At 39.6% G+C, this 138403-nt stretch overlaps 8 protein-coding genes across 9 annotated transcripts; 5 read left to right on the forward strand and 3 right to left on the reverse strand.

Moving 5' to 3' along the window:
* The first annotated feature begins 301 nt into the window (after positions 1-301).
* On the forward strand, positions 302-5258 carry creg2 (cellular repressor of E1A-stimulated genes 2). The gene is made up of 4 exons (XM_034128980.1): positions 302-812; positions 2695-2864; positions 3562-3675; positions 4725-5258. Exons 1-4 carry the CDS (start codon positions 387-389, stop codon positions 4864-4866), a joined length of 852 nt encoding a protein of 283 aa, XP_033984871.1. The 5' UTR covers positions 302-386; the 3' UTR covers positions 4867-5258.
* A 2033-nt stretch (positions 5259-7291) lies between these two features.
* mgat4a (alpha-1,3-mannosyl-glycoprotein 4-beta-N-acetylglucosaminyltransferase A) lies at positions 7292-48863 on the forward strand. Its single transcript, XM_034128944.1, has 16 exons — positions 7292-7776; positions 27679-27846; positions 28765-28905; positions 34977-35110; positions 35205-35251; positions 35877-35990; positions 37461-37536; positions 39714-39828; positions 40465-40595; positions 40684-40791; positions 42047-42121; positions 42899-43017; positions 44467-44545; positions 44859-44919; positions 46342-46454; positions 46570-48863. The coding sequence occupies exons 1-16, from the start codon at positions 7683-7685 to the stop codon at positions 46594-46596; spliced, it is 1602 nt and encodes a 533-aa protein (XP_033984835.1). The 5' UTR covers positions 7292-7682; the 3' UTR covers positions 46597-48863.
* A 504-nt stretch (positions 48864-49367) lies between these two features.
* On the forward strand, positions 49368-51228 carry LOC117481310 (cytochrome c oxidase assembly factor 5). Its single transcript, XM_034128947.1, has 3 exons — positions 49368-49604; positions 50615-50698; positions 50920-51228. The coding sequence occupies exons 1-3, from the start codon at positions 49503-49505 to the stop codon at positions 50959-50961; spliced, it is 228 nt and encodes a 75-aa protein (XP_033984838.1). The 5' UTR covers positions 49368-49502; the 3' UTR covers positions 50962-51228.
* A 251-nt stretch (positions 51229-51479) lies between these two features.
* si:dkey-4e7.3 (uncharacterized protein LOC402865 homolog) lies at positions 51480-56599 on the reverse strand. 2 transcript variants are annotated; one of them, XM_034128946.1, is made up of 8 exons: positions 56468-56484; positions 56269-56270; positions 55700-55794; positions 54875-55062; positions 54101-54280; positions 53330-53441; positions 52710-52846; positions 51480-52165 (listed from the first exon to the last, which is right to left on the reverse strand). In XM_034128946.1, coding segments are annotated over exons 2-8 (1062 nt in total). In that variant the 5' UTR covers positions 56468-56484; the 3' UTR covers positions 51480-51817. The 2 variants fall into 2 exon arrangements, with proteins under 2 accessions (XP_033984837.1, XP_033984836.1); XM_034128945.1 differs by lacking the exons at positions 56269-56270; positions 56468-56484 and adding an exon at positions 56496-56599.
* Positions 56600-57440: 841 nt separating this feature from the next.
* inpp4aa (inositol polyphosphate-4-phosphatase type I Aa) lies at positions 57441-79648 on the reverse strand. The gene is made up of 24 exons (XM_034128948.1): positions 79530-79648; positions 71719-71978; positions 71585-71629; positions 70356-70474; positions 69749-69865; positions 69268-69347; positions 69047-69164; positions 68572-68662; positions 68333-68480; positions 67287-67417; positions 66474-66578; positions 66284-66392; positions 66180-66197; positions 65893-66085; positions 65074-65358; positions 64649-64796; positions 63715-63747; positions 63462-63634; positions 63167-63290; positions 62200-62467; positions 61221-61318; positions 61029-61141; positions 59983-60137; positions 57441-59884 (listed from the first exon to the last, which is right to left on the reverse strand). The coding sequence occupies exons 2-24, from the start codon at positions 71816-71818 to the stop codon at positions 59752-59754; spliced, it is 2904 nt and encodes a 967-aa protein (XP_033984839.1). The 5' UTR covers positions 71819-71978; positions 79530-79648; the 3' UTR covers positions 57441-59751.
* Positions 79649-81399: 1751 nt separating this feature from the next.
* Positions 81400-93834, forward strand: slc9a2 (solute carrier family 9 member 2). The gene is made up of 13 exons (XM_034128949.1): positions 81400-81880; positions 82303-82517; positions 82612-82860; positions 85466-85716; positions 85803-86020; positions 86488-86687; positions 87167-87256; positions 87341-87411; positions 89394-89561; positions 89665-89770; positions 91737-91853; positions 92097-92184; positions 92927-93834. The coding sequence occupies exons 1-13, from the start codon at positions 81616-81618 to the stop codon at positions 93325-93327; spliced, it is 2439 nt and encodes an 812-aa protein (XP_033984840.1). The 5' UTR covers positions 81400-81615; the 3' UTR covers positions 93328-93834.
* Positions 93835-95539: 1705 nt separating this feature from the next.
* Positions 95540-104956, reverse strand: mfsd9 (major facilitator superfamily domain containing 9). Its single transcript, XM_034128879.1, has 6 exons — positions 104611-104956; positions 103255-103342; positions 100799-100842; positions 99700-99829; positions 98104-98313; positions 95540-97398 (listed from the first exon to the last, which is right to left on the reverse strand). Exons 1-6 carry the CDS (start codon positions 104695-104697, stop codon positions 96539-96541), a joined length of 1419 nt encoding a protein of 472 aa, XP_033984770.1. The 5' UTR covers positions 104698-104956; the 3' UTR covers positions 95540-96538.
* Positions 104957-106262: 1306 nt separating this feature from the next.
* Positions 106263-114166, forward strand: tmem182a (transmembrane protein 182a). The gene is made up of 5 exons (XM_034128880.1): positions 106263-106724; positions 109209-109332; positions 111678-111776; positions 111874-112011; positions 112709-114166. Exons 1-5 carry the CDS (start codon positions 106575-106577, stop codon positions 112933-112935), a joined length of 738 nt encoding a protein of 245 aa, XP_033984771.1. The 5' UTR covers positions 106263-106574; the 3' UTR covers positions 112936-114166.
* The last annotated feature ends 24237 nt before the right edge of the window (positions 114167-138403 follow it).

Genomic DNA, 138403 nt, shown 5'->3' on the forward strand with positions numbered 1-138403 from the left:
TATATGATTCTGAAATAGGCCATTACTCTGAAAAAGTTATTTTAAAGTATATTTTGATACCAATACTTGGATTGTATGGTTTTGAATGCAGGATTTATACTTGAACTCGAGTCTTTTTTTCAACAATATTGCATTGTTTCTTCTCTAGGCTACTTTTTCCACCAATGCATACAGATAATAATTGGAGATATCAGACAGTTGTCAGTTATTTTATCATTCTGAAAATGTGTATTGCTTCTAAATTCATGTTTGTCAGAAGGGGTCGCTACAGCTGCTCTCTGTTGTGAAATATCCTTGAGTTACGAAAGATAGCACCATGGATGTATAAGGACCCACACGTGAAGTTGTAAACAAACGAGCGGCCATAGTCAGATCTCGGTACTAGTATGAGGGTCCCTTACTTTCCCCTGGTGGTGTTGGCCAGCGTCCTGTGTCTGAGTCGCAGCTACACACTGCGGAGCTCCGTGTCCTGGGTCGTCTCCTCCAACGACGTGGTGGAGGAAGCGGACCTGTCGGAGGAGGAGGTCGCCCCGGCGCTGCTGGTGGACGGAGCCGGGCTGTGGAAGCAGGCTTACCCGGCCTCTAACGTCCTGGGAGACGGCGTGGAGAGCCCCCGGGAGCTGGCCGAGCCGGAGACCGACAATGTGGCGCAGTTGTCCTCCTCTCGGCTGTTCTCATACCGGCTGGAGAAGGTGCAGCAGGCCGGGAGCAGCAGCGGGCCTCCTCCGCACCAGGAGACGGCCAGGACGGCCAGATATATAGCCCACAACAGCGACTGGGGTCATTTGGCCACCATTTCCACTCAGGACAAGGTACACAGGGGGAGTTCTCTCAAGTCATTGCTAAATTAACCAATGTTTTACCGTATTTAAACTAGGTTTAGTTAAGCAATAGGCTATGCTAAAAAAATATTATTATAATAAACTTAAGTGAAAGTAGAGTTAGGGTTGTCGAAAACGTTTTACAAGTAAATGAGGTCCATAGTAAGCTACATTTATTCAAGTAGACTACTGTAATAATATACTCAGATTCTGTACTTAAGTAAAATACCAGAGTGTAGGAATACTCTGTTATGGGTGAAAGTCCTGCAATCAATTGTATTCCATTCCATTTCTATGTTATATTTGACTATTTTTATTTTTTATTATTTCTTGTTCTCTGTCTGTGATTGTTGTTTTACTTTTATGTATTCACCATTACATCAAATCAAATTCCTCCTACATGTCAACCTACCTGGTAATACACCTGTATTACTTAAAGTACCAAAAGTAAAAGTTCTCAATTTCCAGATTGGCATATTTCAGAATAATATTATATGTTTTGATTCTAATCATTGATTAATTTAAGTGTTATCATAGCCTGTAAAGGTGCAGCTAATTGTATTAACTTTGTTTACTTTTTGTTGTTGTGAAAGTAACTCCAGGTCTAACTCAAGTCTTATTTAAGAGTTGATTATATCTCGCACCATTAATCAAAATCTGTCTCAAGTGAAAGTAGAGTGAGTGTTGTAGCAAGAGTTTTGCAAGTACTGAGGTCGTGTTGTAGAGGGCAAATACATTTACTCAAGTATACCCAGATACATTTTGAAGAGCTTTTCTTGAGTATTTCTATTGTAATTTGCACTTCTACTTCTCAATATAATATTTTACTCGACTACTTTTAGATGACATATGTGGTAACTTTCAGGTTTAAATGCAACATTCAAATAAACCAAGCAGTATGTTAACAACCTGGTATTAGCTCTTCTTTTACCAGCTGCAACATAAGTTAAATATGAAATATAATGAAGAATTGTTATATATTTCAAGCCCTACAACACCTTACATGTGTTTTTAGTTATGTGGCTGATTGTGTTGGAGCAGTTCAGTTGTGCAAAGCTATGCTGTGATATATGAAAGGTCACTATGTGTACCCATGACAATGATACAGTTTGAACTTGTCTAACAATAACATTGAGAAGAAAGCCCTGAGTTTTTTTTAAATCTTGCACATAGCATGGAACAAAACATAAACTGTCAGGAACTTGGGGGCTCCATACTTTTAACATACTAAAGAGATTATTATGCATAATGTTGCTACAGTAAACCCGGGCGCTGTACAATAGCTGCCCACTGCTCCTAGTACTAGACTCCTGGTACTAGGATGGGTTAAATGCAGAGGCCAAATGTCACTGTGTGTGCTGTGTGCTCTGCATGTGTGACCATTAAAGAGGGGTTTCATCCCTCCGCTTCTATTCTATTAATACAGGAATACTTTGTTTAAGTGTTTGTACATTGAGTTACTAAGTAAAGGATCTGAGTACTTCTTCCACTACAACTCGGGTCATATGAGTCCATGTCGCTCTAAATTGTGTATCCAAAATGTTTCTGATTTTGATTAAGCATGTTCTATTTCTTACTGAGTTTAAATGTTGTTTAAGGTCGTCTATGAAATTCCTGTGGGGAAATACTGAACCCTTTATTCATTCAGTAATATTTTGGCCAAAAATATTTGAAATGTATGTGCTCAAAGTTAAGACATGCTCAAGGTCCAAAAATATTTGGTCGATATTGTTTATCATATCATGAGGACATGACCCTCATTGGCAGCCACAGCTTGGTAACCACCAACCAATCTCTAATGTACTAAATTATTTTTTTCAAATCGCTTTCAAGCAATGTGTTATAATTGGTAATCTCCTACTGTTTTGCACAGATCAAAGGTCTTCCCTTCGGGAACATCTTCTCAGTGAGTGATGGACCGGGGGACAACAGCACTGGAGTCGTATATTTTTACGTTACTCCGATGGACAACACTGTATCCGACCTGAGAAGTAACCCCTTCGCTTCTCTCACATTCTCAGAGGCTGAGGGAGAATTCTGCAGGTAAGCCCCAATTTAGTAATACACCTAATAGTTTGCTAAATCCTCCTAAGGCAGAAATGAACTTGCAGGCCCCCATTAACTCCCAGTTCTTTCCCTAATGTAGGCATTATACACAATTTGTTCCTGCTTAAATACCAACTGCCCCCAAGGTTTGTTGAGTGGTTATTTGATTAACAAATTAGGAAACAAAGCACATCATTTACATAATGAAGGTCCTAAAACGTTTTATTCTAGAAAAAGGGTATTTCAGTTTCAGATAAAGGAAAAAGTACCGTGAGGACTTTATGACAGTTTCAGGTTCATCACAATAAGATGCTATATTACCATTTGGAAAATTATAGGATATTTGCCTACATCACAAAGCCTGCCAAATTATAGTTACAACTTGAACCGATGAATGAGCCTGTGATCAATATATGATGATGTCATTTGTTCATTTAACACAATTTGTTACATTTATATCTGCTTTTTTTTTTTCAAAATAAATGTATATTCTAAAGATGATTTATATCAATGATATTGGATAAATGATCATTGAATTGACACATGGATCAGGAATGATGGATCTTTACACACCTATTTAAAATTGAGCTTTAGTATCTGCTTAGTTGGTCCTTTCTGTTGCCACTAAGAGGCTCAGAAAAACTATAACCCCTATTGAGTGTTTTAATGACAACATGGTGTTCTGTGTCTCAAGGCAAATGGTGTATGATCCAGAAGATCCAAGATGTGCTCGACTCACTCTAACCGGCAAGATGGTGGATGTGGCGCCAGAGGAGCTTGTGTTTGCAAAGGAGGCAATGTTCTCAAGGTAACTTGGATGGGCCAATCCAATACTATCCAAAATCACAGGATTGGATATCTAGAAAATATAAGGAAAATCCTATGCAGTCCCTTAACCTTGACATATGGAGTCTTCATTTTATGTCCAGTATTTAAAGGTAAAGTTGTTATTTATCTGTTATGATAAGTATTTAGATGTTATTGTTTTGCACATAGTTGCACTTTGAATTAATATAAATGTTTGAATGGTGCTGAACAATCACAAATGCTGCTAAAAGTTCTGTTGGTGAACATTTTGAAAAAGTAGCAGCAGTATTGAGTCATGTTGAACGGTATGTTTCTTCCTTAAAGTGGACCTATCATGCTATATTTGAATAATATAGTGTAGGACCATACCTATATAAGGCATATTTCTACTTTTTCTTTTTCAAAATACCAAACAGATCATGCATTTTAGCCATGCCTCATTTTGCTCAATTTGACAATTTCTAGCTCTGTTTTTGCAAGGGCAGATTCTGTGAGAACAGCACCATCTACAGGCCTGGCATATGTACTACAGCGTCTCCAGCGCTTTCGAACGGCAATGGCCGTGGCTGTCTCCTCCTGATTGGTGGAGTTGGCCCAATAGCCGTAGCGCCACTGTCCTGACGTCAGGACAGTGTTCAAATCTGGATCAGTTTTTATCAGATCCGTTGCAGCCCCTTTTTTAGAGATTTGGGTATGGAGGAAAATAGAGAGGGTTGTGTTTTCTGACACTTGGTGAGTTCCCTGGAACACCGGGGACACATATTCATGTATAAAAGACGTACAAAAGTGCATTTTGCATGATAGGTCCCCTTTAAGCGAGGTCAAATATATGTATTTTTAAAGTTTAAATATGATGTTTTAAGATGAATAGTTTAAGTGCATCCTTATAAATATATGATTACATCATATGCGGTTAAAGGGGCTAAATAATGGCAGATACTCAGGTAATCCTAAATACATGTTGGCTACGTTCAGCCCTGAAATGTGGGAAAACAACACAATTGTGCACGTTTTGGCTGCTATCTTCATGTGTGGCTCTTGTTTTTTTAGACATCCTGTGATGGCAAAGTGGCCAGTGGGACACAATTGGTTCTTCATGAAGCTGGAGCTGATCCAGGTCTGGCTGCAGGACTGGGTCGGAGGCATATCACTCATTCCCCTGGAGGACTATTTTAAAGCTACACCTTTCTGAGAACATACGTCCCTCTGCATCATCAGATACACAAATTAGTACAGCTGTGTTCACTACAAATATCACTTTATAAGGGGCAAGAAGTCCCAAAGCAGCAATGTGCCATATTCTTACTTTGTCATATTTGTTGCTTTTTTAATTTGTGAAAGAGAGTGGTCTTCTTTTTCTCTTTTGCCCTTTAACTTGACCCATCACACAAAATCAGTTTTTTGTTTGGTGTGTGAATGTATTTCAAGTCATTAAGCTACTTCAATTGAATGGTCAAAATGTCCCAGCTGGGGAAAAAAGTTAAATGTAATTGAATATATTCTCTATAAGCACTGATTACTATTTTATGGGTGTGCATTAAAACATTTATGCTGTTTGAAATAAATGAATGTTAGCACACGCAATTGTGACGGTTCAAGAATGAACTCTGATCCTACATAGGCAAAATATGAAGTTTTGATACTGTGTGCATAGATAAAGCATCACAGCCTATCAATAGTGTTTTCTACCTCATAACTTGAAAATGTTTTACAATGTAGTTCTGCATGCATGCATTATTCAAGCTAAAATATGGAAAAAAAATGATCGTTGGCAACAAATATCAAATTTGGTGAAGTTAGCTTGGACAATTCACTAGCTGTGGCAGTAGTACAATAACAATTTATAGGAATTCATATGTTGAGTGTTATCTCCCAACACTTGTTACCAGAAATAATGTTTTTAAATGACAATCCTTGTATTTAAATGTGAAGATGAGGGGTAATACATGATAGTGCTGTGTTCTTAATGTAGATTTGCCAGTGCCAGTGGTTTTAAACATGCCAGATGAAGAGGATAATGCAAATTAATAGAATCCTTTGTCATTATACAGGTATACAATGAGATGAGTAGAGCTACTCCTTTTTTTAAGGTCCCATCAAAAATACAAAAACCAACAAGAGACGTACAACATTCAGGAGGAGACAACATACAAACAGCAAGCATTCATACTTCAATATGTAGATTAATGAGGTTAAAGGTCTGGCCACTAGATGACGCGCTTTATACCTCTCAAATTAAGAGTCACTGCTCTTTTATTTTAGGTATTTCAAACTAGGGTGTTGTTGCTGCTGTAGAATGGGAAGAACCTCCACCTTTTCAGAATTATTATTATTATTAATAACGACTCGAAAACAGCCCATGGCACTGTTATTGATTTTTATGCGGATTTAAAAAGCGTCCATTTCGAGTTGCCCAACAATACACGTATTGCACCACAGGTAGGCTACACTTTTTTTATTTTGAAAGTCACCACCGGAAGACCTGCTGTCACTAGTCTCATGACAGAAAGACGTTACGTTATTACCTTTATATATACAGTCTATGGTTATAACTTATTACAAAAAGCTACATGTTTTAAAAGCAGTAAAAAGGCATGAATTATATTAACTGTGAAACCAACCCTGAACAAAAATGCGAAATAGTCCCTGTTTTCTTTTCATTCTAAAACAGGAAGCTCAATTCAGTCTACTGATTAAACTGAGGTGAAAGTGAATATAGTTTCACCTTTAAAAGCAAATAAGAGCTATAATACGATGGTCCTTGGTGCTCTATCGGCTCGATTAGTTTTTAGAAACAATTGATAATTTAACGTTTTCCTCTCTCGCTGTCATAACTTTCTTAACTCATCGCTGCTGTTTGTCTTGTCAATAATCACCTGATGACGTAGCTCATCCGTTAATTTGCCGTTAAATATATGATGACAAGTATGGAAGCCACATTTCGCCAATTTGATGTAAATAATAATAATAATGTACATTATATAGTTAGAAACTTAACTTTAAATATTGACTCACTATCACAAAATGACTAATTATCAGTAAATACTGGATATTTTAAATAAATTACTATAGAGCAAAAATAACGAGTTGATATTTCAAAACAGTGAATTTTCTGATTTAGTATCAGAAAATAATTATTTAGTATCTCGACTCAAACTAAATAGAAACTAGAAGAGACAAGTCCTTACTTTGAGAACATTTCAATATTTAGAGTTTCTCATTCTTTTAAGAAAGTTTCTGACAATTTTTCGTTTCTCTGCAAAGTGAGTTTTTAGCTCCAGTTTTTAGCTCCACTGTGGAGCCTCGCGGATGGGGGTGCTGCAGCCCCCTCAGCACCACCCCTTCCCGCGTCCATGGGACATTGTATACTTTTATTTGACTGAATATGTAGATTTGTTTACATTACATTCAAAATGTCAACATGAAACAACATGTCACTTTCTCCCAAAAAAAAAGAACATATTTCTGAGTGTTATGATGAAGATGTAGCTGCTTTTATTTTTCTAGATTCATCTGTTGCCAGTTGTAACGGAATCAACGTGATTTGGGGCGTTTCCTTTCGGAGCCCTACGTCACAGCGCGACCAGCCTATCCCGGAGGACTAACCGTCACACACTCGAAATGCCTCCTGCCTGTAACTTGTAGCTAACGTCTGCCTGCATTTAAATAACATACAATGGCTAGTATCGGTAGCTAGATTGTATCTTAACCACCATGTAAACTGTCTTATCACGGAAGGCAGTAGACTAAGGACTAAGAAGGTAGTAGGACGATACAGGAGGAGCCAGTTTGACAGCCCTCCGAAAAAAACGACCCGAGAAGACGCTACCCAAGCACCCGTCTCAGCCCGGTCAACTGGAGCGTTTCGTTAACCGTTTAACACCCCCATATGCCGGCGCCTACGCCCGTCTTCACACCCTCACGCCGGAAAAGAAGCAGGGAGGGCGGCTACGGCAGCTCCGGGGTCCCCGACACTTAGCAGCCGAGGAGAGGCACCGCTGAAATGAGATGAGGCTCAGAAATGGAACTGTGGCCACTGCGATTATTTTCTTCACGTCGTTCCTCAGCCTGTCCTGGTACTCAGCGTGGCAGAATGGCAAAGGTAGGTTTGTGTTATGTCATTGCAGTTATCACATAGGGTGTAATTTGTGTATTTTTTTTTTTTTAGTAAGGCCTCGTTAACAAACTGGTAGACCAAAAGCTGGTCCACCACCACCACCAGCAGCAGCAGCATGCCATAGGACAGCAGGTGTTACCTCAGAAGTCATCCGGTTTTAAACTGCTAGATTTGTACTAAGAGCTACAATATTTCTTACATTGTCGTTGTGCACATGCATTACACAAGGGGCAGCTATTTATAATTGTTGGTCTCATTAATGTCATTCGTGTGCATTGTTTTGAAAAAGGGGTTTCTTCACCACTTGGGTAGCCTACCAGAGGTGTACTCATACCTTTTGAAAGTAGCAATACTACATTGTAAAAAATCTCTGTTACAAGTCCTGCATTCAAAATGTCACTCAAGTAAAAGGGACAAAGTATTGGCATAAAAAAAAATATAGTATGGCATATCGGATTAAAAAAAAATATATATTTTTTGTATTATGATTATTAATGTTGGACTTGGTCAGGGTGGGGATTTAAATTACTTTATATACTGCTGAGTATCATAACCTATAATAATACATAATGATTTATTGGATGATTTATATTCAGTATTATAAATCCATACCAGCAAAGTAACTAGTCACTCAAATTAAAAAATAAATGTAGTGGAGTAAAAAAAGTAAAAAATGGTCTCCAACATGTGGTAAGGTATAAGTATAAAGTAGCATAACATGAAAGTATTCAAGTGGAGTACAAGTACCTCAAAATGGTACTTATTACAGTACTTGAGTAAGTTACATTCCAACACTGTAGCCTACCGAAGCGTCTTCACACTTTGACAGCATGGCAGATGATGTGGTCCATCTCTCATCTCCACTCTCTGCTATCCAACCTCCAATCAGTCAGCCATCATTTAGTATGTCAGCACCAGCTTAAAGGAAAAGCACTTGCAACGCTTCGTAATAGTATCACCATTCAATTCCTTTCACTTCCCTTAATAACATGTTTTTTATTTGATTATTATCCATATTTCTCTACATGTAAAAACATCTGGGCTATGGATAATTACACAAGTGTCCTTAGTTGCCAGGGTTAAACAAATCCATGTGGGAGGGTAATGGGCCTTACACTGACTTGTTATCAGCAGAGTGTAAATAATTGCAGCCTTTAGATACATTCCAAGCCAAGGCTTCATGTTGTGATCACGGTGGAGCTTATCAGCTTGATGAAATATTTTCCTTTTAATAAGAGTCCAATGAGTCCCACTGCACTAGGCCATGGCTTGATGAAAGTGTGTGTGTGCTAAGCAAAGGTCAAGCGACGATGTCCTCTGTTCTGTGTGCTTCCCCTGTTGAAACAGTTCAGTATCGTAGTTGGGACGGATATTAAAAGCAAACCCTTTTGTTCATTTTGTTGTCACAACTCACAAGATACAAACTTAAAGGTCCCATGTCATGCTTTTCTGGTTATTACCCGTCCCCTTGTGTGTTATGTAGCTTTTTATGCATGTGAACGGTCTGCAGAGTCACAAACCCTCAAAGTACACCCTGTAGCGAGTAAAACTCAAACACAGAAAAGACCTGTCTATGCTGCCCCAGAACGCCTCGTTGGGGATTTCTCTTTTTCCATCGTTTACTTCTTGGGTATAGTGACGTAACGTAACGGCTCCGCAGATTGGTCCAAATTGACCAATCCGCGGAGCCGTTACGCTACGTCCACGGAGCCGTTGCGTTTGGACCAATCCGCGGACTTCCTCACACACACACTCGGCGGGACGTTGCGAGGCTCGCTGCTGCGTGGAGCGGGACACTGTGAGCTGGCTCACTGGTGTGGGGTCGGCGAGACACCGCGGAACTCAGCCTGGGCACACACACAAACTCCCAGCCAGGCTGCGGGTGTGTGTGTGTGCCCAGGCTGAGTTTCGCGGTGTCTCGCTGTCTCGCAGACGGCCACTGGGCTCACAGGGAGGGGGGGGGCAGGAGCTCCAACAAGCCGTTTAGGACAGAGAGTGAATACACATACTATACAGAGATGCTGTATGAGAAACCAATGTGAGTTTGGAAAATTGCACAATATAAATGTATTTTAGTATACCTCAACAATGGAATTATGATCAGTAGAAATGGCCATGACATGGGACCTTTAATAACTTTGGCTCTCAAGTTTTCCGTAAGAACCCTTTATCTGTACTTTACATTTTCTCTACAGTTGATGATATTGTAAGAAGGTGAAATGTAGAATTTTGTAAGCATTAAGATGTGCAGGTATATTCTTTAATCTACTAATCATAAAGGAGAACAACATTGAGAATATGGGCATTTAACTTGCATTTTGACCTCAATTTGTACGTATCAGGAGGATATAGAAGACCCTGACCCTAACTCTCAAGGAGGGTCAAAGGGCCATTTTGACAGCAGCAGAAATTTTGATTTGTGATAACAGGGCAATCACAGGTGGCAATAATTACATTAACAATGGCTTTGTTGTGACCAAGTGTCCCTGTAAGCCATGTGTGACAGTGAGCCATCATTCACAAGGACCCTGAAACTGAAGCAAAGATGAAATTCATCCCCTATCAACTTTATTATTTACCCAATTGCTGTCCCTATGGTGACATGTCTAATGGCGCGTTTCCACTACAGCCCGCAGCCCGGTTTAAGAGGGCTGTGACGTCAGCGGCCCGTCTTTGGTTGCGTTTCCACTTGGCCTAGTACCGGCCGGCGGGTCCTAATTCACAGTTTTTCTGGCCTCATAAAATCGTGGGGCCAGGGCCAGAGACAACGAGGCTGAGTCGGGCTGAGTATGCTAAACTAGAGAGAGCGTCGCTGGCAAGGGGGCAACAACTACAACAAGATGGACATATTTGACCGTGATTTAATTGTAATACACGTTTCAAAATGATGCCGAAGTAACAACATACTGATACCGGTTAGTAAAAACCATGAATTAATGCTTTGTCAAGTCTGCAGACAGACGGCAGGGGAAAAACCTTTTAAAATGCTTGTTTTCTAAATGGAGATTGGCTAAGCTAACGCAGTATATGCTCCGACCGTCCACACTCACAACAACGGCCTATACAGACATAAATAAAGCAGCGACTGTATTCACCATGACACAGGCAGTCTGTGGTTTGTACTTGTTTAACTTTTGTCTAGTTTCTGAACATATATGAGGAGCTGTGTGCTCTGAGTGCTAACAGCTAACGGCTGTGTTGTTTTTCTGGGGTCCTCTGAAGATCACGTCACGGCTCCGCCTACACTGCGTTACTATAGATACTGCCCCAGTTCCTAAACTGTAATGGAAATGCGCCATAAAGTGAGCCAGTCCTAACGAGGCCCAGCCATACCGAGCGGGGCCGAGCGAGGCCGTGTAGTGGAAACGCGGCATAAGTCCTAAGTGAAAAAGGACACCATAGCTGCTAAAGAAGTCAATGCTTGCCTGTATGGTGGCTCAGAGAGCTCAACACACGTCTGCAACTTAAGAAAACTTAAGCAAATAAAGAAGACATGAGCAAATGAAAGGAAAGAGGATTTCTCTCTATTGGATCACATATTAAAAGACTGGGATCATGATCCTGATTGGGACATCCCTAACAAAACATATGTTTTACTTGCATGCTGCCTTTCTGTTGACAACACATTTTGTATTTAACTGGGCAGCACAGTCTTGCTGCTGATACAATAAGACAACAGGTCATACATAACCCAACTAACGGCACAAGGGAAGTGTCCTTCGAATGCCAAAAATGATCTATTTGTGAAGGTCTAAATATCACTGGCTTTTTAGATGGTAAATGGAAGTAAAATACACATGGTTTGAGGATCTTTTTAAACATCCATAGGCGCGTTCACACCAAGTACTTTGCCGTATTTAGTGCCGGCACTCAGTGCCCTGGCACTTATAACCCCAGGGCATTTAGTACAGATCGCGTTCACACCGGAGTACTTTTCCCTGAGGGAAGATTACGCAAATGAGCCGCTGACGTTACTTCGTCTTCTACTTTGGGTTTACTGGCAGGCCGCAAACAACTTCACAACGTATACTGCCACCCGGAGTCCCCGGCCGGAAGTCCCCGGAGTTGCGGACTGGCTTCAGTAGAAGATGCTGGGATTCCCAGCAGCTTCTACTGCCTTCTGAGTAAATCGCCAGAACGCCGACACCTCCTCATCTCCACCGCTCCCATGTTTTATTTTGTGTTGCCATAAGTTAGTCTCTCTGCGTTTGTGCACTGGGCGAATGCTAATGCTAATAATGCTAATGCGAGGTTAATACAATGGCGGCTCTAAAAAACATTTCAGAGTTGTACGGGGCGTGGTTTGCAATTCGCCGAGCCAATCAGAACTGGGGCACTTTTATCCCCCAGGAAAGTACCATCTCTCAGCAGGCACTAAAAATGGGGGTAAAAGTTCCCGAGATTAAGTGCTCTTTTTGGTGTGAACGCGACATAAGGGGTACTAACGGAACTAAACATGAAAAGTACGGTGAAAAGTATTCTGTATTTGTTTGTACTCCTCTTGTTACTTCATGTCACATGAGTATTGACAATTTAGTAAACCTGCTTCTTAATTTGACTGCGTTTCTTTATTTTCAGAATTTCTTTCCTTAATGCCGGAAGTGTGTTGACAGCAGAGTTCCCGTTAGCCGGTAATTACCGGACAATGACCGGTAAAATATGCTGAAGTCCGGCAAATCTAAATCTCTCCGGTCAAAATGTCCGGTCAAAATAATTTTCCCTTAGCGCAATACCGCATCAGTTGCGCCACTTATGTGACAGACAAGAATAGTATGTGACAGACAAAAGAGTATGTGACAGACAAAAATTGTCAATTCTAATGTCTAACACTTAATGTGGAGAAAGAGATGTCCTGTATGGGTTGATTGTGCGTTGATCTGTTGGTAATGCCTCGGGGTTCCGGTGGGCATGTAAACAAATGCATAATGCTGCGCTATACTTTGTGGCCTCATCCGGTTGCATAGCGACGCTTATTGTTTAGGTGTCTTTTAACAAGCAGGTAGTCATATCATTAGCTAGAACTAGCTAGATCTGATCGATATGGACATAAATGCGAGTAAAGTCTAATCTGACAGGAGAGAGAGATCGGCTGCTGCTGACGAGTCGACACGCAGCTCTGCATGATCCCCTGCAGCGGCGAGCAGAGCAAAACACACTTCAGGTTAGAAAATCACACGTAGCTATTTTAATTACCTCTCAAACTACCTAAACTAGTTATAGATATGTTTAGTTTTACTGTCGGGTCACTCATTACTGGATCCGCGAGCTGCATGATACTGACGGGCTGTCAGGAGAAGGAGAGAGCGCTCCGTTTATTATTCCCGCGTTTTTGTAAATTACTGTACACTTTTGAATAATGTAGTTAATCTACTATAATTAGTTTGTTTAATGTCGAATCATATCAATTTGTTTTAAAGCTCAATAAATAACAAAGAAGACCTTTAACCGGCACTTATCTAATTTTGTCCGGAAGATTTCAACTTTAACGGACATGTTGACCGGCAAAAAAATATTCTAACGGGAACTCTGGTTGACAGACTCATTTGTTTATGTTTGCAAATCTATTTGTTTAATCAAATGTTGGTGTAAGTTTCAACAACAGAAGGTATCAAATGTTTGTGTTTTTGGGTTAAGCAGGCTCAGAGAGCAGAAAGGAAGATCTCTTTTTGGCCTTTTAGTAAAAGCTAGAGTATTGATTTATTCCATAAACTCTGGGCGGGCAGGAAAGCATTGGTCTTGTGATGGCCACAGATATAAATAGCTCATTTTGTGCTGAAAAGATGCATTATTTGTGCACAATGCTTTTTTCTCTCCTTTTGTTAAAGAGATCACATGTAACTCTCTTAAAGACTTCTGTCATAGGTCTGGTATACATGCGATTTACTAGCATGCTTGTAGAAAATTATTTTGTCACTTCAAGATGGCTGGAGCCTAGGGTTGCATATCGTTGACTTTTTTACGATACCGATACCGATACCACTCAACGATACCGATACATATAGTGATACTCATGTTGCATAAGGTGAACATTTAATCATCCCCCAATTACCCCCATGAAGCGCTTTATGATATAGTTAACATGTCAAATTAATATTAAATTCAATTGTGGGACTTGGACCTTTTAGTACTGAACAAACAATGAAAAACATGTTATCTATGAAGAAAACAGATTCTGCAATATCATTTATAACAACCATCAGGCGTGAATAGTACATCTTGTCAATGCAAAAAGAAAATAGCACCAGTATCAATATTCAACCTGAGATTCGACTGACCAGAGAACACATAAAGGATCATGAGATCTCGGCATTGCACATAAAACAAATAGCATCATTCAAATCAACATTTGCCTGATGAAAGAAAACAAATCCCATCACAGTTCAGTTTTGTGCATATCTGCTCTCTCTGGATCCAAACGGGCCCTTTCACAGCGTAGGATATCACCTGCTGAATTGAACCCTCTCTCGCTTGGCACGCTGCTTCCCTGAACACAAAGGTACTTGGTTGCCATACGAGACAGCATTGGTTGCAGGATGGATGTGTTGCCACCTTTCCCAGAAATAAACTTCTTGCAGTGGTTACAGACCCCACCATTCAGACTGGCAGTGGTTACAGACCCCACCATTCAGACTGGCAGTGGTTACAGACCCCACCATTCAGACTGGCAGTGGTTACAGACCCCACCATTCAGACTGGCAGACATATGCAGCCACACTAGATTTTCTAAATAAGAACCACACTCCACAGTGACTCGTTTGCGGAGTTTCACGGTGAAATTGACATCGTAATTTCAACGGTTTGGGCGCGAGTTTAAGGATATTACGCCTCACTTTTATAAAAATTAAAAAAAAAGTATCGAAAACCGGATCTGATTTCGGTACGGTATACCGTAGCCGCCAGTAACCGGTATTTCGGTAATACCGGGTACCGGTATGCACCCCTACTGGAGCCAATATCAATCTAGCGTCAGCCTGTATTTAAGCATAATAAAAAACCTATGAACCCCCAGGCTCACTAACGGTAGGCTTTACCTGCATGACAAGCTGAACTCGTAATCTTGCACTGGCTCCTTGATTCTGCTGTGATGTTTCTTATATTTAAATACAGCTTTTATGTCTTTCTTTTTTCCTCATTTCTATAGAAGCTTTTTTGTGTGTCACATCATTTTTCCCTGCAGTTAGATGGCTCCTCCTCTTGATACTGCCCAGCGTGGGTGTTTAGAGGCTGCTTGGCCTCAGGCATGGAGTGATTCTGAAAATGAACATTTCTAAACCGGTTCCACTTATGCACAACTCGTCTCAGCTGTCGTATTCTAAAAGACAGTTGTTTGGGGGCTATTGGGGTGAAGAGGTAACCTTTGGCAACGTTTTTAATTTTGTTTATTTTTTGCCTAACCCTTTTGCTTCCGACAGCCTGTTTGTTCCTGGTCTCTCGACCGCTGTGAATGAGAGCTGTGGCAGTCAGCTGTCCAAACACTCCACGTTGAAAGACTCTCCAGAGTGTGTACTTCTCTGTCAGAATCCGCCTCATCCCCCGGTGAGAGCTGGCTCTCTGGTATCTCCCTGGTTACATCTCTAAAAGACCTTAGCAAAAGAGCTTTGAATACAGGGTAGATATGAATAATGATGACGGGGTTTGAGATAAGATTCCACAAGTTCTTTCACAATATCACAAAATAACACCACACAATCACCAGGAACGGCCTCCTGATGATAAATTAATCTGGTGACACGGCAAACATTGATTAATGACCTTGTATGATGTCAACCTTTTGTGAAAGAAATGCTTAAAAAAACACATTGCTTTTAAAAAATCTTCCCTGTTTAAATGTATTTTCTTTTATTATAAAATAAAGAGTTAGGGCTGCAACAAATGATTACTTTCAATATATATTAATCTGCCAATTGTCTTGATTAATAGATAAATACTTATCTTTAGAAACAAATCTAAATATGTCACTCAGTTGTGTTTTAAATGTCTTGTTTCATCAGACCAAACCCATATATATTCAGTTTAATATGGTATAACTCTGCATATTTAGAATGTTTTTGTTTAAAAGATTACTTTATCTCTAGCTCTATTTAGAGTTACTTTTTTTATTCAGGAAGTCTAGTTGAATTATTATCTATTTGACATGAAATGTCATAGATGCTGCGTATCACAGTGCACTGAGATTTGTGACAAACTGTAAAGCATTAACTCATCACTGTACCCTGTATGCAAGGGCTGGTCTGCCTTCACTAACTGTACGGAGGCTCAGTCACTGGTACATTTTTATATACAAAGCCATGTTAGGGAAACTTCCATCCTACATCTGCTCCCTGATCTCACGGCGAATTGTAAGTGGCTACTGCCTGAGATCGCATGCTGTGGTTTTATTAAATGTGCCAACTGCTAGGACTGTCTTAGGGAAGATAGCATTTAGATGCTCAGCTCCACTGTCCTGGAATAGTCTGCAATTAAAATGGAAACTGAGCAATCTGGTGCCACTAAATGTTTTTAAAGCTCGGTTGGATGCTACTCAATCGGAAGCTGTTGGTACCTGTGCATGTGGATAGTTATGTAAATTGTAATCCCTGTAATGCTACTGTATGATGTCCTTTTTGTTGTTCTGTTTATGTTTTTAATGTTTCATGTGGAACCTACTTGAGCAGGTCTCCCTTGAAAAAGAGATCAATGATCTCAATGGGATACAACCTGGATAAATAAAGGTTTGAAATGAAATGAAAGACCTGTGGGATGTCAGATTTAGTATCAATGTACTGATCTGGGAGTGCCAATATTATTCTGTGGTAAGTTTAAAGGAATGTCAGATGAGAGTCAGCTGACAGTCATCTGAGCTTTGAATCCCTTTTGTTATGAGGTTGCCAACATTTGGTCCTTTGTTCAACTAATGATTTATAAGGCAAGACAATAACAGTCCTTATGAGTCTTCTTACAATGCTGTATTAAGAAAAAAAGGTTTGTTTTATCAAACAGAGTCTGTCATCTTTAATAGAACTTGCAAATCTCTATATTTTTTATAAACTTAACACAAAAATTAAGGAAATTAGTTTTTGGTAGATTATTTCTTTGTTGTAACAATGCTTATTGGCAATACATCTTATACCGTTGGAAAGCCTGTTTCTTTACCTTTCAAATGGTGCCACATTTGTGACGAACATGCATTTGTGGGATGAGCAGCAGAGCTGAGTATGTGGGTTTTGCCCATGAAAAATTTGACAAATCTCCTCTGCCAATGCCAAACAGCAATCATCTAATCCACCAAACGAAACCAAACAAGTCAACAGAAAAAAGCTGTAAGGCATTGGCAAATGTATGTTCGTCACAAATGTGGCACCATTTGAAAGGTAAGAAAACAGGCTTTCCAACAGTATAAGATTTATTGCCAAAACGCATTGTTACAACACAAATGTCCTTACTTTTTGTTTTAAGTTTAGATGTAGTGGATGTTTTTATGGGTAATGTGCTTATAATAATACAAACAAGGACAATAATACTATTATTGTGTTCTCTGTACATACCAGCTATGGCTTGAGAATGCTCCAAGGTAGGTGCTTATTGTTTTAGCAGATTTGCTGAGAGTTACAGTAATAGTCACCAAGCAGAAAAAAACACTTCCGTTTTGCAAATGGGACTTCCTCCTAGCCGTGCCTTTCTTGAAACTATGCATTCCCCTTCCTCTATGTTTAAACGCATGGTTTCTCTTCCATCATCACATCATCCCAAACACAATGGGCCAAAAATAGCACGAGTGATTGCTGTAAAGAAGGCAAACTGTTTGGAGGATAAGGAAGGTGTTAGGACAGATACATGGTTTATTTAGTAGGCTAGATAGAGAGAATAGAGCTTGCCCATTGTGTTTTCTCATCTGCCGATTCTGGCTGTTTATGTGTGTGTGTATACATTTAGTTTGTGCACTGGGAGGGAAGGCAGTCTGCCAGACAACTCCTAAGTGGCCTGGAAGGAGGAAGGGATTAGAAAGGCCAAATCTTAAAAGAGAGAGGATGAGAAGAGCCTCAGGTGGGATGTTAGGTGGAGAGAAAGGATGAGAGTGCTGACAAGGCAGTGGGACCTTGGGATAAGTAATTTTTTCTGTATTTTGTACCCTGCTTAGCCACACACACACAAATACACACATCTCTTTATCCCCAACTGCCCTCCAAACAGGAATAGGCGTCTTCAGCTGTTAGTCAGTCAACTATCATCGTTGCTTCCCCCCCCTCGTGATTCAGCTCACTTCCTGTATCCCACACTGCAAAACATGCATTCATTCATTCATTCAAGCATGTTGCTTCTCTTTTTATGGACCAACTTCCCAGACAGAACACAACTTCTCTTCAGTGTGAGTGAGAGATGCTGATTGTTTGGGCTCTGCCTGCTCTCTGTTGATCCATCTGGTTTTACACAAGGAGCAGTTTGTACATATCCATACAGGCAGTGTGTGCTCAAGGTGATGGCGTTTTCATTGACCAAAAACCACAAGTTTACAAGTTAAGGGCCATATTTATTTTACAGTAATTCATACAGAAAGTACACACAGAACCTCATTGATATAGAAAGATGCCAAGACGTTTTCACATGAATCCTCGTGGCCGGTTTTTAGTTTAAGGGCAGATTTATCCCTGTTTCTTACCGCCGCTGCTAATCACATTGCTCTGTAATCATTTCATATTACCATACTGATATAAATCACTGTCACATTCATTCTTTAAAAAATGTACCCACTGAACCCAGCGCTTAGACTTCAAGAACCAGAAATATCAGTTGAATAGATAGAATAGAATAGAATAGGGAGGGATGAAACCCTCTTTAATGGTCACACATGCAGAGCACACAGCACACACAGTGAAATTTGGCCTCTGCTTTTAACCCATCCTAGTACAAGGAGTCTAGTACTAGGAGCAGTGGGCAGCTATTGTACAGCGCCCGGGGAGCAATGGGAGTGGGGGGGAAGGGGGGTGTCCGGTGCCTTGCTCAAGGGCACCACGGCAGGGCAGGAGGTGAACTGGGACCTCTCCAAGTAGAAGTCCACACTCCATATTTAGGTCTGGTCGGGGACTTGAACCAGCGACCCTACGGCTCCCAGTCCAAGCCCCTACTGACTGAGCCACTGCCGGACATACAGATTGAATACAGATACATTAGTTTTTTGGAAACAATGACAGATAGAGAAAGGGCTGCAAATACACATTGTTATTATCTATCTGTCAGCTATTATATTTATTAACTTATTAATTATTTAGCTTTCAGAATGATGGATTACATGGCCATTTGTGACATTTTATGTATTTATTTTTTAATATAGAGTTATTTAGTTTTCATCAATGAAAAACAAAAGTATAAAATCCTCATATTAAAGAGGCGGGAAATCCTTTAAAAAAAATTGTTTTATAATGAATTTAACCAATTAATATATTAAGTGATTATCAACATTTTTGCAAATAATGTCCTATCAATCAACTGAGCAGTAAGTGGACTAAGTGTCTCAGCTCTAAAAGGAGTTTTTATAGTGGACTCTCTGGACTCCCAATGGATTTCATTATCGATTGATTGTTGACATTCCAGAAAGTGGAGCTTCCAAAAAAAAAGAGTCTGGCTGATAGCAGTCCTACAGGAGCCAAGTGGAGTTAGAGAGTGGAGGTATGCAGAGCGGGTCTGCTCTCTGCTCAGTGCTGTCAGACAGCATTCCCTGCCACAGAGACACACATTCAGTCTGCAGGAGCTTATCATCATGACCCACTGCACAGTAAAAGAAGATGAGTGGGTGGAGGTCAGAAGAAACAATGAGCCCATAGTGAGGAAGCAAACTGCATCTAGGCCTCTAGGTTGGAGAGTTCTAGGTTGGAGAGTTGCCAGGAACCAGAGGGAAATATTGGTCCGGCTTCTAATGATAACACTTTACTTCTTGACCCCACAACCCTTTCACTTTACTTTAAAGAAGAGGTAAAAGGTTTGTGGTGTATCGCCAAGAAAAAAGACAGGATGAGATAAAGGTGTGCGTTTTCTCTTTTCTGCAAACTACACAGAACCGTTCAGGGAGTATCACCCGCCTACTCATGGATCGACTTGCACTTTTCCTCAGGAAAATATCGCCAAAAATCAATACTACTACTGTGTGTGTGTGCAGTGTGCAATATCAGTTGTGTGTGTGGGCGTGCTTGTTTTTCTTTTCTGTGTGAAGATAAGCGTTTCATGATTTAGACACAGTGAGACTGTTAAACCAAAAATGTTGAACTTGAACCGATACTCGCCAAAATACTAATTCTTATTTTTTCTATTGTACCATATGTCGACGTGTTAAAATCCGATAGGACGCAGTAAACTCACTATTGTAAACAAAACAATCCCGTGTTAAAGTTGACTGGAGGATAGCTACCGTTAGCCTTTGATGTTTGCTGTTAGCAGCTAGCTGTTAGCTCTTTAGCTAATCTTTGGCCCAGGAACATCATGTTAGAGAGGGAATAAAGACCTGTCACACTTCATATATGACTGTGGTTATGAATAAATAATTAGTACTAATGTCCGTTTGTCTCCATAAGTCATGTAAGGCAATTGCGGCGACATCTGAATACTTTTACATCCGCTCCCTAAATGAGAGCAAATCCAATATATATATATATATATATATATATATATATAACCATTTCTCTTTTTTTCCAATCAATCTGTAGTTCATGTGTTGCACCATCTGCCCTACTTAACCCACAACGGCCTTCTTAAATGCTTTGTGTTGCAACTAGCAGCTGCAGTGAAGAAACCATGTGGCCAGCAGGTGCACCGCTGGACATAGGAGTCTGGCAGGTGGATTCTGTAGTTAGATGTCAAAGAAAAGGCTCAATGATGTGGAATCTTTTCAGCAACCAAACCAGTTTGATGACTGTTACATTTGAGTTTCGATTTTTCAGTCTAATGTAAATAGGTTGAAGTGCTTTTGAGGTCAATCGGCTTTTTCAGGACACGGAGACAGTCTGCTGAGATTGAGATTTGGGCAAAAGGCATTTGACAAATGGGAGATTTGGCAAAGGGCCCGATTCAGAGTTGAAATAAGGTGCATTAAAATGACAAGCAGTTTCAGGTAATGTAAACTCAGCATGATCATCTTAGCTAAACACCCAATGCCTTTTATAGAAACACAAATTCAAAGTATTTTTATATATACAGGAACATAGTGGCATCAACATTTCCAAGTAAATTGAATTCTCTTTACATTTTGGATTCCTCATAAGCCACTTTCATCAGCCTGTGTATTTTGATGGTAACAGTTTTTGCTAGAATGCTCCAGTAAATGATTCACTAGCTCTTCTGTAGTTCTTTGCTTTGACACTTTGCTCCCATCCTTGCCAGGTCTTTTGGGACTCAGGTCTAGACTTAGAAAATCCCTGATCACACCAGTTTATAATAACATTTCAACTTTGCCTCTCAAGGAAAACTTGAGATTTGTGATAATGGGCTTTATAGATAAAATCGACTTGACTTGTTACCTCCAAACATCAGTAGACAAAAATTAAATCCATGTCTACAGTGGGACTGTTTTTAAAACACCTGGAGTCGCTTTTACAAAGATATTTCTTGTCTTTAATGTGTTCTTAATATTGCTCTTTTATGCCTACAAATGTATTACGTGTAATAACGAAATGTTGTTAAATTCTGACACTGCTGTTTGGTCAACAATGATTTTTAGCTTGGAAAAAGTCTCAATTTACCCAGAATTCATTAGTCACTGTCAGGAACGAGACAGTTTGTGCAACAGTAGGCTTAAAGGTAGGGTAGGTAAGAATGGAGAAACCAGCATGAGTGCGCTAGAATTTGAAACTACGCAGCCGAAAAAAATCTGCCCCTTCCTTCAGACTTCCTTACAGAGCCCCTCCTCCAACACACACGAACGCGCACATGACCAATGAGGGCACGAGATAAGTTTGTGCACGAGATGGAAGGCTGACAGGCAGGTAGGCCATCCAGTTATTTTAGCCGGGCCGGCTCAGATGATTGGTCGTGCTTTTTACAGCGCCACGGCTTCCACAGATGAATTCTTTTAATGTATTTATTGTCAAAGCATTTCATTTATTCATTGCTATCGGGATGTTAAGAGCATTCCATTGAATATAACAAAAAGTGTTTCTGAAGTGAATTACCTACCCTACCTTTAAGACATACATAGGAAGTCTGACTATTAGTTTGATATAGGCCTTACTCAAATCTGACGTTGTGAAACCAGCCTCAAGTTCTTCTATAATTTATATGAGCTTGTATTTCAAGGATAATTAATCACCACTTTACTCACAGTGGAAAATGACTCCCTTAAAAACGTCTTTTGGCACATTTCTGGTTGTAATTGTATGGAATGAATAGTGCTTATACTATCTGTTCTTTATTTCTTCTTGAAAAGCTATGCCCTGAATACAGTTAACCACGGATCAGCATGACAACTGTAAAATAACGGTCATTTTTTCTCAATGACTGGAATGGGTGTGGGTTTCCTGGTTGTTTGTTTCGACATGATTTCATGATTGATTGTTAAATTGGGGAGTTGTGTAATACAAAGTGAAATGTGCTGTAAAAGTGAAACATTGCTTTAACAAGGACATCTGCATACTCTGCTGCACCTCTCTCACTCACACTTAAACTGCATCAGCACTCATGAAGCCTCAGTCAGCAGCACGCATCAGCAAGGAGAGCCAGGTCAAGGACGAGATCACTGCGAGGGCTTTGATGAGCTAATGGATTGACTGATAAAACTCTTAACACCCTGGTGAGTTCAGGGTTGGATTTCTGTGAAGTATTTCTCAGCTCTCGGATCATCCTTGTTCTCTCCTGTGAAGTTTAGAAGACAGAAGTTTGAAGATCTACGTAGCAAAGCTCACGCAGCCTGTCAGTTCTATCTCTCTGAAATCTAATCTTCAGATAGACCACTTAAAGGCCATTACCTGGGTCAGTTTGAGTAAGCACAGTGCAATAACAAGTACAACAACAGGGATGATGTGACGATTAATCAATACGTTTATTTAAACATTGTTTACATGGGGAACCTATAGATTCATGAACACCTAGTCAGTTCATGAACACAGTCCATGTGTTGTTCTTAACACGTATGAGGAAAAGCACGTTCTTCATTTGTTTGGAGCTTTCTAAACACAATGAGTATTTGAAGCTTACATTAAGACATTAGCAAACACAGGCTTCTTGTTTTGACCTAAAGAAGTCTACAGACACAGCTGTTGGAAGTTTAAACCTCAACTTTTAACAGATTCAACCATCACATGGAAACTTCTCGTCTCATCTATTTTCCATTGAAGAGCTGGAGCCAGTTAAAGCTTACTGATCAGCTCTTTAAAGAAATTAGCATTCTTACCCAAAACTGAACTTTTGGTAGAAGAAAATAAACACATTATCTTCAGATGTTCTGTAAAAATGCCATAATAAGTAGCAGAATTAGCTTTGAGCCAGAAATGTGTGTGTGTGTGTCTGTGATTGAGTGTGAGGCTTTTAGCTGGTTCCTTTTGAAGAGTGTTTGTTTTAACCGCCATTATACAGTATATTCAACTCTTGCAATACCTCCCACCAGAGTCATACTGGGACTGAGATTGAGAGGCTTTTTATACAAGTGCCCAAAGCTCACATGCCGACAACATTAACACTTACACAGTTTTTGTGATATAAATAGAAGCCGATGATGCCAAAGACCTTGGAGACACTTTAGGATGTGTTGCTGACACCTTCCTCCTCAGTTTGTATTGACACGTCACCACTACACTGAATCAACACGAGACCCGCCAGACAAGCCTTGGTGAGCTAGGTGAACAATAAGTCACAGTGTAATGCCAACTGCTGCTACATTCTGTACGAAAATGTGTGCAGTCAGACTACCGAGTGTTATACTTGCACATTCATACTCATTCAGCTACTCAATGTTTTTTGACTGAGGCAATGACCATTTGAGGGATCAGTCCAAATTTGTAAGGGCCACTCGTAACACCCCTTAATATTGAAAGTATTAGGTTGGCCTAGTCTGTGAGTGTTATGCTCAGTAGATCTGCAGGCCCAAGCTACCCATGCCACAGGCTTATAGCAATTACTGACCAGAGATCAGAGATAGAAAAATAAAATCTCTATGTCTAGATCGCCAGACCGCCTCCGCCTCGCATATCTCTATTAATGATTCAAAAGAACAGAGCAAAGAAATCAAGGATGACAAGTCAAGACAATCTATCAACGGAGAGCAAGGGCTATGGGTACAGAGAAAAAACAAGTGTATCACAGGATGGATGGGTAGAAAGCTAAATACATAGACTACACTATAACGATATCATATATCGGAAATTAAGAGAAAGGGGTGAGACCATGTGAGGAAACAGGTTGGATGCAAACAGGAGAAAGCAGAGGAGAGCTTGTTAGTCACTTAGCCCTTCCCCCGCATCGCATGGTTCTGGAGAGCAGAGAAGAATAATGAGATTCGATAGATGTACTGCAGACCTCTGGTAATTGTTTAATGCATTTTGTGTACCCATCATGCATCAGCTGCCTGTATACCAGCAGAGTAGTTCCTGCTATTACTTAAATGTTATGCTGATACCACAGAAAAAAAAATGGTCCCTTGTTTTTTCAGCAGTAAGTCAAGGTCAACTAAGTCAAAGCATATCAAGAATGACATTTAACTGAAATGTCAAGATATTTACAAGTAAACATTGCCTAACAGACTTGGCATTAACAGACTGCTCAGGTGATGAGTGAGGCATTTCCTTTGACGGTAATGTGATATTTCTCAATATTTGGAAATCACCTACTGTTTCACCACCTTATGCTTCTGAACAGGGGATAGATATAGCTCAATAGAAACCTTAGGCGCTTTCACACCAAGTGCTTTTCCCAGGAATAGTTCCCGGAACATAATTCCCCGGAACTCTTTAATTCCTGAACTATCTAGTAGATCGCGTTCACACCGGAATAAGTCCCTGAGGGAGGATTACGCAAATGAAGCCACTGACGTCACTTCTTCTTCTTCTGCTTTGGGTTTACTGGCAGGCCGCAAACAACTTCACGGCGTATACTGCCACCCGAAGTCCTGGGTAAATCGCCAGAAGCGCCGACACCTCCTCATCACTCCACCGCTCCCATGTTTTATTTTGTGTTGCCATAAGTTAGTCTCTCTCCGTTGGTGCGCTGGGCTAATGCTAATGCTAATGCGAGCAAATAAAATGGCGGCTTCACAAAACTTTTCAGAGTTTTACTGGGCGTGGTTTGCAATTCGCAGGAACTAGCGGAACTGTTGCTGGGAAAAGCACTCCGGTGTGAAAGCGCCTCTTGTCTACTTCACGTTTCTGTTCCTGTGGTGTGTCTTTGTTTCTTTGCTCAGTAGGATTACAGGTGTGGTCCCATCTCAACAAGACTGAAGTCCTACAATCAAAGGGCCCACGTGAAGATGAAAGTCTGTTTTTAGTTTGAAGCTGCCCTTTTCATGAGGTTTTTTGGCCAAATGACAGCATCTGTCTGTGTGTCTTAGAGATCAACATTTAGGAGGAACAGCGTGGTTCTGTGTGAAAGAGGATACTGGGCAGAGAGGACGGACAATAGCTCAGTCAGAGAGAGTGATTGAGAGGGGAAGATAAAGTGAGGCTGGGTTTTGTTGTAGTGAAGGGCTCTCTGAAAGGGCAAGATAAATCTACTTTCAGAGGAAGATCAGAGACCAACCCACAGCCCCACCTAATGCACACACCGATACACACATATACACACACACACACACTCGAGATGTACTTTGTTCTCTCCCTGAAAGATTGTCAGTTTTGGAACAATTTTTTTTTCTACTGCTAATATTGACTCTTGACTTGTTTTGTAGGTATTCCACTGACTGGCACACCCATATTCTTCTTGATTTTAAATCATCTCTATTTTTATTAATATAGAGGCTTGTTTATTTTAATGTTTGTGGACACGTGTTCAAATCTGATAGTCAACCGTTATCCATCCACCTGACAGGAGTCTCATATCAAGATGCTGATTGTGTGTCCGGGTGGGACTTGGGCCTGTCACAGTAAAAGCCACTCTAAAATGTGCCGATTTCTTTAAATTTATAAATACACATTTAAGAGGTACTCTGAACGACAGATTTCACATGACTAGGGCTCCAGATGAGCACTCTTTGGTCACACAGGATTCATTCATTCATTAGGAAAGAGAAGTGCCTTTGGCAATCTTTCACAGATATGTGACCAACATTTGAGAGGAATACGCGTTTTGGTTGTATGGGATAAGTCTTGTATATTTAATTTCTGCCTATAAAAAAGAGGATCAAAAAGAAAAGTATATAATAAAGTGTATTTATGTTGCACATTTTAAATGTCAGGTAAACACATTTATAAAAATGCTAAAAAAGAAAAGACCCCAAACATAAAAAAACGTCCAAGAAGTAAGGTAAGATAAGCATTAATGCTGACTCACTGTTCTGTTTTCAGTGTATTGAATTCATGTTTAGTCTCAGCCCACCAACACACCACAGCTACTCCCTCTTCAAATAATTTCACAACATCTTCTTTTACACTCGTACACCAACCACTAGACTTCTGTTTCCTGATAAGAGCCCAGGCTCTCCCCACACATGTTTACAGTAAACTGCCTCTAACCTCAAAGAATATTTCCACTATAACAAACACGTAGCTGAAATTAGCAAAAAAGCTGCTTCTGTATCATTGTTGACAATATTATCATATGGTACGACATTAGGAATTTTAAAAACAGGTTTGGGACACGACAGGTGCTGTAAACTGTACTATCATAACAAATCTGGTTGTAAAATAAAAAGTGCTCTCCCTTCCCTTCGCAGCTTGTCTTAATGTACTCATCAGGCGTAATGCTCTTATCCAAAGTGCTGCAATAAACCTGGTTGAACTGAAAAGAGACTCGGTCATTAAAACGCAAATTCTCAGTGAAGGCAATTAGTGTTTGGGGAGGACCCAAAGTTAGGGTGTTTTTTTTAAAGCATTGTGAAATAGGACCGGTTTGAACACGTGAGCATACATACTTGAATGCAAACAAGTGAAGCGTGAATGGTTATCCAAGCAGTATTTTGATGCAATGCCAAATCAGCATTCATATTAACATTTCTCAGCATTTCCTGTTATTAATCTTAGTGCTCTGTGTAGGGTCCTGCCAATTCTTCTGTATGGTGTTGCTGCTGCATTGGCTTAAAGTTTTCATCATCCTTGAATAGTTTAATTTGAGACATTCTGGCTCTGCCCAGGAAAGTAGCACCAGAGGGAAATATAAGCTGAAATTGATTGCTTGGATGAGCCAGTGTAATATAAATGTCATTGCATACATTGTGTTGCTGCACAATGTACACGATTCAAACCGCCATGATAGAGTAACTCTCTTTTCTTCCAAGTATTAGATTGTTACAAGTGTATGATGCCTATTCTGTAGGTGTTGTTACTTAGTGGCTGAACCCTGCTCCCAGTTTTTAAAACAGTTTTATAATAGTTCTACATTTTCTCAACTACTTATTAATAACTTATTCTTCTTCTTGTGTTAAAGTATCATCAATATTTCACCAGAATAAATTCCTTGTATGTGTAAACCTACATGGCGATAAACCTGTTTCTGATTCTCTGAGCTTAGCAGTGGACCTTAGTCGGACCATTGTTTTATTTCTAATTTCTGCAATTTAAATAGTACATTACATATCATTTACGAGACACTGTCTTCCAAAGTGACTTACAAAGCAGCTCTAGCAATCTGGGGTTCAATATTTTGCCCAAGGACACTTCAACTTGTTGACTGCATGGGCTGGGGATCAAACCACTGACCCTCTGATTGGTAGATGACCAGCTACGACCATGTAGCGAATCCTGTTCTAATGCACTCAATTGGTTTCCTTTTGTGTCCTTACAGAGAAGCTGATAGCGTACCAGCGGGAGTTCCATGCCTTGAAAGAGCGCCTTCGTGTGGCCGAGCACCGGACGCTGCAGCGCTCGTCGGAGCTCAACAACATCCTCGAGCAGTTCAGACGAGCCATCGCCGAGACCAACAGCAGCAAAGATGCTCTCACAAACTTCTCAGGTAACTGACATACAAACGCATACAAAGACCTGTTAACTAAACGTGTACACTGTGAAGTAATCACTTTCAGTCATTTGTGTTGAATAGCATAGCTAATCCCGCCATCCCTCTTTTGCAGTATCCTTTACCCTTGTTGTATAATTTAAAATCAACAAACACGCAGCTCCTACAAAGGCTTTTTAGTTTTTTGTCTGCTATTATGTTTCAATCCATTGTAACACAGTGTTATGAAGATGGCTTGATTTTATTAGATCAAAGAAAATGCTCAGGGGAAGTACCTTTCGTTTTCTTTCTAAGAGCTAGCACATTTGTAATGGAAATGGAAATTTTCTTTGCTCATTTTCCGAATGACCAGATTCTCAAAGGCCTTTCTGTGAAACCTACAAAACCACTTTGTGGACACAGCGATCACAGGACCATTTCACTGCTCGCCACGGCACATGATTAAAATAACAATGTTAATGTCTTGTTTGCACTTTTGTTTTTTAAGCCTATGCTGCACATTGTTAGCCAATTTTAAAATGAATAACCTATTAACCTATATAACCTAATTTACACACACACACACACACACACACACGCACACACATACACACAATGTACAATAAAAACTCGATTAGATTATTTCATCCTATTAATGGCTGCTGGGGACTAGTACAAAACATCCTGAGCTCTGCCTAAGAGAAATACAGTATAACCTTGTTCACTATGTATTAAGTCACAAGCATAGAAGATCCTGCTGCCAGTGCTTTTTCATTTACACTTAAAGGAGTCTGAATTGTGCTTTTTAAAATGTTTTATTCAACAGCAGGAGCACATTAACAGGTGGTGCTTTTTAAGCCAGCATAATTATTCCACTCCTGTCATCCTTTAATGAAACTGAGGAGCGGAGTCCTCTAAACGTGTCCCTGCTTTCAGATGAGACACAGAAACTCCTGAAGGAGCTCTCCAACAGGAGACCCCTCCAGGTGCCAAACATCTACCACCACCTGCCTCACCTGCTCAACAATGAGGGCAGCCTGCACCCTGCCGTGCAGGTGGGTCTGGGCCGCACAGGAGGTAAGCAGCGCACACGCACGCAACAGTTACTGTCCTGATTAATGAGCTTCATCTCCAGAATATGCATACTACACAAACACAGCAAACTCTCCAGAGATGCTCATTACACCAGAGAGAGAGAGTCGGGTCTCAACAAGTCCTCAATGGTGACTCATTCACAAGTATCCCCTCTGGACTGATCTTGGTAATAGGATCTTTTTAGAGAAGATAATTACTTTATAGTGTCTGTAGTGTAATTCTTTATTTACTTTACAAGGTGTGTATCTTAACTCTTATCTTAATCTAAGAGGATTTCCCTTTTGCTTTAATTTATTGGTCTTATATTGGACCTAAGGTGCATTGTAAAAAAATAAATAAATAAAAAATGATGTGACCTTCAACACAAATGTACAATAGGAAACACTCCTTAGCTAAGTATTTGTTTAAACAAAATGTGTATTCCTACTTGTGTACATTAATAATATAAACAGACTTGACTACACTTTCATTAACCCTTTTTTGACCATTGATGTAGGGTGGGTGGCATTGGTTTGAGCCATTGAGTTCTTGAGTTATCACTAGTTTTCTTTATTCAAGACACTCACAATCAGCTTTTACAAAAGTCAAAGATGCTGTCTTTGATAAGCCTCCTCTTTCACATGGATAATGTATCTCCTTTTCTCCTTTTCTCCATTAACTCTCCTTTTGAACATCCCCATTTTGAATTGTTCACCCCTCAAACAGCAGCGTTCAGCATGTGACCTCTGCTATATCAGGTTCTCTCGAGGATTACTTATCTGGCATTGGGAGTGATAGGGGGAGTGAATGTGGGGCTCGAGTTCAGGGGCTGAACAGCTCAAGTGGTGTTCCCACATTCCTAATGACAATGACCTGGGGGGGGGGGACACAGAGGCCCCAGCCAAATTAGAGGAAAGGAAGGAGGGATAAGTTGGGGGGGGAAAAGGAGTTTCTTGTCCCTGACCCTAAGCCTGTTTGATCAATGAATGCAAGGTATTCCCACAGGACCCACGGATAGATGCAAGGCCTTTCATTGCCCTCTCTTAACCATTATCATGCTGTCTGCTTTTATGACAGGCGGGCAGGTATTTGTTACCTTTCTAAGCCTCGTCTTGGCTTTCCTCAAAGAACGTCTAGCCTCTGATAATGCCAAGTTTGTTGTTTGCCACTGCTTTGTTCTCACCAGCTTCCCACCCTTAAACACTATCAGTGGTGCTCACTTGAATGCATAACCAAGCTTGAGGTATTCTGGGGAGTGATTGTCGATATCTGCGGTGGGGGGATTCACAAAAACACATAACTGTCTCATAGAAGTGTTTCCCCTCCACCACCGGTGCATTCCCCATGCCGTCAGGCTTCCTTTTTTTCTTTTCTGTCAGTCGTTGTTTTTCATCATCTAATTCTTTCAATGTTTCACTTTCCTCTTGTTTCTCTGCTGGTCTAAGCATATCTGACATTGGGATATTTATAGCTCGGCAAATTAGGACAGCAGCTCACTTTAAATTGAACAAGGATTATGTGAAGAAAACAGCTCAAAGAACCTCTGAGACTGAGAGTGTTGGAATAGGATCTGACTGAAGCCCCTTTTAGACAGAAACCAACAAAAGAGCGTTATTCTGAATGCAGCCGTGCTTGTTCCAAACACACAAACTGCATGGCCTTTATAGACAACCAGCTGGCCAAGGTGTGCCTAAACCCACAGGAAGAGCACCAGTACAGGCTTTGATGCAAATGTTCATCTGGGCCAGACGGTGAAATTCCAACTTCTGTGTCATTTGATGCCATGGATCCCAGAAATACTTTTTCCCTATTGGGAAGAGCCGTCTTTAAATGAGCGTATTATTTATTATTTGGAGTTAAATCAACTTCCTAATACGAACAATTGAAAAACCCTTAGCTAAAACATTCAGCTGAGAGCTGAATCCAGATTTATTTCCCTGCTTCCAGTCATGGGACTAGCTGAGCCGTGACCTGATGTTAAGTAGTGGCTAGGGAATAGATATAAATATAGTCCCAAAATCGTTTGTCTTTGGCTTCATGCGCCACTAAGCAACTTTCCCAGGAATGAACAGGGCCCTGCCTCAAACTCTGTATCCAGTTATCTTTATTCCTCCATGCTTGGGTCCCTTTACACACAGTCAGTGTGTGTTTTTGTTTCAAGGCATTTATTTAAACTGACCAGCTATAAAAGATATCCCAAGTTGCACTTAAAAAAATCAATTTTTCTCCAAAAAAATGTAATCCTTATGCCGCAGTCACTGTGAAGTGTCGGCTCAAATCTCCTTCTTCTTCTTTCTTCGCTGGTCAGCCCATATTATATTACCAATGCTATCACACCATAAGGAAATGATAACTCGTCAGTCTGAAAGGCAGAAGTTGTTTTCTAAGTTTGTTCATCAACACAATATAATCAACAACATCTAATCTAAAACACACTAACCCCCCCCTTATACACCAAGGCACTGTTTTCTTACAAACATTTGTGTTAGATGTTGTCCCTTGGATATCAAACCTCATTCTTCGTGCAGAAAAGTGTCTATAAATGCAAAGGCAAACACAAGCATGAGCTTCTAACCCTCCCTGATTTCCCCTTGAAGTAAAGAAAAACACACCTTCTTTTTATTTAGGTCTGGGCCCTGAGTTGCTCGCTGCATTGCTGCAATGCCACACTGAGGAAAGAAATAGGACAAGGTTCTATTTTCCTGCTGCAAGCAGTAAAGCATGGCAGAGCTGTGGGTGTTGCATTTCACCTGGAAATGTGTGAATGCAGCATTAAAATCTGAACTGATGCCCAAGTGTTTTGACATCAGAATAAAATAGTGGTTTACCAGTAAGATGTGGCATTTTGGGATGCCTGTTGGGATTTGTGCATTTGCAACTTGATAGGAACACATTTCTTCATTTCATCTGTAAAGCTGTTTTGTTAAATGTCACACCAGCAGAGCCAACACAAAACAGAACCTACTTACTGTTTCTGCCCTCTCATCATTTCTGTCTGGATGATTCAACCCATAACATGGGGGGTTGGATTTATGATGGCTGTGACTGGTTATTGATGGCCTGATTTTTTTTTTCCTTTACCAGGCCTCTTATGTTGGAGATTCAATTTATTGACTGAACTACTTAAGTAACCAGAAACTATAAATTGAGTCTGTGAGAGACGTGACCAATTTTACAAAAAGGAAATTAGGATTTCTACTAGGGTTGTAGATTATAGACACACACACACACACACACACACACACACACACACACACACACACACACACACACACACTCGCTCTCGCTCTCGCTCTCGCTCTCTCTCACACACACACACACACAGTGTCCCTCCGGCTTTGTAAGCTTTTTTATTTTCTACTGTATTTAAATATAGCACCCATTTACTCCGGAAGCTTCTCGTCCCGAGCAACAACCCTGCTCTTTATGAGGAAAACATTTATACATAAGCAGATAAACAAAACAACATGAGACCCAGTGATGCATGAATCACCCCAAAGCATGACAATTTAGTCTTTCTTCAACAGTAGTTTGATTTAAATAAATAATTTAGATTATGGAAACACATTATATATTTTGTTCACAACAAGGCGATCAAATATGCTTTAAAACCCTGCTTCAAACAAAAGGAAAACAATGTCCACCCCCTGAAATAGTTATTGTTTGTGTATCATAAGAAATTCCATAAAAATATGCCACTAAAACCACACGTATTTATGTTTTATAACTTTTACTAATTATAGTTTTAATTTAATTATAAATATAAACTACATATCTTAAATATTCCCACATATTTTATATATCTATTATTTTCTTTAAATATTATAAATAATTTCAATAACATAATGTATTTTCTGTAACAAATATATAAAACATAGATATGTTTTTTAATTTATTATTTCTAATATTTCATCATTAATACGTATTTTCAACTTATTAAGGACATTTTACAAAGAAAACAAATGTGCTGGACATATTAAACCCAGCTGAACAGCAGCTCCTTTATCTCATTTCTTTTCAAACAGCAGACAGAAATGTTGACTGTTTTTCCTTTTTGTATCTGAGCATCATGAATGGGAGCGTCCAGGCTGATCGAGGGACACAGGGAGGGGCCATGTTTGAGTCGGAGTGCATGCATTATCACTCAGTCCCTGTCTGCCACCCTCCTTATTCTGTCACTCTCCGTCTCTTTTCCGTCCTCCCACGTTCTGCTTTCATCCTCGACCTACTTTCTCGGTGCTGGTGGTGGGTGTCGCTATACGACACGGAGCTCAGTGTGAGAAACACAAAGCGAAACTGGGACAGATTCTCCACGCTGCTCACATCACTCTGCAGCCTTTCTCCAGCCCCCTGCGCTGCTCACTCCTTCTGAACTGTTCCCCGACTGTGTTTTGTTGAAGCCCCCCCATCAGCTCATGCTCCCCCCCCCTTTCTAACCTCATATTAAACACACACTTACATACAGTATACACATTAACCCCCGTCCATGAAAATCAACCATGACCTTCAATAATCAACAGTTTCTCTGGAAAAGCATTTGGGTTTAATATGAATAAATTATGCAAAACTGCCTTGAGTAGAATCTATCCCTTGTTTTAGAATTCAGTAAAGTACACTGTCCATAAAGGAAGAAAAACAGAGCATATAATAGAGAGCGAGCAGACTAAATGGCCGTTTTCATGCTTCTGTCTGGACTTTTTTTTCCTTATCATGAGGAAAACACTGATTCAGTGTCAGATGATCAGCCTGATAAGTTGTTTTCTGCGGTCACAACTGTGGGCTCGCTGTACTCTCTCTACTCTCCCGTGAAAGTGCTCCTTGTATCCTTGTGGGTAAAATGAACTAGTTTTATGTCAACAACAGTCTGTTGTGGGGAATCTCTCCCCACTGAAGAAGAGGCCGTTTGTTTAGAAGCAACTACCACCAAGCAATAGGAAGAAGACAATAGGCATTCTCTTTTTCCTGTTTCAGTTTCAATTTCGTAGAGCTGCAGCCATTGGTCGACTATTCGAGTAGATAGTAATCGCAAACTATTTTGCTAATCGATTATTCATCAAAGTATTTTTATGAAAAAATGCTGACTGTTTTCTGTTTTCCTGCTTTTCTCTGTTTTATATTTATACTGATTCTTTTGGGGGGTTTGGTCTTACAAAACAAGACATAAAGACACCACCTTGGACTTGGAAAAAAATGTTTTCAATGACTATTTTCTGACATTTTAGGGATCAGACAAACTTAAAGTAATTGAATAAAGGTGCAGCTCATAAGTAAGTAATGTATACCTCTGTCAACGTATGCTTCTCTTTTCTTTTGGCGTTGGCCTGACTGACTTTGTTTGCTTAGCAGATAGGAAAAGCTCATCAAATAATTTAGCAATGCTCGGCAGATCTCTAGATATGTTAATGTATGTGTTACCTCTGTCTAAAGTCCAAACATCCTGCCTCTACGTTGTGTTCCAGTGACACACTCCCTCCCTGCCTGAAACGCCTTGATTAAACTCCTTTGTTTACTTCTGTTACATAATGAAATCCCTATATAACACTTGCACTTCAATTGGCGAGCGCTCCAACACATTGTACGTGATAAGCTAAGGGGCGGGACATCTGTAAGCGGTTGACCAATCACAAAAGAGCCGGCCAGCTAACCAATCAGAGCAGACTGGGCTCTGGTTTCAGACAGAGGGTGAAAAGAGGTGCTGCAGCACAGGCAGTATGAGAAAAATAAAGAGCTTTTTGAACATTTAAGCATGGAGACATGTCAGAGTAGAAAAACACAATATAATTATGAACCTGAACAAGGAGCATAATAGGGCCCCTTTTAGCCACATTGTGTAAGATTGTTATTTAAAAACCCTTTTCGTTATTAACATGCAGAATGGTATTGCAGCTGCATTAGTCATTCTGCCCACTGCCATCTGTCAGTCCGGGCATGAATTTCAGTTTTTATGGCCAATGTAATTAGCTGATGTCTAACAAGCGAATAATAAGGGTTTTGGATCCATTTGATTAAACCGCCACCCCTGCAGCCTTCCCCACTTCCTGTTCTCACCTCACACTTGTTATTGTTCTTCTCAGTTACCATGGTGATGGGGATCCCCACTGTGAGGCGGAAGGTGAAGTCTTACCTGTCGGAGACGCTGCGCTCGCTGATAGACAAGCTCTCACCGGAGGAGAAGCTCGACTGCGTCATTATCGTCTACGTTGGGGAGGTCAGATCTTAAAATCATCCATTACGAGTCATAGCACCACGCTCTGTGTAAGGTCAAAGGTCAGAGTGTATAATGTGTCGTTGTGTCTCTGCAGACTGACGTGGACTACGTTAACAGCGTGGTAGCTGGCCTGGAGAAAGAGTGAGTACACTTCTCTGCATCTACTCTAAAACTTTAGTACAATTTTGAGGTTCTTGTACTGAACTTGAGTATTACCATTTCCTTCTACTTTACATTCTTCTCCGAAACATCTCAGAGGTCAATATTTTACTTTTTTTGTGTAATAAATTAAGTTACTTTGCAGATTTAGATCAATGAACAACACATTAATAACACTTTTGTTTGGCCTAGACCTAGAGTGAAATCAAAAGCTAGCCAGTAGTATCTAAAGTAATACAACTAGCGCCACATTCACAATCGGCAACAAACACATTCAAATATAAAAACATAAACAAACAATTATTTGGAAATAGACCATAATGCGTAATAAGTGCTTTTACACTTTGTACTTGAGGTTAATCTTGATGATAATTCTTATGAACCAAGTAACATTTTGAATGAAGGACTTGGAATTTCTCAGTTTATTATTTCATTACATTTATTTATTTAATTCATTTATAATTAACTAAAATATCTGAGTACTTCTTCCATTAGGCTTCTCTGCTTCCTGCCAGGCGCACTATCTTTTTTGCGAACAAGTGTAAAGGAATGAAATTGATAAAAAATGGTGTGTTTCATTTTCAACAACATCCCCTTCTTTCTTCAGGTTTTCTATAGAGCTGAGTTCAGGCTTGCTGGAGGTGATCTCCCCGCCCGCCGCCTATTACCCCGAGCTCACCAACCTCAAGGAGACTTTCGGAGACTCCAAAGAGAGAGTCAAGTAAGAACTCACACAGCCGAGGAATGTGTGTTATCTCTGTCTTCGCTGCTCTGACATTCAATCAGGAAAAAACGTGATCAAGATCCTTATGGTAATCATGTAGCGCTTAGATAGATGAAATACAGGAGAGCTGTGATGAGGATTGCAGGAAAGATGAGTCAGGGGGGGGAGTGGGAGGAGGCGAGAGAGCGGGGGGGGGGTTTAAGGTAGGCGGCCGAGGTACTTGTTATTCCACAGGCATTTGTCAAAGTCACATCAAGGTCATCAGCAGCACCCTCTATCTCTCTCTCCCTGTAGTGCTCCCTCTTTATATCCTCTGTACTTATCGTGCAGTTTGTGCCAACTACTCGCAGTACGTGCTCTGATAATAGACTGTAGGCCCAGAGGACTGTGTGCTATGTTTGGATATGGGTGACGTGAGGACACATTTAATCTGATGGCTGAACAGTTCGGACCTTGTGTGACATGGACTATTCTATTAAAAGATTACATTTTAGACACTTGTTTACACACTCGGAGTAAAAACGGAGATTTCCTGCTTTTCGCTGTTTTATATCATGTTAAAGTGGCCCTATTATGCTCATTTTCAGGTTTCATAATTGTACTATTTAATAACTGTTTCCAGATGTAATACATGGAGGCGTTTCAGGCAAGGAGGGAGTGTGTGGGAGAGAAACTTTGGGATTTGCAGACCATTTACATGCACAAAAGCCTATATTACACACTACAGGAAAAAGAAAACCACAAAAAGCCTAATTGGGCCTCTTTAAACTGAATATTTTGATTATTTAATTATTATATAATAGTTAGCTGAAGCCCTACTTATTTTATGTGTGTGTCTGTGTGTGTGTGTGCTTTCATCCAAGTAAATGAGGTAGAAAGGCGTATTAGATGCCCTTACAGCTAAAACGGCAGCAACACTTGATCACCTGGCTGAGTTTAAACAATGTGTGTGTGCGTTGGTGTGTGTGCACCTTCCTCCACACCTGCTCCCTGGCAGCATCACAAACACCTGCAGCCTGCGGGGAACAACAGCTATAAGTCAGGCTGCAACAAGGGCAGATTGTTCAGATCAAACCATTAGCGTGACAGCGCTGCTTTATAAATTATTCAAGTAGAGTCTGTGGTTCAGTGTACCTGAGAATAACTGATTTGCATAATTGGGCTTTTTATGCATGGAAAGCAGTCCGTCTATCCCAAAGGCAGTAAGATGTGTTTACTTTCTCTTTTGTGAATTATTTGATTGTCTATTGTTTGTTTTCATCAGCCAAAGATTATACGTTTACCATTGTAAACAGAAAATATAAAACATATAGGATTTTATTTTGAGAACAGGATAAAAGAGAAATAAAGCAGACGGAGGAAGAAAATATCTTTTAAAAATATGTAATTCAACTTTTCGTGCTTCCCTTCCCCATCTCACTCATGTATAGTTGTATTCTATGTTAACTCTTTCTTCTTTGTTTTCAGATGGCGAACCAAGCAGAACCTGGACTACTCCTTCCTCATGATGTATGCTGTGAGCAAAGGAGTTTATTATGTCCAGGTATGTCCTTTTAAATAGAAAAATGAATAAAATAAAGGTTCCCATAGCAACTTGTTGGAGTGCATTTTAAGAAGGGCTCTGATACTTGTCAGCGTGAAGCCTGTTACTGGGCAAACATACCAAATGAAATGTGTGTTGTTGCAGATATTCATCAGAGCCTGTGTTGTTTCATTAGACTGAAGCCAGTTTCTCTTACTCTCAGGCTAATCCTCTTAGACTTCTACAGCACTTAAGTGTTTCCTCTTGGTTAAACTAGGCGCCTAACTTGGGAATGTTTCCATAAATGTTTTCTCTCACACCATGCACAGTTTTGTGTTGTTAATCTCCCAACTTTCTGTCTCATGCATGCCGTGTGTCTTTTCCATTCTCTGCTCGGAGGGAAGAGGTATTGCCTGTCTGACTTCTGCTGCTACTGTCGTTTAGTGTTTAGTGTTTCCTAGCTCAGGTCACATGGTTGTCCTTGAGTAGAGGAGTCTCCTTCTTGATTCCCACCAGTGTTAATTTCGTCAACGAAAACTATGACGAAAAATGTTCGTCAACGACCTTTTTTTACACGACTAAGACAAGACGATGACGAGCTAAAAATAGATTCTTGATAACGAAAATTTGACGAAATGTATATTTAGTTTTCGTTGACGAGACGAGACGGGACTAAGGTGTTAATGGTGGACTATCGGACATTCAAAATGCAGGGTATTTCCCCACAATTGCCCGTCTTGTCTGTCAAAATGCATCTTACATTTCTAACTTGCAATATCATTATTTCCGCTCTCTTCACTCCAGAAGAGCGATCTCCCTGTCTCTCTCTGTGTGTGCGGGGGGCGGGGCCTAACAGACACGCTGCAGCGGCACACAGAGATCTGCCGGGGACGGAGCGTTCAGAAGTATAGAGACACTCTACAAGGCTCGATGTGGACAAAGCTCGTTTGCCATGTTTTCGCGTTAGCGCGTTGACACGAGTAGAGTAGTCTGTCCAAACAGCCGGCCAAAAGGCGTCATATTCAATCGAAGAAATGCACAATTTTCGACTTCCTTAACTCGTAGCTCTGTTGCCCCAATTACGAGTAACGTTATCACATCAGGTGTGCAGAGGTGGGAGAAGTACTCAGATCTTGTAGCTAAGTAAAAAAATACCATAGTGTAGGAAGAGTTCCTCAAGTCAAAGTATGATCATCAAAACATATTTAAAGTAGCGACAGTAAAAGTAGTCATTGTGCAGATTGGTCCATTTCAGAATAATATATATGATATGTTTTATAATGATTGATCATTAAAGTGTTCTCAAAGCTAGTAAAGGTGCAGCTAGTTTGAATGACTTTGTATACTGCAGGGTAGCTTGTGAATTTACTCCAGGTGGAACTAAAGTCTGATTTAACACTTGATTATATTTCACATCATTCATCCAGATCTGTAAAGTAACTAAAGGTATTAAATACATGTAGTGGAGTAAAAGTACACCATTTAACTATGAACTGTAGTGGAGTAGAAGTACACAGTAGCAAAACATTTAAATACTCCAGTAAAGTACAAGTACCTCAACATTTTACTCAAGTACAGTACAATATTTTAACATAATTATATATATTTCATTTATTTCACATTTAAATAAAGCAATTAATTAGGTTAACAATTTGTTAGTTTTTTCCTTTAAAAAATAACAAAAAGTAAATACAAGAATACCGTTAAAGTACCGGATCGATAAGCAGTATTGATAAGACCAGTAGTACCGTAGAAAACCTTAGCGATACCCATCCCTAGATATTACACAAGTAAAGTGTTAAGAGAGTGAAATGTTGCTTTACGAATTTCAACACTTGATGCTGTCACCTTGATTACAATTTCAGATACCTGTATTTGCCTAACTGAATTGGTTTAAAGAGAGAAAACATTTGGACTAAAAGTTGACTAAAATGTATTTTTTCATCGACTAAAAGTAGACTAAAACGTTTTGAGTTTTCGTCGACTAAAACTAGACTAAAACGTTTTGAGTTTTCGTCGACTAAAACTAGACTAAAATTATGAAGGATGGAAATGACTAAAATGTGACTAAAACTAATAACCATTTTCGTCTAAAGACTAAGACTAAGACTAAATCAAAAACAGCTGCCAAAATTAACACTGATTCCCACTGTCTCCATCAGCAACCTCAACTAATTTCCTCCTGTTTTGTTCTTCAGCTGGAGGATGACATCGTGGCCAAGCCTAACTACTTTGCCACCATGAAGAACTTTGCCCTGCAGCTCTCGTCGGAGGACTGGATGATCCTGGAGTTTTCTCAGCTGGGCTTTATTGGTACGACCCGTTTAGCACATGATCAATACACTGCATCCACAGGGGGGGATCTGTCAAATGGAGCATTATTTGAAAGCCAAAAAGTTTCATTTCCTGGCTAAATGGTCTCTCAAAAGTGATTATTTACTCATTCTCTTAACTCAGGATTTAGAAATGCACTTGGCAAAGTACTCAAATGCAGAAATACTTGTTGGATTTATCAATAGGTGACAATCCTGGGGGGGTGTTTGTGGCTCACTATGTTGTTATGAAGTAAAGACTTTCTTCTGTTGGTGATTAATAAGTAATCACCCATATACAAAATGGATATGTATTTCTTTCATGTATGATTGATTGATTATTTTTCATATACATACATATCAGGTAAAATTACTCTAACTAACTTTAAATACAAAAACAAATCTGAAACAGACTTGACAGAATTTTGATCAAACGCAGTCAAATGCACCGTGGATGGAAGAGAGAGAGAGATCAGTGTAGAAATTGGGTCATTGTAAAGTACCACGATTTGGCAGGGAATAGCAAATCCATATGTAGCAACTCCCTACATCCCTTTTTGTATTCGTCTTGTCTTTAATGACGCTGTGCAGAATCAATGCATGTCCATAAACCTTCCTTATTCTCTCTTTCCTCCAGGAAAAATGTTCCAGGCTCCGGACCTGAACCTCATTGTTGAGTTCATCTTCATGTTCTACAAGGAGAAGCCCATCGATTGGCTGCTGGACCACATCCTGTGGGTCAAAGTCTGCAACCCGGAGAAAGATGCGGTATGCACTGAGGCCACTGTATAGATTTATAAGTAAGTGACATTGTAAGGAGTTTAGGTTTCATCAATCCTCCCTGTATTTTTTATAGAAACACTGCGAGCGGCAGAAGTCCAGCCTGCGTGTGCGCTTCAGACCCTCCCTGTTTCAACACGTGGGACTCCATTCTTCTCTTGCTGGAAAGATCCAGAAACTCACAGTGAGTCTCACGGCCCTGCGTTCATACATTTTCATCAACATTAGAAGCGTCTTTCTGTATAGAAATGTTAATATAATAGTTCAAAACTAAATAAAAAAAAAAGGTGTATTTGCAGATTACTCCAGCTAACAAATATTGGGTATTCCCAGAATCAATTTTTTTTTTTTTAAATAATAACTTCTCAGTTTGTTTATTTATTTAAAGGTGGGGTAGGTAAGTTTGAGAAACCGGCTCGAGATACACTTTTTGTTATATTCCATGGAATGCTCTTAACATCCCGAAAGCAATGAATATCTTAAGTGCTTTGACAAAAAATCCATAAAAAAATGTAATCTGTGGAAGCCGTAGTACTGTAAAAAGCACGACCAATCATCTTAGCCGGCCCGGCTAAAATAACTGGATGGCCTACCTGCCTGTCAGCCTTCCATCTCGTGCACAAACTTATCTCATGCCCTCATTGGTTATGTGCGCATTCGTGTGTGTTGGAGGAGGGGCTCTGTAAGGAAGTGGCAGATTTTTTCCGGCTGTGTATTTTCAAATTCTAGCGCACTCGAGCTGGTTTCTCCAAAATTACCTACCCTACCTTTAATATTGTTTACATTACTTTTTATTTATTTTTTACCTCTTATTTATTTTCATCGTTATGCGGTTGAATTATTATTTCAGCCCTGGAAATTGCCTTGTAATATTTGTATTGGTGTATATGAGTGCATTTGTGTACTTATACACCTGAACATATAGTGCTTATGTATATTTTGTGTATGTGTGAACATATGAATGTAAAAAAAGTCACTTGAAAATAAGTGTTCACAATGTTTATATGCATATATTATTATTATTTATTTGCCAAGTACATGTGTACATATATATATTTTTATATATAGTATTTTCCTTTTCAAAAAAGATAGTCAACTGCTATTGACATGTGCAGAAAATGACCCTATATCTAGTTTTCATATATATATGTATATATATATATGCATTTATTTATTTTTCCCTAACTTCAATTTATTTTTTCCCTAGTTTTTCTTTATTTCTTTGTACTCCTTAATTTCTATACGTTTTTGACGCAATAATGCCAATGTTTTATTCGGATGATTCACGGGAGGGCTACTTCCTATAAGCTATGCTTCAGCCCTCTTCTACTAATTTTGTTTATCTTTGTGTGTATGAATTATACTTTTTTCTTTTTTGGATGAATTAGTAGAATAAATAAAAAAAATAAAAAGAATATCCCATCTATATGTGTCTACAGGACAAGGATTTCCTGAAGCCTCTGCTCCACAAGATGCACGTCAACCCCCCAGCGGAGGTTTCCACTTCAGTGAAGGTATCATTGCAGGGTCTCTGACTTTACTTTATAGTTTTCTGAGGCTGTTTTATAGAAACCTACCTGTCTTGAAAGTCTGAAGTTAAGATAGGAATAATCCCCTATTTGCTCTTAAAAAACTATCTTACTTTGATCCTGTGATTCAATCTTATCTCAGCTTAAAACATAAAAATAATCAATCCGACATCAGCTTTAATGTCTGTTACAAAGTAACCAATGCTACCTTTCACATCTCTCCGAGCTAAAATACTTTATAACCAATGTTTGTGTAATTTAAACATACATGAAAACACACTTAAAATTAAGCAAAAACAAGGCACTTAGCTGAAAGTCAGATGAGTTACACGTGTCTGTAGCATCATTGAAGGGATAGCCTGCATCTGATAATGAGGGTTTCATCATCAAACCGTATCCTTTGTGCCTGCTTTAATCCTCTCTGTGATTCAATTCCACCGGTCAGCATTTAGTTGGTTAAATAAAATAAATGTGTCCAAAATTAGGTGAGTTTATCTAAAATGTAGGATGCTTATGTAAACCCCTTTTTATATCTTAGTTGTAAGGATAGAAACAATGACTATCTATGATTACTATTTCCAAATCAGGTCCTAAACCTGATCACCTTTGTTATCAGCGGTAGATTGGATCTTAAAATAAGGAAGTCTCTGTAATAAAGCTTCAGCCTAGTTCATACAAATATTAATGATTAATTGAACACAATGTCTCTCAGCTTTACAATCAGTGATTAGGGTGGGACGAAACATGTCATGTGTCACACAGGTGTACCAGGGTCACACGCTGGAGAAGACGTACCTGGGAGAGGACTTCTTCTGGTCCATCACTCCGAAAGCAGGAGACTACATCCTCTTCAAATTTGACCGACCTGTTAGCATAGAGAAGTATGTATAAAGGGCTTTATCTGAGTGTCATCTGTTGAAATAATATGATTAGCATACATGTATTATAATAATGTTGGCAATGAAAGCACATGCAGAAATCTGTCTTCTCGCTTTCCTCTGCCTCCTGCCATTTAGTGCTTCAGGTTGAGCTTCACTGTGTGTGTGTGTGTGTGTGAGAGTGTGTCTCTTCAGGGATCCGGCTGAGCTAATGAGAGTGCTCTAAAATAAGCTTCCTCGGGTCAGCCTCCTACTCCCTGTGGAGCCGTGGAGAAGGTGGGAGAAAGACAGGGAATATAAAGAGATCTGATTGCGAAAAACGTCACAGCAGCGGAAAGGGGATGTTCAGATTTGGTCATGTGGAGATTCATTTTATGGTGATGAGTGAATTCATTGCACTCGTAAAGATAATGTTTGGACCACGAGACTGTCGATCAATCGGCTACTAAGTGGCTGTGAGCGAGAAAAGGCCGCCTCGTCTTTCTCTCTCTGACTCAGAGTGTTTTGTGTGCTTTTGAATGACAGCAATAATACCGACTCAGACTCTTTTTGCTCTGCTGATTAGAAAACATCTGATCAGCAGTTGGCCGAGAGATACAGACTGCTTTGCGTTCTTTATGATCCGACATACTTTCTCTGCCTCCTACTATCTGCTAACAATTTAAAGCGTTCATAGGGTCGGGAAAAAACTGAAAAAGGTTATGTAATTCAACCAAACTGTTCTGGAAAGTTATTGATTCAGTAAAAATGTTCTGGAACTATATGTTTTTATTGTTCTGTTATTTCAATTATATCCCAACGGGCAGAAGCAGGACACAGCACATGTACAACACTTATTTCTCCATAAGCATAAATATCAGTTATAGTGTCTGTGTCTGATTGCTGGCTGATTGAACACTAACTTTATCATTGATACTATATACCTTCACAGAATGTCTGGTAAGGAAACTGTTACTATAAGTCATGGAAATCAATTGACCAAAATGTGTAGCAACCTTGTTTTCTACAAGTTAAAACTCAAACTGAAATCGGCCTTGTTTCAGGTAAAGTAAGGAAAGCATGATCGTCCTTTTCTTCCTTGAATCCTCCAACCTTTCTTAAGTGAAGCTCACGTTTCAATCTGTGCCCACGCTTCTTGAATTCAAATCATCCTCCGAAATCTATTGAGATTCCTAAGCTGGCTAAAAAGGCAATGCAATCATTAATGTTCAAAACCTGTAGCTATGACCTGCATATGAGATCTAAGAACCAAACGCATTGAAAATATATCCGACTGACAGTTAACCCTCGATTAAATGAAAGAAGTGCACTTACACAACAATTTATTTCATGAACACAATTTTCCTAATTAACCATCCACAAGTGTCTTGATGAACTACCACGAGGGGAAATGTGCAAGAATGCTTTTCTATGAATGTAAATATTAAAACTAATGTTTGATCTGATTGGCAGGTTCCTGTTCCGCAGTGGCAACCAAGAGCACCCGGGTGACAAAATCGAGAACACCACCGTGGAAATACTGCCTGTTTCGGTAGGAACACACACACACACACACACACATACACACACACACACACACTGTCACCCTTCTGGTGTGATGTGCTAACAGTTTTGATTTAATTACATTGAGTGGTTGCTCTTAGGCACGTAGCATATTGATTATTGACAGCAATGTGAGCATGACAGAATCGTTGCTGCGCCCGAAGCGATACATCCTGACGCTGAGGTTCACACTCCCTGTGCAGGCTCACATGTTAGCATCCGTTTAAAGTGCTGCGTAAATGAGAAATCATTAAAAAAGTTGTTTGTGTCTCTCATTTATTTGACTGTGCTCTACATGTTAGGTACCAGGACTTCAGGCCAAAGAAAAGTACAAGCGAACTGAAGACCGCTTTTACAGGATCGGTGAGTCTGATCAGATTACACACTCACACTGATGATGACTACATTGATAGAAAGTCTTCAAAAATGTTTATGTTTTCTCCGTCACGGCCTTTTTCCATTTTTCCTAACTTCCAACGTTTTTCTGCTCTTCCTGGAGTCGTTTTAAGTCTTTATATTTTTGCTGACAATATTCTAATAAGATTCTACTTTCATACCTTTTTCGTTTAAATGTTCCTTGTGGATGTGATTTAGATAAATGAATTGATCCCTGTAGGGGAACTCGGGTATTAAAGCAGCAACAGGCAAACATTTAGAACAAAGGATAGGACAGGTAAGAGTTCACACAAGGATCAATAAGAATAAATAATAACGAATGTCAGAAACAGAATAAAATAACAATACAATTAAAACATTTGATTAGATTAAAATGTATTGTCATTGCAGAGTACACAAACTGATACAACAAAATTGCTATGTGCGGGGGGAAAAAGCAGTGAAGTGCAGTGTAATTCATAGTATAATCTAAGACAGATATAAAATGTTTAAGTAAATAGAGTATGAACAGTATGTAGCAGAATATACACTATAAACAGTGGTATATACATTGAATTCACTATAGAACAGGTATAAACATAGACAGTTTAATATAAACACTATAGACAGATTAATGAACAAACTACTGTATAGACTATTTTAAAACGTATATAAATAAGTGTAAGTACACCAGGGGAAATATAGCTGTTTTATTAATACAGATAAGTAAATACAACTTAAAGTGGACCTATCATGCTATATTTGAATAATATAGTGTAGGACCATACCTATATAAGGCATATTTATACTTTTTTTTTTTCAAAATACCAAACAGATCATGCATTTTAGCCATGCCTCATTTCGCTCAATTTGAAAAATGTTAGCTCTGTTTTTGCAAGGGCTGATTCAGTGAGAACAGCACCATCTACTGGCCTGGCATATGTACTACAGCGTCTCCAGCGCTTTCGAACGGCAATGGCCGTGGCTGTCTCCTCCTGATTGGTGGAGTTGGCCCAATAGCCGTAACCGTCCTGACGTCAGGACAGTGTTCAAATCTGGATCAGTTTTTATCAGATCCGTTGCAGCCCCTTTTTTAGAGATTTGGGTATGGAGGAAAATAGAGAGGGTTGTGTTTTCTGACACTTGGTGAGTTCCCTGGAACACCGGGGACACATATTCATGTATAAAAGACGTACAAAAGTGCATTTTGCATGATAGGTCCCCTTTAAGTGCATAAGTCAGTGACTGGGTATTCAGGTGAGGTGATTAAGGCCATGTGCCGAAACATGAAGTTAATATTCTTCCAGTGAGCCAGTTAATGTTTCCCTCTCACTTCAGCACCCAGTGTTAATCATTAGCACTGGGCTCTCCTGTCCCTAATATTGTCTTTGTGTCTGCTTGAACCCACAGGTCAGTTTGAGAAGGGTGTGGCAGAGGGAGTCGTGGATCCTTCTTTCAATCCCATCATCGCTCTGCGGCTCTCGGTCATCAAAGACTCGGCAGTGTGGGCCATCCTCAGTGAAGTGAGCCAAACACACACCTGTTCCTCTCCTGTCAAATCACATTTAACACCACTTTCTCAAGATGCATTCTGCCTCAATGTTTTCAACTAATAACACATGTAACGCTCTCCTGCAGATACATATAAAGAGGATGGCAGGCTGACTCTGGATCATGAATCACGGCCCCCCCGGGGGACCAGACTCTCCTCGATTGCTTACGCAGGGCCTCTGGCGCCTAGCAACCAGCAGTGAAGTCATCCGAGCCCGCTGTCTGAGGAGCGCCGCCTCCCTGTACCCTGATCTTCGTCCGTTTGTTTTGTTTTTCGCTTCCCGTCGATCGATTCCTCCATTTCTCTCTGCATCTCTCCCTCACTCTTGTGCTCTTAATTCATTTCTTGAGAATGTGAATACTACTGTCCTGAAGAACAGCGGCGGAGTGCGTGAAGGCATTCTGCTCCGGCTCTCAAAGTCTCTGTGTTGCTCAGCGGCTTTGAACCCAATCAGAAAAAAAGGACAAACGAGGACAAATCATCACATCTGGGGAGAAGCGGTGGTGTGATGCTGCCAAACCCTCCTCCTCCTGTGACTCAATGCTGCCACCTTCGGGCCAGCTGGGGCATTGCACTGTCACTAACGCCTCAGCAAAAACAGCCCTCGATGATGGAGAATGTTGTCATCGCTAACGGCCAGTCGCTCTGTTCCCGACAGAGATGACGGAGCTCCAGATTAACACCAGCCCAAACAATGTTTCCCTCGCTCCCAGAGTATTGTCCGACACACTTCAAATACTCCACTTGTCCTGAAACACACACTCAGGACGAGCTTGTTCCAAAATCCTGCCTGTAGCCAGTCAGTAACAACTTTGACTAAACTGTAGGCCACTTTCTGAGGTACCCCGATACGTTGAGAGAATAAGTTCCATGACACCATATCTCAGCTCCTGTCTGACGGGCCATGTGACCTCAGCGTCCATTTACAGTAAACCAATCAGACATTGCCTTGGCGTCATTTTCCCGAAGGAATATATTGATATATTATTATAGAGCTATGACGATCTATGAAGGTGACTTAATTTATTTGAAATAAATCTTTAATTTGTACAAGAGGTAAAATATATTTTTATTCTATTGAGAGATGTTTATGGTAGTTCAGAGTCTGTTTTTATTTGTGTCCTGTTGTGTTTGTTGCCTAAATTGCTATTATACATTTTCTTTCATTATTGCAGCTACTTGCAAACTTTTGTCTGCAGGTGCTCGGGTCAGTTCTTTTCACTTGAAGCGAAACGTTTGAATTTAATTTCACTTCTTAAAGACTGAATGGTAAGAGAGTTGAGAATAGATTCTGTTGAAGAAGTTGTGGGTCAAAATTAGAAAAAAAATTGTGCCTTAAATCCAGGTCCCTTGAAATTGTCTCAGCAACATTATTCCAATCTCTCACTCTTGCCTACACTTTGATTGCTGGATATACTAATATTTTTAAAATAATATACACAGTCAAATAAGTTACTGGATGTTTAGATCAACATCTGAGTGAAAGCGGTTAAAAAAGGGGGGTGTTTGTTCTGAAACAGCGTGATTTGCACTGCTTTTTTCACTTTTTTTGTTGCCATCACACTTTTCACCATTGTACTTAAATGTCCCATCTTCCCTTAGTTCATTTCACTGATTCCTCCAAATCTATATGACAAACTATTTTGTTCAATCAAGTATCTGTTTTTTGATTGGACAGAATATTATGACTACTGATGATTGCGCCTTTTGTTGTAAGATTTGACTGAGGTTGTGTAGTTCTTTCACTGATTGTAAATATATATAAAAAGCAATGAGCATTATCTCTCTTTATTTCCCTCACTCTCTGTTATGCCTCATTTCATAGTTTATTGAAATTCAGTCGACATGTTTTGTGTTTGTGTGTGTGTGTGGCCAATATTATGAGTGGATGAATTTCACTCATTTGACATGTTAGTGGTTTATCGAAGGGGAAAGTGAAGTGCCTTTTAGTGGAATTGTTTTTTCCTAGTCATGCTGTTCATGTGCATGATTATTATTTCTTGTCTCAGCCACCTCTTCATCAGTCTTTTTTTTGTAATTGTGAGAAGATGAGAGCTGAATGGTGGACATGATTTTAAAAGTGTGAAGTCATTTTCAGTACTAATAACAGGACTTGCTTTCCGCTCTTGTCCTGGACCCACAGACTGAATGCATGAAAGCAGCATAAACGCTCATTAATCTCCTTATGACCCCCCTTACTTTAATTGTTTAAAGTGGACATGAGAAATAACAATGAAAGGAACTCTTCCCCTTGATTAAAAACAAACCCACACCCCCATCAGTTCATGTGCCTTCATCATGTACATGTGTATGCCTGCCGCTGATGTTTGACATCATTTTTCATGGACATCTTTGAAATAAAAGATAAAAGTTGTTGGAAGTCATGGCCATTCTTTTTCTGTGTTATGTTGTTCCACGTGCATTTCTCATGCCATCGGTATCACCAGATTCCAGAACAGCTGTAAAGAAAAAGGGAAAGTAAATCTATTGCAAATATAACCACAAAGCTTATTTGATGTAGTTTTTCCACACATGGATCAGGATTGGTCTGCAAAATGTTTATAAAACAACTATCGAGGTCAAATGTGTTTGAACCATAGACTGTATATATAAACAGTTTGAACAGATCAATTATCTGTATGTTGAATATATATTTACAAATGTTCTTTGTGTATTTGTAAATTAATTTGAGTATTCACGGATTTCATTTTTATGTGTGGAATTTCTTTCTGTATGTGCACATATTTGTTTATATTTCTGTGTGTTTACACTTTTTTTTTACATTTGTGGAAGGTGTTTAACATTAACATTTACACACGAATTATTGATCTGTAAAAAAAAAACTACAAACCTTCCCAGCATGCAATTCTCAGCGCGACGTACTTCCGTTTACCCGTCATGCACTTTCAGAAACATGGTGGCTGAGAGCTTCCATAACATTGGTTGTGTCACTGTTAGCACGTTGTTGTAGTTGTGAATGTATGAAAGGAATAACTGGTGTTAAAGTGGAGTCTGCACCATGCCGAAGTACTACGACGAAAAAGAGGAGGACGGCCGGGCCTGCTCCGGCGTCCGAGAGGACTTCAAGGCCTGCCTGATGCAGCACGACTGCGTGGTGAAGGTAGGAAAATGTCCTCTAGAGATACAAACATTCAAGTTCAACGTGTTGTAATTACTTAGTTAAAGGTTAACAGATAAGATAACCCTTAAATAATTTGCTTTATCAAAGTCCCATGGAAAACGTATTTATTTCCCCCCTAACTAGGGCTGCTCGATTATGGCAATAATCATAATCTCGATTATTTGGGTCAATAATTGATATCACGATTATTATAAACGATTATCCATTTACTTTGAAAACATCAATTTATTGGAGACATTTTTTTTTAACAGTAGGTTTTTAACAGTTGATTACCCTGAACTTTAAGTATAATTTAAACTGAAAAACCAATAAAGTAATAATAATAATAAAAGAATAATCGTTTTATTTCGATTAGGCCTACGTTGTTTTCGTAATCGTTGCAAACCATAATCGTAATTGCGATTAAAATACGATTAATTGAGCAGCCCGACCCCTAACCCGGCCATAGGCAGTATAATATGTAACCGTCACCCTATTAATAACTTTACCCGATTTTTGTACATCCGGAACTTAATATTCAAACATTCAGACATATACTCAACATTAGGAAATACATCATAATTATAAAACATAATAATAAACCTAGATAATACCAGTTATCTTAATGAACCAGTGGTTGACAATCATTCTGAGGTAATTTTACTCAAGTACTTTTTACATATTTGTACTTTACTTGCTACTTTATACTTCTAATCCACTACATTTTGCAGGGAAATGTCATACTTTTTAGTCAAATCCCTTAATGATGTTTCTATAATAGCTAAATTATCCTATCCAGAGATCAAAAAGGATTGTTTCACTAAGTGTAGATAGGAAATATGTCTCTGTGATACCAACAATCCTCAAATGTCGTCCCTAACTAAGATAAAACAACATTTCCAACTGAGGAAGTTAGTGCAACGAGATCAAATACTGCATTTGTGGGAGGGAATGCATGTTTTGCTCATGGGAGGGTCCAGTGTATTCTAACTGGTTTCTGATTTTGTCAGGAGGGGAAGATGCCCAGTGAGTGTCTGAAGGAAGGCCACTGCAGAGCCCTGCAGACGTCCTTCTTCGAGTGCAAGAGGTCTATGGTAAGTCATCGGTAATGACATCAAAGCACTTGTGAAACTACAAAGTGAAAGAAAGGGGAAGAATAAGGAGTAGAGGGAATGTTTTCCTTCCTCTTTCCTGCTGTGACTGCTAGCTGTGTGTTCCCAAAGTGGTCAGAAGCAGAACGAGACATAAATCATATTATTATATTATATCCAAAACAGAGAATGATTCAATTAAATTCTGTCTTTTCTTTTTACAGATTGACACACGGTCGCGGTTCAGAGGAAGGAAAGGATATTGAGGACTGGACCCTGGACATCTGTAAATACTTGTATTTATTAAATCATTCATCAGCGCGGCTCACTAGTCTGAGGATGTGCAACCTCATCTGAAATGTGTCAAAAAAAAGTGGGTAGTAAAGGTCTACCTAACGTTAATCTGACACAAGCAACATGAAGCGCTGAATAACACGGGAGCTTTTTTTGAATGATTGAGTGTGGTGTTTGTGCTACGAGTTGATGTAATTAAAGAAATAGTACAAAATAAAGAGTTCTTATTCAAATTGTAATGATGTGTTGTTATCAAACATCTTCTGACATACCATGTATATGCATTATGAAAACACTGTCATACAATTGAGGTAGAAAGTGGACTGAACAACTCATGGAAATGTAACAGAAATCGCACTTTAGCCAATAATTGATCGAGGGAAATGTGTATCAAAATATATTTTTCAATACTGTAGTGCTTCAAAGATGTCTTGGTTTACACGTCATATTCTACAGACACAATAAACTAATTATTCTGTACAGACCGCTGCAAAATTCAAACCATATTTATTTTTGTTTATTTTCAATGAAAATTAGGATATCATTCCTATAATATTATTGGAATATCGGTCAAAATAATCACAATTGTATATATTTGTAAAACGTTTTAAGCCCTACTAGTAAATCTTAAGCGTTAAAATTGCATGGTACAAAATTAGTATTACATCCTTCCTGCTAAAGACAAAGCAAAGTCACAGTTTGTAGTTAGTAGCAGAAGTTTAAATACAATATATTGCCTTATTACTAAAAACACAAATAGAGAAATTAGCCAAAATGTGTGGACGGACAAAGTGACGTCTTGTCATTAACGTAGAGTGTTTAAAGCTGTTATTTTAAAGCAGCTATCATCATCTGCTTGAACTTCTCCATATCCACCTTCTTCATGATAAAAGCCTTGCGCTCCTTCTTCAGGAAGCCCACGGTGTCCATTATCATCATGCCTCTGGTGTGTGTTCCCGTCAGCTCCACGCTCACCGGGTAATGGTCGCTCTCTGTGATGAAAGAGTCGTCCACGGCGGCTGCCATGGCGTACGAGTCACAGGAAACGAAACCTGTACCGGCGACAAACTCCTTCTGCAGGCGCTCGCTTTGAGACGCCTCGATGCTGTGGCGGAAGATCCGGGCCATGAAGCGAGCTTTATCGGTGTCCTGCGCCAGCCAGGCGTCACAAAACTCCTGTCAAGACAAGGAGAAATATAAACAGAGCAACAACGATTCCCTGATGAGTTCATTAATACATTAAAGGGGGCCTATTATGCTCATTTTCAGGTCCATAGTATATATTTTGTGACATGTTTACATGCTTTAATGTTCAAAAAGTGCTTTATTTGTCCTTGATCTCTTTGCTTGTATTGCGAACTGTGTCCATGGCATCTTAAGATATGAGTGCAGAGGATGTTATTGACGAGGATACTCTTAACAGTGTGCTGGCTTTCTCTGATATTCAGCCATATTTATTCTAGTGTCTGGCTGAAGAAATGCAAAAGGTTATGGCTCGCAAGGTCTCCAGGATTCAGAGGCTTTTGCGCAATGCATGCTGGTAGATGTACGCACAGACTGAATTGCTCTATGGACAGATTTAGGTCAATATATAGCATTTACTATCATTCAGCTAATTTACTATCAACAGTGTTGCCGTATTTTCCTTTTAACTTTTTAGAAAGGTTATGTGCTTTTGTAGTAGAAATTATTTGTGACTATGTGTAAGAGGAAGCCTGACCCAGGACAGCTTGTTGTAGCAGGTGAACTCCCAGCAGGCCAGGTAGAGGGGACAGTGGTAGTCGTTCAGAACGATGTACGCAGCTTCTGGATCAGCAGCAAAATTAAACTCGGCACACACTGTAGTGTTTCCTCGAGCTGTGGAGAAACACACAGATTACACACTGAAGTACACCATTACATGATCATACAAAGGCAGATTAGAACGATTATAAAATAAAAGAACAAGTAGGTAATATTCTCCAAAAAAACTCAGAATTTCCAGGATTAAAGTCGTCAATTTATTTCCTGTCAACTGGGCACTTCTTTACTGTAATGACGTCAATCTAACTTTGTGAAACAATGTAGTTCCTTAACATAATTAAGCACAATTATTTTCTCTTAAATGTGTTAATTTGATAGAGAATGTGTATGTTTATTTTGCTTATTAAGGATTTTATAATCTGAGTTTTTACTGAAAGATGTAACCTTTTAATCTCAGGGATTTGTTGTCCTCTGCTCAACCCCTCAGCTGTGTAATTATTGTTGTTTTTTTATCTACAATGTTCCTAATATGCCATCCCATTGTCATATGTACTACCACCAACCAGTGTGAACAAACTAGTGAATGATTTGACTGACATTCAGTGTTGCCTCCCATGATGTAGAGCGCTTTGAGTTTACTGGGCAGAGATGGATCCAGCCTCACAGCCAGAGCCAGGTTAGTGAGGGGAGCCGTGGCAACCAGAGACACCTGGGGGGGAATAAACACACACCATTAAGACCTCACAGATGCACACACACAAACAAAACACACATTCACACATAACACACGTAATATATTTGTCATTATTGTTGGGTCTATAAAATGTCAGAAAATTGTGAAACCTGTCCATCCCACGTTCTTAAACTCCAAAGCTTTTTCTTTATTTCAAAGACATTCAGTTGAATATGATATAAAACAGAGAGAATCAGGACATCAACATATATTGTATGAAAGGCTGAAAACAGCATCTTTCTGCAACACTTGCATGATATATATAAAAATGATTAATAAATTATCCAAAAAGTTGGGGATTCATTCTCTGTCCATCGACTAATTGTTGCTCAAATATTACATGAACGAACACACGAACACACACACACACACACACACACACACACACACACACACACACACACACACACACACACACACACACACACACACACACACACACACACACACACACACACACACACACACACACACACACACACACACACACACACACACACACACACACACACACACACACACACACACACACACACACACACACACACACACACACACACACACACACACACACACACACACACACACACACACACACACACACACACACACACACACACACACACACACCTCACCTGTCCTGGGTTCTGGTTGATGATCCGGATCATGGCGGACACGGCGCCCTCCTCCTGCAGACGGTCCAGTCCCGGGGCGTCGGGGTCCGGAGCGTCGCCCAGCCCGTCCTCTCCGTGGAAGTGTCCGGCACTCAGGCTGTTCTCCAGGATCGGCTTCGCTGCTCCTTTAAACACTGGAATCTGTCTCATGACAAGAAGAACCCACAATGAAATATTATAGCTGTTACATGTCTTTCAATCAGTTTGTTATTATAATGTAAAAGATATGATGATTTACACGATGAGAAAAATGAAAAAATAGTTTTAAAAGGAGCTTTCCTGTATAATTAATTGTGTTTAATATAATAATAATATTCTGTCAGATGTTTCATTTTATATCTTTTCAAATCACATAGCCACAACCAGAGAACTTTCCTGCACTTTTATGTTTGTAAATCTTTTACATTTGCTGTATTTCAATGTAATTTGACCCTATTCAATTTCCGTTGTGTAACGAATGTACTATACAAATGAAGTTGCCTAGCCTTGAAACTTTTCCACTGAAGTTAACTGTCTTCATACTGCTTGTGTACATTGGTCCAGTTCCTGCCTCTGGTCGTGTTGCTTGAGGAACCACAACTCATTGTCGGTCACTTTTATAAACAGCACACATGACACACGTAATTTCCTCTCACACATTTACGATGGTCTGGAAACCCCTGTTCAATATTCCCCAGTTTACCGTGTCAAGATCATAAAATACCTGCACAGTATAGAAAGCAGTGCTGCACCCACCTCGAGTTTATTGCATGCTTGCAGAACTCGCAGTGTGTTCTTACACACATTCTCCACCGTGGTGTTTCCATGGACACAGGTGACCCCCAGGACCTCCACGTTGGGGGCGGCCAGCGCCAACATGATGGCCTGAGCGTCGTCCACCCCACAGTCCACATCCAGGAGCAGCTTCTTACTCATCGTGGAGCCTGAGGAGCAAACACTTCAGTCAAATGACAACAAAAACATAGCTGCTCTGTTACACTACGACTCCTCTAGAACATGAGTAAACTGCAGATAATGTTTTCACTATATCAATGTTTCAGTAACATTTCTGGTTGTTTAATTTAGAGGCCCTATTATGCTTTGGGGGGGATTTTCCTTTACTGTTTAGTGTTGTATAGGTTTTTGTGCAAGTAAATGGTCTGCAAAGGCTAAAATCCTACCCCCTCCCCCTGCCTGTAACACCTCCATTGGACTCCTTTGTTTACTTCCGGGAACATTGTGACATCACTATGTAACACTTGCGCTTCTATTGGCTCGTGCTACAACACATTGTACGTGATAGCCTAAGGGGCGGGACATCTCTAAGCGGTTGACCAATCATAACAGAGCCAGCCAGCTAAGCAATCAGAGCAGACTGGGCTCTGGTTTCAGACAGAGGGTGAAAAGAGGTGCTGCAGCACAGGCAGTATGAGAAAAATAAAGAGCTTTTTGAACATTAAAGCATGGAGACATGTCACAGTAGAGGCAGAAAATACAAATATGAACCTGAAAATGAGCATACAAGGGCCCCTTTAGTTAACTTATAAAACAAAGGTACATTTTTAACAAGACGACTCCTACCTGTAGCTGAGTGTGAGAAAGATGAACAGTAGTGTTTTCCGGCTGCTTCACTTCCTCTCAGAGAGTGGAACCACCGCCGGTCAGCTGCAAACAACCTTTGAGCAGCGAGAAGAGGGTCAGAGACTGAATGGAGAACAGTGGACTGAATGGGAGGAGTTATGCAAGCACAAGTTAATGATAAATCAGCCTCTGATTAATCATTCAGTGAAAAAATGTATCTATTATCAGAGTTGGAATTAACACACATGCAAAACATATTGAAAGTGTATTTATGCCACAGTATTTACAATACCCCATATACAGACAGTCCTGAACATTTTACTTTAGTAGATTTAAACTTCCAAAAGGAAAAGTTGCCTACTCATCATGAAGAGATGATTTGCCTATTTAAGAATCAGAAATACAGTATGTTGCATGACATTAGTGTTGCAGATGGTAAAATGTTTAAATATGTATTAGTTGATTTATATGTTGTCTTATTAATATTTGCAAGAACAAATACAAGTAAAAGTACCTCACATTTGTACTTGAATAGAATATTTGGGTTAATGTACTTAATTACACACCACATCTCATCATGTGAGAGTTTAAATACTGTAATCACATGTCTGTGATTTCTGCTTTAACGAGTCTGAGAATGTCTTTCACGCGTTTCTGATTTATACAGTGAACTGAAACACAACAAGCTAACACGATTTATCTGAAAGAAATATATGAAAGGAAGCAAAGCTGTGTGAAGTTGCTCAAACATCTCTCCAGTGTTTAAACTTTAAAGTGTGAAAGCCTCGTCTCTCACCTGCTGCAGAATCTGTGAAATGGTTTTACAACAGTTCTGATAATCAGCGCCATGCAGACAGATTGAGACGGAGAGGAGACACATGGAGAGAGGTCTCACTCTGACACCAAAAACTGCACCGGGATTAAGAGCAGACTGTTCAAACACTGTATGATGTTATGAGAACAACGTGTAGAAAAGTAGGCAAGTAAAAGCATACAAATCTAATAAATAGAATGATGCAATTTAAAATATAGGGCTTATACATTAACATGAATAAAATACAGAAAAAATTAAATGTAGGTAGAAAGTATTGCAAATGATTACCCGTAATGTAAACAGACATGTATTAAATACAACACATACACACAACAATATAAACAGGAATGTAGTAAATGTATAATTAACAGTAGAAATGGGGTCACAGAGTAAGCATCTTCATTTCCAATCTGGACATTTGTTTTACAGAAGAAGTCATTCCTCTTTAACAAACAGGACATCTACTATAATGACGACATTTCCGGTAATGCTTTTAAAGGGGAACACACGTTTGTTGTGGTTTTACAGAGAAGTGCTACCAAACCACTTCACATCCCTAAATACTACAATACTAATTTTGAAAATGATATACTTTTACATCATTTTGGTGATTTTTTCTTGTGGGAAAATTTGCTACCAAATAATACGTAGGAACAAATAAATCCCTGGAAGGCTGGGAATATTCTCAAAAAGCATGGGTCATTTGATCCAGCGACTTCAAATAATGCAGTTTTGTATTATTATTATTCTGAAAGAGTAGGACTCATAGGGCATCCGTCCTTATTTATTTTGTCTCTATTTACGTTCTGCATGTTTGAGTCAACAAGTGAAAACATAATAAAATGCTGGTCACAAAAAACCACTCTTCACAATAAGTGTTAGGTATTATAATAACCAGTAGTAGACCATGAGGTGTAAAGTGCTTTTGGTAGCACTGCATTAACAACAGGCTAGTCATTTATTATTTTCCACAAGAAACATTCACTACAATTATGCAATAGCCTATTATTTTCAAAATAAGTGTTGTAGTATAACCAACAGGACACCATCGATGTATGAAGTGATTTAGGTAGCACTTCCGTGGGTAACACTGGACTGAATGATTATTTCCAAAAAGAAGTAAAGGGATTTTTGTGGAATTTTATGACACCTACCGTTAATTCCTCAAATTCATTCATAGATAAGACAAAAATAAATATAGAGATATTTATTCTGACAGATTTCAAACATATCACTGTGCAGCTACTTTTTGAAGATGCTTCTCTATGAGACAAAATGTTAGATGATGAAATATTTGCTGCTCAATTCACAAAGGTCATTTAATTTATAGATACACTCACTTGGCATTGGCAAGCCTTTATTCATTATCCAGTTTCTTTTCATACCTCTGTGGGGGTGCAAGCATCTTTACCCCCCCCCCCCCTCCAGCCTGTGTGCGTGTACAACGGATCACAAGGTCCTAACTTACTCATTAACAATGGATAAAACTATAACAGCATTTGGCAACAACAGCCATACAGTATCAACATAAATACATGTAAGCAAAATAACATATTCAAAATAAAATCCACTGTCTCTGTAGGTTTTGTACAATAAGGTACAATAGCGCTGGTACAACAGAAGAGGTGTTGTTGATGTTGGGAGAAAAATGCAATATGCATTATTTCAGTCTTAAAACATGTATCAAGTGCTCAAACTCTTACATTGCAACAGTATACAATTGCAATAGTAAAAAGCAGTTTTTCAAATCATCTTCATGCAGGTTAAATAAACGTGGTTTTTATCCAATTTTCATTCTGCATAATTCAACACAAGCTTTGTAAACAATAACAACTCAAGTTTCAATGGCTATCAAACCACCATAGTGCTGCATATACATTTCAAAATGTCCTAAATATCCGTCGATATGTTTATAGAGTAATGTGACGCACCACGATTTGTAAACCCTCACTGCTTCCAGTGTAGCATCAGAAGAGAAATCACATTAGCTTGAGACATCATTATACAAATGCCACACTGTGGGGTCGGGTATGTGCTTGATTTAGAAAGTGATGTTATATACGAGAAAAAGGAGAGACAGTGCGATAGAAATAGACAGCAGGCTAAAAGCTCTGTAATGAATCAAATGAGTGCTTTGACTTCTTTACGCCTACAGTCATTCTGCAGCTCAATTTAGGTCCAGAAAAATATGATCAAAGCTCTGATCTTTTAATCAAAGCTACACTAGCTACTACTACTAGAATTGTAGCTGTTTCTTAAAAGACACATTTTCAAGAAAGCTTAACTAATTTTGTTTTCTCCAGACAACACTTTTTTACTGCTGTTGTCTTTCGCCTAAATGTGTATCTTTTCATATTCCACAAATAAGAGAAAATCTTACACAGCATCAGCAACACAAATCCAATTAAAAGACCAAAATTAACAATGCATTATTTTCTCTGTGTCTCTCAGCTCCAAGCCCATCTTTAAAATCTGCTCACAGATATATAGTTAAACTCTTTTTTAAGGGTGCTCTGTAATTCCACAAACAGCTGGGCACTGTAGTTCATAACGTAAATGTTAATCAAGCAGGAGTGAACATTTGTTTAGGACTTTTCAGGGGTGGATAAATACACATTTTGTGAGTTTTACAGCAGTAACTTTGTGTATGTGGCATTTACTCAAAATAAACTACAATGCCCATGTTCACCGTAATAAGGGACCTGTCAGCCAGTGCAAGTGTGGCTCGTTGATGTGCTTTTCATAGTTTTTTGGCACCAATGTTCATTGTTCGTCTTAGTCTTTGCAATCAATTTTGTGGCAATATCAAAAATGGTTCAGCCTTGACCATCTGACAATCTGATCAAATAAATAAAAAAGGAAAATAACAAACGTGTCCCTCATCGTCTTTCTAAAGACTGACACTATTTCAGACCTTTTTTCTACGGACACGATGTACTCCTGATGCTACGACTGGTCGTCTGCACACAGTGTTTTCTGCACAGAGGCTACAATGTGACACAGAAAGCCATCTCTACCGTCTCTGTCTGTGAAGTGGTCGTGAAAAGTGTGTGATTCTAGCACTACTGGAGGAGGGGGGGAACGGCTAGAAAACAATCTACAGTAGCACTTGGACATTTATTATCGTAACAGTGACTAAGCACAAAACAAAGGACTGTTGTTCCAGTTCGGTATTTTCTGTTTGTGTGGTGCTATCATCGTAATCCCCTCCAGTCTTTTGGGTTTCCTCCAGTTCAGATTAGGTCTCGACCTTCCCGTACGTCCCCTCTGGAGGGCGGTATTGTTTGGGGAAGGCCTTGAGCTGCAGAGCGTTGAAGGCGTATTTACGACATCCCACGTTCTTCATGGTGTTCTCTCTCCTGCAGCCCTCACTGTGGAGACACACAAGCAATGCATTCTTTATTTTTTACAATGAGCTCCAGGGGTTTGGTTACATGATTGATATTTATGACCTTCATGATCAGCTGACCTGCGCATACAGTCCAGGGCCTGGTAGAAGACCTGCGGGGCGAGGGCGTGCTCCTGCTGCAGGACCTGGCACTGCTCCAGGGTCAGAGACATGGCCGTGCGGTCCTTGGCGCTCTTACAGCTGGTGAAGCGCACGCCGTTCAGACGCCGGCACGCCTTCAGGGGTTTGGAGAGTGAGATGAGAGGAGATTTTACAGCAGAATCAGGTTTTTATACACAAGGAAAATGCTGTTGTGTATTGGTGCATGACATACACATACGTAAGAGGACATAAACATAGATATGGAAGAAAAAGTCAACACAAAAAACTTTAAAATATATGTATATATCTGAATTCAAATCAAACCTGTATAGAAGAAATGTGCAATAAAAAACCAAACACGTACAATTAAATATATATAATATATTTGAATTAAAATGAAAGAGCTGTGCAGTTGTTAAGGATAGTAGTATTTTGCAGAAATGGGCAAAGTTGCATATTGTTAATGTAAATTAAATAAAAAAAAACAAGAATGAGGAATAGAAGAACATAAAAAACCATGAAAAGAATTATAAATAATATGAAATATACTAGAAAAATATTTAGAATATCCAAATTAAAATAAAATTTTTTTTTTTTTAGAATTGGTTATTTTGTGCATGAAAATGCACAGTTGACCAAGGAGTATGCTTTGGTGCAAAACATTAACCAAGTAAGATGAATACAAAAGTATAAAAGTTAGATAATAATAGAAGATAACTGCAATCAAATTATGAAAAAAACAATATATTTGAATGAAGAATGGTGCAGTTGTAATACTTTCTTGCAGAGATGTGCAAATGGCCCAATACATGTTTTACAGTGTGAAGAAATGCAACGTCCAGAGCTATAATCCCACAGATACAGTATGTGTTTATGTAATGCATGCCGACAGATGAGAAGACGATCATGTAAAGTGTAGAGTCTGTGTGAGGGGACAAGAGTCCAGGGGGTTCAGGGCCTTATTGATGAGGCAAACTGCAGATGTGAAGAAGACCACACAGAGAAGTGATGAAGAGTGAGTTTACCTCGGCTGCTTGCCACAAAATCTCCACGTTCTTGTTTTTCTTGGCGTTCACGTTCAGGCTCAGCTGTTTGAGCAGATCGGGGACACTGGTGGTGCTGCGGGAGCGAGGCAGGCCTGAGGAGCACCGGGGGAGCCAATAAAACAACAAGATACACATTTAACCTCTGATACAAGTGTTGTTCATGTAACTCACAGTCTTCTGGCAGCACTTCTTTGAACTGATCGAAGTAGGAGCTGAGGCGCGTCATGCTCTCCATGTTGATCACCTCCTGTAGTGACGTGTCTCCAAACCTGGACACAAGCAGGATATTAGAGTTCAGATCCTTCAGGACCATCTCACGTGTCTTATAAATGTCTCAATCAAAGTCAGTAGTGTTCTTGAGAAATATCATTTGTTTTCCTACTGTATAACATGAGTTTATTATGTCCTCTCTCTCTCTGCCTCTCTCCTCTCTCTCTGCCTCTCTCCTCTCTCTCTCTGCCTCTCTCCTCTCTCTCTCTGCCTCTCTCCTCTCTCTCTCTGCTCATTCAGGAAACGGATGCTTTTTAAAGGCTTCCAAGTCATAAATACAAAATATGAAACTACTTTATTACTTATTAATTTTCTTATTTACACTATCAGATTTGCGAATAGTTTTTATTTTTTAATGAGCATTTTTGTATATTCATCTAATTATATCATAGCATTTATGTATATTATATATAAATGTTTTCAAGATAATGGATCACAAAGTTGTTTTTTTTCCAATTTCAACCTTATGAATAAGCTAAATAGTTGGTCATTCACATTTATTTTATTTCATATTTTGGGTTTAAAATATTTGGATTTTTCTGGGGAATATATATTTACCAAACAGTATTGATAAGCCAAGTTTTTTAATTGATTTTGTATTCATTATTTTAATAAAAAAAACCTTACAGACAGAATCTATTCAATTATTCAAATGATATACAACCTGATGCTTAGAGAGTATTTTAAAGAGCTTTCCCATTTTATATTTGGTAAAATCGCTGAAGTAGAAATTTGAGTATGAACACCTAAGCTTAACATACCACAATGTCTATTGACCTATACATCCAAATGTTGCTCTTAGACTCTTCATTTCTTCCTGTCCTACTCCCTCCACCCCTCCACCCCTCCACCCTCCTCTCCTCCAGCGTCAGAGACTCACTTCTCGGCCATGGTCTGCTGCTCGTTGATGCCCACGTTGAAGAGGACCGGCTGGACGCGCAGCAGCATCCCGTTCTGGATCTCCCGGGGCAACGTGTCGAACATCGCCCCGGGCAACGGCACCCTGACGTTGAAGCCGTTCCTGTTTCCTGTGATCACCGGCATCATGTCCGGGGAGAAGGCCGAGGTCGCCTGGGTGACTTTGAAGGTGACGTTCCTCAGGTCCAACACTCCCACGCTCATGTCCTCCAACATGGCCAGCTCCTCACCTGAGAGACAAGAAAGAAACATGAAGAACATTTACATCATAAAGTCAACTAAGATGTTATGGTTTGGCTTCTGTAGTTTTACCTCAGATGTTTAAAACTTTTCAATAATATTCTGAGAAATGTGATAAAAATAAGACTTTAATGTATAAAATAGATTTTAATGAATGGCAAATAAAAAGGACGTATTCATGACTGTAAACTAATTTTACTCAAACTTTAACATAGATAAAGCTAAATTAAATTGTATGAGCCCAAAGGTTTTTTGAATTAGTTTTTGTTCATTTCATTACATTTTCCCATAAAAGGTTATCAATTATTTTTGTAAGTATGTCCTATTTTCATTAACCAGCCTTACCTTCCTTACATGTATTGCCATTGAAGCCAGTTAAACACAGGACGTCTTAATATTAATTCTGTTTAGTGCTCATGACTTCACATTTTAGGCGAAGAAACCCTATTTTCTTGGACCGGATTCACAGCCTGTCTATCACAATGTCTATTTTTAAGCTAATCTAGCTCAAGATATAACATTACTAAGATAAAAAACAAACAAACCAAACCCATTTCTGCAAGATTTTGTAACCGTGGTGGAGGTGTGCACTCTCTTACTGCTGTGTGATGGTCCATTTCTTAAGAAGCATACATGCACACAATGACTCCACACACACATCCTCACACACATCCTCACACACAGGTTACCGTAGGTGCTGAGCAGGCCCTCGTACTGCACCAGCAGGCCGATGGTGTGCAGCTGTCTGAGGAAGCCCGAGTCACAGAGAGAGTTCCTCAGTTTGATGATGAAGCCGCAGATCAGCGCCGTCAGCTGTCAGAAGAAACACACAAGTCAACACAGAGGTGGAGGAAGTACTCACACCTATGACTTTAAAAGTAGAAATACTGTAAGGCACGATGCACACTGTGTGATGACAAATCATTTCCCAAAAGCTACATGTGTATAAGTGAGGGGAAAAGGGGAAGATGTAAGTTGACGGACCGTCTGGCAGAAGACGACGTCGCGGCGGTACTGCATGGTGAGGCTCAGGGCGATGGTGGGGGCGCTGTCCTGCATCAGAACAAACACCATGGCCTTCTTGGCTTTGTCGCTCATCAGAGACGCACAGTCTGTGAGTGTGGAGAGCAGCGGGTACAGAGCCTCGCTCCACTCTCCTGAGACACAGCAGGGAACACACTCAAACACACAGGGAGAGTACACACATTGTGAAACACATCCGGAATATTGCTCTTACCCGGGGACTTCTTTTCTTTATCTGGGCTGTGTTCTACGAGAGAGAGAGAACGTTTGTTTAGTTAAGGACACAATTCTACTTTTATTGTAACACTATTATATTTTAAACATTGAGCAACACTGAAGCAGCTCATATCAACCTGTGTGTGTGTCAGAGAGAATGACGATGATGATGGTTGTTGATGGTTTCGTGGTGGTTGTGAGGATGGAGATGATAATGGAGGATGACAGAGGATGATGGTGGTAAATCCTTGTCTTTACACTCAGGATTACTCCACATGCATGCACAAGCACTGTGTGTGTGTGTGTGTGTGTGTGTGTGTGTGTGTGTGTGTGTGTGTGTGTGTGTGTGTGTGTGTGTGTGTGTGTGTGTGTGTGTGTGTGTGTGTGTGTGTGTGTGTGTGTGTGTGTGTGTTTAATTATTTAGTACAGGCAAGAGACACAAATGAAGGACAGGACAGAACGATGGGATTATAATACCATCTCACCAACAGAAAAAAAAAAGTAATAATACTTAAATGAAAATAACATTAATAATAAAAAAGAAAGAATAAAAATAACAAAAAGAAAGATACAAAATGTTAAAATAAATAACAAATAATAATAATTTAAAAAAAAACACACACGACACGAAACACATTAATGTTCCATCTAATCCCACTTTTCGTTAGAGCAATTCTTTCTCCATTTCCTGTAGTGCTGTGCCAATCAACACAACCTTATGATGGTTTGTGGCAATATTTTTTTTACAAAAGAAGTTGCCTTCACAATGTATGTGTGTGTGCCTGTGTGTGCCTGTGTGTGTGCCTGTGTGTGTGCCTGTGTGTGCCTGTGTGTGTGCCTGTGTGTGTGTGCCTGTGTGTGTGTGCCTGTGTGTGTGCCTGTGTGTGTGTGCCTGTGTGTGTGTGCCTGTGTGGGTGTTTGAGTGTGTGTACCTTTCTTGGTTTTCCCCGGCTCCTCGTTGGCGAGCTCGAAGACGTCCTCGGAGCTGCTGTCGCTCTGCATTCTGTCTCTCTGCAGCAGGCTGTCCACTCTCTGGATCACACAGTCCAGGCTCTTATTCACATTCAGCCACACCTTGTCCTGCACACACACACACACACACACACACACACACACACACACACACACACACACACACACACACACACACACACACACACACACACACACACACACACACACACACACACACACACACACACACACACACACACACACACACACACACACACACACACACACACACACACACACACACACACACACACACACACACACACACACACAAATCACAAATGATAAATAAAGACAAGAGAAAAACACAGACATCAAAGAAGCAGTTGGACTTTCCTCCTACCCAATCATCTTCGTGTAAATCTGCGTACATGGAGGCGCGCTTGTTTCTACTCCCGTCGCTGCCGTCGGGAGGAAATGCGTGGCGGGACGGAGAGGTGGGGGCGCGGGACGGGGAGGCCGAGTGGCGAGGGGAGGGGGAGCGAGAGGGGGGACGGGAGGAGGGTGAGAGGGAGGAGGAGGAGGGGGAAGGGGTGCTGCGCTGAGTGGGCTCTGGGCGGGCGGCGGCCAGGGCGAGGATGGCTGAGGAGAGCAGCTTGGAGTCACACACGGTCACCAGCTGACGAGTCTGAGGAGGGAGAAGAGGAGAGAGAGAGAGAGAGAAGAGAGAGGAGAGAGAGAGAGATGTTATTTTTTTAACATAAAACAACAGGGTATCTTGATTATGTCAAAGTGCATTACGTTTAAGACAATACATGTTTTAAACAGTGTGCGTTCACTAATGCTAACAGACTTAACTAAGAGTTTATTAATTGAACTGAAAAAACATACTTCCAAATTAGATTAAAAAAAATTGTAAAATGGATAAAAATCTAATTAAAATTAAATAAATAGTTTATCATGGGATGACAGTGTTCCTGTGATGTGGAGGTGTGTTGAGGATGCTGCATTCATATTTTATCTATTATATAAGCCCGTGAAAATGTTATTAAAATGTATTTTTAGCTTCAAAGAACTGGTCATTTTTATCCAGGCAATGAGAGTTGAGATCAAAACTCAAAAGGATGAGGAAGTCAGAAGCAGAGTGAGAGAGAAAGGGTGAGATGGAACAGAGAAGAAGCTTTGTTCCCATAAATACTATAAAATCTATCCTCTGAGTTACCTTCTCTGTGAGGATGGCCAGCGTTCTCTCCAGAGCGTTGGCCGAGCGCTCCTTGGCGGCTCGAGACAGACGTTCAGTGTAGTAACACACCTGTGTCTTCAGAGTGTTAATCTGACCAATCAGCTCCTTCGCTTTCACCACGTCCTGAGGCTGGTACGTCATTCCTTTAGAGCCCGGGCCAGCAGAGCTTTGGCTGCGTGTTGAAGACACAAATAAGATGAATTGTGGAAACACAGTGATGATACAAATCACATGAGAAACTATCAATACACTTCACATGATCTCACCTTTCCTCCTCATAAGTGCTGATTGAAGGGGAAAGAAAAACAGAAGAATGAATCACTCATTAAATCAAACACCACCATGACACTGTTGGTTTTTCTCTACTCACTGTTTCCTGGCTTCTTCCAGCTTGTGCAGCATTTTTCGGAGGCCGCAGCCTTTGAAGCCTTGATGATGTGCTGCAGGAGCTCCGATAGTCACAACATCGTACGTCCGGTCTGAAGGGAGGACAGCAATAAAGAGGAGACATTAAGATACAGTACAAACAATTAAATTAATTAAAACTTAGAGTCACGTACCATAGCCAGACTCCCCCTGTACTCTCATTCTCTGGATGTGCAGGTTAGTTGGAATAAACTCCAACTTCCTCTCAGCTTTCAAGGTACTCGACTTAAATGAAGGACCTGAGAGCAAGCAGAGAGGAGGAAATAAGATATCTGTATATATACATATAGAGTATAGATAAGCAACCATGCGAGACACCTTCTTTATAAAGCACATTTCCTTCAGATGGAAGTGTGTGAGCTACCAAGAAAATCACAGCCACAAATACTGGATAGTGTAATAACCCTCACCTCCCATAGTTTGACTTCATTTCAGTCGCAGTCAACCGGAACAACAATTAAAACCACACATTTGATTTGAATGGTAAACTCTTTATTAGCTTTAAACCTGGCATTATTTTGTTTATCTGCAGACATGTTAGCAAAGTTAACACATATCTTTGTTTGTATTCAATCATTGTCTTTGTTTTGGGAGGTTACTTCCTGGTTCAGCGAAAGGTGTGGCTGAGGGCTGAGGACTGCAATTGGGCCAAATAGTCAAAGGGGGGATTTGGGTTTTGTCAGTATCTTTTTGATAAGATTAAAGATTCCTGGTTTATAATGTTTTTTTGGGTCAATAAAAACCCCCGTTTCTTTGGTCCCTAACAATCATTATGAAAAATGAATAAAGATTTCTTTAAATTCAGATCAGTGACTGACCAATCGGAGTTAATAAGATGAAGACAAGTATTATTGTATGCAATTTTGCAACATTCGGATTCCCATGTGAAATTGGGAGGATGCTTTTTTATTAATATGACATGTTTGAAATATCTCTGTGTTTGTAACCTTTGTATTCGTGCAGGTCACTGATGGTCTCCTGGTAGGTGAGGATGATGGTCTGATACTGAGTGATGATCTGCCTCCGGAGGTTCTCCCAACATGGAGACAGCTCTCCCAGCTCCTCCAGCTCACACACCCTGCACAACACACACAAACACACACACACATCTACCATCAGCTCCTCCAGCTCACACACCCTGCACAACACACACACATTTACCATCAGGACTGCAGCTCACACACCCTGCACAACACACACACACACAAACACACACACATCTACCATCAGCTCCTCCAGCTCACACACCCTGCACAACACACACACATTTACCATCAGGACTGCAGCTCACACACCCTTCACAACACACACAAACACACACACATCTACCATCAGGACATCCAGCTCACACACCCTGCACAACACACACACATTTACCATCAGGACATCCAGCTCACACACCCTGCACAACACACACAAACACACACACATCTACCATCAGCTCCTGCAGCTCACACACCCTGCACAACACACACAAACACACACACAACTACCATTAGCTCCTGCAGCTCACACACCCTGCACAACACACAGACACATTTACCATCAGGACATCCAGCTCACACACCCTGAACAACACACACACAGATTTACCATCAGCTCCTCCAGCTCACACACACCCTGAACAACACACACACAGATTTACCATCAGCTCCTCCAGCTCACACACACCCTTAAACACACAGAAGCGTTTCCCAGCAAGTCATCCACATGATGCTCTGATGAGCTCACAGTTCCTGCAATTAACATCTGCAGCTGTGCAAGTCCAACTCCTCAATCCACCCACATTACAAGGAACCATTAGCAATAACGGCACCAGTGGGAATCATTAAGATAATGTCTCTTTCACTGTATGAAGCTGATACCGTAAATGAGTACATACAGGATAAACAGTTCTGATATCACACACTCATTTACCAAAGGAGACATTAAAGATTCCTTTGTTCCCTATATGCAATATACATCTGACCAGTGACCAGTCGCGATATTTTACCTGACGGCGTCTTCCTCCAGCAGCAGCTTGACAAACTGTCGGGGAATATGAAGAGAGAGCGCACTCTCGGCCATCTGCTCCAGGGTCCGGAGGTGGTTACCGTCCGTGGTGGGGAACCGGTACGTTCGTGACATCACGCCCCCGAACACTGAAGCAGACCGAAACATAGAACCACAGCCGTGAGTCACCATAATGTCACTCATTGTCATACAGGAGGTTTATATGTAGCTCACACTCACCAGCCTTCAGCACAGGGTCTTTACACAGAGAGGAAGACTTGGATTGAATGGCCATGGGTTCAGTCAGGCTCGCATCAACAGAGAGAACCATCTGACACACACACACACACACACACACACACACACACACACACACACACACACACACACACACACACACACACACACACACACACACACACACACACACACACACACACACACACACACACACACAGAAAAAAAATCACAATAATGTTCATGTGTCTTCTAAATTCTGGATTTTGGATTGGACAAACGAACAATTTAATGAAATTACCTTTGGCTTTTAAACACATTATTTTAACTAATAACTATGTGAATAACTAATGAAATATAGCTTTTTTTATTATGGTATTTTACTATAAGTAAGTAGGCATTGTTATTATGTAAAATAGAATAATAAATCAAATAAATAATGAATCAACAATTCAAGTTAGTGAAAGTGTTTCCTCACCCTGCCGTTCACCGTGTCTCCTCTCTGGAGTCGAGCCACAGGAGCTCTCTGCTCTCTCTTCTCCTCGATCTGCCAGGCGATGACCGTGATGTTTCCGACCCGCTCGTTCTCCCCCGACCTGACCCACAGTGACATCGAGAAAATCAAACATCCCAAACGCACATCCAGCAAGCAGTGGCTGTCATTGAGTCGCTGATAGAGGGAAGTGTGTTTCCTGTTACCTGAGAGTCAGGTGCAGTCTGTGGTGTTTGTCCTGCAGCAGCTCCTTCACCGAGAACATGGACGTGCCCAGCATGTACATCTGTCAGAGAAAAGCACCAAAAAGTAACAGATTACAAGGATTTCATTGTTATACTGTAGATGCTTAAGATAAACTGAAGTATGGACATTGCTATGGAAATGTCCATCCTTCAGAAACATCCAAATAAAAAATGACAACATTTGGAGATACATGTTTTTCACTAAATGGAATTGTACAAAGATTTGTAATCTGAAAAGTAATTTAAGCTATATGTATGGCAACATAAGTACACTATTTTTCTTGTAAATGCAGTTGAGTTTAAGTACAAAGTTGCATAAAATGGAAATACTCAAGTTAAGAAATATATACTTATATTAGTTACATTTCACCAATGAGTCTAGACTTGTAAGACAGTGGAGTCAGGTGGTTTTGGAAGAAAGTGTATTTGTGTGATGGTTTACCGTGCCCTGTGTGCGGTCCTTCACATCGTAGACAGACAGTTTGACCTGAGTCTGCTGCGTGATCAGAGAGTCCTGGAAGAACGACACGCTGCTCAGGAAGATCGGGTTACTGGTGGCCTGCAGACAGAGAGAGAGACAGGGAGAGAGACAGGGAGAGAGACAGAGACAGATGTATGAAGAAAATCATACTGTATATCTCAACATTTTGGAACAAATACTTTGATATTGTGATGATATTGTAGGGTTAACATTTGATGCTTCCAAAAACGACCAATCATTTTTTAATAAACAATCATCAGAAATAAGGAATTATTGATAAAATCAGTAAAGGCAAATAATTCAATAGCTAGAAAATTCTAGTAAATTCAGAAAATTACTTTTCTTTTGACTTTTTTTGTACTTTGTTCAAAATAATAAAAAACAATGTTTTTTCAAATTACATCACTTTCTGTAACACAACCTTTAAAACCAGTCAAATACATCACATGATATCCAAAATGTAAGACGATATCTACTCTAATATTGCGATATTGATATAATGATATATTTTCCCAGGTCTAGGTTTAAATAGTTTTTAGGAAGCAGTGGAAATCTAACAGCGGTGTACCTCTATGATTTCAGTCTGGGCGTGTTTGGTCCAGAAGGCCTGAGGCGGTGTGGTGCAGCTGACGGCCACGAAGCTGGTGGGCTTCCTGTCCAGAGAGGGAGTGACCAGCTCGCTGCAGGCTGCACACACAGAGAGAGAGAGAGAGATTACACACTGTGGGGTTTAATGGTGGGACGCTCACTAATCCTCTGCCTTGAGTAGAATGCAATGCAGTAGTTTTAAGTTGATCACTTGATGAGTTGCAGTTGTATACAGTAATGCTGTCAGGTTTAACAAGCGATGAAACAAGTCTTTCCACACATATGATGTAGTATATAAAAAGACACATCATCCTTCATTCAAAATAAGTGGCAGATGAAAGATCTTTAAACATTGATATATTATCCCCTTTATATTGTTACTTTCTTATTGTCAACACATTTTCAAGAAAAGACCAAAACAACAAAGCATTAGTCTGTCTCTCAAAAGTTTCTCTGTGACATGTAGTCCAGTTTCTATTACATACTGATCTAAAAACAGGTCCTAAAAGAAATAGAAAAAGGTCAGTCATTTCCTTATACAGCTGGTTTAGCAAACATCACTCAAACAGAAGTAAAGACTACATTTGTTCTGGACTATTCTTAGCTGTGGACTTAATACATTTAAGTACAGCAGATGTGGGATTGAGTGCCCATGTTCATCATAATATCCTATTGGTATCATCCAACATCTAACAGTGTGGCTCGTTAGTGAGCGTTTGTCTGTTAATAATGGAGAGTAATCAGCTGTATCGCACAGTGGAATCAGAGGCATTACTTCCCTGTGCAGTCAGTGAAATGAGGATGTTGATTTTATCAGGAGATTTGTTACAGTAATGCTCAAGCTTGGACTCATGAGGCCTTTAGGTGTAAATGAAGTTTTCAATATACGGTGTACAGGTTTTAAAGGTTACCTTGGTTGGTGATTGGCTAATGGTTACACAAGCCAAAAAATCGTTATGACATCATAAAGTGGCCAAAATCTGATCAGCTCATTTTCAGACAGGTTTTTATAGAAATGGATCAGGACAAAAAGAGAGAGAATCTTTGTTCCTGAAACTTTCAGAATCTTTTTACACAGAGGGGACACATGTTTATGTATAAGAGACATGAAAAAGTGGATTTTGCATAATAGGTGACCTTTAAGAAAATGACACACAGTCTGATCCACATATAGCATGAATAGTAGTAATAGTCTTCTCCTGAACTCACCCACACTGAACTCCAGCACCGGCTCGTCTGGATCCTGGCTGCTGCCTGCAGGAGAGGAAACAGGAGCGCTGTGTTAACAGTTTCCCATCACCAACCAAGGAAACCGGTTACCATGGTAGCAGTTACTTAGTTACCCGAGAGAGCCAGCCCCATCATCTCAGCCGACAGATCGAACGTGTTGGCCCGGTACACCGACCAGGGCCGGTGGCGGGGGCTGCGCTCCTTCCCCGACATGGAGGGGTCACCAAGAGGATGAGAAGGTTGAGAAAAAAAAATGGACTGAAGAGCAGAACAATGTCGAGGAGATTTAAAATCAAAACTCTGTCTGAGATCTGTGCTCGTTTGCTTCCCCTGTGTGTTGATCTGAGAGGTCACACGTGTGTCTGTGATAAACCTGAAAGAAGGACAGAAGAAAACAACAAAGTTATAATCTGCTGTGCACATAGAATGACAGAATACTGATCTTTAAGTCTTCACATACTGATGGCAGCTAGGCTAAAAAAAGAATTGGACAGAACAAGGAAACTGCTTGAAATAAGACATGAAAGGTTGCTACTTGCTGCATATTGGCCCAGCATCACATTTCAGTCTTTAATATACAATTAGCAGTCCTGGAAGAAGTATTCAGACCAATAACAAAAGCAAAATTAATAATACCAGACTGCTCAAATACAAGTCAAAGCAAGACATATGCAATCGTAATCAGGAAAATGTTCCTAAAGTATTCGAAATAAAAGTACTCGAAGCAGAAAATCCTCACATTTGAGAAGCTTGAAACAATCCAAATTCTCTCAATGAACTACATATTTAATCAGCTAATTAATCATAATATGTAATATGTATCGCCGGGTATATTTATTACAAACAAACTCTCATATGTTTTTTAATTGTGTTAAAAAACCTTAAACTGTGAAGCAGTGGCGGCGCCAGGGGGGCCATAGCACCCCCTAAGCACCCCCAATAAATGTATGTGTCTTTTTATGTGTGAAATTCATAATTTGGAAAAGGATTGATTCGAAAATAATGTGCTACAGTACAGTACAAGTAGCCTACTTCTGGGTCTCTGTGTTTCATTCAAGCTCTGCTCTGTGTGTGTGTGGCACGAGCTATTTTGTGTGCGTGCGCGAGCGCGCGAGAGAGAGAGAGCGCGCACTGGTACCGGAGATCGTTGTGGTTAGCATCTGGTGCTAGCTACGCTAACGGATATAAGGAGCTTTTTCAACAACAAGGTGGAGGGAGAACTCTCTCCTGTCAGACTGAGAGTCTCAGATAACCTCAGCTCAGGTGAAGTGAAGGACTCTCTCAGTGTTTAGAAAGTTAACTTTAGTCTAAGTTATCTCAGTGGGTCTCAAAACGGTTTGGTCACGAATAATGCAAATAAGTATTTCTGAGGCACACGTTTATATGATCATTATAGGTATAAAAAAATAAGAGCATAAATGAAAAACAGGTATGAAATACTATATGACAGTAAAACAAGAATACAGTTTAAAAGGGTGATTTGTAAAATATCCATAAAGATATAGAAAATACAGTTCTGTTTCATATGGATGTTGAGAGATGTATCCATAGATCTCTTCATTTTGAAGAGAGGATGTTAGGTCCACCCCCCACTTATAAAAAAAATAGCACTTTACCCCAGCTGCTTACACCTATATGCTGTGAGCTGATTATCGAGCCTTCATTGTAACAGTCGCGGGTACACTGTGTATGTGCGTGTGGGGAGTGTTGCAGTAGAAAATTCAACTGTAGCGACCGGGACATTAATGGGAAACCCTAAATGTTTGAGCACCCTCTATGAAGCTACCCCACAGCACCCCCAAAAGAAAATCTCTGGCGCCGCCACTGCTGTAAAGTAACTGTCACATACATGTAGACCTACACAAAGAGTATTTCCCTCTGATATGTAGTGAAGTAGAAGTACAGTCAAAATGGAAACACTCAAGTTAGGTACAAGTACCAGATTAACTACAATACTTTGTACTTTCCACCACTGGCCGTTAGACCAATGAGTAACTAATATAAGTCGGCTGTCTGTCTGTCTATTCTTTGATGAAAATGTTTGAGAGTCGAGGAGTTTCTGCTTCCACTTATCTTTCCTTCTGATAATGTGCTAATATAAGCAGCGGAAAACTAATTGCTGGGGGGGAAAGTGTGACATTTCACACAGCTGTAGGGTACGAACAAGGAGCTGCAGCACATCTCATGTCTCCATGCTATTTATACTTTTCCTCATTTCTTGCACACATGCAAAGACTGTTGAGGTAAATGTTTTTTCACAAATGAGTCCAATTTACTCCAGATATGACGGATAACCTTGTCACGCAAAGACACCAAGAACCATTAGTTATTTCCCCAGTAGCATCTGTGGCACTTTATGTTTATATGAAGTTATAATTCAGTATGTTATTGCCTTGTTCCTGTGTGGTAAGATTTTGAATATGAAGTCCTCTGTGTCTAAGAAGAGCCAAAATGAAAGCGCCTCACACAGCAATGAAGGATACAATAAAAGTGTTCGATAGGAAAAACTGAACACTTGCTTAAAAACCTATTTCTGGAGTTTGGCTAAAAGTTTGGTTGCAAGTCGAAAATTACGAGATACATTTTGAAATTTTGAATTAACATCTCAACATTTTTATTTAGTTTCCGAAATGTGACATGATTTTAAAATCTAAATGATGACTGATCTTGTAATTGACATAAAAATGTGGACTTGAACAATATTGAATATCTTAATATTTGTTGACTTGGTTTTTTTATTTTTTTACATGACTGTTAGGCATAGGCCTACTGTTATTTTTCTTAAAATATGTTATTCCATTTCCATAGTTATTTTTGACTTATCCTATAACGTTGACTTAGTCGTTCATTAAACTGAAATGGATTCATCTTCTGAGCATCAACTTTCTCTAGCGCCCTTGGTCTTGGAGTCTTTGAGTACAATTAGAAACTGTGTCATATAGAGGACAACATCTTTCAAGATAACTTGTGATGGACTAGTGTGATCATCCTATAGGATATAAATACAAGACATCATCTTCATCGATCTGCAGTTTCACATCATTATGTAGGATTCACCCTTCTGTTGGTTAGCGCTCCAACACATTGTACGTGATAGGCTAAGGGGCGGGACATCTCTAAGCCGTTGACCAATCACAACAGAGCCGGCCAGCTAACAAATCAGAGCAGACTGGGCTCTGGTTTCAGACAGAGGGTGAAAAGAGGTGCTGCAGCACAGGCAGTATGAGAAAAATAAAGTGCTTTTTGAACATTAAAGCATGGAGACATGTCACAGGAGAGGCACAACATAAATATGAACCTGAAAATGACCATAACATGTCCTCCTTAACCTCACACACTTGCATTAAGTGTGTGTGGTGTTACTCACTGAATCCGCCACTCATTTTGTACTATAATGCAAAAGCCACAGCGTAAGTGGCTGCTCGTGGTGTTAAAGGGAAGATAACACTGCACCTGAGTGTGCAACAGTGAGAGGAGAGGAGCTGAGGCTGTGCCAAGTGTGGCACATGGTGGTGTAAGAGTGAGAATCAGCAACAAGTCAGTCAAGCTGGCCGTATATTGATTTACCTCCTATTGCAAAGCACAACTACGCACTAATATGAACCGCACAAGACACAGAGGAAGAAATAGAAAGCAGAAAGAAAATGTAAAAGGTTAAGAGGAAAGGAAAAGGACAAAGCAAGATGTCTAACCTAAGCTTAACGGTGCTTCAAATTGAGGGAATATTTACATTTCCTGTGGCATGTCAGATTCAGTTAACATTTACTCTTTTCCTTAACAATTACCAAGAGTAGTAAATGTGTCTCTCCTTTTCAGAGCTGGTAGATAAATGGCACATCTGGTACTGAGAGCAATTGCCGGTCTTTTTATTTGACAAAAGGAGAGCAAATGTGTGTGTGAACCGCTGTGCATTCATGTGTAAGGACTCCAGCACCGGCGGTCTATTTTTACACGTGAATGTGTTTTGACGTCACACACAACGCAGCGTACATGACATCTCTCAGTGACGCACACACAGTCATCTACAGTCACACACACTACATCCAGAGTGTGAGTGTGATGCGCTTTGTCAGTTTAATCTCTGTTTTGGCACCTTCCTGTGAAGAAATGAAAATTGCAGCGTGGATGCTCTGCCTCATTAGGCTGTGTGGGAGTAATTGTCAATGGGAGCTGTCTTTTAAAACGCTGTAATCTCCACTGCCCGGGGGTCTGTGGGAGGCTCTCTAGGAAACCCACAGTATATCTAATGGAAAACCACAGGGCGACACGGATCAACACATCTGTCTGACAATCAGCGACACGTCGTCTGCTCCAAGGAGAGAAAACGCCTAGGACCGAAACAATATGTCGCTTTAGTCATTGGGAATCTGATTAAGAACAATGAGGGTGACAAGCTACAAAGGAAAACATGCTATAGATCGAGCTTCTCAAATGTGTTGGATATGTCTTTGGATTTTGAACTGTTGGTTGTGCAAAACAAAACATTTAAAGACCATTTCATGGGATAAATGATGCTGATGATTGTTTTGATCAGTTGATTTATATGTTGGTTTAACAAATGCCAGAAAGTAGTGAAAATTCACATCACAATTTGCTAGAACTGCAATACATTTAAAGTGCTGCTTCCATCAGTCTAAACCCATGAATATTACATTTCTTATCAAATAAAAAGTGCCGAGAAGCAGAATTCACATTTAACTGATAAATAACTCATCATAATATCTGCTGTTGATTGAAAAATATAGTGTCTGCTTATTTCACCTCTACAACTAAGGATTATTATCTCTAAAAATAGAATCTGAGGATATTTTTTGCTCGTGAGAAATGCCCTTGCGGTTTCTTGATGCTTAAAAACTGCTTTTTTTTATCCGGCCAGATGTCCAAAACTAAATAAATGATAACGTTATAAAATGAAGAGCAGCAAATGTTCACTTTGAAAAGAGGGAACCAGATACTTGCTTTAGATATACTGCTTGAAAAAAAAAAGATTTGATTACTAATGATTCAGCTCTTCTTGACGGATAGCTGTTAGATGCAGTGTTGTTAGATTTCTGCATTAAATGCATTAAACCGCAAATAGTGCTGACCTGGAATAAAGAAAGTTTTAGTTGACACTTGATTAGTTTAGTAAATTGAGAGATCTGTAAAAAGTAGTTCCTCCACAAGACTCATGCTATAGCAACACTTTAAGTCTTAAATCGCCATGCTCCAGCTAGAGCATTGCGATCAGCTCAGCAAAATATGTTGGTGGTTCCTCGGTGCAGGAAAAAGACCCGAGGTGACAGGGCTTTCAGTGTTGCAGCTCCCAGACTGTGGAACAGCCTCCCAGTACATATCCGGACTGCTGAGTCTATTGAACTTTTTAAATCTCAGCTAAAAACTCACCTCTTTGCACTGGCTTTTAATACTAGTTGAACATTACATTTTTACATTTGTATGAGTTTTTTAAAAATATTTTTCTAGTATCATGTTTTTAATTATTGTTTTATTATTGTACTCCCATTGTGTTATTTAATATTTATTGCCTGTACAGCACTTTGGTCAACTGAAGGTTGTTTTAAATGTGCTATATAAATAAATAAAGATTGAGATTGAGATTGAAGTCTTGCATTTAGCTCAAAATGTTCTTGATAATAAGTCGTTCAGCAAGAGAAAACAATTGTCTGAGAGATGGCAGGCCTAACAGCAAGAATCCCAAATGATGAAGTGCCACAGCTACTGTTCTACAGATGACCTCTGACCTCAAAAAGGCCGAACAGGTCAACGTTTGAGACTGAGTATTACAGTCTTCCTGCTTTAAGGTAAGAATACGATAAGATGGTAAACATGCAGCGAGTACAGAGGACAGAGACTATTCAGGTGTTTCTCGTCAGTCTGCTGGGAGACAAAACAAAGTGACCCAGTTAGTGGAGCTGCTGGAGGCACAGCTGCACCACAGAGCCTCTTCCTCTGCCTCCTCTTCCTCATCCTCCTCTTCCTCAGCTGCCTCCTCCTCCTCTGCCTCCTCTTCCTCTGCCTCCTCTTCCTCAGCTGACTCCTCTCTGAGTGTATAAAGTGTCCCTATTCTGTAGAGGACGCTGTGCCTGTGCCGAGTGGCTACAAGGACTTTTATTGCACATTTTGACTTCAACTTATATATAAATAAATATGTATTCATTTTTATTCTAATATGGTGCAACTGTCAAAAAAACAAATTTCCTCCTGGGATCTTGGGGACAAAATCAGACATTCAAATAGTAGTGGTGATGTCCCAGCGCCCTGTGTAAATGACACCTATACCGATGAGCATGGGACTTCATATTTTCATTGCCAACAACCATGCTGTAGTTATTGTGACAATAAAACCATACAATATTGAGATCTCTCCTGAATGTCCCTCTTTTTCTGCCCCGTCATCATCCCTCACAATTTGTCTTTTTGCGCTCCAGCCTCCTCCCTGTCCTTTGACCCGACGTCCCTCTCAGTTTCCCTCTATTGATCCTGTTTCAGTCCCAGCCGAGCAGCACCGCTCTGCCCTCCCTGGAGTCTGATCTACAACCGGCTGCTTGATGTAAAAAATGTGTGGCGTTACCATGGACACATGGGCGGCTGCCTCCATCCTCACATCTATAAATTGCTTTGTGATCAGATTGATCAAAGGGGAGCCGAATATGCAAACGTGTTTACTCCCGAGAGAACACACGCACACGCACACGCACACGCACACGCACACGCACACACACACACACGCACACACGCACACACACACACACACACACACACACACACACACACACACACACACACACACACACACACTATAAAACACTATTATTTCATTATAGATGTACCTACTAATATGTTTTTGGTGAAGTGATTCATTGATTGACTGATTGATTGATTAGTCTTTAAACTGTCAGAACATTTTGAAAAATGTCAATCCCAATTCCTCAAATTCCAAAATGAGGTCTTTTATTATGATATGAAAAAGAGAACAGCAGGAAATCATCATATTTTAGAGGCTAAAATGAGCATTGTTTGACATTGTTTCATGAGATTTATTGGGAGTATTTGTCTGAATATGGCCTAATAGATTTTTCAGTCTTTGCAGATCTTGATGCTGATCATAATTAATGAACTTGCTAAGGTGCTACATGTTCACACATACCATAGGTAGATCAGTATCAGGAGAAACACAGAGTTAAGAAACCTCAAATGTATCCCTCAAAAAGCTTCAGCACACAGACAGAAACCGAGGGGACAGTTAGAGGTGAGCCTCAGAAAGTGTCATTGTGTTCCCTCTCTGTTATGATATAATGTAAAAACAATGATTCAACAGATCAAATATAATCCTTCCTCTCTGTGGAAAGCATCTGGGAGGACAGCAATGGCGTGACACGTACTGCTTCATGAGCAACACATCCGGTTTAAGATGTACTGTGTGTAACCACCAACATACATGTTAACATTATGCTCTATAATCCCACATCAACTCTGTACTGGCCTTCTGTAACCCTGCGTGAAACAGGATGTCAGCCTGTGTGTTTACCAGCCTGCCTGCGTGGAAATAAACACACAAGAGGCCAAAGCTGTGCAATGAAAATCTATTTATGGAAGCACCGGCTACTAATATTGCCATTATAGTATAGAGGATGATTTTTTAATCACTGACAGCCGCACAATAACAACTATTGCGTCATGATATCTGCTGATGCTCAGTGATGCTGCTGCAGGATGTACCTTTAATTCACACAGTAAAAACACGCCATATGTAAGAGTAAAGACAGATACATCGACATTTCATATCATGCAATGGCTGTAAATATGTCTTATTCTGCTCCTGCTGCGAGCTGCTGTTCTGTCTTTGTGTGATAAACGCCCTCGATAAACCAAGACATGATGACATGACAAATGAGAAACACACATAAATATAAATATATCAAACCGTTTGGAGAAATGCGAAGGTTTCTTGTCATATTGATGCGCATCCTGGTCGCTGCTCCACGATGTCTGCAGTCAGGACTCGCCCTGACTCCCTCTGACACATCCAGGCGCAAAACCTCCACAGTTCCCCCACCCTCCACTGGGGGGCGCTGTCTGTCTGCAGGGAGACACTGAGAGGAAAGCAGATTCATTTATGTGCCATATTTTAGGTCAGGGGTGTCCATACCTTTTTCACCAAGGGCCATATACGGAAAAATATACGAAGGTCTGGGCCACACATAGAGGTGAGGTATATTGACTCATAAGTTCAGTTATAAGTTAGCAAAAACAATCAAATCTAGGTAAATTATGCTTGATCCTTGAAAATGCCTACATCACAGCTCTCCATAGGGTTTCATTTATTGTGTTACAAAATGTGTTCAGCTCATTCCTTAAAACAGAAACCTCAGATTGCTTATTCTATGGAGAAATAGGATGGGTATATTTCAAGCTCGTTATGTAAATAGTTTTTTTGTATTACATTACGTTACATTACATGTCACTTGTTAGACGCTTTTATCCAAAGCGACTTACATACTCAATACTGTGGGCAATCCCCACAGGAGCAACTTGGGGTGAAGTGTCTTGCCCGGGGACACAACGACATGCTGACTGCAGTGGGATTTGAACCTGTGACCCCCTGATCCGAACACCAACACAAAACCCACTGCACCACACGCCTTTTATCAACTAAGATATGTTAGTTTGCAAAAGGGCAAACATAAAATAAATACAAATAAGTTTAAAAAGGCAGATCAAATACAATTAAACAATTATTAGACATTAAGTTGTGCATACCATGAACGGAACAAATGTAAATGACATGAAATAAAAGTTACAGTGTTTAAGTGAAATTTAATTTAATTTATTAAAAACTATCAGCAAACAGAAAACTGTAGCTATTGAAAACCTATATTGCTGCCTTAAATAAAGTGTAGGTATTTGTTCAGCAAAATAACATTTACGTCAAGACAGTAAAGACTGTGAACACAGGCTAGCTATGCCAAGGAGACTCAATTATTTTGACTGCATCAGCCTTTTATTCCAAAATACATTTTGTATTTTAACATGTTGTTGTTTGTCATAAATATATATATTTGAGATATTGGGTGAGGTTTTTCTTGCCAAAGGGAGGGTCAGAAAATAATTAAAGATAGTTAAAAATAAAATGTTTTAAATAAAATGAATCTTTTTGAAAAAGGCATCATTTTGAACGACTAAGTCAACGTTATAGGATAAGTCAAAAATAACTATGGAAATGGAATAACATAGTCTAAGAAAAATAACAGTAGGCCTATGCCTAACAGTCATGTAAAAAAAAAAAAACAAGTCAACAAATATTAAGACATTCAATATTGTTCAAGTCCACATTTTTATGTCAATTACAAGATCAGTTATCATTTAGATTTTAAAATCATATCACATTTCGGAAACTAAATCAAAATGTTGAGATGTTAATTCAAAATTTCAAAATGTATCTCGTAATTTTCGACTTGCAACCAAACTTTTAGCCAAACTCCAGAAATAAGTTTTTATTATTTCACATTTTAGTCATTTACTCTGTGATGGTGTAGGCTGTAATTCCTAAAAGACACCTCAGGTAAATCAGAGAAACTGTTTGTGTTACAAGTGAAAGTGGAAACTCGAGTCGGTCAGGAAACTGGTGTCACCGAAACTTCATAGTCGGCCCTGAAGGTCCCGCAGAAACACCTTGCCCCACCCTCATTACCCGCTTCAGCTGTCAGCCAATCAGAGCAGGGCTCGGGACCGCGCCCTGCTGTATCGGAACTCGTGGACGCGCGGCAGGTAAACCACAGGTGTGTGTTGTCCTGCTGCAGTTTGAAGGAGACTCACCCGGACCTCACAACCTTAAAGACTGCAGAGGAGAGAATTCAGACTTTACTGTTGAAAATGGAGTAAATTACAAAAAAATCAACTTTTAGAGGAATTTGTCTCACCTCATTTGCTTTTTCCTCCTTTTATGGATTAGTTGATATTCACATCCATTTGGATTACTGTTTAGGGGCTGAGGTTTTTTTTTTTGCACAATGGATATAAACATTTCCAGACGGACAGGAGTTTTACTCATTATTTTCACGTTTTTAAGTCTTCTCCATGGCTCCAGTGGAGAAATCCCCTCAAAACCAACCGGCGGTGTCACGATCCTGCCCCCGGTGAAACCGGATAATGGCCCCCAGGCCTTCCCAGACGCGGAAAAAGCAAATTTACCGGTGTTTACCATGGATTACGCCAGAATACAGATTCCCTTTGAGATCACTCTCTGGGTGCTGCTGGCTTCATTCGCAAAGATTGGTGAGTAGCTCACATTTGACCATGTGCAATATAAACACTTGTTTGCAATTGTACTGTGCAATAGTCACTTTTATGTAAAAGCATACATTTTTACAAGGTCTCAATACTTTGATATGTTATTTGTGTCACTTCGTTTTTTTAAATTGCTGCCATGGTTGTGCACTTGTTTGTCTTTATTTTTAATTAATTACTAATGTTTGCTTTTCTTATTTTTTATTACTGCTGGCCTTTTCTACCTTCTATGCCACTTTGGCTGTACACTGTAAATGTTGCCTAATAATGCTGTGGGACTAATAAAGGGATTCTGATTTTGATAACATAATATAGGGCATCATTTTATCAGGAATATATGTGATGCTTTCATGTAGCAGAGTGCCCTCTTTCTGTTTTTTAAACTTAATTGACATCCCATTTCATTTCAGGTTTCCATGTGTACCACAAGATCACCATCTGGGTGCCAGAGTCGTGTCTTCTCATCAGCATTGGTCTGATCGTGGGGGGCATCATGTACTCGGTCCATGAGGAGCCCCCTGCTGTGCTCACCAGCAACGCCTTCTTCCTCTACATGCTGCCCCCCATTGTCCTGGACTCCGGCTACTTCATGCCCACCAGGCCTTTCTTTGAGAACATCGGCACGGTCCGTTTAAAAACAGCCACATTTTCCTAAATCACATTCCTAAAATATTCTCCTTTTTGAACACTTGTTTTTGATTTGTCGTGTCTGTTTGCAGGTGCTGTGGTTTGCGGTGGTGGGGACTCTGTGGAACAGCATCGGCATCGGCATGTCTCTGTTTGCCATTTGCCAGATCGAGGCGTTTGGTGTGCAGGACATCAACCTCCAGGAGAACCTTCTGTTCGCCACCATCATCTCGGCCGTGGACCCTGTGGCCGTGCTCAGTGTGTTTGAGGACATTTCAGTGAACGAGCAGCTCTACATCGTGGTGTTCGGAGAATGCCTCTTCAACGATGCTGTCACTGTGGTGAGTGGGCACAGAGTCCTAAAGTCCTTTGTGGTGCCCTTTAATCTAAGCTGAGACTTGCTGCAACACGTTGGCCTGTTCTGGCTTAACGCTTGTTATGAAAACACCTATTTTAATGAGCAGGGTGTCACTACAAACTGTTCCTAATTTCTTAATGGCACTTCCCAATAGGACTCATACATATTAAAAGATAAAATAATTGATGTATTGACGGATACATTCTCCACCTTTTTGATATTTACTTAATTTTGTGCCATTTTTCATGCAAAAATGGGAGAAAATGCGGTTTCAGTTTCTTAAATTTGCAGATTTCCTGCTTTAATCTTTTTCTATAGCATATTACGCTGAATATCTTTAGGTTTTGACCTGACATACAAGACATTTAAAGACTTTCTTTGGACTTTAAAGATGATCTCTTACATCTTTAGATACATACATGGACCTTGAAGATAATTCTCAGATTAATCAATAATGAAAATAATCTTTAGCTGCAGCCTAAATGCAAAAAGTAGTGTGGGAACAAGGCAGAATCACACACATAGAGTTAATCATGGACACCATTGTAACCCCACCTACCCTTTAAAACCCAGTTTGGACCCTTGAGTTCAAAACGGGTATTATAAGAAAAGGTAGATCCAGTTTCTTTTTGTTTGGAGCTTTTCTTATAATTTCTCTAAAGGCTCAGCTCAGGTTTCCTCAGATACTGTACGATAACTTCTTTCTCTTTTTCTAGGTCAATATGCATGTATGACAACATAAAGTGTGTCACTGCCAAAAATGCTGAACAGATAAATACCTGAACAATTTAAGTGAAGTAATGTTAGAGACAGATGGGTCCACAGACCTGCGCTGTGTTTCCTTTGAAGCTAGTTTGCTTAGATGCTGCCAAACCAGTTCCTGTGGCCACTGTTGCTTTTGGCTGTTTGGGAGGCGTTTACACATCCTCTGCAACTTGACTGAACTGCATCACGCTCAAATGTCCCCCCTCACCTTGTTCTGATTGTGTTCAAACACACCAACCCACGTACAATAACCTGCTCTTAGCTGTGGCGTGGTGACCCTTTTGTTTAGTACACAGTCGCTGATGCACACAGGGAAGACAAACATTTACCCAGGCCTTTCTGCACAGAGAGCTTTGTGTTGCAGATTATGATCAATCAAGCAAGACGTAATGTTTGCTTAAAGTAGACATACTTCATATCAGCCCTGCACTCATTAGTTAAGGTTGTGACAGATTTAAGCGTGGGAAGAACTCTCATAATTTTAAGTAGGATCCTTTTATTCTAATGTGGGATCCCCTGACTCCACCCATGACTCAGAGTTTCAGGTTATCATCTGTATCATCTGTGCTCTGCACATTTTAAAACAAGGAACTGTTGCTGCCTGACTCTACACACAGATCCACTTTAAAAACATGTTAAAATAGGCTCCTGTGTGTCTTATCCATGATATGTTAAAGGCTTATTCACACAAGTAATTGACAGGCTCATCCCAGAGCAGAAACCTGTCTTAAAAAGATGAATCTAGGGATTTATTTGTTTAAACTCTGTGTAGGTGTGGCTGGAGGGCTTACTGTATGTTATCAGGTTGTACGTCCGTCCAATTCTTGTGAATGCTGTATATATATAACGCCAGTGGGGAATTCCCGTTAAGGTTATTTATTTGTACATGTAGGTTGGTTTCATTTGCAGTTGAAAGACAAGGTATCCATTGTGACACACGTTTAGAACAAAACACAACATGCAAATCTTTAAAAAAAATGTTGTTACATAAGTCTACTTGGACTTAAAAATGAAGTGATATTTTTTTTTAAGAGGTCAAAGTCACAGAGACACGCTAAACATGTTTTTGTCCATAAACATTTTTATGATAATTATTCAATTTTACGCATATGTCTAACATGATAAAGTGATTAAGTTATGATATTTGGGACAGACGTGACGATCAATGAATTTGACTGTTAACCGAATCGTTCAACCGCAAGGCAGTCATTTTAGTTTATCTCTCATTGATGACAAATGTGCCTGAATGAGTGCAGACTGCCTGGGCAATTCAGAAAGTATTGTTGAAAGAAATACTATAATATGGAATATCACTTGCTCTATATACCTTTTCAATTATCCATATTCTTCATAGCCGTTTGCTAGTCAACATGAAGCTGTAAATGAGATGCCACAACTGTGAGTGATTGTCTCGAATCAACTCAAATAAAAATGTGCTTTATGTTTGGTATTTTGTCTTTCACGTCATTTACTTCAATGGTTGCATACTGTACAGCAAGAGAGCAGATTTTAAAAGCCACATGACCATAAAATAAAGTAATGAGTTTCCCTCTAAGAACAGAAGCACAAGGCGATTGCTCCGGCAAATGCTCCTTTGTCTGAGTCATTCAGCGCTCTTTGTGAAATTAGATTATCAAATTGCAAACAGTGCAGAGTCAATATTTCAGTAAATCACTGTTATCAGCAAATGTGTCACTACAGGCACCTGACCCCACCCATGACCTCACATAGAGATTGATTGGCTGTTTCTGCACAAATGAATGCAAAGCTGTACATAAAAAAACAGTGTGTGTGCATGGTTGTTTTAACATGTATATTTTCAGGTGTTGTACAACATGTTCAACTTCGTGGCGGATATGCCGGTGGTGGAGCCGGTGGATGTTTTCCTCGGCGTGGCGCGGTTCCTTGTGGTGGGGTTCGGTGGGCTAGGCTTCGGCATTTTGTTCGGCTTCGTTGCCGCCTTCACCACAAGATTCACCTCTAGAGTGAAAGAAATCGAGCCGCTCTTCATCTTCATGTACAGCTACCTGGCCTACCTGGTGGCCGAGCTCTTCGCCATCTCATCCATCATGGCGTGAGTAGAACACATCTCCAAGTTAAAGCATTCAACAAAATGACGAACACATCAAAAACACAGCTGTTGTTTATGTCTTTCTGCAGCATTGTGACCTGTTCTCTCACCATGAAGTACTACGTGGAGGAAAATGTTTCCCAGCGTTCCTGCACGACGATCCGACACGTGGTCAAGATGTTGGGCTCAATCTCAGAGACCCTCATCTTCTTCTTCCTCGGGGTCGTCACCATTACAACGGAGCACGAGTGGAACTGGGGCTACATCCTGTTCACGCTGCTGTTTGCCTTCGTATGGAGAGGTCTCGGTAAGGAAGGGAGGGGTCTGTGTTTTGTTAGAGGTCAGGATTTATGTTTGTCTCAGCTTCTGTCCGTGCCCTGTGGAGGTTTCAACTGGTGCTATGAAGCATCGTGCCCGTTTAGTTTGTGTCATGGGAACACAAATTGATGGCAGTAGTGTGCCAACAAAAGCTAAGAAAACAAGACTTCTTACCAGATTTTGATATGTTAGAAAGATTTGTCTTTGCAAATGTTTAGCAGAAAAATCAATTGAACTACTTTGTCAAAACTTCAGTACACTTAATGCATTTTGGTGAAGCTACATTTAATAGATTTGTATGTAATATTGTTTAAAACTTGGGGATGCAGAACAAGCTGTAAACATTGAGCTGCTGCTGGAAACAGTTCTGAGGCGATTGAACCAAAACAGTCAAATTGGGTACCTAGCAGATATGGCATTTATTCCTAACGTTTGTTCTTCCCTCTGTCCCCCCAGGTGTCTTAGTGCTGACTCAGATCATAAACCCCTTCCGCACCATCCCATTTAACATGAAGGATCAATTTGGTTTGGCCTACGGTGGCCTGCGAGGTGCCATTTCCTTCGCCTTGGTCTTCACTCTTCCTGATCACATCGGCCGAAAGCCGCTCTTCGTCACGGCCACCATCTGTATCATCCTCTTCACTGTCTTCCTTCAGGTGAGAGAGCATCTGTGTGCCTTTTACTTAGAACTATTCACACAGTTGTTTGCTGTAGATCAAACATATAAGTCTAACTTATATTGGCGTGGTATATGTTAGTGTTTGTCTTAGTAAAAAAGGGTTTTCACTCATAGAGAAAAATACTGATGTGCTTTGTCATGGTTGATTTTCTTTTAAGCTTAAAACAACAAATGATTTGAAGTTCACATCAGAATTTATTTGAATATTTAGTAAGTTGTGCAGGTTTTGGATGAAAGAATGTTGTTGGTCTCACATTTACATCAATTCAGTGTTTTTCCACTTCCACAAAAAACCAGAAGAGCTTTTACTCCTGCAATAAAGACTGTAGATTCTTTAGATTTTAATTGAAAGAATGGTCAAATGAATCGACAGTCAGTGGGGATTTGAAAAGTCTTCTTATGTTTTATTTCTGGGTTCCTCTGAATCTGTGATCTTTCTCTCTCTCTCCTCTGCAGGGCATCAGTATTCGACCTTTGATCGAGTTCATCAATGTCCGCAGAACAAACCGGGATCTTGACACCATCAACGCAGAGGTTCACTCCAGGGTACGCCACACATTGTGATTGTTGTAAACAAGGTCAACTGTTTGTTTTTGGAGCATATGTTAATGTTTCTCACTTTGCTCTCAGATCATGGAGCACACCATGGCGGGAATAGAGGACCTCTGCGGACAGTGGAGCCACTTCTACTGGAAAGACAAGTAAGAACTCTCTTCCTGTCTATTCATCCTGCAAAATGCTTTTAAGTACAAAGATTTTACAAAATCTGTCGCAAGTAGCTTACACAATTTGCACATTACTCACTGATACTTAACTTACTTACTTATAGATTAATATGCCATTCAGTTTAGAGGGAAAGTATCTGCAGTGAAACTGGAGGAGTGCTGGCAGTTTCAGTTTACCTTCTCTCTCTCTCTCCTTTGTTGTTTTGTTTGACAATGCCATTGTTCACACCCTGAGACTGTGTGGGAATGTGGAGAGCTAACTACAATAAAGGTGGCAGGTCCAGCTTCCTCCATCAGCTATAAAATATAATCATTTTCTTCCAAATGATCTGAAATCTCTTTTGTAATCTACTACCTTTACAGCTTTAAGGTTTTAATTAAAGTAATGCATTATATCACTGAAGTATTGAAGTAGTTCTGTGTTTAGGTGCATAGTTACCCTCATTCAAAACTTTGAAATGGCACTTATATACATCTTCAAAACCGCCTCCTTAATACTTGTAACAATTAAATAGAACAATATAAATGTATCATTTATTTAGCCGCTTCCTCTCTGCGGTTTCTTCTCTTCCTTGAACCTTTGTTTACACATACCTTGCTTTTTCCCGTGAGACAGGTTCCTCAAGAATGAAGATTTTCAGTTTGATTTGTAATAAAATAACAGTAACACACAGAGCAGTCAGAAAGTTCATATTAGGACAGTGACCTATTAGTTCTGGCGTTTATCCAGCACATTGCAAGTAGTTACATTACCTAAGCTTATAGGGTGTTGTAGGTGGTTTACATTCATATTGAATGAACTGTGTAGCATTTTAATACACAATCACTCAATTTTATGACAATTCTGCAGGATCTATACAAAGACAAAGCATTACAGGGGAAGATACCAAGTGTTTACTGATACATTTTTGTCACAGATTAAAACAATTAATAATTGAATACTGATATATTACTTTCCAAAACTAGAATATACTCAATGCACTTCACAAAACAAAGATTTAAAGGTATTTAATGATATCAAAAAAAGAATCTACAATGTGTAAACGTAACAAGAAAGTTGCAATAAAATAATAATTTATAATTAGATTTTGGGTCACGATGGAGAAAGTGGACTGATTTTGTAAAACCTCATAGGTCAGATTTTATTTTTACAAACATATGATTTAACTATGAAGTCCTGATCACTCCCTAATGTTCGTACTTTTTACTGTTTTTATTTTGTCTTTCATTAAAAAAAGAAAAAGGCATTTCGGACAGACAAACTTAAAGTGGACCTATCATGCTATATTTGAATAATATAGTGTAGGACCATACCTATATAAGGCATATTTATACTTTTTTTTTTTTCAAAATACCAAACAGATCATGCATTTCAGCCATGCCTCATTTCGCTCAATTTGAAAAATGTTAGCTCTGCAAGGGCTGATTCTGTGAGAACAGCACCACCTACTGGCCTGGCATATGTACTACAGCGTCTCCAGCGCTTTCGAACGGCAATGGCCGTGTCTGTCTCGTCCTGATTGGTGGAGTTGGCCCAATAGCCGTAGCGCCACCGTCCTGACGTCAGGACAGTGTTCAAATCTGGATCAGTTTTTATCAGATCCGTTGCAGCCCCTTTTTTAGAGATTTGGGTATGGAGGAAAATAGAGAGGGTTGTGTTTTCTGACACTTGGTGAGTTCCCTGGAACACCGGGGACACATATTCATGTATAAAAGACATACAAAAGTGCATTTTGCATGATAGGTCCCCTTTAAGATGTACAATTACTATGTCTTGAAAAAACACTGTATAATTGTTTGCTGCCAAATGTCAATAAAAAATATATTCCAACAAAAACAAAATTAGATTTTGTAATGTTGTTGGGGTAGCTAGTGCCTGTTACCAATACACTATTAAAAACACATCATGGAGCCGCCCAGGAATATGTTCCTTCATTGTTCCCTTTTTCTCCCTTCAGATTCTTGAGGTTCAACAATCTGGTCCTGCGGAGGATCCTGATCCGAGACAACCGGGCCGAGTCCAGCATCGTGTCGCTGTACAAGAAGCTGGAGCTGCAGAACGCCATGGAGATACTGGACACCGTCACCGGGGACATCACCGTCGTGCCGTCCATCCTCTCCATATAGTATGAAACCTTCATTTTATATCTCTGACCATCTCACCACCTCCTCATTGTCTGTTCAGATCAAAGGGATGGATGAAGTCAATTGTATTTATTTGTCTTTCAGTGAGGAGAAGAAAAGCTCTGGTAAACCCAAGAAGAAGTTCCAGGCTCCGGACCTGAAGAACATGCACGACATCCTGTCCAAGAACATGTACAGGATCAGGCAACGGGTGAGACATTTTAAATATTCATGCAGGATAACAGATGTGTGCACAAACTTATGCTTTTTCCCTTATTCTGTATTCTGCTATCATGCATCACAGTGGTGGAAAGTAACCAAGGATATTTTAATTTAGGCTAAACACTTCAGTACAATTTTGGATGTCTACTTTTCTTGAATTTATCTATTTTATACTCTTTACCTCAAGTTCTTATACAGAAAGAAAATGTGTTTTTTCTTCTCCATAAATCTGGCATGTACTGTACCTTGTTTTTTTATAAGGCATGATTATAAAAGACAATGAATGTTTCAAGATTTAACGAGCAAATGATTGGACAAATGTGGTCTCCTTTTCACATTAAAGTGTTTATAATTATTAATGATCAGATCCACCAGAGATTTTCCCTCTAAACTCCTTACATGTTTAGGTCTCAATGTTTCAAAATCCAATATTTCACAAAAGAATTATGAGAAAAGTCCAAATCAATGAATACAAATTTGAGCAGGAGAACATCTTAATCTTTCCTCTCCCATTTAAACCGCTGATATTGATCATGTGACCCGTCACAGAAGACGCTAGCACCAGTCTTTGATCATTTGCATTTAGCTGTTGTTGTAAACCTTCAGCTGCTTACGGTAACCAGGTGAACAAAAATGTTACCCAGTTTGAAACATAGACTTTCTGTACTAACACAAAGGTATTTGGACTCTAAGCACTGAAACTCGCTGATGTTTTGCATAACCCGAAACTGGCCGGCAGTATTTTTCCATAAGTGACATGATACATTACCCACAGAGACGCTTTGATGTGGAGACAAATAAGGAGCATGTGCTTCTGACCCTGAGACGACCAATTGTCCCATTATCTTGTTAGCTACTCTTTTAAAAATCCTTCACATATCCACAGTAATGTCTCTCACACAAACCCTGCGTCTCCTCCCGTCTGTGATGTTTGCACTTTCAACATTTGACGTCCTCAGCTGTTTATCCTGCTGACTGGTGACAAAGCGGGCCCTCTTAAAGGTTGTGTCATTTTAGAGTGGACTGTACTTTTGTACATTTTTTACACACTTGTGCTTTACTACTTCCATTTCCTGCTACTTTATACTACCAAATATTAAACTTTGTACTCCACTACATCTACTTTAAAAGCAGCAGTTACTTTAAATATCATATTAATAGTTAGAAATACAATTAACAAATAATGTATCCTGTATTATTTAAGTTAAAATATAACTTTATTGATCACTTGCTGAAATCCCGAAGCTACCAAAAAACAAAAAACGTTTCCATTTCGAGATGTAATTAAAGTGATTAACACGTTAAAGCATCAATAAGTAGTCAAATAATATAATATAAATCATATTATTCAGAAAATTGACCGTTGATAATTAATACTTTTTAATTTAGGTTTATTTAGTTGCCAATGCTTTTGCTAAAGTCAAATGTACTTAATTACAGTAAATGACTAAAGAATGTCTAAACTGTGGTTTTCTTACTATTATGCAAGTTAAAGCATGACAATGCAAACGGAACAGAATATTACATTGGTTCCTCTACAGTCTCATCAAGTTATCCACTAGTAAAACAGAAAAGAGCATGAGACATTTCTCTAAAGTACAATAACAACCTGTAGAGGGTTTTATAGGTCTGATGTCTCACTAATAGCTGCAGGGTTGACAGATCTGTGTTGACAGTGAGGTTTACGCTGCGTGGAGGAGGTGAGTGTCCAAACAGAGGCATTGACAGTTCAAACAGGTGTGGCCAGTTTTGGTTGAGTAACCCGAGCTTTCAAAAATGCCGTCTCCTCTGAAAGCATTTGAACTGTCTATTTGTCTGCAGCTATTATCATTGCGGCCACCTGTTGGCTCTCTTGGGGATTTATTCCAGATTGACACAAAACCGTGGAACCGTGTTAGCTTGATGGTCTTAATCTGCCGTGTAATGATGTCTTTTTTTTCATTTTCTTTAACTAGACGGTGGCATACACAACCAAGCACGCCCTGCCCAACGACAGCCACGCCAGAGAGATTTTGATAAGACGCCACACCAGCATCCGCCGCAGCATGAGACCCGGCAGCTTTCAGGCCCCGGTAAGCAGGAAGCCAAACCTGTGGCTATTGACTCAATGAGCTACATAATACAGTGTGCTATCAGCCTCTTAGTTTTAATATAAGGAAGAGCGAGCAGCTTTAAAACAAGTGAAGTATGTCTTATCGCTGCAGAGATAAAAGTGTGCCTTATTAAACATCAGGTTCATTTTCTTTATCCTATTCCTCATTCTGCTTTTTGTTTCTTGCCATTCTGCTGTTTTATTTCCATGTCTTCTTTCTCAGGGGGTTCCCAAATCCCACAAGTACTTCTCTCTTCCTGCTGGGGAAAGTCTGGATTCAAAATTCCCTCCTGGGAGGCTGAGCGTTACGGGTAAGCTTCTCAAAGTACTTTTAATTTAGCCTCAAGTGTTCCCATTAATGTCCCCTTTTTAAAATAGATTTTAAAGTGGGAATAATCATCTTGAGTGAAAGTGTTTTTTTTAAAGGTTTTTCAGAAAAAGGAACGTGTCTATTTTTGTATCAGATCTCGATTTAAGGTACAGGATATGAAGTTTACACTTTACACGCAGTGTTGTTCTTGGTATGGCAACAGGTCAAGACAAATGTCTGTCAACAAGATGATTTTTAATAACATTTGTGATCCCCTGACTTCTCATTTCGTGCCATCTTAAGGTCAACATTCCTATTTATTCAATAATGTAGTTTATGACTGAATACATGTAGAACTAACAACATTACCATCAGCCTCAGCTGTACGGTTAGCATGCTAAGATTAGCATTTAGATCAAATATGTGCCTAAGTTCAGCTGTCCTGTGCATGATTTTGAACCAATCTTCCCCCAAAACGTTTTGCAACATATTTACATAACTTCAAGATTTTTTATTAAGTTATTTATGTTTGAACTATGTAATAAAATGTGTGCTGGATGACCCAGCAGCAAGTCAATGAGGTTTAACGTGTAAAACTCTGTGACCATTTCTCATTCGTCAAGGGTTTTTTCATCTACATTAACACGCTTTTTAACTTTTTAATTGCGTATAATTCTGTGGTGGCAAAATTCTATTCACTTCAGAATTTCATTACAATTTTACCACTTTTTCTCCTATCCCAGATGATGAGGAGACCATGTCGGAGATGGCCTACCCCTCCAGGCGCTCTCGGTTTGGCCAGCCCTCGCGCTCCTCCTCCAGAGGCATGATGCCTCTGCGCCGCCTGGACACGCTGACGGAAGCGTCTGTCGACATGCTGGATGAAAATCAACGGCGCGGCACATCCAGAAAGACCTCCTCCTCCTCCTCCTCCTCCTCCAGTGATTCCCGAATTCCCGCTCCTCCCCATCAGCTCCACTCCCCTGTGGACAATGACAGTGGCTCGGCTGATAACTTAAGGAACGGGCATGAGGAGGAAGAAGGGGAGCCTTCACTTCCACCTCCATCCTGGGCAGTTGAACCCAGAGACAACGCCACGCAGAACCCTCTGCTCAGACGGCCGCAGTGGAACCCAAAGAAGTAGAAAGAGTCTCAAAGCAGCTGGACTGCCACAGACTGAGTCTCTCACGCAGCTCCAGGGTCTCTACATAAGACTTTGTATTAAAATAAATTAATACAGGAAGTCCAGTCATTTCTGATTTGAAGTGGACCATTTTGAAATAAGCCAAAATGGACAGTAGTTCCTCGAAGTGAGCCACATCAGAAGCCCAGTGCACTACAGTGAAGGTACTGTGTATGAACAGTGAGACACAATGTGATTTTAATACTAGGTAATTTAAACTATTTCAAGTAATTATTTCATTGTTGTAAATATGATACTTTTTTTCTACTTTGTTGCCTATTGTGTGTGACAGCTGATTGAAGTGTTTTTGATATGTTAGTTTATCATGAGGAACTATTGCTGTGCAGTACAGAGTTCTCCTGGGTCTAACTGCAGGCCTTTTGTAAGTCTGTTACACTGATGGACCTCACCAGTCTGGGCCCATTTATTTCCTTTTACTGTAATAAATGATAATGTTGTTGAAAGCTGTTTTCGAGCATAATCTGATTATTATCTGATTCACTCTCTTTGATTGGGAAAAAGTCTGAGAAGGGATTCACAATAACAAAACAAAAACGTTAGTAACAAATATTTCTAGTGCATTCACAATGAACCTATAGAAGTTAAACAAAATGAGAATTTGATTAGATAAAAATACGTTTATATGAAGGGGGTTGGTATATAAATAAGCCGGCGGGCATTGGGTTATCGTTATGAAAGCAATTTTTAGCATAAATAGTACTACAATCTGCCCTGATGCATGTAACTTAGTGGATACGTTCTCTTTAATATTCCCTTTAGCTAGGTTACAGCATACTCAAAAACACCTTCAATCAGAAAACACACATTTCTGGCTGTCAATATATAGAGATATTAGGTTTGCATTTAGTCAAATTAGGATTAAACTACCCCATGTGTTCAATTCTCTACCTCCTTAAAGCTCCTTAAAGATTGTGTTTTTGCACTCTAAAATGGGAAATGCACAGAGCTGCTCTCATCAATTCCCAATTGTGTGATTTGAACAATCAAATCAACACAGGGGAATTTTGACATTCAGTTGTAATGACGAAATGTACCACAGAGGGACTGCCACAAAAGTAAGTACGTTTGAAGTAAAAGCCATAAGAAGATGAGAGAAGTGTTAACGGTACAGTATGTGTGATATAGGAGGCGTGTGGCGTAGTGGGTTGTCCGTAGGTGTTCGGATCAGAGGGTCACAGGTTCAAACCCCACTGCAGTCAGCATGTCGTTGTGTCCCTGGGCAAGACACTTCACCCCAAATTGCTCCTGTGGGGATTGTCCACAGTATTGAGTATGTAAGTCGCTTTGGATAAAAGCGTCTAACAAGTAACATGTAATGTAATTTAATATAGTTCAACTCAACATCCAAACTGTAGCATTGGACGGTGTCCAATAGGGGTGCTTGTCTCAAACCAGTGAAGAAACCAACAGAACCCAGTAGAATTTAATGAGTGGACGTTGGCAGGGAAACAGTAACGGGTCTGAGTGATAGAAACTGACGATGTATCAAAGAGAAATAATTAGGCCATGGCATCCATTCAGATTACATTAAAACATGTGCCTATACAATCTACCTACCTCAGCTGTTTGGGTACTTTTGTATATGAATTTGTAATCTTTATAATCAGTTGTATTTTCCAAGTTCTATGTTATACGAAGTATAAACAGGAGGGATATGTTGGAGAAATACTGTTGTCTCCCCTTTATGTGTTGTTTTAATGCACTGATACTCTGCACTGTGTATGACCTTGCAGCTGCCTCTTCTTGTGATAGGAGGAGGCAGGGCATTTCAGGTTGTTGATATTTATTAGAAGACACATACTTGTTGTCTTCTAAATATCTCATTTCTATGAGGCGTGAAGGAAGTACGTGACGCTTTCCAGAAGACGTCACAGATGACCCCGACACCTTTCCGACACCCGCGGATGATATTAGCGCCACCTCGATTTACGACTTTGTTGTTATCTCCGTATTTTGGACTATATAAGCCTGATGTTTTGTGCTGCTCCGTTGAGCAACATACCCCATGTGTGTGAGTTAACCCATATCCTTTGTATGTGATTTAACTCGGCTCCTTCTTGTAAGAATAAATTAGTACCTGATTATTGATTCTCAACCTGGTGTCGAGTGATATTTTCCTAACAATTTCAGTGTATCATATCCGACTCAAGACTTGTGTACAAAATGTTGTTTATTTGTTGTTTTGGGCCTGAATCTGAATAGTATGTAATGGATTCACTGACAACTGTACACAAATTAAGACAATTTTCCTTCTTAGCCAGTGGTTGTTTTGTTTAAAAAAAACAGGTGATCAGTATACAGTTAACATTTAACTTTAAAAAAAGACTATCAATAATACAGTATCTTAAAATCTCTCATTTAACATCCTGAGATGGGACAAATAAAACAATGTAATTTAAAATTAGAAACTAGAAAACATTTGCTCCTATACCACTTTAATAACCATTTGAAATGCAGTGCAATGTTGAGAAACACCTGGCATTGAGGTAAAATGTGTATATTTATTGCCATCTTGGTTCGTGCTAACCTACAACAGTGTGATCTACCTCGGGGCAGGACAGCAGCCCAGTTTCAGCTACAGGTTCACCTTATTAAGGAATGTTAATGCATTACTGTCTGAATCTGAAGCGAGGGTCACCTTCGTCTTAAAGGGGACATGTTTTTGGCTTCAACATTTTGTTTTGGGGATTCTACTTGAACACCGTTAATGTTCGTAACACTAAAGAAAGGCATTTTAATAATACATCCTTCTAATATTTCAGTTATTTGAATTGTAGTGTATAATCAGCAACTTTACAGTAACTTCCGGGACTTTGGACAATATAGTGGTTTGAGAAATAAGAACTAGTTGTTTAGTGTTATGTGCCGACACAATGCTTCTGTGCGATCAAACTTCAGCACAGGAGCAGATTTAACTTCTTGGTCCTGCGCTTGAGTTTTGAATCCGTCCTCCCTGAGAGAACGGCTGCAGTGCTGGTGCTGAGGAGCCATTTTGACCCTGTTAAGTTGCCATATCAACAGATATTGCCTTTGGCCTTTGAGCTGGAAATAACGTCCCCACTATGAGTCTTCATCTTCACAGCTGGCCTCAAAATAAGAGCACTTCTCTGAGTGGTAGATTTGCACTCATTTCCATCATTTTTAAAGTCAGTTACTCAGCGTTTTGGTTCTTCTTCGTCCTCCCCCTGCCGTCCCATTTGGGGATCCTGACGAGCAGCAGACCTACAGCTGCCAGCGCTAACAGCACTCCCAGACTGGGGGGGCCACAGGGGCTGAACTCCTGAGCCAGACCTGAGAGGAGGGGGGCGAGGACCCGACCCACTGCTGTCACCGACTGCCCCGCCCCGATCAGAGTCCCGCTGGCCTGCACCCCCCCTCTCTGCAGCTCCAGGTCCGTGATGCACGTCCGTCCGATAGAGGTGGAGATGGCAAAGAAGGTGGAGCTGACCAGCACCTGCGCCACGCTGGGGGCCGCGGCGTAGAGGAAGATGAGCAAGCACGTGAGGAGCGTGGAGTGCAGCAGCAGAGCGGCCATGTTGTTCCCATACAGCTGCGTGACGGGCCCCACCAGGAACCCAGCCAGGGCCCCCAGGGTGCTGCTGTAGCTGATCAGGTAGCCCGTCACCTTCGGTGTGAGGGAGAAACGCTCCTCCATGGCCAGGGAGAAGTTACTGTAGTACAGCATGATAGCTATAGCCATCAGAAGCCGCACCAGGAAGAGGTCCCACATGTCGGAGGAGGCCACCGCGTGGATCTTAGAGCCCACCGAGGACAGCTGTCTCCAGGCCGGCTGCAGCAGAGACACCTCCCTCCAGCGGGGAGCAGCTCTGGAGCCCGGCTCAGTCTCTGCTGGTGACACTGGGCGGTGACTATTTGCATGAGAGCCATTGTGCACTGACTTCCTGCAGTTGCTGTCATAACAACCTTTGCTTGTGTCATTGTTGGAGTTGCTGGAGTTGGTGTCTTTACGGTGAATTAGCGTCTCGCTCCATGGGAGCATCAATACAAGCCCTGGAATAAAAAAATGCTCGATGTTAGATACATATTTTGGCACCCCTTTCAGTAATGCATAATAAACATGCTTTTAATGCATTATAATCTGCTTATACCACTGTAGAATTATAGGTATATATATTTTATAATGACTTATAAGGTCAAGTATTATAACCTTTAATTATAGCTTTTGCAAGGATCATGTATCAATGTATTATAATAGGAAATAAATACATTATAATATTTTTATAGTGCATATATGGGATTGTAAGTTAGTCTAAGAGGTCATTGTTTGCTTTAAATAAAGTAAAACATTTTTAAGGAAATTGAAAAATCTCAACAATTATGAAAAATGATGATACTTGGACATAAATATAGCCACTATAAATACTTATAATATAATGTGTTGTGGTGTTCCATGGTAATAAAGCATTATGAATTGTTATGATTGCTAATAATTATACAGTGTTATAAGCAGATTCTAGCCCCAATATGTTCTAATGCCATAAAACATGGGTGTTATAGAAAGTGTTTCATTATATTTCAGAAAATATACTGTATATAATACTATAAAACAATTTGTTCCCCTATAAAGCATACCATTCATCATTATTTGATGTGTTCATTATCAGGACAGTGCTGCAGCTTACGAAGTAAAAGGCGCATAAATGTTTATATATTTGAATGCACATTGATTTCAGTGGTCTGTGTTTTTTTACCCACCTGCATTAGCCAGGAAGATGACTGCACAGGTGAAGGAGGAGGTGTAGAATCCGCCCTCATGCTCCGTCAGGTACCCTCCCACCACAGGGCCGAGGATGAAGCCCACGCTTGAGGCTGCGTTGAAGTGTCCCATCACCAGGGGGCGCTCTGCCTCAGAGACCAGGTCCGACAGCAGCGCTCTGCAGATGGACAGGGAGTGCTTGAACAGCCCTGAGAGGGAAGACAGGCACAGTGAGGCTAACAAGCTGAACCTGCCATTAAAGGGTAGACGTGGTGGCTTTGTGCAAATTATGTGAATGAGAAAAATGTACTAATGGGTTGCTTTTAAATGACTATATTTCACCCAAGAGTTAAGAAATAGAGGAACTGTCTGTAGCAGTTTGTTTTTTGGTTTCAGTACAAAATGAGAAGTAAACCAAAGTAGGAATTACAGCTCTTCTATTCTGCTTCTGCACCAATATTTTACAATACAACAATAACTTCAAATGGCTGAACAGTTAGACACGTTTGTGGAGTTATGTCTAAAGAATAGATGTAATTGTCTACGATTTGCACCCTAACCCCTTGCACTTGGGATTCTCAGTGAAATTGTCTTCCAATCTTCCAAACATTATTTTTGATTTGACACATCACATGCAGAATAATTCATAATAGGGGGGCTGTGGCTCAGTGGTAAGTGTGCTGGACTTCGAAGGGGTCCAGGGGGTAGCAAGTTCGAGTCCCACTGCAGTCAGCATGTGTCCCTGGGCAAGACACTTCACCTCAAATTGCTCCTGAATGTATGTAAGTTGCTTTGGATAAAAGCGTCTAACAAATGACATGTAATGTAATGTAATAATATTATCAAATAAGATGTACTTTATTGATCCCAAATTGGGAAATGTTTGTGTCAGACATGAAGGTTTATTCCCAAAATATCTAGGACATGGTGTTACATAAAGTGTGATTTTTTTACTGAAATAATTGCTGGTTATTTCACTTTCTGTTTGTCCTTTTCTGAATGTTTATAGTGTGAATATGGCTTTACATGAGGGATCAAAGGTGAGTTTTCTGTTTACAGACCATGTAACACATTGCACTGTGCACTGTAGTTTGTACATTATTAACTTCACCCAGTAAACTTTTCCCTACGATTGTCCTTAGTGACTTTTGGTAAGGATATTAGATCCTTTTAGGTCTAAAGACTATCAAGCAACAATACATTTATTCCAATTGGCTAATTTTAGCATTTATAATTTTGTTGAATTGAACCATTATCAGCTTTAAAATAATAATTGGTGGTGCATTTAGCAACAAAGCATGATCAGTGAAGAAAATGTGTGACATAATGGGGTAAATATTCAGATTTTGATCTAATGTTCAAATGATTTGGAAAGAAATGTGTTGATTCTGCACAAGGCTCTAAGGCAATATTTACAGATCTATAGACATCAATAGACCCATTTCACAACAGACATAGTGACTTGTCAGGAGGGGGAAAGCAAAGGCGGTACGACTGACATTTACAATGAAAAGGTGAATGAAACTCAGCCATCATTGATTTTCCTGTGACTTTCCTACTGTGACATGTCAAAATGTTCTCAGTTCAGGACTCACCCACAGGGATCCGTGCCAGGACAAACAGAGCGATGCTGCTGGACATCCCCAGCAGACCATAACCCAGAGCGCTCAGCAGCAGGCAGGTCAGCAGGGAGTACCTCCGCCCCACCACATCACTCCAGCTGCCCTGACAACCACACACAGCGAATAACACACAGAACTTAACAAACACTTTTACACTTTGTACAGAAAAACACATTTACACATGTTTGTGGATCATTTGTACAGTCCTTTGAAATGCACGTGTTTGTGCATGTGTGTATTTCAACAGAATGAAAACTGAATTTTCCCTAGCGGAAATATCTTCTTGACGACAGAGCCCAACAAAAGAAGACAAACAGAAGTGTGTCTCTGTACACAAGTAGTTTACAAAGATGTTAAATAAAGAGAAAATCCCCCAAAGCTCACAAACTAGCAGCCAGCCTGTTAAGTCTTTACTTTTGCCTGATCTCTCTCTCTCTCTCTGTCACACACACACACATCTGATGAAATAATGAAATTAGGACCAATTGGGTTTGCTGAGTTCTGGGTATAGCCTGGTGGGATTATCATAGAGACCCAGCTGTTCCCTACGTGCATCAGGATTTAACCGGTCTGCACGGGGGAACCAACAGATGCCTCATTATCCCTTTAATTTGTCGCATGACCCCTGAGAATTAAACCAATTTTTCACGAGATGGGGGCGGCAGGAGAATGACGTGGATAACAGAGAATCTTGAGTCGGATGCCATGATTATTTTAGAGAGAGCACTTTGCATATTTTGAGTAATTTTCTTAACTGCGTCAACAAGTTTTTAATCATCAAGGTTGAATCACTGATAAATTATCTCCCTTGGTTTTAAGTCAGGCGTGTCGAATGGTAAAAATATGATTATTTTGTGAGAAAAATAACAATATCATTGTGCATGTGGCTAACCAGGAGTAGCTTGTGTGTGAATGTGTAGAGACTGGGTGTATTTTGTGACCACAGCCTAAAACATTGTTTATTGTTTTCATGAAATACCAGGAATGACATGGAATGTGAGCATGCCTTGTCAAGCAGGATATGCCGGATGGAGACAGAGATTTTTTTTGGCAGAAAAAAGTGTATACTTACAACTATTGTGCTGGAGAAGAGCTGCAAGATCCCATATGTAGATCCTGCAGAAGATTCATATTTGATTTAAATCACATGAGTAATATAAAGCACAGAGCAGACACTATGTGTGTTCAGATTGTAACAATACCTACAGTATTACAACAGCACAATGGGATATTGTGGATTAGTACACAGTACACACACTCACAGTATACAGTACAGTAAGTCTTACATAAGTTAAGCTTGTACTCAACATTGCATTTAGGTGGCAACACATGTTCTATTATCAATTCAACTACAAATTAATTTAGCATGTACCAGAAAGGGTACAAATTGAATATGAATCACAATAACCTAGACACATTTCCAACCAACAGTCTACAATGATGGTGGACTGAGAGCTCAACCTATTCAAACTTAAAGGGGCCCTATGATGCTAATTTTCAGGTTCATATTTGTATTTTGTGCCTCTACTGTGACATGCTTACTGGCTTTAATGTTCAAAAAGCTCTTTATTTTCCTCATACTGCCTGTGCTGCAGCACCTCTTTTCACCCCCTGTCTGAAACCAGAGTCCAGTCTGCTCTGATTGGTTAGCTGGCCGGCTCTGTTGTGATTGGACAACTACTTAGAGATGTCCCACCCTTTAGCCTATCACGTACAATGTGTTGGAGCGCCGGCCAACACATTGTACGTGTATGCGAGTGTTACGTAGTGATGTGGCTATGTTACTGAAGAACACAAAGGAGTCCAATGGAGGCCCCAAAAAGCGTAATAGGGCATGATTTTGGCACTTATATTTACTGTATGAAACATACAGTATACAGTATGTGGTGCATATTACAAATGTTTTGTGACCTCATGACAATAATTCTCTGAATGTAAGACTCGATAAAACATTAGATTATCGGCCTCTATGTTCGTATTAATTCTAGCTAGCAGATAATTATTTGGTCATGAGACTTTTCATCAGAGGTGGGGACTCGAGTCACATGACTTGACTCGAGTCGCATATTTTTTGACTTGAGACTTGCTTGACTAACATTGATAAAAGACTTGACTTGACTTTGACTTGGTATGCATGACTTGAGACTTGACTTAAGCTTGAGACAGATGACTTGAAAGGACTTGACTGTTTAAAATTAAATATTTGCGTTTGTTTTGTAGTGAGATATTACGTTTAGTTTTTTCGAAAAACGTGATTGGGTGATTATAGCGCCATGCGCGCAAACCTGGCAACCCACTAGACGGCAGGAGCGTCAGTTAACATGGCAGCGGCTAGCGTTACTCCAAAAATAGTGAAGTTTGGATTCAAGGATTATGTTGTCGATGACGCTAATAAGAAGAGAACAGCGGTATGCAGGGTCTGCAGCATAAAGATCAGTGACACGACCACCACAACATCCAACTTCATTCGTCACTACAAAAAAAACACAGAGAAAGGTGCGTGGATGTGTTGTGTTAGCTAGAAAGCTAACGTTAAGTTTAAGCTACGTTAGACTTGGTTTCAAATCGATTAAGCATTGCAAAGAGAAGACAAAACGGTAAATGAACACTAGAACCGCCAAGGGATTCATTTTGACTAACCCCGATACTGACGGGCTGTCAGGAGAGGGAGAGGGAGAGAGGAAAAGAGATGCCTCGTTTATTTCCCCTGTGTTATTATCAGAAGTTACTGTAAACTGTTGAATAATGTAGTTCATCTACTTTTAGTAGTTTGTTTAAATGTTTTAATTATGTTGTTTTTGTTTGTAGAAGTGCATCATTCCTTGATTTATTGTAAAAATGAATCTGAACTTTTTGATCTGTTATGATGATAAACTGAAGCAATTTCTAAATTAACCCAATTAACTGAGTTTTAAATCATCTTAGTTTATAAGGAAATTATGAAGAGGAACAAATGAAATGATTTGAAAATGATATCTATGTAGGTGCTGACGCTGTTGACGGTTCTAGTGTTAACAGACATTTAAATTAAATATGTGTAATGGCAAATGCCATATATGATTTTCTTACCTGGATTTCTGCCTTTTTGAACAGACTGTTTGATTGAGTCCTAGCTATATTGTCTGCAGTTCTAGGGTTAATATGAATCTAATATGATTGTCATCGGTCTAAATTAGATTTCAAATGATTAACTGTGTATGTAATGAAGATCATAGTGTGGGTTGAATCCATTTTCATAACCACTGTCTTTTAACTGATTTAAATGCGGAAACTGGGCTTATTCATCAGAATTTCGTATGACTTGACTTGACTTGACTTGACCTGAGCAATGACTTGACTTGACTTGCTGACTCTCACCACAGTGACTTGGGACTTGCTTGATACTTGTAGGTCAAGACTTGAGACTTGCTCATGACTTGCACATGTAGGACTTACTCCCACCTCTGCTTTTCATAGCCTGTCAGCTTATTAAGCGGGACTCTGGAGTACATCTGCAGCTATGATGTAACTTAATAGATTACAACTCACCTACAACACCAGCCACAGTGGGACTTGCTCCAAGAGCTTTCACATGATGGCTGAGCAGCGGGATGATCATGCTCACCCCAAACAAATCCTGAAGAAAACAAGGAAATGAAGGAGAGAGATTAAAGTTATGTCCCCAGGTGTATCCAGCTGTTATCATTTCAACTTTAATCACACAAGAAACCCTTTTGAACTGAAAAAAACAGAGAGTTGTAACAAAATCTGTTTTTTCTGCATTGCTGAGATCGGTGCAGCTCTTGCCAAACTCTTGATTGGAGTCACACAGCAGTTCATACAGCGCTCTAACACTACTCATTACACTAATTGCTTAACTTGCAGAAGCATTACTGTCCCTAAGAGTTTCTGCGTGCCAAAAATCTGGGCACTTTAAATCACATTTAGCCAGATATGCAGGCTGAAAGGTAAAGTGATGTAATGTAATGTAAATGTCTGCAGATCAGCTTGAAAAACAACTTGGATTCTAACCATGTTTAGAGTTACACAGACTTTCTTGTTCATGATTACGAGTTGGGTTTCTCAATGTTCTTAAATTTAAGGAAGAAACAGTCCACTTTGAAGCATATTTTACTGACAGCGATGCTCAGAAGAGACAGCAGGTGACGGCTTTGTTATTTTATATCTCCCCAATTTAGTGGCTAGGGTTATATATTACAACATACACACCGTGCGTATTTGTATGTACAGAGAGTATTACATTATTGTATTTCTAGTGGCCAGAAAGTATTGATGCATCTTTAAGAAGAATTTCAAAAATGTGTGCTAATGATCCCCTATACTAATCAATAAAATGATGATACATACAGTATGTCCCTGCTTTCTACAGTACTTTTATTGTATTGGATAGTAGCTTTTACAGATGAGTCTGCAGGTATCAAAGGTAACACAAAACTACACAATGACTACATTTACATCTTTACAACCCATGCTTTAAAATGTAATTCCCTATTTCACCTACGGATGACAGCTGAATGTTTTAAGTTTTTTTTGCAAGTATGCTGTTTAGGTTCAAGGGAATTTGAGCTATGCTATGACATCGACTTTTGCTGCTGACATGAACAATTCCAGAGAAAATATGTTCATGTTTTGGCAAACCTTCATACCTTTAAATTCAACAGACTTTTAACACTTTTAAGAGCTGCTTTGCAAAACCCAAAGTATAACATTTTCATTTTAAATCACATGCAAACACCTTGAGGGTGCCTTGACCGGTTTTGCATGATCTGAACATGAAGCACATGTATTATCTCTGAATTGTTTTGTTTTGTTTACATCATACCTTTCGAGTTATGAAACCATGACATGACAGCTCACTCAGTACAGTCTCAGTTAGCTACTCACCATGAAGCCCACCACATAGATGCATTGTATAATCCTCGTCCGTCCTCCTGGTTTCTGATATAAGGTGCTACATTTCTGGTTGTTCATCCTCCCGCAGTGACAGCACGGCTGCAGGAAAAGCGGAAGCGCTCATCCGCTCCACTGAAAACTCTCCAAACACACCGAGCACGGAAGCGTCCCGGTGGAGATATCACGTGCAGGGGTCAGCGCGAGACTTCTCCGTATCAACCGTCTGAAGAAATACGGTAGGTGTAAATATGAGGCGGATTCTAAAGAGATAAGACACGTCCTGTGTGGCGAATCTGACTGTTAGTGAAGAGGTTGATTTCTCAGGTGTTGAACTGCTGTGTTGTCTGCTCTGACCTATGAGCTAACTCCCCCACGGATAATAGGAGAGTTGGTATCGTCCGCTGACGTCACAATTCTGGATCGGGAAGTTGATTCATAAAAAATATAGATAAGACATAAACATTATCTTAAACCTTAACAAATCACAGAATAACTTAATTGTAACCGCATTTACAACAATTCAAGATACAAATCTGACTATATTGATATATTACATTGTCTAAAGACTATTTAAGCAATGCAAATGTTTTGTGTCTACATTTTAAGCTACATGACACCAATATAAAAAGGTGTTTTTTTGTCGAATTGTAAACTTATTTTTTGGTTTGAAGATAACAAAAAGAGTAGACGATAAAATAAGAATCAAACACACCAGTGAGATTACATTAAACAGTTTAATAAGTACATATAACACAGAATACACAGTATATATCCAACACATGTTAATTTCTAAATGTTTTAGATATTCAAAACAATTCTTGTAAACATTTTTTGCAATGATAAACTGGACTATTTAACACTTTGTATATCTATTTAGTTTTCACCTGTAACATTTAGAAAGACTGAGATTTCAGTTACTTTTCCACCATCTGCTGGACAAATTGAGGCATCCAACATGTTCAAATATTCAAAGCCATGGACTATATTTCTGTTTTATAGCAAAGTAAATATTTCCCATCCTTTTAGGTTGTTTTTACTTGGCAATATTGGTCATGACTACAGAGCAGTGGATGTGGGAGGAGTTTTACTATCTGAGTGTGGCCTGGCTCACATCAGAGTGTCTTTGTCTGCTATACATGTAGGCTGACTGCTATATGTTCCCCACACATGCTAAAGTAGTCTAGTGTTTCCTCTCAACTCACACTGGCGGTTACAAACCACAGCAAGAGATTTTACAACCTCTTTGTTTAAGGTTCAAACAGGTTCAAAGCTTTTGTTGTCATGATCATGAAGTATCTTTATAAACTGATAGCCTATGCTAATTAACAGTTAACATGTATTTTCTGTATATTGTCTAATATTTTTAAAAGATGTTGTTTTGGAAAAATGTGTATTATATTTCTATAACCAGTTTGAACTTTATACTGTTTCATTTGATATTTACTTTTGTGTTCTGGGGGTGTGATACAGCTGAAAATACCTCATAAGTAAGGATGCATTTACAGTAATTTTCATCCCCCTGTTTACAGGAAACGACATGTGTCTGTTTACATGAGCTTATAGCAGGGTGTTGTGGGATACTGAAACTCTTCTTCTGTCCTTTCAGTCTCTCCCTGCCCTCACATTCCCATGCAGACGATGGGTGTCCAGTTGCCGCCGGTTATTTCTGCGCAGCTGATCCCCTCCCTTCACAATCTCCAACTGCTCCACACTCAGTGGAGAGGAGTGTGTGGAGGAATCAGACCCCAAATATAGCCCAGGGTGTTGGTTGGGTGGGTGGGCTGACTGCAGACCCCAGCAGGGTCCAAAGGGAGTCATGTGCACAACCTTGTCCTCACATAACACAGACAGAGGGACAGGAGAGGATCCATAAACCCAGCTGGAGCACAGTGGATGTACTGGAAGGAGTTTGCTTGCTGTAGTTGGAGGGGAAAGTTGCTGGCCTATCTCGGACCATGAAGCTTAACGTGGCGTTGTTTTTTGCGGGGCTCTTCGGGGCGTTAGCAGCTGTGTTCACCCTCCTCTCGTTTGGGACAGATTACTGGCTGATGGCTTCAGAGAGCTGCCACCCAAACCCTGGAGATGTTGGTGGTGTGACAGTCGAGGTGGGTGTTCAGACAGCAGCACATCAGTCATCGTTTGTCATGTCTGAAATAATAGTTATCATGTGTTTTTAGGTTGAAAAATATTCATATTTGTAAGCCAAGGAAATATCATTAGGTCAGCTGCTCTAACAGGACAGGACAGTACATCTATTATATTCACTGGTGGAGGGGAGTAGTCAGATCTTTCATGAGGTAAAAGTGCCATTTTAATTGTTAAAATACTCCTTTACAGGTGAAAGGCCTATATTCTAATTCTTACTCAAATAAAAGTACAGAAGTAGTACCAGTAACATGTACTTAAAATATCAAAAGTGAAAGTCAGCAGTAGCATTACATGGAAATACACATGTAAAGTACATGATAATTGTCTTTAAGTAAATTACTTAAGTACATTTCTTACTGTCTATTTTAAAAATCAGTTGCTTCAAACATTCTCTCATTAGATGAGCTGCAGTGTGAAGAAGCATCCCCTCAGGACTTCTTCATGTAATCAGACACTGTTTAATGTAGTGTGTGTGCAGCTATGCAGTGATTGAGACTTGCTTGTGGCCCTATGATAGAGATACAAATACCAGTAGTCCCTGTGGCATGGAGCTGTATTAAATATCACCGAGCAGAACATACTTAGCTTTTCATAGTGGGCAGTGAAACAGGAATGGAGACATGATATCACCACAATAACAGTGGTAGCACGTAGTAAGTACAGTAATGCAATGTGAATATATATATATATATATATTTTCAATTAAATCTATATCCTAATTATGGCATAATAAGGTGTGGCAATAAGTGCAGGATTCACCATAATGCATCTTATTTTATCTTATTTTATCTTATCTGATCTGGATTGTCAGCATCCGATAGTATTTTCTAGTTTTCTCTCTCAATTCTTTTGCTTTTCACCCCTTAATACCCTTGATGATTTTCCCTTGAATGATTTGCTCAAATATATTTTAAGGCATGAAAAGGCAAAAACTATTCACTAATTTAGAGGAAAAGGTAATTATTGTATGGTTGTCTTTAAACATTTGAATCCTTTTTTGAAAAATAAATATTTCTCAAATGTTATTTACTACTTTTGACACCTCAGGTTTATCTCACCACCCCTTTTAAGGGTTCCTGACCCCAATACTGTGCTTCTACAAGCTCTTTAAAGGCAGATTTAAAAATAAAACACACCTGTTTAGATTAACATAATAAAAGATGACAGTCCAACTTCATTACAGCTGCTCTCATTGCACTGAGAGGTGATTTATTGAGGACCGCACAGGCGATTAAGGAGTTTTTTCTCACGTGCAAAAATAGTGACCACCAGAGATGAGGCCTTGGTTTGCACGCTCGCTCGGCACCAACAAACCTGCCGGAGGTTGAAGGCGCTCGCTCAGCTCATTCCTGACCTGACAGCTTCACACCTGCCGCACATGATCAGGGACAGCTCTCAGGAGTACACATCCTTATTCTGCAGACTTAAGAATATGTTAAAGGTCACCTATTATGCAAAATCTACTTTTTCATGTCTTTTATACATCAACATGTGTCCCCTCTGTGTAAAAAGATTCTGAAAGTTTCAGGAAAAAAGATTCTCTCACTTTTTGTCCTGATCCATTTCTATAAAAACCAGTCTGAAAATGAGCTGGTCAGATTTTGGCCACTTTAATAATAATAAAATAATAATTCCTTATATTTATTATAGCGCTTTTTCCATGACCCAAAGCGCTTTACAGATACACATTACACATACATACATGTAACGGTCATGTACTGTGGACAATACCCACAGGAGCAAATTCAGGTGAAGTGTCTTGCCCAAGGACACAACGGCTTTACAGACGCAGCGGCGGCGGGTTTCGCCCCCTTGATCTGATGATCAATGCACAGCCCACTGCGCCACACCACCCATCTTCACACCTTAAAGTCATCAAGGCGCTTTACAAGTACACATTAATATCATACATGTACTGTGGACAATACCCACAGGAGCAAATTCGGGTGAAGTGTCTTGCCCAAGGACACAACGGCCTGACGCAGTGGCGGCGGGAGCGGGTTTCGAACTGGAGTTCCCCAACGCCCCCTTGATCTGATGATCAAACGCACAGCCCGCTGCGCCACTCCGCCCCATTATGATGTCATAACGATGTTTTGGCTTGTGTAACCATTAGCCAATCACCAACCAAGGTAACCCCCCCCCCCCTTATCACCTGAATCTCCTCCTAGAGCACCATTGTGTTCTTTTTAACCAAATATCTCTCAGAGGGGCGTGGGGAGTGGCTCCTTATTTTCATCTGAAGTAACAGACAGAGTATCAGCACTTTTGAAACAGGGCTGAAACAGAGGGGATTATGGGATGCTGCAATGATCTGTTTGGTGTTCGGAGCCAAACACTTCAGAGACATGTTCTGTGTATATCTGAGACCTATAATATATTGATGATAAACAGTATAATAGGGGACCTTTAAGTAATAAATCATTCTTCTATCTCTTCAGCGTGGCGATGTGGTGGTGCAGGAAGGCGCTCCTGACGTCACTCTGTACCATGAAGGGTTTTTCTGGAAGTGTTCGTTTGGAGGCAGCGCTGGAGATGAAGACCTGATGTGGAAGCTCTGGTTCAGTAAGTCTCTCATGATGTTGCTTCCTTAGTTAATTAATCCTTTTAATGTGTTGCCTTTGGTTTAACTGTCTAATAATTTCCACTGTTTTACAGTCATTAATTTCACTCTTTTAAATAGTTTGTTTTGTTTCTTCTGACCGAATTAAAATCCAATAGGAAGGAATCTATACAGTTGAAGCAAGGCATTTTTATTTAGAGAGCAACATTGTGACACATGAAAACTCAAAGCCCTGTAAATACAACTTGTATGATGTTAACAAAACATTGAATTTGCTTTTAAAAGACAAAAAAAAGCAGAAAGGTGGAGCAGTTAACAAATAGAAAGACACTGCATTTCTTTAAAGGCAATTCAAAATGAAAAAGCAGCATTCTTTTAAAAACAAGTTAAATAAGTTATTGCAAAGAAGCATTAAACAGTAATTTTTTTAATCCATGATTGAAATTGTTGTTCTTTTTAAGTATTGAAGAAGTTAGTACATAACACATAAAGCAGATTAGGGTGATTACCATAGATCGTTATTATTGCATCATAAGGAAAACAATTATTATTATTATTATTCATTGTTTTTAACCATTCATTTTCCTATGACTGGTGCTTTTCCACGCCTTTCGAAGTCATTGAGTTCAGGAAACCAGTCTCCTCCAGAGTCACATGGCAGCACGATGACTCAGAATACATTTCAGTTTTTCATTTGCTGCTAACCCGTCAATAAAACTTGAATGATGCTTTAATGGTAGAAACGCCCCCATGTGACTGTTTAGACGCTGTGCCATGTGATGTTATTCTGGTTGTTTGTCAGGTGATAGTGCGTCGTCTATTTCCAGATTTTCTTGCTTTGAATGGTGGCTCATTGTCAGAAACGGCCTCTGGCTCTGAGCGAATTTCACATGGTGGAAGCAAAGAGAGAAGAAAGTAAAAACATGAGGGAAAAAGTGCAGATGAATCGTTACTTTGAGACACTGTTTTCAAACTTGAATCAATTGGCGCATTTCCACTACACGGCCTCGCTCACCCTCGCTCGGTATGGCTAGGCCTCGTTAGGCCTCGTTAGGACTGGCTCACTTTATGGCGCATTTCCATTACAGTTTAGGAACTGGGGTAGTATCTATAGTAACGCAGTGTAGGCGGAGCCGTGACGTCATCTTCAATGCGAATCCCAGAAAAACAACACAGCCGTTAGCTGTTAGCACTCAGAGCTCACAGCTCCTCATATCTGTTGAGAAACTAGACAAAAGTTAAACAAGTACAAACCACAGACTGCCTGTGTCATGGCGAATACAGTCGCTGCTTTATTTATGTCTGTATAGGCCGTTGTTGTGAGTGTGGACGGTCGGAGCATATACTGCGTTAGCTTAGCCAATCTCCATCTAGAAAACACGCATTTTAAAAGGTTTTTCGCCTGCCGTCTGTCTGCAGACTTGACAAAGCATTAATTCATGGTTTTTACTAACCGGTATCAGTATGTTGTTACTTCGGCATCATTTTGAAACGTGTATTACAATTAAATCACGGTCAAATATGTTCATCTTGTTGTAGTTGTAGCCCCCTTGCCAGCGATTCTCTCTCTAGTTTAGCAAACTCAGCCCGACTCAGCCCTGTTTGTTGGCCCCGATAGAACCACGATTTTGTCGGGCCAGAAAAGAGGTGAAAAAGTACCCCCGGGCCGGAACTAGGCATAGTGGAAACGCAACCAAAAACGGGCCCGGCACGACACGGCACGCTTAAACCGCGCTCCGCGCCATGGTGGAAATGCGCCATATGAGAGTAAAAGGATTGCAGTCTTCACCTTATACTGTTTATATGTTTCATTAAGTGATGTCCTCTAATTGACCTCTGTATATATAAAAAAAAAGGCTAAATATAAGAGGCCCTATTAGGCTTTTTGGGGGTTTTCCCTTTCCTGTAGTGTGTTATATAAGTTTCTGTGAATGTAAATGGTCTGCAAAGACTAAAATCCCAAAGTTCCCTCCAGAGCGAGCTACTCTCCCACACACTCACCTCCTTCCTCCATTGGACTCCTTTGATTAATTCTGTAACATAGTGATATCACTATGTTACACTCAAAGTCTATTGGCTAGTGCTCCAACACATTTTACGTGATAGGCTAAGGGGCGGGGCATCTCTAAGCGGTTGACCAATCACAACAGAGCCGGCCAGCTAACCAATCAGAGCAGACTGGGCTCTGGTTTCAAACAGAGGGTGAAAAGAGCTGCTGCAGCACAGGCAGTATGAGAAAAATAAAGAGCTTTTTGAACATTAAAGTATGGAGACATGTCACAGTAGAGGAACAAAATACAAATATGAACCTGAATATTAGCCTGAAATGTATTCTTTCTCTCCCCAGCAAACCAGCCTCACTCCAAAGTGTGCACGCACGCCTACCTCTTCCCATTCCCCGTGTCTCAACATTCCCACAATGCAACAGAGTATGACTCGGCCATCAGTAAGTGTCTTTTTAAGTTATGTTAGAGAATGAGTTTATATTCTTCAGTGATACAATGGCGTTGTTTACAGTCGTGTTTAACATGTCTGTTGTCCAGTCTACAGAGGTTTCTGGAGTATCTTCATGCTGATCGGAGTGGCCGCTGTGTTGCTCGGGGGTCTCTTCATCATCTGTGCGGCTCCGTTCGCCAGCCACCGTTTATATAAAGCAGGCGGGAGCCTCTTCCTGGCATCAGGTGAGGTTTCAAATGGTTACATCTATTAGAAAAACTTTAAGCACACTTTTTAAGGGGGCCTTGAAGTTTTCGGAATGTTCTCCCATTGCATGCTACTATTCAAAGACGTTTGCTTGAATGTCTCTCATGGTTTCAATAAAAAACTGTTCTTGGCCCAAGATTGTAACCTGTAGTCAGTATTTCACAAAAAAAGCAAGATGAGAGAATATTTTAAATATTGACAAAACATTTATAGAACTTACCAAACTAAATTGTGTATAAGGCGGGAGGCGTGTGGCGCAGTGGGTAGTGTGTAGGTGTTCGGATCAGGGGGTCACAGGTTCAAACCACACTGCAGTCAGCATGTCGTTGTGTCTCTGGGCAAGACACTTCACCCCAAATTGCTCCTGTGGGGATTGTCCACAGTACTGAGTATGTAAGTCGCTTGGGATAAAAGCGTCTAATAAGTAACATGTAATATAAAGTACCTTAAACAGCCCCATTGAACCAAGAGTGTTACTAACCATAGTGTCAGACATAACACATATATCAGTTGCATGGGACATTTCTTTCTACAGAACAAGCTATAAGTAGCTTATAATACTTCTGAATATTAAGGACTTTCACCTGTCATGGCTTACTTTCAAATTGTTGTGTTGGTATTTCTGTTTTGGATCATAAAGTGAGTTTTAATCCTCCCCCCCCCCCCCCCTCCCAGGCCTGTTCCTGCTGTGTGTGGTGGTGATGTACGTGCTGTGGGTGCAGGTGTTGGACGTGGTGGAGCTCTACATCGAGCACCAGCGCTCCACAGTGTGTGCAGACTTCCAGCTGTCCCTCCACTACGGGCTGTCCTTCATGTTCGCTCCCGTCGGCATCTTCTTCTGCTTCCTGGCCGGCCTCCTCTTCCTCCTCATCGGCCGAACCATCCAGATCCACTGCAACTGAATTCCCCCAGCAGCAGGTTGGATGATGGGACTCTTTGTTTTACCACCAGACCTGACATTTTCCCCACTGTGTCTGCTATGTAAATAAAGACTATTTATATGGAAGCTCTGGGTATAAATGATCTGACAGGATAAGCATTTTGCAACCCAAAAATGGTGCCTTCATCACTCCAGCCTGGGATGTTTTCATTTGAGCTGCATAACATTCAGTTATATGGTATTCTCAACCAGCCTGATCACATATTACAATACATTTAATATAGCAGATAATATATTACCCAAAGTTATTTACATTCAGTGCATTCAGACATGAAGATATATCCTCAAACAGAAGGTGGAAAAAAAGTTGTGAGGGTTTTGAGTGGATGCTAATGACATGTATCAGGGAGAATATGAACACACGCCATTATATACAGTATATAATGCTTTGTATAGTGTTTAAATACAGATAATTACATACAAGCGCACAGCTAAAAGTCTCAGGCTTCAACAATGAAAGTACAATATACTCAACAAAAAAAGTAAAATCATAACATGATATAGATAGACAAAATGGTTCAAGAAACTTGCAGGTATACAGAAAAATATACACAAATAGGATAAATACACAACAGCGGAACAGTGCATAGAAAACTCAGCATACACTTGAAGCCTATTGTATGTAATAAAAAACATCTCGTGATTGTTTTCGTATCCATATTAACAGTTTCAAAGTGCTGTACAGATCATAAAGCCTGTGGAGAAATGTGAGCTTTGTGATATTGGGCTTTTGTCAATAAATAGATTTGACTAGATTTGAACAACAGCAGGTTCATTGATAGATACGGAGCTCATGGAACAGAGACATATCACACGTGTTAGTAGCATCAGTGTGTTGTTGGTTTTGGTCTTTTTTTGACAATGAGAACAATGCAATCTGACTTTTGTAATATCATAAAATATTATATTTCACTGAGTGTAACATGCTTTATCTGCAACACTATTTAACTATGTACATATCCTGAAACGCTGTTATTTGTTTTGAGTTTCTTGGTCCCAGCACAGTTTATTCTGTTTCTAAATCGAGCTTGAAGCGTGATTGACTTTCTACGTTTATTTAACTATTTCCTGTTTATGTTGTTGAGTTTCTGTCGTCTTGTTTTTTTGTGTGTTGACACAACATCATATCTGTCCAAATTAATGTTTTTTTTCTCCTGTTATCTGTTTGCTAATAAAAAGAAGAGTTAAAGCTATCTATCTATCTATCTATCTATCTATCTATCTATCTATGATATACACCTGAACATCAGCAGGAGAGGACTCTTTAAAGCAGAGACACTACATACTGATATACACCTGAACATCAGCAAGATAATAATCACTTTGTCTTTGTAGCTAAGTCAAAAAATGTTGAAGGAATGTGTGCTCCCAAATTCAGGCTTCAGCCAACAATCAAAAGTCTAATTTTAACCAGTCAAAAAAAGACATAAAATACATTTTAGAGGAAAATAATCAATATTTCTAAATCGGCGAATATTTAGAAAAATACAAAAAATGGAACTAAAACACCACAAGAGGGCACTGCTGTCTCACTTAATTCACACATCACGCTACACCCGGAGAGGCAGAAAGCTATTTTGCTTATCTAGAGTATATGTGCAGTGTATGTGCACTGCAGTATGCATTTAATCACAAGTTGAGAGGAAGGATCTGTAGATGAAAGAACTCACACCTCTGCTGACAGACGGAGGGTAATTTCACTCTTGAATGGAGCATTTGATCAGGATCTGAATGGACTCCAGTGTCGCTCCTCATGTGTCTGTATATCAACTCTCTGCCTTTCCAGCTTTATAATATGCTTATCATACAGAGAGAAATGCATCCAGGATGCAGGATGCAGCGGCACAATGTAGGCATTGATTACTTTGTGAGATTGACTTTGCCTTTACAGAAAACTCTTTAGGATGGAGATTCACACTTTCAAATTTGAGAATTTCAAATTGCTGTCCGCACTGCCACACCAATCTTTACTTCAGCCATAAGAGAAAGTACACCGGGATACTGCAGTGCAACGCTCTTTCAAAAGTGAAAGGACACTGGATTATAAAAAACAATGGATTTCTCATGATTACTATAATGTACAGTGTTGGATGAAGTACTCAGATCCTTTACTTTAGTAAAACTACAAATACTATGGTCTTCAAATACTCCAAAACAAGTAAAAGTCCTAATTTCAAATGTTACATAAGTAAAAGTAGAATAGTATTAGCATCTATAAGTACTTACGTCCCATTTCAGAATAATATCAAGTATTTTCTGCAACATTTTCTCCAAGTTTTGCAGAATGGATCTTTCACAGTAACATATTTTTATGTTGCTTATTTTCAGTAGCAATTTAGTGTTGTAGGTCAATGTGGACCAAATTTATACTTTAAATACTGTGTTTACTATTACAGTACTGCATTATACCATATCAGTTTATGTACTGTATATGTACAAAGTAACTGCAAGTGTTAAAATATATGTAGTGGAGTAAAAAGTACACTATTTGCCTCTGAAATATTTCGGAGTAGAATTTTAAAATACCTCAAAGTAAAATACTTTCCACCGTTGGAAAAGTAAAGCTGTTAGTTTATAAAGGCCATTGTGCTATGATTGATAAAGTTCCTTTTGCATCGAAAATACGTGAAATTGTTTTAAAGTGGACTTATATCTAACCAATCAGAGCAGACTGGGCTCTGGTTTCAGACAGAGGGTGAAAAGAGGTGCTGCAGCACAGTATGAGAAATATAAAGAGCTTTTTGAACATTAAAGCATGTAGACATGTCACAGTAGAGACACTAAATACAAATATGAGCCTGAATAAGCATGATAAGGCCCCTTTAAAATAATAATTTGACAGTGAATTAGGTTTGCATTGAATTGAAATCATTTTTTAATGAAGAGCATGTTATTTTGCATTTTAATATGTAGAAGAAATTTGGTTGCGAGCAGAACATTAACTATGTCTAATTTCGGTGCTGCTGCAGGTCACAACAAGAGGCCACAGAGATTGGCCGATGCTAATAAAAATAAATAAGTAATAAGATAAAATCACAAGGATTTGTCTTGTGGCAATATAAAGTGGTCCTTTCATCCAACACTCCCTCAAGAAAAATGTGTATTATCCCAAAGAGAGTGTATGCCAGTGTGTGTGTGTGTGTGTGTGTGCGTGTGTGTGTGTGTGTGTGTGTGTGTGTGTGTGTGTGTGTGTGTGTGTGTGTGTGTGTGTGTGTGTGTGTGTGTGTGTGTGAGAGAGAGAGAGAGGTTTAATGCAGGTGTGTTGCAGCCTCCTCCTCCTGCAGCAGTCAGTAATGTCATCAGACTCCCAGCTGAATTCACCACTGTTCTGCATGATCGCCCATGATAATTGTGTGTTGATAGAGAGCGCCGGAGATGGAGTATAATTTCCACCGAGAGATTCCTAAACAAATACCTGTGCTCAGCAGAGGGATGGAGTGCAGAGGAGGTGAGGAGGAGAATAGAGGATGAGGGGAGATAGGGGATGAGAGGGTAACACTTCCACAGGAGGAGGAGGAGGAGGAGGAGGAGGAGGAGGAGGAGGAGGAGGAGGAGGAGGAGGAGGAGGAAGCGTCTCAATGCAGTCTGTTAATAATGAAACCACAGCAAGGCCGAAATGTCTTAACTTTTATAAATTAAGAAGGATTATTCAGCAATCCACCATTACCATAATAGTTGAGACGTGTGTGTATCAGAGCGGAGGATAACATATAATAAAGCATGACATAACAGAAATACAGTAATAGAGTAAAACACAATCAATAATCTAAGTTTATAATTATCTGTCATAATAATCCAATAAAATGGAGATTTCAAACCAGATGTATATTAGTGCTTTATGTAAAAACTGATGATTTAAATGCTGAGACAATTCTAATACAGAAATAACTTTCCTTCAACAATTCAGGCGTATTATCTAAATAATATCATTTGTGTCTGAAGTTTATCAGACCTCATTAAAAAAAAATACAAATTGATCTACAACAAGTCTACGAACATGCAAAGAAATGTCTGTTCTACTTCAGAGAAAAGTGTATGCTCAGTGTTTGTGAGCTGGAGGTCTCCGCGTCTCTCTTGTATAAGCTGCATATTATACCAGGATTCGCTCTACAATTAGTTAAGATGTCACAAAATCATCCTCACTCGTGTTAAAGGTAGGGTTGGTAAGAATGGAGAAACCAGCTCAAGTGCGCTAGAATTTGAAAGTACGAAGCCGAAAGAAATCTGCCACTTCCTTACAGAGCCCCTCCTCCAACACACACGAACGCGCACATGACCAATGAGGGCACAAGATAAGTTTGTGCACAGATGGAAGGCTGACAGGCAGGTAGGCCATCCAGTTATTTTAGCAGGGCCGGTTCAGATGATTGGTCGTGCTTTTTACAGCGCCACGGCTGTGGAATTTGTTTAATATATTTATTGTCAAAGCATTTAATGTATCATTGCTATCGGGATGTTAAGAGCATTCCATGGAATATAACAAAAAGTGTTTCTGAAGTGAAACACTAGCTACACTAGCTTTAAACAGATGAATATGAAAACTGCCTTCTAGTGTAAACTGCAAACACATCATTCTGAAGATGAAGGTAAAATATCCAAGAACAAGCAACACAATATTTGGGTGATTGCCTTCAGAAGTGACCGAGTGCAATAAAGAAAACCATGTGAAGAAAACTAGTATTTTAATTTAAATCCGTTGGTCCAATCTGTGGGCACATCTTAACAATCATGTATGTATTTTAATCACTAATGCTTACACAAAGCATTCCAGACATAAAACCTCATTTTAAAACCTTAAATATAGAATTACCCTTTTCTTTTGCAACAACAGCATTTACAAAACAGCTGATTGCCGATTTTGAACAAATCATTGAAACATTGAGAACTTTTAGTTGTGACATGGCTATACGTTTTGGAGTCCTTTTCTTCACATGGACATACACTTACAGTAATAAATGGACCTCTGATGGAGTAAGTGCATATAGAGAATTAGTGTCTTTGCATTCATGCAGAATGTGTGTGTTATGAGCATAATGAAATGTAATATCTGTCTTATTGTAGGATGCAGGTGTGAGAGAAAACGTATGCTAAGTTCTCTTTGCTTTTTAATGCCTGTTTTTAAACGCCATATTTCTTAATGCTCTAAATGTTGTTTATTTTTGTAAAGCACTTTGAAATGCCTTGTGTTGAAAGGTGCTTTATAAATAACCTTGCCTTGCCTTGTCCGACAGAAAAGTCAAGTAAAGATTTAGAAGAAGTCGATTCCAAGGCATCATAAATAACATTTCAAAAGAAAGGAGTTTCAAGGCAGCGAATGCACCTTTACTTTTGAAACTAGACAAGCTCTGTGCTGAGTTTTGATGCAAGACCTGAGGAGTGTGTGTGTCAATAATATGCACAATGATCCCATATTTGTGCAGTACTGAAAGGCCCTTATGCAAGATGCTATACACGACTACTGTATAGGCACAAGGCATATTGGACTTTTAGGCTACGTAAAAGACACATTAACAATATATGAAAACAGTAGCATCTGTGTAAACACACAGTCTGAGGGCTGTGTGGAGGAGCAGAACAGAAGAGACAGATTCGCTGTGGGACATTTTTGAAGTCCTTTGCTCGTCTGGTGGAGAAAAGCAGATAAGTTTAACTCTCCGTCAACACTTGTATTTTTAACCTTGAGGGAAGTTAATTGGAAAACCCTCTTTGCCTCACTGCTCTCACCTCATGGCACGTTGTGTAGTTATCATAGCTTATCTTCCAAACGTACCATAATTCCACGCGACATGCAAGTCAGATTTCATCCAAGTCTGATTTCTTTCAACTCTGGGAAAAAGCAAAAGTATTTGAATTGCATGAACAATATGGCAAGTCATATTACACGCTGCTTTCCTCTTTCGAGATAGTTTTACATAATTTCCCATTCGTTTTGAAATAATGAATAGACAATGGGCTGTATAATTGTGAGGATTTACAATTCAGAGGACTACGTCGTATAATCACCATGCATAATTCAGAGAGTGGAGCGCACAGGTCACCGGTGGCACTGGCACCAAAAGTAACTCGGGTCGTCAAACAAACAATGGAGCATCAACACTTTTACTGGAATCTGAATCTCTTTGACGGGGAAACATATTTCTTCAAGAGGAAATATAAGAAAGTACATCCAATTATCTTCAAATATTATCTTGTGGAGTCTGCAGGTTCAGAGGGACTCACTGATGTGTAAAAACTGGATCTACTTTGTTGGCCAGTGAAAGCTACACCTGTACTGAGTGGATCCTTTTTGCCCCCCCAACATCCCCTGGCCTCACACCTCAGTTTGTGCATATAAATTACATTCCAAAGTGAGTATGGAAAGCCCTTGTTCAGACTCAAGGTCTCTTGTTTCAAAGGCATGCTAATGTCTTTCACAGAAAACTCCTCTCAGCGGCCCTCTCCTAACTGCCAGAGCAACTGTGTAGGAGATGATTGGGACTCTTCAGCCATCTTGAATATTCATACATTTTTTATGGCACGTATATATACTTACAAATCCTAAACAAAGACACTGGGTTACCTTTTCTGGGACTATTTTTTACTATATAGTCTTTTTTACTCTTATTATTATAATTGGTGTTTAATAAATATGTAAAATATTTATGTACGTACGTCTCATGCTGTTTGGGAGATCCAGACTGTGTTCAATTCAAATTCAAATAGCTTTATTGGCACAACCACAATGACATACAGTATTGCCAATGCATTGTAATCTTTAAGTGCGTACATACTGTATCATGCTGTTTACAACATCTTAACTGTGTTTAGTTCATTATTATTCTCTTTTAAATCAACATTTAAATTCAAATAGCTTAATTGGCACAAACACAATTACTAACAATATTGCCAAAGGTTTGTAATCTTTTAAGTCTGTACATGGCATGCTGTTTGGGAGATCCATACTGTGTTATAACTCTGTGTTTCTTACTTTCAAATTGTAATTTAAATGAAAATAGCTTTATTGGCACAACTACAATAACATACCGTATTGTACAACTACAAGAAACATCTAAACCCAGATATACATTTTGAATATATTGTTTTTTTAATACACATTTTGAACAAAAGCCGAATACAGTGTTTCCTTTACAAGTAAAACAATACACTTTATTTTCAACATTAGCAAACAATTCAACTAAAACACAATATATACATCAATGGGAAGAAAATAAAGCAAAGTGAGACCTAGTGTAAAATAATCAGTTCAGTCTGATTCCCTCATGTTGGGGCAGGCAGAGAGAAACTGTCCAACAAAGCTTTCTTTATTTTATTTTACTTATTCAAACACTTTATGAAGACTTGATCCCAGACAGTTTGAATGTTGTGATGTGAGGAAGAGCTCCTCTGTTTCCATACTCCATGTTTTCAGGCCTGACTTCTTCCAGCTCCTTATTTGGGCGCAGCTTCCCCTGGAGCCGCTCATTAATGCTCGGTACAAACAGCCCATGGATTCGCTCATGAATATTCAAACGTGGCTCTTGCATATCATTCCTTATGCAGTGTTGTAGCACAGCGAAGGCTTCAGAGCCAGTTTGAGTTACTGTATCTGTGTCTATCTGTCTGAACGAGAGGCACTTTGACACAGAGAGACAAGGATGCATGCTGAAGTGTGACATTATATTGGTCTCAATGTAGATATTTAATTGTATTGTTCTCCTCCTATTATTTTTTTAAATAGATTTTAGGATTTATACATGTTTGCACTTCTTTCATATTATTTTATTTTACACTTTATTAGGTAATTAATTGGATATTCTAATAATAATAATAATAATATACAATTATAAGCTTTATTTATATATCTTTCATGCAAGATGCAGCCCAAAGTGCTTTACAGAGTAAGATAAGATACACCATCAAGATGGAGGGACATAATCAAAAACAAGTTATGAACAAACAGAAATAATTATACCACAGAACCATAAAACATGAACAGTGATACAACTACAATTAGCCCAAATTATAAAGATAGGTCTTTCATTTACTTTTAAAAACTCCAATGGACTTTGCCGTCCTAAGATCCAGAGCGAGGCTTTTCCACAATTTGGAGACATACGAACAGAAAGCATCCTGCCCAGATTTCTTGTAAACTATTCTAATACAATCCAACACAACTGTTTTGATATCAAATCTACAGTGACGCGCCTATAATGTTCCTAAAGGTGATAATCAAATTACAAGTTCTAGCAATAATGTTATTTTAATTATGGATTATGGTTAAAACAGTGTCTTACAGTACAATACAATAATAAAACACTTCTCAATATACTTGAATAAATGTATCTCTAAGCCTAATCATGAACATATTAATTAATGTACACATCCCCAACCTTTTGTCAACAAAAACTAGGCATTTTAAACTTAAAAAGTACAAATAGTTATACTTAATTAAGTGGCCACTGACACCGATATATGTTTACAATATATTTAATCATACGTTGTACATTTTATATAGAAATATGTACTATATGTATATATATCGCTTAATTGCAGGACTTTAAATCGCACAGGATCAGAATTCTATGAGGTGATTTTACCCAAAAAAAGTGTAATTTATATTTTTTAAAGAGGTTAATGAGATTACATATATTTAAAAAAACAATTGTTTTTCACATTTGTACATAATGTTGTAAGTAATTATGCTCAACTAACAATTGAAGCTTTTTGTCTTTTCTGAAACAGTTTTTAACTAAATATATTTGTAATCCTTTAAGATTTGAAGACATGATCCTTTTTTTCTCCAACATAATTAATTACCTCATATTACACAGAACTCATAATATGACCAGAAACATATACACATATATATATATATTATTAAATGTAAGGGAACCAAAATGTTTCAACAGTATTTTTACGATATGTCCGGAGTCAGTTGTAATGCTCTGATTCTCCTTTCAGCTCTTCATCAGCACAATAACAATGCTCTGCTGAACCGCTGTCCCTCAGACTGTTTTAATGTTACACATGTTTATTAATGCCTATTTTACAAGAGCGCCCTGTCATATCTGTTAGTCTTAAGCATGTCAGCATGAGTCAATTAATTCAGCAAAAATAAACACTGTTTACCATATTTAATAGATCTAAAATATACAATTCTAATGTAACCACTGAAATGATTCGTACCCTCTTTGTTTCACTCTTCATGTGTATTCATAAGAGTTACTTCATATGCAACCTCACCTCATTAGAGTAACATGATGTATTATGTATTGAAATTACAGCAAAGCTACAGCGGGGCCTATTATTAACACTTGAACTACATCTGCGTAGAGATTAGAATCACGTCGGCGGTAGGGGATGTCGAAAGTTATAGCTTCTGATTTAGACGCAAATACACTCACAAAAAAAGGACATTTCTGTAGAGAACACTGCCATAAAATAAACTAAGGAAACAAGTGGGAAAAAAAGCTATAAATACAAAATAAAAGGTTAATTTCACAAGTAGTACTTCAGCAGATTGAAACAAATGTTGAGTGTAGTTGTCATTTTGAAGTATGTTCTCATGTTTTCATACAAAAACAGACAGTGAGTGTAAAGGTAAAACACTCAGAAAGCTACCAATGTAAAAAGTAGAAAATAAACGCTTTACCTGCTGATTCCCTTTTAAAATGTAGCAGCAGCTTCGACTCAAACGATCCATTTCTTTCTTAAAGTCTCAAGTTAAATGTTAAAGTTTGCAGGAGTAATGTTACAATCCTTTTTGTCCACCATCAGGCTCCATGTGTGTCTCGTCTGGCGGCGGCGGCTGCTGTGCTTTTATACTGGTTTAACTTGCAAAATTATACCTTTGACCCCGAGTAGGGCTGACATTCCTTGAAAGTAAAATGTTGTGTGCGTAGAGAGTGTGGTGTTTCGGTTTTGCAATGGTAAGAGTATATTAATTGAAGTATAATGATATCCCCTTATCTTGGATGTTGGAGAAAGCGGTGAATTATGTATCTTCATGCAGATACTAGATGAATATGTTCATATATTCATTTATGAATTTATACGTTTGAAATGCAATTTAGATTGCCCTTATACTTTCATATCTTTGTTATAAAACATATATTGGGTTGTGTTCAAACTTTACAAAGAGGATACATAAACATTCCTTAAATAAAACAAGGAACATGTTTTTTCCTCACTTTGCCCTTTCCTTTCTCCTGCTCGTGTAAAACCAGAGGTGGAAGCAGTACTTGAGTATTTACTCAATTTTCTTGAGTAAAAGTAGCATTATAGTATTTCTTTTTCAAAACACTCATCTGCTGACTTAACCCTCCTGTTGTCTTCGGGTCAAATCTGACCGATTTACTACTTTCATCAATCATAGCTTTTTAGTTTTACATTTGATTGCATTAAGGCTTTATGATATAGTTCACAGTAGACTTTTGAACATATCAAATTGCTGATCAACACTTTCATTGAATTTTGGATGATTTAGTGAACTTTGTACATTTCCCACACCCATGGTGTTCCCGGTCAAATGACCGCCATAACACACACAAACACCCACACCCACACCCACACACACACACACACACACACACACACACACACACACACACACACACACACACACACACACACACACACACACACACACACACACACACACACACACACACACACACACACACACACACACAGAGAACAATTTGACACATTTCCCACTCTTATCCCCCCACATGGATCACACCTGGCACACGCAATACATATTCAGTGTCTATTCTTTGAATATTAACTGCAGTTTTTCACGTATACCAGTAGTCTGATACAATATTTACAGTTTGAAAGGGTGTTAAATTAAATTTGGTGATGATTAATGTTTTTTGTGTTAATGTAATAGCAGTTAAAACAGGACCGGTCAAATTTGACCACGAACACCAAAGTAAGGGGGGGGGGAAACGAAGACTATAGGAGGGTTAAATGTAAAGTGTACATTGTATACGATGTGTACATGTTGTGAGTTTGTGATAGGCTGGTTAGTTTACCCTGCCATCAATTATTTGTCTATTTATATTGTGTATTCAATATACTCTATATCCTTATTGATATGTATATCTTTACTGTTTGTTCATTTTCCTTTTTTAATTGAACTTTTCATTAATGTGCCATGTCTTTTCTACAGGCTGAATTGGGATCAATAAAGTATATCTAATCTTATCCATACAGTTAGTTTAAGAATATTCAGTTACAAGTCTGCATTCAAAATTGCACTTATTACCCGTCCCCTTGTGTGTTATGAAGGTTTTTCTGCATGTAAACGGTCTACAGAGTCACAAACCCTCAAAGTACACCCTGTAGCGAGTACAACTCTAACACAGAAAAGACCTGTCTATGCTGCCCCAGAACGCCTCGTTGGAGATTTCTCATTTTCTTCCTGGGCACTCTGACGTGTGAATACCCAGAGGCCGCACCCTCTGCCAGCCTTTCACGAAAACAAAGCTTCCCAAACCTTTCAGCGATTCATGCCGGATATGTACAGCGTAGGGCACTGAAGAACGATGCTGTTCCTACTTTGTTTGGACCAGCGGGAGATTCGGGTACACAACCTGTAAGTATTCATTGTTGTTTGTGTATTTATGATGTTTAAAACAAACAAGGTATCTACCACGACTGTCTAAATGGGTAAAGGTTTTTCGGGCTGCTAAGTTGGGATCGCGGAGAAATGCTCTCCGCAGACCCATTCTCACAGCGTTATAAACCTTTTTCTTACTCAATATCAAGCCACACTTATTGTTTTTATTTCGGCTGTGAGTCTTTGTGTGTTCTCAGGATGAGTTTCGCTTGTTCTCGCTGTATCGCCGACCCGGAAGCCTGTCCGCTCCTCGCAGCAGATCGCAGCAACGAGCCTCTCAACTTCCCGACCAATCAGAGCGCACTGGGCTCACAGGGAGGGGGGGGGGGGGGGGGGGGGGGCAGGAGCTCCAACAAGCCGTTTAGGACAGAGAGTGAATACCGGTGAATACATATACTATACAGAGATGCTGTATGAGAAACCAATGTGAGTTTGGAAAATTGCACAGTATAAATCTATTTTAGTATACCTCAACAATGGAATTATGATCAGTAGAAATGACATGGGACCTTTAAGTAAAAGTACAGAAGTTTTAGCATCAAAATCTACTTTAAGCACCACAAGTAAAATTGTGCACAATAGCCCATTCAAGCACCATATATTTTAAATGAATACATTATAATTATTGATGCATTAAAGTGTTCATCACTTAAATGTTGCAGTTGGTAAAGGTAGGGTTTATTTAAATGACTTCATACAGTATTGTATCACTACTGGGTACTTTAACCTATAATAATGTGTTTTTTAACCTGTACGTGTTTCTTCTCCCTTCTCCTTCACACTACTTCTGGTAAGTGTACAGGCGTTGTATGAATTATGATGAGTGGAACAAATTAATGAAATGAAATGAAATAAAATAAAATATGATAATAAATTAGTTGATTTCAAATGTTCTATTCATTTTGCATAGTAGCTAGTAACTACATCTGTGAAATGTGCCAAATAAGCTATCTGAAATGTAGTGGAGTAAAATAATAAAGTAGGATGTGGAAAGTAAAATAAGATATATACTTTATTAATCCCAAATTGGGAAATGTTTTTGTGAGAGCAGCATGTAAAACAAAGTATTGCACCCAATTAAAGTAAATAGAAGTCATTTTTTTTAGTCAGGTACTTTTCTCTTTCTTGTTCATTGAAGAAGAGACAAGTGGATAAACACAATCTGAAGTTCTGCAAAGTTTTATAAAGTGAAAAAGGAAATGCCAGCTGAGGAGAGGCTTCGGGGGGTGGGTTAGAGGGGGGGGGGGGGGATAGAGGGGCACCAGAGGGACCGAACGCAGGCTGGTAAATGTTACCAATGATAAATAAACATTATTTAAAAGATCTGTCAGCTCGTGTTAGAACGAGGCCGTGGTTCATTTGTTTCGCTGCTCTGAGGGTATAAGGAATATTTAATCACTCCTCTGAATGATATGAATAATCACAGATCACCTTATTTTCTGGGAGCCACGAGCAAACACATTAATGACGACTCTGAGATTTACATACTGACACATTTGAATTTGTGTGCATGTTTAAACCATTTGTGGGTTTAAATGTTACATGCTCTCTCTCTAGAATAACATGTACAAAGCATAACAGTTATTGCTCAAATGAAGATAAAAACAATATGGATCTTTGCAGCTCATTTATAGAACATCAGAGTATTTTTCATTGCTTTTCTGTCATAAATAAATGTATTTTATTCTACTTTTATTGGATGTTTCCACTACTAAAACCTCTAAAACACAGAAATCATAAGAATTGGTATTTTAAATAAAGGTATATGTGTATGTATATAAAATATACTTCACTCAAGGGCTGAAACTAACCTTTATTTTAATTATAAATAAAACAGCTGCATATTTCTTCAATTAATTGTCTATTAAATGTCAAACATAGTGACATATATAATGCAATAATAAAAGCTAATCCCAGAGACAGATGTGAGGTCTTCATATGTGTTAACATATGTGTTCATTTGCATAAGCAAATATTTCTTAAATATTCAGTTTACAAAGATATACAACACAAAGAAATCACCACATGTCAAAATACTCGAACTTTATTTTACTGAATTTATTTTAAATCAATATGATTAATGAACTAAATAAAAAAGGGCCATTATTTTTGTGTGAATTTACCAGTACATGTAGCATAATGCTTTTGCATGTTGTCTAATAGAGTTGGCACTGTAACATTCCTTTTTTATAACATTTCCTTTGAGAAATTTTCAATTTCCAATGCTTCGTTTGATCCTATAAACACTGAGTGGACATCACATTAAAGTCCTTCCCTTTAGGATTCAATCAAATGAATGTAAAAGTCCAATCCTAACGAGAGTCAACATCCAGCTGAGCAACAACAACAACAACGTACAACAGCAACCCTGACATCACACTGTTGTTGGAAATGGATACTTTTTTTCTTTGTGTCTCTTTGTGTCATACCAGTGTCTTGCTCATGGGCACGCAGGACACCTGCTGGTTGGCATGGAGATATCTGAGCCTCTGGGATGAGCAATGGGGGCTGAACAGGTTGCCCTTAGCGACCGGCTTTTGAGCATCTTGACATTTGCCCACACACATTGGAGAAATAGGTTTTCTATCCATCCATCCATCCATACATCCATCCATCCATCCATCTATCCATCTATCTATCTATCTATCTATCTATCTATCTATCTATCTATCTATCTATCTATCTATCTATCTATCTATCTATCTATCTATCTATCTATCTATCTATCTATCTATCTATCTATCTATCTATCTATCTATCTATCTATCTATCTATCTATCTATCTATCCATCTATCTATCTATCTATCCATCTATCCATCTATCCATCTATCCATCTATCTATCTATCTATCTATCTATCTATCTATCTATCTATCTATCTATCTATCTATCTATCTATCTATCTTCTGTAAGATTTGCTTTGATCTCTGCACATTTAATTATCAAATATTTCATTCAAGAAACTCTTCATGCCATTTGTTTCCTCATTATTTATGTTGAAATATATATAATCAAATGTTCTTATTTTTTCCACTTGCAAAATCTTATGAAATATGAACATTTAGTGTTGATTTAGTTCAGGTAATTAATCATGCCAAGAGATACACACTGGGATTCAAACGATTGTTAATATTAAATGCATGTTTCGTTGATGTGTGTCACGTCGCACAGGACTGATATTTATACTGTAACACGATTAACTTTCTTCTGTAATATTAGAATAATGATTTGCAAGTCATTCTTTACCGCACATTAAATTAATACACCCTTTTCACCAGTTTCAGTAAATAAAATATGCATTTTAATACAGTTAAAATCCATTCATCAAAACATGACTGAATACTTATTATGATTGTCAGGTTTCAAGGTGCGTCACCTTCAGTCTTTTCCTTTTTTAACCTTCACTAAATGCTTAAGCAGCATTTTATTCTCATTTCAGTCCCTGGGAATACATTTTTTCAGAGTGAGTTTAATATCTTTTTTTTGCATTATGTGCCACAATGATGGATTATCTTGATTTTAGATCAGAGCGTTGACAAGAGAGAGGAAGGGGAAAAGCAGAAAAAAGTGTCTTTAGATGACGTTTGCCCAACTGCACAGGCCTATCAACGCAGGACAATAAATCTTCCGAATGCATATTTAAGACTGAATCAATGTACAGCGTAGCTTGAAGGTTAACCTGCTTTTTTGTTCGAATTTGTTATTCAAATGCAGCCTTTCTGGTTTGGCAGCCTTTGTCCATGCAGAGCACTTATGCATAGCTCTCCTAATGGCTGTGAGTTACTGTAAAGAGGAATTAGAACAACATATGACCTTAAGAGGAATAGGGTTTCCATCCAAATGTATGCATCTCTTTAAAGTGTATATTTTGCTTGTTAACAATAATGTTTGAAGACCAAGGTTAAGCTAGCAGCCTCTCAGAGCTCTTTGCCGTAACACTGAGGGCCTCCTCATGTCCAAACATAAACATAATTATTCAAACATTATCTGAAGTAAACCGCAGATCGTTGTCCAATTTCCTCATTTCATTCTACATTCATTTCTATTTGAATGGAGAATCACGGCCTTGCCACAGTAAAGGATTCTTTGAAAACTGCATATGGATGTACACATGTGATGCACAACAGAGTGAACACATATCTTATTATTGCACAGTAAATAAAGAGAGAGAAAAATAAGTGTATGTATTGCACTCCTATTATAATCTAAGCCATCGTTGACAGTTTGAAAATAAATCTGGATGCAGCAGAACCAGAGGTATCGTCTTATTTATTCAACAAATTCTTCCAAATGGTCCAAACCTGCTGTGTAGGCAGCAATGCAACGGCGTCTCTGACAGAGAAGGTACAGACTGTAAAGACTATTCAAAACCAATGATTGTCTTTCTAAGAGAGGATTATACTTTAAAGAAATTGAAAACATTAACTTTCAAACACTAACTCCTCGACATTAACGCTTTAATTCACACCTGTGTGCAATTAAGAGTTGCACGACATGCAGAACATCTGAACAGCACATGGGGAGTCAATCATACCGACAGAACATTAACACTTTTAAAAAGCTTGATTGCCTAAACAGCATTGACCAAATATAAAGTAAATTTTCTGCGATAAAGAGGCAGCCTCAGTAAAAGAAAGCTTATTTTTTTATTTCGGACCAAGGGAACAACCTTCATGAAGAACTCTGTTGAGGTGAATCGAGGTAAAAGCCATTTCCTCTTATTGATTTCCTTTTTCCAGCCAGGGATAAATAAACCTGCAGAAAAGGTTCTTTGAATCTCTGAGAGGTTACAGCTCAATTTGTCCCAAATATTCAGTCCATTCAGTCTCTGCTTTTGCTTCCAAATGCCCAATTTCAATTATATCCAAAGTCTCCTCTGTGTAGAGTCATGGTAACAAGTGGGTTTTTCTTAATGACCAGGGAGGATTGGTGCAGGATACAATTGAACAACATTGAAAGAGTTAAAGAGGACATATTATTCTCATTTTCAGGTTCATATGTATTTTGAGCCCTTTTCGGTTCAAAAAGCTCTTTATTTTTCTCATACTGCCTGTGCTGCAGCACCTCTTTTCACCCTCCGTCTGAACCCAGAGCTCAGTCTGCTCTGATTGGTTAGCTGGTCGGCTCTGTTGTGATTGGTCAACCGCTTAGAGATGTCCCGCCCCTTAGCCTATCACTACAATGTGTTTGAGTGCTAGCTAATAGAAGCGCAGGTGTTACATAGTGATGTCACTATGTTACGCAAGTAAACAAATGAGTCCAATGGAGGCGTTTCAGGCTGGGGGGAGAGTGTGGGAGAGAAACTTCCTCTGGAGAGAACTTTTAGATGTTAGCCTTTGCAGATCATTTACAGGCACAGAAACCTATATAACACTACAGGAAAGAGAACCCCCCCCAAAGAATAAAATGGCCTTTTTAACTGATTAGAGGCAACCAGAGGCTGAATTAATAATGCTTAAAGGTCACCTATTATGCAAAATCCACTTGTTCATGTCTCTTCTACATCAACATGTGTCCCCTCTTTTTCATGTCTCTTATACATGAACATGTGTCCCCTCTGTGTAAAGAGATTCTGAAAGTTTCAGGAAAAAAGAGTCTCTCTCTTTTTGTCCTGATCCATTTATATAAAAACCTGTCTGAAAATGAGTTGATCAGATTTTGGCCACTTTATGATGTCATAACAATTTTGGCTTGTGTAAGCATTAGCCAATCACCAACCAAGATAACCCCCCCCCCCCCCACCTTATCACCTGAATCTCCTCCTAGAGCACCATTGTGTTCTTTTTAACCAAATATCTCTCAGAGGGGCGTGAGGAGGGGCTCCTTATTTTCATCTGAAGTAACAGACAGAGAATCAGCACTTTTGAAACAGGGCTGAAACAGAGGGGATTATGGGATGCTGCAATGATCTGTTTGGTATTTGAAGCCAAACACTTCAGAGACGTGTTTTGTATATATCTGAGACCTATTATATATTGATGAAAGACAGTATAATAGCGGACCTTTAACACAGTCCTTGTTTACCGGTATAAAAGACACCTCTGAAAACAGAGCATTATAATTCAGTCTGATCCAGCGGTTATACACTTTATAAACTAAATTCATGTTCCACTTTTAACAGGAGTTACTGATCCACATCACCAGAGAGTGTGAGCCCTCTCTCTGCTAACAAGCTGCCGTGGCTACGAGCGGCTAATGACTTAAAGAGAGTATCAGCTACGGCTCGTTTGCTGAACACACCGCTTGGAGTTTCTGCTTTAATTAGAGATTGGCTAAAACACAGCTCCCCGTGGTGTTGACACATTACCAATACTCATGCGCTCTGGTCTATTAGCGCTTTAAAACAACTCCACGAGGACTGCAGGTAATCCCACAGCTGTCCAATAATGTAATGCACTGGAGTTTTCTGATGACATGATCTGTCTGTGTGCATGTACAATACATTTACCTGCACTTGGCATTCAGAGTGTGCAGGTATTGACCGAGTTTCTTGTGGAGGTGACAAGTTCACCTTCATTCCTGAACACATGGCTGCTCTGAAGGAGCCGCAGTCACAGCCTCTCTCAATCAAACCCTGATCAAGCACAAAGGAAGATCAGACTTTAAATAATACATGACTTGCCTTCTCATATACACCCCCCACTGGGACACTGGAAACAAGGTGCAGGTTCAAACATCTTTCCTCATCTTCAAACGTCCTGCCTTCATCCCAGATGCTGCAGGATGCTCCGACACCGCATAGAGCTGGAGATATGAGAAAGGAAGGATTGTTAAAAGTGGAAGCCATTTATTTTGGGGCAGGTTTGTTCTAGATAACTTTCTAAGATTTCATTTCCGTTAAGTGATATCCAGACTGAAGAGGGGCATAGGAAGCTGGATAATATGACGTTTAACAGCTTGTCTACTTAATATTTCCCATATCATGGAACAGCAATTGTTTTATCTGTATGAATTTTGGAGTATCACATATATGTTTGTAATCATGTTTAGCAGAAGTTCACATATGGAGGAGGTTAGAATGGATCAAACAAGCATTGGACTTTCACCCAAGAGACTGTGTTTGTATGTAGCTATTTAAAATGTTTGACCTTAATTAAAGTGACAATTGACTTATTTTAAGCCAAACACTGATGTTTTTATCAACCAAACCAAGTGTGTTGTTGCCCTAACATAACCTACTTTATCTGTTGCAGCTTTTTTTTGTTTCACTTTACGATGTTACCAAGTGTTTAAAACTACAACCAAAAATCCGGGTGAATAAGATGTAAAATCTAATTTAAACATATATTGACATTTGTCATAGAGAAGACTACAAAAAAAACCTCTTGATTAACCTTCCTCCGCAGTATGTCAGGCTGAATCCTAATCATTGTGCCTATCCATGGAGTAGACTGGATGTTGAGATACAAGTGGACCGTACATTTCCTTACAAAATATCATGGCAGTTTGCCAAATCTTGACTTCTAATAACAAAGGTCTTCCATTATGTAAAGTAAACCCAAGAAACACATTTTCAGGAAGGCTGATAAAAAAAAGGTTTGATAAGAAATTGCATTTACAACAGCAGCTAACCTCAAGGTTGAGTGAGGACATGGCTCTGTATTTTTCTATTGTCATCGTCGCTCTGCAAGTCTTTTATTCAAAGCTATGAGGTGATGTTACAGAGCACAAAGTTAAATGAACTTTGGGATGCAGTGAATAATATTCTCAGTGTTTTCAGTGTGAGGGATTTTTGCAACAAATGCAAAATGCTAATTGAGCTCCATGTTAACTTGTCTTGTCCGAGTCCTGGTGATTCGATTAGAACAAAAATAATATTCCCTCTTCTTTGACTGGGAGTACAGACGCATCACAGAAGGCAGGCGGCTCAGAGTGCTGCTGCTCTTTGGCTGGTGATAAAGATTCAGCCTGTTCCTTTAGCTCCAAGTGTAGTCATGTGTATAATTGCTCTGGGACTGGAAATGCACCATGTGTGAATATAAAGGAAGGGCCATTTAATAGGAAACACTGTCCAAACAACATAGCTTGGGTTTGTCTAAATGTCCCATGTCACAGGGAGAAGCGGCAGAGGACGGCAGGACGTTCATGATAGCAGCAACACGCGCTGAAAGAGAGGGGAGCTAACGGGAAGAACAGGAAACCAGATAAAAAGTGATGAATGAAGACTAATCACTGAAGGCTGTTAGAACGAAAATATCTTACTTTTCAATCTATGAAATACATTGCTAGACTTTACCCCCGTCTGGACAAGAGTGAGGCCAGGAATGAGATATTCACTGTTCTCCTCTTTCATTTAAAGTCCAGAACAGCATTTTACCCATGGTGAAATCACAGGATGCTGACTCTAATACACATGGACGTTCATCAGGACTAGCCAAAAAAAAAGATCTGATATTACAACAGCCCATCTGATGAGGTTTTGCAGGGTCTTGATCTCATGGTGGCTTTCATTTTTCCGGGTTCACTTATTTTGTTCGAATGTACTTATCATTCCTCCAATTTCATACAAAAGTGACATTTTAGACAGCTCATAAAATATGTATAAAAACAGGCAGCAACGGTAAAGGTGCAGGCCGTTAACTAATGACCTCAAAGACAATGTGTATCTGGGGAGTTGGGTGATAATGTGTGTGTTCATCTGTATTAGCACCACTTTTTTACAAATAAGTTGTCATATGATTCATTGTTAATATAAATATATTGACTATAGCCGCCATCAAGTCAATAACATTGTCCACAGTGGCATTGGGAAATAGACAAAGTGGTTCAGTTGTCTTTTGGCCATAGCATATGTAGAATAATACTGCAATAGTATAGGTAGGTGGTGACTGAACAGGGACCAGGCATCTACTTGACATCAATCATATTGAAGGATATTTTTCCAGCATCATCACAATAATGAAAAACCTTCAATGTAAGCTTCTGATGCTCTGAGGGAATAATATATAATGAAGTGTTGAAGTGCATCAAAGAAGGGAGTGGGAAGCTCAATCTCAATCTCAAACTCAATCTTTGCCCTAAAGAAGGCCGAGCACTGAAATGTTGATCCATAACACTTGAAATAAAGATTGCATTTATTGAAATGTATTGAAGATCTCTGGTAGAGGATGTATAGGATTCAAGCCCGACACACAACAAACAGGTACAACTTTAACGACAAATAAAAAATCATGTTGAACATCATGTTAGATTCAGACAAAATATTTAAAGAGGCCCTTTTAGGCTTTTTAGGGTTTTCAGGTGTGCATGTCAATGGGCTGCAAAGGCTAAAATCCCAAATTGTCCTCCATCTCTCCCACACACCCCCCCTGCCTTAAACGCCTCCATTGGACTACTTTGTTTACTTCGGGAACATAGTGACACCACTAAGTAACTCACGCTTCTATTGGCTAGCGCTCTAACACATTGTACTTGATAGGCTAACGGCCCGTCCACACGGCGGCGTGCGTTGAAGCTTCTACGCTTCTGCCCATTCACTTTGAATGGGGTGACGTCACACTTTGCCGAACTGTATTGTGTGAGCGTCGCTTCGCTTTGCTCGCTTCAAATGTTAAGCAATGTTCAACTTTTGAAGCTTCGACGGAAGCGTCAGCCAATCAAATCATATGCCAGTACAAGCTCTAGCCAATCAAACCGCGTGCTTGTGTGTCCGGGGCGGGAGATTCATGTGATTGGTTGTTGGTCGAGCTTCAGACACGCCAGCCGGCAAGCTTCAACGCACGCCACCGTGTGGACGCTGCGTAAGGGGCAGGACATCTCTAAGCGGTTGACCAATCACAACAGAGCTGACCAGCTAACCAATCAGAGCAGACTGGACTCTGGTTTCAGACAGAGGGTGAAAAGAGGTGCTGCAGCACAGGCAGTATGAGAAAAATAAAGAGCTTTTTGAACATTAAAGCATGGAGACATGTCACTTGAACTTGAAAAAGTCTTGTCCTCTTTAATGGAAATTATTTCAGGGAGTATTACAGTATGAGTGAGCTGCTTTCTGAAGGAAAGACAGAGAAGAGTGACGGAGAATATAGACAACATAGGCAGCAGATAGATGGGGGGTTGGGGAAACAATGGGTGTCTGAGTGACTGCGCTAAATGTAAATATCTCATTGATCGCTTGCTGTGGTGAGCAGAGACCCCATTGATCGCTCAAGGCCAAGGGCAGGACGAGGATTACAACTCAGACACTGACCTCTGATGCCTTGACCTTGGCCCAAAGCCAGTAACCTGCCCTTCAACCTCCAGCATGTGACCTCTGGCCTCCATATCCCCAGATGTGACCTGTGCTGTGTGTTTTAGTGTCCTGTCTGTGCCCACCCCCCCCCCCCCCCCCCCCCCAGTCCCTGAGCTAAAGGAGCGCCTCCAGAGAGCTTGGGGAGGTCAAAATGCGTCAAGAGGTTTGACTTCACCTGAGAGGAGTGACCACTGAGAGCTGAGAGGAAACACAAAGAACGGCAGAGGCAGGCCGGATGTTTTCTTCAGTCTTCATCTTCAGTTGTAAGGGTACCAGCAGCTCAGTGGGGTATTGATCCGGTAATTTAATTACATGAGCATGCATTAAGCACGGACACAGTGATGGATCACAGTTTCAGACAGATTACTTTGTGTTAATTCACCACAGAGGAGGATTCTTTAACAATGCTCGTTTTTTGCCCTCACAATAGTCTGTGGTCCTGTCTTTTTTGTTTTTTTTGCAGGGGGATATTGGTATTAAATAGATAAAGAAGTATGATGAACGACACCATATTTTAGTCTGGGTTAAATCAGAATATAATGCATTTCTAAATCTGCCAGGTAATTTTCTATTGATTGAAATCCTCAGAAAGTTTATAAACGACCGAGCTTGTGAGCGCTGTGAATACACTAATACAATGAAAAGGGGTGAATATAACGCAATATATAAATTAATTTATATACTGCTGTCACTTTATCTTTACTGTTCCCTCCACGCTTTACATAACTTTTACTCTCTTTTGACTTTATAAGAGAGTAAAAGATAATATAATACTATGCGTGTTATATTATTTGTGTGTTTTACTTATCATTTTTGAACTGATACATGTGTTCATTTATGTCTTTCATTCTGTGCACTTCCTGGGAGTTTGATGGAACAACATTTTACTACACATCGTACGGTGGTAACATTCAAAATACACTCTTGGGAGTGAATAAACAAAGCTACTTACATATCAAATCTTCTTTAATTGTGATTTGAAGTAAACTGTGAAAGACTATAACCTACAGATATCACTTTATCCCAACAAATGTCCTTTTCCTCACCGGTTAGGGCCGGTGTACCAGACTCAGCCAGACACGATCAATAATAGACGCTCAGGTTAAAGGTGAGAGATCATGGCCTGTGTGTGTGTGTGTGTGTGTGTGTGTGTGTGTGTGTGTGGGTGTGTGGGTGTGTGCATTGTGTGAAGATATAGGTCATTGTGTACTGTTGATTCTGGCTGCAATCGACAAGGACATTATTGCGTCTCCATTCAGCAAATATCTGTTTCCCAGAAGTGTATTTTGCTTAAAGAACAGAATGTGTGTGTGTGTGTGTGTGTGTGTGTGTGTGTGTGTGTGTGTGTGTGTGTGTGTGTGTGTGCGTGCGTGCGTGCGTGCGTGCGTGTAGAGGGGGGATGGGTGTAGTTATTGATCACCACCCACCTTGGCCAATTGCAGGGAACACCTGAGCCTCTCCTAGATCAGTAATGTCATTAACAGTGGATGAACCAGTGGGGAGAAAATAATCAAATTATGACGGGATGATACACTACGTAACAGTGTGCACTCTGATTATGCTGAGGCTCTCTGCATGAGGCATAAGACAGTAATGACTGAAGCAATTAACTCCACTGATCTTTTTAGTTACACCTGCAGCACAGGGGGCTCAATCACAATTTTTTTCGGCACAACAAGGAATAATTTTCATGCTCCTAATTGTCTTGTTATTTGGTCCGGGGGTGTGTGTGAGGTGTGTGAGAGCCTTCTTACAGTAAGGTCCCGTCTCCAGTCGCTCCACATTGTGCGCTTTTTGCCTTTATCAATCTACTGGAGCCCAGAAACAAAGACCTGGGTGTTCAAACAGCAATTACTCTCTCATCTCCTGAGACATCAGCACTGGCCTAATTGGATTTAAATGAACCCCCAAATTTCCCTTTGTTACAGCAAATAATAGGCAAGGCTTTTTAATTAAGATCCGATACAAGCCCACGTGGAAGGTCTGCAGTTGCTTTCATGTCCTGCTCTTCAAAAAGAGGCTGGAGACGGTGTGGCGGACAGCTCGGAGCAGAGGCTGGTTGTGTGTGTGTGTGTGTGTGTGTGTGTGTGTGTGTGTGTGTGTGTGTGTGTGTGTGTGTGTGTGTGTGTGTGTGTGTGTGTGTGTGTGTCTGTGTGTGTGTGTGTGTGTGTGTGTGTGTGTGTGTGTGTGTGTGTGTGTATGTTGGGTTATTGTCTATCCAGAGAGGTGGATCAGTTAATGAAAATAGGGTTAGGGTTAGGGTTAGGTCTAATGTGTTTGATCAACTTTTTTTATTTTGTTTCAGCTTATCTAATTATTGTAGCATAAAGAAAACATGTTTTAAGTGTTTATTTGATGAAGAACAAGGATACAAAATGGTTAGTACAGTGACACATATCTGTTAAATATGGCTTTAAAGTTGGAAGGTATATCCCACTTGCAGAATCCCTGCCATCCCAACTGTAGATACTGGATGATAATTTTTATTTTTGACCATTTAAACCACCCTGTAATATATTGATAAAGGAGAATATAGCTCAAGTGGTACAAAAAATACTTGATTTACAGTTTCTTATTTCGTTTGTTGAGTTTATTTGTGTCACATGTCTTGGAGGACTTTAAGGGTTACAGGTGATTTTCTTAGCCGAGCATTAGTCTCGAGTTTGCACGAGCTGAACAATGCTTTGGATTCAGTTGACCAATCTGATACAATTGACCAGATATTTAAGAATAAGGCTGCTATATATATTTTTTTCTTTGTCCCTGAAGACATAAAACGTATATAACTTTCATTTTATAAAACGGTGCTGTAAGGTCCTCAAACAGTTTGGAACGGTAGCTTTAGAGAGAAAGTAATGTATTTAAATTGCATGCATTTAAACCTTAATGTTTTAAGCCACGATAAACACACATTAGGTGGGCAATTGGGATTAACAACATTATTGTTTATTCCGATATGTTTCATGCATCCTGCTGAATGTTAAGTCCAATATTCTCTTTCTTTTTTGCACTGTTTTGGTCTACTTCTCCTTAAGCGAACATCTTGTGGATTAAGTCAGTTTTGTAGCGCTTTTGTTTTGTTGCCAGTTGCTGCTGAAAATATTGCTAAAAAGTGAAGTTGAGGAAAGTAAACCTAAACAATAAGCTAAAAGATGCCACAGTATAAAGCGCTTTAGAGCCGAGGGGTGATATTTCTATGGATTTGTCGTTATAACTGCCCCTCACATATAAGTTAGTTATCAGATCCTTTGTTGATATAAAATGTTAATCGTAGAAGCAATAAATTCCAGCACTAACTTCCACTCTAACGTCTCGACATGCATCTCATGAAGGTAATTGTGGGCAGAAAACTGTTCAGAGTCCAGTCTGCATGTGTACCTCAGGCATAATTTAAAGTTGTGACATGTGTTTAACAGATGCTCTGGCACACAAAGAGTCCTTTGCCTTCAGCATGGTGCACAGACAGAGTGAAATGTGCTGAGTCTGGCAGCCGAGGTGTCTGCATTTACACTCGGACTCCACAATGACGCCGATCATTTTGCTGCTTCAAAAGTGATTAGACTGCAACTAAAGAATGTTCTCACAATGGATCGCTATTGT

This window comes from Trematomus bernacchii, unplaced genomic scaffold (genome assembly GCF_902827165.1).
Source record: "Trematomus bernacchii unplaced genomic scaffold, fTreBer1.1, whole genome shotgun sequence".
Lineage (NCBI taxonomy): Eukaryota > Metazoa > Chordata > Actinopteri > Perciformes > Nototheniidae > Trematomus > Trematomus bernacchii.

Excerpts from the sequence above, each read along its gene's own strand:
- creg2 (XM_034128980.1), top strand. The coding sequence starts at position 387 with ATGAGGGTCCCTTACTTTCCCCTGGTGGTGTTGGCCAGCGTCCTGTGT. Across the intron at positions 813-2,694 it reads CCATTTCCACTCAGGACAAG|ATCAAAGGTCTTCCCTTCGG; the intron begins GTACACAGGGGG and ends TGTTTTGCACAG. Across the intron at positions 2,865-3,561 it reads GCTGAGGGAGAATTCTGCAG|GCAAATGGTGTATGATCCAG; the intron begins GTAAGCCCCAAT and ends CTGTGTCTCAAG.
- mgat4a (XM_034128944.1), top strand. The coding sequence starts at position 7,683 with ATGAGGCTCAGAAATGGAACTGTGGCCACTGCGATTATTTTCTTCACG. Across the intron at positions 39,829-40,464 it reads TTCTCAGCTGGGCTTTATTG|GAAAAATGTTCCAGGCTCCG; the intron begins GTACGACCCGTT and ends TCTTTCCTCCAG. Across the intron at positions 40,792-42,046 it reads GAAAGATCCAGAAACTCACA|GACAAGGATTTCCTGAAGCC; the intron begins GTGAGTCTCACG and ends ATGTGTCTACAG.
- LOC117481310 (XM_034128947.1), top strand. The coding sequence starts at position 49,503 with ATGCCGAAGTACTACGACGAAAAAGAGGAGGACGGCCGGGCCTGCTCC. Across the intron at positions 49,605-50,614 it reads AGCACGACTGCGTGGTGAAG|GAGGGGAAGATGCCCAGTGA; the intron begins GTAGGAAAATGT and ends TGATTTTGTCAG. Across the intron at positions 50,699-50,919 it reads TCGAGTGCAAGAGGTCTATG|ATTGACACACGGTCGCGGTT; the intron begins GTAAGTCATCGG and ends TTCTTTTTACAG.
- si:dkey-4e7.3 (XM_034128945.1), bottom strand. The coding sequence starts at position 56,548 with ATGGCGCTGATTATCAGAACTGTTGTAAAACCATTTCACAGATTCTGC. Across the intron at positions 55,063-55,699 it reads TTTCTCACACTCAGCTACAG|GCTCCACGATGAGTAAGAAG; the intron begins GTAGGAGTCGTC and ends TTTGCTCCTCAG. Across the intron at positions 54,281-54,874 it reads AAGCATGCAATAAACTCGAG|ATTCCAGTGTTTAAAGGAGC; the intron begins GTGGGTGCAGCA and ends GTCATGAGACAG.
- inpp4aa (XM_034128948.1), bottom strand. The coding sequence starts at position 71,818 with ATGTCGGGGAAGGAGCGCAGCCCCCGCCACCGGCCCTGGTCGGTGTAC. Across the intron at positions 68,663-69,046 it reads GAGACACGGTGAACGGCAGG|ATGGTTCTCTCTGTTGATGC; the intron begins GTGAGGAAACAC and ends TGTGTGTGTCAG. Across the intron at positions 62,468-63,166 it reads GGGCCTGCTCAGCACCTACG|GTGAGGAGCTGGCCATGTTG; the intron begins GTAACCTGTGTG and ends CTTGTCTCTCAG.
- slc9a2 (XM_034128949.1), top strand. The coding sequence starts at position 81,616 with ATGGATATAAACATTTCCAGACGGACAGGAGTTTTACTCATTATTTTC. Across the intron at positions 86,021-86,487 it reads CTTCGTATGGAGAGGTCTCG|GTGTCTTAGTGCTGACTCAG; the intron begins GTAAGGAAGGGA and ends CTGTCCCCCCAG. Across the intron at positions 87,257-87,340 it reads ACGCAGAGGTTCACTCCAGG|ATCATGGAGCACACCATGGC; the intron begins GTACGCCACACA and ends CTTTGCTCTCAG.
- mfsd9 (XM_034128879.1), bottom strand. The coding sequence starts at position 104,697 with ATGAACAACCAGAAATGTAGCACCTTATATCAGAAACCAGGAGGACGG. Across the intron at positions 99,830-100,798 it reads TCTTCTCCAGCACAATAGTT|GGCAGCTGGAGTGATGTGGT; the intron begins GTAAGTATACAC and ends TGTGGTTGTCAG. Across the intron at positions 97,399-98,103 it reads CATCTTCCTGGCTAATGCAG|GGCTTGTATTGATGCTCCCA; the intron begins GTGGGTAAAAAA and ends TTTTTATTCCAG.
- tmem182a (XM_034128880.1), top strand. The coding sequence starts at position 106,575 with ATGAAGCTTAACGTGGCGTTGTTTTTTGCGGGGCTCTTCGGGGCGTTA. Across the intron at positions 111,777-111,873 it reads AGAGTATGACTCGGCCATCA|TCTACAGAGGTTTCTGGAGT; the intron begins GTAAGTGTCTTT and ends TCTGTTGTCCAG. Across the intron at positions 112,012-112,708 it reads GAGCCTCTTCCTGGCATCAG|GCCTGTTCCTGCTGTGTGTG; the intron begins GTGAGGTTTCAA and ends CCCCCCTCCCAG.